At 45.0% G+C, this 137,423-nt stretch overlaps 6 protein-coding genes across 13 annotated transcripts; 3 read left to right on the top strand and 3 right to left on the bottom strand.

The window, feature by feature from the left end:
* The first annotated feature begins 15,843 nt into the window (after nt 1-15,843).
* Nucleotides 15,844-35,351, top strand: DHX57 (DExH-box helicase 57). The gene is made up of 23 exons (XM_009946419.2): nt 15,844-16,091; nt 16,761-16,913; nt 17,196-17,363; nt 18,089-18,900; nt 20,378-20,574; nt 20,715-20,836; nt 21,104-21,299; nt 22,045-22,169; nt 23,342-23,475; nt 24,948-25,002; nt 25,759-25,961; nt 27,001-27,117; nt 27,470-27,566; nt 28,775-28,948; nt 29,218-29,418; nt 30,223-30,499; nt 31,643-31,738; nt 31,838-31,921; nt 32,053-32,190; nt 33,009-33,083; nt 33,490-33,624; nt 34,621-34,821; nt 34,938-35,351. The coding sequence occupies exons 1-23, from the start codon at nt 15,898-15,900 to the stop codon at nt 35,079-35,081; spliced, it is 4,098 nt and encodes a 1,365-aa protein (XP_009944721.2). The 5' UTR covers nt 15,844-15,897; the 3' UTR covers nt 35,082-35,351.
* Nucleotides 35,352-38,580: 3,229 nt separating this feature from the next.
* LOC104342730 (serine/arginine-rich splicing factor 7-like) lies at nt 38,581-46,048 on the bottom strand. Of its 2 annotated transcripts, XM_086482318.1 has the most exons (9): nt 45,953-46,048; nt 45,344-45,524; nt 45,021-45,197; nt 43,981-44,055; nt 43,747-43,848; nt 43,218-43,271; nt 40,897-40,941; nt 40,210-40,245; nt 38,581-39,380 (listed from the first exon to the last, which is right to left on the bottom strand). In XM_086482318.1, the coding sequence occupies exons 1-9, from the start codon at nt 45,972-45,974 to the stop codon at nt 39,356-39,358; spliced, it is 717 nt and encodes a 238-aa protein (XP_086338444.1). In that variant the 5' UTR covers nt 45,975-46,048; the 3' UTR covers nt 38,581-39,355. The 2 variants fall into 2 exon arrangements, with proteins under 2 accessions (XP_086338444.1, XP_086338445.1); XM_086482319.1 differs by lacking the exon at nt 40,897-40,941.
* A 751-nt stretch (nt 46,049-46,799) lies between these two features.
* GEMIN6 (gem nuclear organelle associated protein 6) lies at nt 46,800-49,605 on the bottom strand. Its single transcript, XM_009953386.2, has 2 exons — nt 49,465-49,605; nt 46,800-47,816 (listed from the first exon to the last, which is right to left on the bottom strand). The coding sequence occupies exons 1-2, from the start codon at nt 49,590-49,592 to the stop codon at nt 47,441-47,443; spliced, it is 504 nt and encodes a 167-aa protein (XP_009951688.1). The 5' UTR covers nt 49,593-49,605; the 3' UTR covers nt 46,800-47,440.
* Nucleotides 49,606-51,381: 1,776 nt separating this feature from the next.
* On the top strand, nt 51,382-58,122 carry LOC104345575 (serine/arginine-rich splicing factor 7). Of its 6 annotated transcripts, none has more exons than XM_086482313.1 (9): nt 51,382-51,430; nt 51,786-51,966; nt 52,103-52,279; nt 53,166-53,240; nt 53,330-53,431; nt 53,807-53,854; nt 56,053-56,097; nt 56,692-56,727; nt 57,810-58,122. In XM_086482313.1, exons 1-9 carry the CDS (start codon nt 51,403-51,405, stop codon nt 57,862-57,864), a joined length of 747 nt encoding a protein of 248 aa, XP_086338439.1. In that variant the 5' UTR covers nt 51,382-51,402; the 3' UTR covers nt 57,865-58,122. The 6 variants fall into 6 exon arrangements, with proteins under 6 accessions (XP_086338439.1, XP_086338438.1, XP_086338440.1 ...); XM_086482312.1 differs by having other exon boundaries at nt 53,801-53,854; XM_086482314.1 differs by lacking the exon at nt 56,053-56,097 and having other exon boundaries at nt 53,801-53,854.
* Nucleotides 58,123-61,308: 3,186 nt separating this feature from the next.
* On the bottom strand, nt 61,309-71,357 carry GALM (galactose mutarotase). The gene is made up of 7 exons (XM_009950071.2): nt 71,124-71,357; nt 70,501-70,655; nt 67,414-67,620; nt 65,739-65,820; nt 62,187-62,328; nt 61,918-62,092; nt 61,309-61,409 (listed from the first exon to the last, which is right to left on the bottom strand). The coding sequence occupies exons 1-7, from the start codon at nt 71,317-71,319 to the stop codon at nt 61,332-61,334; spliced, it is 1,035 nt and encodes a 344-aa protein (XP_009948373.1). The 5' UTR covers nt 71,320-71,357; the 3' UTR covers nt 61,309-61,331.
* An 18,841-nt stretch (nt 71,358-90,198) lies between these two features.
* Nucleotides 90,199-116,908, top strand: HNRNPLL (heterogeneous nuclear ribonucleoprotein L like). Of its 2 annotated transcripts, none has more exons than XM_086460913.1 (13): nt 90,199-90,396; nt 98,679-98,797; nt 100,075-100,312; nt 104,733-104,818; nt 107,072-107,168; nt 107,257-107,329; nt 111,323-111,394; nt 112,790-113,007; nt 113,167-113,288; nt 113,707-113,908; nt 114,810-114,867; nt 114,985-115,083; nt 116,770-116,908. In XM_086460913.1, exons 1-13 carry the CDS (start codon nt 90,199-90,201, stop codon nt 116,823-116,825), a joined length of 1,638 nt encoding a protein of 545 aa, XP_086317039.1. In that variant the 3' UTR covers nt 116,826-116,908. The 2 variants fall into 2 exon arrangements, with proteins under 2 accessions (XP_086317039.1, XP_086317038.1); XM_086460912.1 differs by having other exon boundaries at nt 90,199-90,408.
* The last annotated feature ends 20,515 nt before the right edge of the window (nt 116,909-137,423 follow it).

Genomic DNA, 137,423 nt, shown 5'->3' with positions numbered 1-137,423 from the left:
TGGAGGCATTAGTACCACCATACCTGCTTTCTCTGTCAGCCGTCTCCCTGACTTTTGGAGGCACAGGAATGCTGCAAGGCACCTCAATCTGTAGAGCTGCAGCCTTTCTGGAAACCAGGGTCAACAGAGCATGATGCCATGCTCAAGTCACTCCCTTGGTGTAAAGCATCTCATCAGTCCGGTAATGGGGTTAGGACCTTGGGAACAGCCTTAAGATAATGCCTGATTAATGACGCATGCAGAGCCCCAGAAAAATGGGTTGCACCAGCTCACACTTCTCTTATCAGCATGGGCACTGCCCCACATCCGCACACACCCTCTCCCCAGGGTTTAATTCAAGTCTGCTTTTGTCAAGCCTTGCTAGTAAACTAGATGTGATTTAGGAGTCTAGAATAACCTCCCACCTCCATTCCTGTTTACACAGATATGCCCAAGACTGATGTGAGTTATTGTTAGCTTTGCTAGTGAGACTGGAAGGGCTAGTGTAATTACGGCACAGCGCTCTGCCAGCACAGCTCTGCCAGAAGGGCTTTGGTGGTTTGGAGAAGACTGGGGTGATGTTTTCAGGGAAGCAAGCACAGAGAAAGGAACATAGCATTAAATAGATGGGAGAGATGCAAAAGGTGCAAGAGACCTGAGTGGCTTTTGGAAACTGCTGCAGAAATAGTTGCTTCTGGTGCAGTCAGCAGCGTAGCTTGGGGCCTACACAGTTTCAACCTGACAACTTTCCAGTTTGGAACTCCCAAGTGAGGAGGGTGGTGGCACCATCAGGTTCCCTGAGATGGTGATGCTGAGCATCTGTGAGCTGTGGCGAGGGATGCCTCTTGTGGTCAGGCTGGGAGTGGCACAGCCATCAGCATACCCAGGCAGCCTCTTGCTGCGGATATGATGTTGACTGAAAGGCTTCCAGCACAGTGCTGGAGGGACTTGGGGTTTAGCATCTGCTCGAGATTGAGGATAGAGTCCAGCTGGAGGCCTGTGACTAGCATTGTTCCCCAGGGGTCAGTACTGGGTCCTGTCCTGTTCAACATATTCCTCAATGACCCGGATGAAGGTGCACCCTCAGCAAGTTTGCTGATGACAGAAAACTGGGAGGAGTGGCTGACATGCTAGAGGGCTGTGCTGCCATTCAGCGAGACCTGGACAGGCTGGAGAGCGGGTGGAGAGGAACCTAATGAGGTTCAATAAGGACGAGTGCAGGGTCCTGCACCTGGGGAGGAATAACCCCACGCACCAGTACAGGCTCAGGGTCGACCTGCTGGAGAGCAGCTCTGTGGAGAAGCATCCGGGAGTTGTGGTAGACAACAAGTTAGCCATGAGCCAGCCATGTGCCATTGTGGTCAAGAAGGCCAGTGGTATCCTGGGGTCCATGGAGAAGAGTGTGGCCAGCAGGTCGAGGGAGGGTCTTCTCTACTCTGCCCTAGTGAGGCCACATCTGGAGTACTGTGTCCAGTCCTGGGCCCCCGGTTCAAGAGGGACAGGGAGAGAGTCCAGCGGAGGGCTACGAAGATGATGAGGGGACTGGAGCATCTCTCCTACGAGGAAAGGCTGAGAGACCTGGGGCTCTTTAGCCTGTAGAAGAGAAGGCTGAGAGGGGACCTTATCAACACTTATGAATACCTAAAGGGTGGGTGTCAAGAGGATGGGGCCATGCTATTTTCAGTGGTGCCCAGTGACGGGACAAGAAGCAACGGGCACAAACTGGAGCACAGGAAATTCTGCCCCAACAGAAGGAAAAACTTCTTTCCTTTGAGGGTGCCAGAGCACTGGCACAGGCTGCCCAGGGAGGTTGTGGAGTCTCCTTTCCTGGAGATACTCAAAACCTGCCTGGATGCAGTCCTGTGCAACCTGCTCTAGCAGTTGGACTAGATGATCTCCAGAGGTCTCTTCCAACCCCTGCCGTTCTGTGATTCCAGGATTCTGTGATTAATGGAAGGATAAACTTCTTATTTTTAAGAGAGCTACTTATGAGTTCTCCTCCTAAGAAGATCCGCTATCTTCTCAGGACAGGATCCTTTGGTGACACATGTAGAAAACTTGAGCAAAGGTGGAGGGACTTTGGATGTGGGCTTTGTACAAATGGGATAGGAAAGCTTGTAGATGTATGCCTAGTTACAGTAAGATTAATGTAATTTAATAAGCTATTAAATCTTTTTTCTATTAGCTGATAGTGTAAAAGTTTGGGGGTTTTTGTTCTGAAGACTCTCAGGCTCATGGCAGGGTTTAGATGGGCAGAGACCTCTGGAATTATCTGACTCAAAGCAGGGCTAACCCCAAAGCTAGATTGGATTGCTCAGGGATACATCTAGTCAAGGTCTGAGTATCATCCAGGGCTAGAGACTTCTCACCTTTCTGAGCCTGTCCCAGGGCTACAGTGCTCCCATGGGTAAGAATTTTTTCCTTATGGCCAGTCAAGGTTTCCCTTGTTGCAGCTTGTGCCCACAGCAATTTATCCTTCCATTATGTCTGTGAGAAGAGCCTGATTGTCTGGTCTATAACCCCTGTTAGGTAGTTGCAGATGGCTGTAGGACCCCCTCCAAGCCTTCCCTTCCCCAAGCTGAACAAACTAAACTCCCTCAGCCTCTCCTCCTATGCCGTGTTCTCCAGCCCTCTTTAGCACAAAAAAGAATTCTAATAGGTATTCCAAAGAATAGCAAGAATATTATTTGCTTCTGAAACACATAAATACGCAGTTCTTTTTAAAGTAGCTAAGCCTCCCGTCTAGTAGTTTCAGGGAGAAGGTACTTAAGTTTGGATCTCTGACTTTTAACTTCAACTTCAGTACCAGCTTGTTTAGTAGCAAAGTTGTTAAACTTTGCTCCCAGTTTAGTCAATGCCATAGCAAATTCCTGAGGCTTTTGTTTTTGGGCTGTCGAACTGGGATCAGCTTGTTTAACACTGAGAACTGTTTTCAAAATTGAGAGTTGTTTTTGCAGTGTTGGGGGAAAAGGAACAAATAGGAAAAGCAAAACCTCCTCTGTGAAAAACATTTTCACTGAAGACAATGAAAAGAGTTTTTTAAATAAAAACATTTACATATTTTTACCTGTTCTGCTCTTATATTATTAATGTTTTACCATGCCAGTTATAGCAATATAACAGTACATAATTGTTACCTATTAATAATTAACAACATTCAGTTAGGATGGAATTAGATATAGTAATATACCATTAAAGATAGTAACTGTATAGCCTGTCTTAAAGATTTTATAATTTTACTATCCACTTGCTGAATTATTCCAGGGATCCCTAAATCTCCAGCGACAATGTGACATTCATACCTCTGGCCTTCACAAGTCAGGGCAAACATACCCTGCTGGTACCAAGAACATTTACTGTGGGAGCACGCAAAAATGAGAATCTCTAACCCATACTTCTGCACAGCTTTAAATGGGGGGGGGGGTGTCAGGGGACTGTAATGCATGAGGAAACAACGTATAAACAGGTTGCAATGGCAGGCATCCAAAGTGAGGAAAAGCCAAAATTAAAGCATAATTCAGTTCCACCAAGTGCTTTCTACTTCCATTCTTAGACCAGCTCCTCCCAGGCATCTGAAACCGCAAAATGCTTGTGTCTCTGTCTAGGTCCCACTTTGACAGGTCCCCTTGCCCAGCACATCACTGGGGCTGTGCTATCAGTCTTACAGACGGTGATTCGGAGTGAAGGATGCAACATGAAGAGCAGCTGTGGCTCCCCGCCGCTATCACAGGGAAACCTGAAGTTGTCATGAGGTGCAATGCACCTAAGAGGAGAAGCTCACAGGAGGGCATTCTCTCCTCTGTTGTGCTGCGGGTGATGACATGAAACATCTTGGGTCCAGCAAAGAAAGAGGCTTGTCTGATATGGAGAAAAAAATAACCTACACAAGGTTTTAATGAGAGAGAAGTAATACTTGTAGAAGAAGGGCTCTCATGAGGATATGTCATTGCCCCGTTATTTATCTTCTGTTCTCACATGCGTTCAACTCAGGGCCACATAGGGCTGGAAGGTAGCCCTTTGGTGTTGGATCTTGTCTCTTGGGTCGTAAAAACTCTGTGGGTTCCTGGTATCAGAAGTAATTTTTCCTTATAGAGGGAACTCAAAACAATGCCTGTACGGCACGGAGATTTAACTGACGAGCTTCCACATCACATTCATGCAGACAAGGACAATGTTTGAGCACAGTCTCTGTCCTCTGCAGAAGTCAGGAGTGAGGCTTTGAAACTGGGACATCGGGGATGCCGCCATCCCCTCCTGTTCCAGGCAGTACCAAGAGCTCTGCTACATGACCGCACTGCAAAGTAGGTTGACCTTGGGTAAGTGGGTCTGGCAAATCCTGCCTGTTTTACCAGAGTAACTGTCTTTTGTTGTGTCCTCTAGCTGCAGCCTGCCATTTCCTGAGTCATCCCTCAGTTTTTTGTTACATTAAATAATTGCATTGCATTGGCTACTTTCCAGCATTTAGGGCTCACTGCGGGGCTCCATGAATATATACCATTGCCTGCCTGTCCCTGGTTCTTCTGAATTTACAGAGTAAAACTAGTCAGTCCTCTCTCATCACTAAAACAAATAAAACATGTACCTTACCATGTCTTGGAGCAAATGTTTGTCCCCTGTTCCCCCACCAGCTGGGTGGAGAAGCTATTAACACTACCCTCACCAGGGACAAGGGTTTCAGTCAGCCTGAGTTGGCTGAATAGTGTCTGGCTTGTTCCTGAAGGGTGCAAAAAAGGGTGGGAAAACAGGACTGACATTTGGCCCTAAGACCCTGGATGTGGGCTGCTTGGTCAAATCCCGCCTCTGCTGGCAGCGAACAAGTCAGAAGCTCACAGCAGAGTCTAGGTGAGTAGGAACACTTGTATGTCTCTAGTCCAACCTCCTGCTCAAAGCAAGTCTAACTCCAAAATAGATCAGGTTCCTCAGGGCTGTGTTCAGCTCAGGTCTGGCTGTTTCCCACACTGGAGTCTTCACAGCCTCCCTGGGCCCTCCAGTACCCTGGGGAAGAATATTTTTCCTTAGGTCCAGTTGGGGTTTCCCCTTGCTGCAGCACATTGCCTTTCACTGTGCACCTCTGTGAAGAATCTGGACTCCCTCTGCTTTATAGCCCCCTTGAGACAGTTAAAAGTTGCAAGAGAATCCCCTCTTCACCTTATTTTCTCAGCACTGAACAAGCCCCACACCCTTAACCCCTTCCCATATGCACATACATGAATGCATGTGCACATTAGCAGCAAGAGCAAGCCCTCCATGAGCCTGCTTTCCTAAACCAGAGTCAGGTCTCCACCCACAGCAAATTTAAGGTTTGCCTGACACGCCAGCCCACCACAGGGTAGTTTCTTCATCAACGAGGAGATGTTACTGTTCCTTTGCAACCTACCCACTGGACAGGCTCAACAGCCAGTCACATGAAGCCATTAGCAGACTGTCTTGGCCTGCAACCCAAGCCCATGGCCCCCCTGCTTTAGGGACAAGAAATGGTAAAGATATGCTTGTTTCTTCAGAGCTGAGCATTAAAACTCATTTACCCTCCAGCAGCTCTCACCAAGCCAAAATGACATCTCCAGAGCAAAGCCCAGAGAATAGTTTCAGGGTGTTAAAGCCACCAGATTCCTCCATTGAGGCAAAAGGAAGTATTTTCCCCTTTTGTTTCTACCTTCCTTCCAGCAGCCGAATCTGCAGAGCCCAAAAACCAAAGCTGAGTGCCACCTCTGCCATTAGTGGTCGCCATTTATTCTGGAGACTGGTGCCCAGCAAAGAATACTGCCCTGGTGCCTTGCACGAGCAGCTGGTGCTGCAGCACCCCCAGAGCAGAGCGGGCAGTGTGTAGGAGTTAACAGAGCCTGAGCTGGCACCTGCTTCCCATGAGATCCCCAAGGGAGAAGGTGTGGATGGATGGGGAGGTCCCAGTGTGTTGCCTTCTTTAGCTATGCCCCAGGCACAGGGTCAAAGACTGGAGCGAGGTGTCACTGAGGCAGCACAAGGGCAGGATTCCTGCACAAATCTGTGCATGTGGGAAGGAGGGGAGGTAGGTCCTGCAGCCTGCACTGCAGTGCTCCACCAACATGGAATGGCATAATCGGGAGAAACAATCAACTGTGCAGAGGACCATTTGTTAAAAAGACTGACCGAATACTCCAAGCATCAGCACGCAAACAGGCAGAGTTCAGTAAAGCATTTACAGCCTAGCCTTCATGGACAACAGTTACTATTTGTTGGGCTTTCTGTCCCATTCTGCTTCTGAAATCATGACATGGATAACAGTGCAGGGGAATCCATATGCACTTTTGCTGCTTCAGTTGTAAACATCCACAATTTTCCTAAATAAATGCTTGGGATTTTCCTGGTGACTCTCTCAAACCTGCTGGCTGATTGCTGACTGTTTTAAATATCCCACTTGGAGAACAACCCCCAGTCCTCTAAAGAGAGCAAAAAAATCAATTATTTACTCTCATCATTCTTGCTTTTTGTCTCCAGCTAACTAATGCAGTTGTCATTCAAATTCAGCATGATACCTCAATTTAGCTCTTAAATGGTAAGAGTGAAAAAGGTCTTTTTAACCTGGTATTTTAGAGACCTTCCTATAAATGCAGCCACACAAGATTCTCCAGCACACTAAGAAGCTACATCTCCACACACAGTCTTAGAAGAAATCAGCTGGAAATAACTGTGGGTACTGAAGACGCAAAATATTTTAAATACCATTTTATGTGCTGCACATGAAACATTAAATCGCTACAGCTCTAGCTTTTTCCAGTAATATGAAAAATGGTATTATTAATCCCACTCTTCATGCCATGCCGAGTACATTTTAAACTTACCCCAGGCTAGTTGAAGATCCTTCAGCACTGCTGGTTGCTAGAGTTGGGAATTAGCACTGTGCAAGAAAGCAGAGAGGAGAGCAATGGTGGCTTGACATTTCCCAGGATGGGACTGTCACATGCTAATCACTGATTTGAAACGCAAGCATAACAAATGCCTTCTTAATTATGTAATCTTCGGGTCAGATCCTTGCATCCCCATGCAAAAATCAGGACTGTGCACTTGGAGGAAGACAATACCGACTTTTTTCCTTTTTAATTAGAATTGCACACTGCTGCAAAGGGAGGGCGAGAAGCCTTGTGAAGTGATGGGCAGAGGGGGGCCATGTGGTGAGAGCTGGGTGCTGATGTGGTCTTTGCTACTTCGCCAAGCTCAGAGGCTCTTAAGTACCTCCTGCGGCACCTGAAGTGAGGCAGCCTGTAGCTGGGGTCAGGGAGATAGTACCAGCTCCTCCTGCTTTCTCTGACACCCTCGGTCTCCTACCATGCCTGGCCTCACTAGGGATGCAAGGGTCAAGAGGGCTCCCCTTCTTTCATTCAGGGGCCGACAGCAAGGTTGCCAAAGTAGCCATGGCAGGGGAACAGCATCCACCAGCACTTGTGTATTTTCTATTGCTTGTGAGATCACAAAAAATTTTTTGAGTGAAAACAAACAGAGGTAGTTGGGAGAGCAAGAGGCAGCAGCCCTCCACATCTGCTCCATTTCTTCACTAAGGTCCTGCAGGGCTTTTTAGTCCAAACGGCATTGAGGAAGCATGGGGAGAATGCAAGTAACCCAAGGCCAGGGGTGTCAGGAAAATGTCTGAGCCCGTCCAGTGAGTTACTCAGAAGCGTAAGAGCAGGGGGACATAAAGGAGGAGGAACAGTAACAAAAGGCAGACTAATTTCTCCCTGAAAGACAAAGATCTGCTTTAAAGACACCCTTCAGGCAGAAAACCTGAAATGTAAAACTGCACAGCCTAAACCAGTATAATTGCTGTGCAGCGCAGATAAATTTGGTGGAGTCCTACCAAAGGAGCTGAAAGGACAGGCTCATAGATTAACAGCAGCTCTGTGGAAGATGCTGCTACCTCTGAAGCCCAAGACTAGGGTCCAAGGACACTGTATTTCTTTTTTGGAGCTGGCTATTTCAGAAACAAAACACAAGAAAAACTGAATAAAATGAAATTATGATTCTGAACGAGTGCTTTTTTGGTGGGTCAAAGATACCTGCAAGTTCAACAAACAGCTCAAGCTAGGAAAGATTATTTTTTTTTTTAATAAATAAAAACATTTAGCTTCATGAATCCATGAACAAAACATTTCAAATACATATTTTATTCCAGGCAGCTTTAAGAAGAAGGGCCGAAACGCGTCATATTGCCAAATGATCCATGAGCTGCTTTGTTTCATATGGCCCAGCATGTTTCAGTCTGCTGATAATGTGCTGTTTGTTCATTTTGCTAATAAACCACAGGGCCCAAGATTTTTCTGAATCCTAGCGAAATGAGCTGAATATTCGAAGGCACATCTGAAGGAACAGCATTTGCATATTGTGTCTGCAAATGGAGGCAAGGACAAGTATTTACTAAAACTCCATTAAATATGTGGCAAGCAAAGACTTGACACACATTTTTTCCTGACAGCACTGGTATGTTGTGTTGGGTTTTTTTTTAAAAAAAAACTAGAAAGCAGGTTTTCTACTTTGTAAAGCAAAGTATTTAAATTCATAGTGCCAAGACCTTTGATGACCAAACACAAACAAAAGTAGAAATAGATTTTTCATTGCATTAGACTTCCTGATGAGACAGTGGCAGCAATCAGTCTCCCCTGTGCACTCTCTCCTCTACATCCCCTCCCAGAGAAAAGCAGCTTTGGTGTATGGCAGAGGTCTGTCCTTGAGCAGTCTGGTACCGGAGCCTGGGGTTTCTGGGCTTGAGCATAAGCAGTATCTGCTACATTACAGCTGCACCTGCTTTCTGTCCTAATCCCACTATGCAACACCCAGCTTAGGGTAAATACGATCATACCAGCACTGCATTTGCAAAAGCTTCTGTGGGTGGTGAGGTTTGTTTTCTGGGGAAAGTTACAAAAGTTGGGCATAAATTAGGCTTCATTTGTTGACGACAGGTTTTTTTGAAACTCAGGGAGAAAAAGACATTCCTAGGCCAAGTTAAAATAAATTTAAAAAGATAATTCGAGCCATCAGCTGCTCCACTTACAAATTCACTGGATCCAGCTTGATTTCTTTAAGGTTTTCACTTACGAGACTTCAGCTGATCAGACCAAAAAGAAGAAGAACTTCATTTTTTTTACTATTGACATGCATCCTCAGGGGTTATTTCTATTAAATACATGAAGCAATCAATGCTTGTTGAAAACTGGTCACAGTTGTTGAGGCCAGAATGCAATCTGAGAGCTGACTTTAACTCATGCTACTGCCCGTGCCAAATAGCTACATTTTCAACTTCCGCACTTCTGCTTCAGTCCCTCTGCTGCCGAGCCATGAAATGTGCCACTGCACTCTTATTTTCATCTATAATGTCTCCTTCACCTTCCATCCTGTAATGACATAAATCCAGCCTGTTGGGAATGCAATCAGTTTGTGACAGCACGGTGATGTATGCACTACTCCGATAAGCAAATTGCCAGGAATCAGAACCTTCCCAGTGGTGTAAGTACCTGCCTTACATTTCTCCCACATTGTAGCCTGTAAAAGTTTTGACCTACAAAGTACACAGGTTAGACAGCCAAGGAACATATTCCTTTCTCTGCAAAACTGTATTTATACTAACATCCTCCCACATGTAGCCTCTACAGGAAAAAATTCTTAGTCCCAGTCATGATTTGAGTCATTGAATTAAGTCCTAGAAGTTTATCCTGACTTTCATCAGGGGCGTCTTAAAGATGTGTAAGTGCATGCAGCCAGTTACTGTGTGATCTTCCTGTAAAAATCCATCCTCTCTTACCGTTTCCCCATCCTGCTATGTGCTGTTGTGACAAAGTGCAAGGATTTACAGCCTCCTGCGGGGAAAAAAAAAAGTACAACTGCTGTGTGTCTTCAGTCCTCATAAACCACGTATTTCTACTGATCTTTGAAAGCTGTGATCAAGCTTATCATTATACCTGAAAACTGCTATAAAGAATAAATGTCTGCATCAGCATCCCTTGCAAATAAAGGGAAAATAACTTTTAAAATCTGTTACTGGAAATTTGTTTCCCTTAAAAAATGAAGCCACCGAGCAGTCACAGCAAGTTGCTATGGTGCTGCCTATTTGTGTTCTTTCATGAAAGCCTCAGTGATCTGGTGAACTGACACCTACCTCATGTAAGTAGGTGGAAACCAGCAATCCTGAAACTTGGCAAAATAGCCTGCATTGGGCTATCAGGGAGTGGCACATATTAATATTCACAAACCAGTGTCAAAAACGAGGTCTTAACTCCCTAGTGAAAACGGCGGTGGCTGGCAAAGGTTGGATCTCTGCTACCAAGGGTGTATCTACATCAGCATTTCAGTTAGTTGAAGTCACAAGGTCAAGTCATAACCAGCTGGTTTTCTCTACAGATCAGCTATAGTGATGAGCACTGTGCTGGGCCCTTTGCGACGGGCTGTGTTTTCAAAGGAGAGTAGAGGCATCACCTTAAGATTTTTGAGAGGAAAGGCCTATAAAGCTACATACGTGATCTACGGCTGAATGCCCTCACTGAAGTGATGAGAACTCAAAGGTTTAGACTTCATGCAAAATTCACATCTATCATTTAATACGGCAGCAAAAGACAGAAGCTCTGTCGCAGATTTTAACATGCCACTGTAACAGAGGCATAACTTAACTCAATGTGTCCCACAGCCTTGAAATAAACATCTTTAATTTTTCCCCAGACATTTGAGTTTGTCATACAGGTTACCATTTTGTATCCAGGTACATTCTGTAACATGTATTTCACTTGGTGTCTGATCATTTAAAAATAGAATTGGTCATCATTCTAGCACTGTTGTGGCTGTTGGTCAGCAGGGCAAGACAGAGATTTTTTTCTGATGAAAGACCAGATATGAACAAACATACATTTTTTTCGATTTATTTCAGGTACTGGTCTGGGGAGGTACTTAAAGAAAAATTAAACCTAAATCGAACCCAGCAAATTTGACAGAGAAGTCATTTAAGGAGAATAAGCATGAATGTTATCGTGTCATTTTTTGTGGTTAATTTTCTCATTAAATCTGCTTTGTGCATTATGAAGTGGGTATCAACTTTGCGTTTTAGGGGAAGATGGTATCTTAGCAATTCAAAACACACACCCTTATTCAAAAGAAATGAACTCAACTTATATGTTTATATGAGTGGCACTAAAATATTTTATTTCAAGTGATGAAAATAAACCTCCACATTTTCCCATCTCCCTGAAATTTGCACTTTATTTCAAAAAATAAGTAAACACAAATTTTGCAAAATATCGGTGCTGTATTTCTGCATGCATATGTAGGCACTCAGCTTGAAATAACAGCTCTGAAAGGGGTCTGAACTGTTCTATTTCTCTGAACTCTGCCTGAGCCCAGAGACCTGGTAACAAAAAGTGGGTGTGTGGAATAATCATCTTGAAAACTTCTGACTGAGTGAATCACAGAGTTTTGACTGATCTCATGAAAAGTATACATCTGGGATCAGCAATCTCAGGTACCCAGTGCAAGTTTCACTGGTAGCAAAAGAAACCTACTCCCATGCTGGGTGAATTTTATTTGGACTTTACAGCTCATGAAATCAAAACTAATAGAAAAGACTACACAAGTCTTCCACTCCAAACATACTTGTTTTCATTGAACGGTCCGATGTACTTTGCTCCATTTGGAAATGTGTAGGTTCCAGCCCCATGTAACATGGTTTTGAATTCGCCTGCATAAACTCTCCCAGAAGGATGTTCTAGCCTTCCAGTACAGTTCATCAGCATTTAATGAGAGGCGAAGGATAAAGAAAATGCTTAATGTTTATGCTTATTTCCTTTCATTACAATATCCTTTCAGATCACTGCTGTTGAGTCTGCTATCATATTCAGCTACAGTACTGGAGAGGAAAGTGACTGTTCTTTCAGATCTAGACTGGTTCCTGCCTCTACAAGGATTTCAGGTAACAGCTTAGAAGTTTTTGGCCAGCCACAGTGCTCAATAAACGCCTCTTCTGCTGGTAGTCTCACAGGATCTTAACAATCTATGCAGCATGGAACCGCTGTGCCCAGCCCTGCAAGTAACTCATCTACCCTGAGGGGTTAATTACATTTTCAGGAATTTCTTTCTGTGGATCAAGGCAGAGTCTTTAATTTGTTCAGCCTAGGCCACTAAGCCATGCCTGGGGATTTAATTCTGTGCTGTAAAGCACTTCTGTGCTATAATCTTAATTCCTATCATTGCACCAATGTTTTTGTAAGAGACTGAAAAGAAAGTCCAGACTAGATCTAACAAAGTCATAAGATGCTGTTTCCTAATTGCAGACCCTTATTTGTCTTGTTTCAAAGACTATCTTCTCTCCAGCATCAACAAAAGACACAATTTTCCTATGCTTACTAATTCATTCCTGAGAAACTCAGTAACCAAGGGCAGCCAAGCAACAGCGTGTCTGTCGATGACCAGAGCTCCCCTGCTTCACTGTGGGATATGTGTGTGGCGTATGTACACGTGCAGAAGGGCCATGCCTAGCCCGCTATCTGTGCACAGCCCATTCATGCAAAGCTTTCATGATGGCTGTGCCGCGCTGGGCACCACCAGCACCACACTGCCCAGGTGTTCCACCAGGGCCTGCCTGCCAGCAGTGACTGGTGTGATTCGGACTTTCCTTTCTGTGTCTTTTTAAAGGTGGATATAGTGGATATAGTGAGACATGCTCCATTCCAAACCCAGAGAAAGCTTAAAACGAAGGAATACTTAAAGTTACCTTGTCATTTTTCCAGCTGCTGACGTATGTAGTTCTGTTGGGACTGGTGCAGATTCCATGACCATTCCTCTCGAGCACACAGTCAGGCATCCTTTTGCAGTCCCCCTGTAAGCTAAAAGAGTGGAATAGATAACGAGAATAGAGTAAGACCTCGAAGGAATCCTGAGAATTGCACAAACACAGCTGGAGGATAGCACTGGTGTGAGGCAAAGGAAGCTGGAAGACAGGGAAGTAATAAATGTGCCAAATAAGACCTTGTCCTTGGAGATAAACAGAGCAGGACCAGAACAAACTGCAAGCCAGCTGGAAGACCCCTGTGAGCATGCGCAAGTACTGAGGTCAACCAGCGGGCGCGGTGAGGAAGACTATCAATGACCACCAGAGGACCCCTTGAGACCACCATTCAACATAAATGTGCATGCGGGAAGGACATGTAAATCTATTCATGAGTTCCAGGAAAAACAATGTATATGTTAATCACTTCTCGGGAAAATAATGAGTATGTACCATTTCACTGTATATAGAATACCACTCCCTACCTTGGGGCACGCTCACCTTTGCAAAGCGATGTGATAGGTAGAGACACGGACAATTTAAAGTGTCAAAATCCAATGCAAATTTTATTATATTAGCAAGCGAACAAGAGCAAAGGCAGCGCTGGGTGGCCGGGGAGTCTGCGCTCCGCCAACGGCTCGCAACTTCCCGCCTCGTGTAAGCACAGATTCGTATGTGCGCCCAGCGCTGCAATAAAAGAATGCCTTGCTTTCTAATACCTACAAATTTGTCTTAGAGTTATTGACCCAGTATTTCGGTAATATCCCTCTAAAAAATGAGTGGTGGAAGATGGGCACTTTCACTTCAAGACAGAGAGCATCTGAGAGGTGCAGACCTTTGAGATGGCACGATGCATTTCTACTGTTGCAGAGCCATTTCTTCCAGGGCTGACTCCCCATCTGTGGACAGACGGCACTCAGAGATGGGACCTTGGAGCACACAAGCCCTGCTAGAGCAGCTATCTTTGGGTGCCATGCACAGAGTGCGAGCCAGCAACAGTCCCGCTACCCGTTCTTCTACTGCTGCTGAGCCCCGCTGTGGGGGGTGGTGGGTAGCTGGCACGGGGCAGAGCAGACCCCAATGGACCACCAGGGCAGTGGCTGTGGCTGTCTGCAGGAGGACCCTGAGGAAACACCCCCACGGCAGCTTCTGTGTGTCCGGGGCGGTGGGGGTTCTTACAGCCAAAGCGGTGTGTTACTTGGGTAACAGTCCGTTTTTATAAAATTTTTTGCTTTAAACTCCAACCTGGCACAGGTTGCCCAGAGGGGTTGTGGAGCCTCTGTCCATTGAGATCACAGAGTATTAGATATTCAAGATATTCAAGACTCACACAGATACTCAAGACCCGATGGGATGCAGCCCAGGGCAGCCATCGTGGATGACCCTGCAGGAGCAGGGGACCCCGGGGATCTCCCGACGGGCCTCCCCGCCTCAGCTGCACAGCTTCCCCGTCAGTCGTCACTTCTGTAACCCTCACCCTGAAACTGGTAGACATTTCCTCCATTTTAACCCCACACACTCCGTTCGGCAAAAGGAATCAGCACCTACCAAGATTTTCATACCGCAATTGTCTTTATTCGGGGATACGAAATGCTCTTTAAAAACCGAGAGGGAGAGGAAGAAACAACCAGTGTCGCTGTCGCAACCGTTGGCTGAAGTTCAAACACACGCACACATATTCGGACACACGGCGGCTTGGAACCGCACACAACCTTGCGCGCGCGTTTCTCCGTGGGGGTTCGTCTGCCCTGCGCGGGGAGCGGGGCGGCCGCAGTTGCCAGGCGGAAGTGCCCGTGGTCGCTAGGGAGGCAGAGCGACCCGGAAGCGGAAGGCAGTCGCTTCCGGGCCGGGGGACGCTGCGCCCAGCCGGACCGGAGCGGAGAGGTTGGAGCGGGGAGGGGAGGCGGTGGAGGTGGAGTCCTGCAGGAGGGTGTAATGGCGCCGTGGGGAGAGGAAGGGGGTGCGCGGGGGTTCGGGGCGGTGGTGGAGGTGGGTGAGCAGGGGATGGGGTCCCGGTAACAAGGGCGGGAGGAGGGGACGGGGAGCCTGCCGTGAGGGAGGGACAGGGCCAGGAGAGGAGGTTTGGGGGTCCCCGGGTGGTGAGCGAGGCAGGGGGTTCACCCTCTTCGCCTCCCTCACTTATGCCAGGCAGCTCGGAGTGGGGTCAGCTTGTCTGTTAAATCCTGTCCAGTCCCGGTGGAGCTCCGGTCGGGAGAACTGCCACAAAAAGGGAAGTTTGCTTTTGGCCGAGCCCCAGACTGTTGCCGCTCTCCAAGCTCTCGTTTGGGGTGTTATGCATGGCCACATGGGTTCTCGTCCTGGCTCTGGAGGTGCCAGTGCAAAGATCCAAGTAATAAGCTCCTGCCAGACTGTCCAGGGCCTCTCAGCTGTTCCTGCAATAGCTTTCCAAATTTCCGTTTCTATGCAGGAGCATGATGCTGGGGCATGCGTTAGTGTCAGGCCGTTCTGTCACTGACAACAACTGCTTAATTAATGGGCTCGTGTCAGAGCTGGTGAAGATCCTGCTGTGAGAAGGAGAGAAGGGCTTCTGTTTTCCAAGAAAGGTCCCTAATCGCTCGCCTGCCCAGGCTCCCCAGAGCACTCAGCCATCTGGGCAGCTCCTTGCAGGAGGGGGTGGGTCAGGAGCAGGTTAGTGTGGAAACAAACTTTATCTTTGGCTTTAGCTCCCTTTCAAGCTTTTACTCTCAGCCCTGCAAACTCCTGAGTTGAAAAGTGACAGGGCACAGGCTGCTTTCAGCTGTGAAAGTTCCGCTGAAGGTTTGTCCTTTGGTCTCCCATGTTCAAGAATATTCCATCAGAGTGGCAGAACTGGAGCTCCCAGGCTAAGCAGCACTGCTGGTAGGCTCATCCTTTTACCAGAAATCCTGCAGGTTTTGACTGAACAGCTGTGAGGAGTATTTTATTTTCTGAAACCACAGAATCCGTTTAACAGTATTCTAAAAGAATGTACTTTGCTTCAGGTGTGTACAAAGACACCAACATATGGATAATTAGCTGCAGTTTTGGAGGGTACCTTCTCTTGTCACGTGGAAAAACAAATAATGTAGTGTGTGCCCACATTTGCAATGTGCTAAACCATCTTCATAACTAAGAGCTATTTTTTTCCCCTTCGTCAGCCACAGAACATGAGTTCAGCAGGGAGGAAAAGAGGAAAGCCCAACAGAGGAGGAGGAAGAGGGAGAGGAGGCAGCGGAAGAGGAGGAAGTGGCAGAGGCCATTCAAACAAGTCTCAACTTGGTGGAAATAGGAAATGTTCAGCCAAAATTTGGGATGATGGAGATGATTTTTGTGTTTTCGAGGAACCAAGACTGGAATCCAGGTCTTTCTGTTAATTTGGGTGGTTAGCATACAGATGTTTGGGATACTTTGGGGCTGGTTTTTGGACATCTTTGAATATACAGAAGGGTGAAGGGCTGATGAAGCTGTTTCAGTATGAAGCAGTTTTTACATGTCTTTTTAGGTAATCATTTTTAACATTTTACAGCTAGGAAAGCTTTTTTTTTAAAAAAAAAAAAAAAAAGACTAGAACTCTTATTTTCTTCTTTGGTCGTAAAGTAATTTCAGAACATCTTTGTTCAGAAGACACTAATAAACACAGGATTTTCGGTTTTGTGTATTACAAAGCAGAAGCTGAGCCTTGGTAAATAAGCAATTTAGAATCGATTCAGTATTCTGAATGTATTCTGACCAATCTAGCTTAGAAATATGTGGTTGTACTGTAGTCTAAGAACAGCTTTACTTAGCAAAGTGTTTATTAAATCACTTTGGATTTGACATAGCGTAAAATACATATATGTGTGCGTGTGTGTGCTCAGACACACACATCCTGGTCGTGTAAGGATGAACCCAACTTAGTAATCCTTAGGTGATGGCCTTGTCTTATTTTGGTTTTCCTGTTTTGAAATGCACGGTTGGGTCCTAACACATCTCAATTCAGTCAAGACCATTTGAGCCACGCAAATAAGTTGTGTTCTATTTTAATTTTTAGATCAAATGCGCCTGCCAGAAGAGAAGGGCAAATGAAACAGAGACCTGAAGCTAGAATGCCTCTGCAGACCATACACATGACATCGGAGAATCAGAGAAGAGTGAAAGAACTTCTTCAAGAGCTTCAAGGACAGGAGCTGGCTCCCGAATCAGAGTTAGTTTAAACAGAGGCACTACTTCTAGCTCTTCTAGATGAGCATGCTTTAACAGTCACACTGGTAGAAATGAAAACCGTATTCTTTTTTCCCTTAACTTTTAATTTGATCTCAAATCCTGTGGTTTTGAGTCTGCTTTGTTCTTCTACAATATTAACTCTAGGGAAGAGGTAGCAGAATCCTCCATTTAAATGGAGGATTTGAAACTGCAGAGGCAGAGTTTTGTGTCTACTCAACAGTGTATTTTTTTATAATTTTAATTTGATAACTCTTTTTGTCAGATTAGCTGGTTGTGGTGAAGATGATGAACCTGATTGCCTTGATGATGAACAGTGCTGGTCAACAGATCAGGAAGTTTCTGACATAATACCAAGGTCATCTGCTGAGGCAGATGAGCACAGAATTGTGGAAAGTGAAGTGTCTTCGTTTGCTGTGCACAAACTCTCCAGGTAAGTAATTTGTATCCTGAAGGGGTAAATCATCAGTCTGGATACTGTGAGCTCTTAGCGCTTGGACAACTTCTTAACTCCAGGGAAGTTCTATGTGCAGAACTGATGAGTTTGTATCTCCTACAAATGTAATCCTCAACTAGGTGACTTTAAAATAATGGTTTTATGAAAATAAATCTCTCCAGCCTTTTTTTCAGTGAAGTTTTCAGTTTCTCCAAGACAGTGAAAGAGGTATTGGGAAAGCTCAGGGGGCACTGGTGTTATATGTATGTTTCTTCCAGGTAGGTAATGTTTCAAAACCCTGTAAGTGTTCTTCATCCATTTTGCTCAGATATGAGCATTTATTAAATATTTTTGCTTTCTTCAAGAGTGTTTCATATCGAGAGGACTCTGAAGAGTTTAATTTATATAGTTCAACTGGGAAATTAAAATCTTGTCACTATTATGTGCTGCATTCTGAGGTGTGAGATAGTTGCTACATAAACTAATTTGTCACCTTATAAACAACAGACTGGCATTCACAGACAGCACATTGCTGCCTGCCACTCTCATTTGAAGTGGCATAAATATTTTGGTGTGGGTTTTTTTCCCCCAGTAGTAGTGATAGTATCTCATGCCGTGCATGCTTCCTTATTGTAAGCCTGATCAAGCAGATCTGTGGTTATTTTGCTTCATGCAAGTCTCTATCACTCACCTATTGCCATGTTGTCTCTGTTTTGTTGCAGGTACGGTTTTGACATTGAGCATTGTAGGACAGTGCTGAGATCCTGCAATGGTAATATTGGGGCATCCTTGGAGTATTTGCTGTGGCAGTGCTTTACTGAAAGATACGGAGAGAAGATGCAAGTTTCTTCAGCAGCTGCTGAAGCCAGTCAAGAAGAATGTTTAGAACAGAGACAAGAAGAGGCTTTTGCCCTCCGGTCAATCTATGGAGAAAAATTTGTAGAAAGAATTCAAAACCGTGTTTGGACTTTTAGTTTGGAATTGGGCTACCTAGCAAACAGGCTCAGCAAATCTAAACAAAAGGATGGTTGTAGTAGGGACACAGCAAAGCAGACTTCAAAGGAAATATGTAAATTTTATCTCCAAGGAGGCTGCAGGTTTGGTTCAAAATGCAGATTTGGACATGAATTCCCTCCAAAACACCCACTAAAACCAGCCAGGAACTCTGTAGATGATTCTCATCTCAGACCTAATGGTGATGGTCCCATATATGAACTTGAAGTAAGATTTCCTGAAGAAAACAAATATCCACTTCAGGCACCTCTTGTGGCATTTTATTCCACCGATGAGAATCTACCTCGTGCTTGTCGTCTGCACGTTGCTGAGTTCCTCTTTGGAAAGGCCTTGATAGCTGCAGAGGCTAATGAACCAGTGGTGTACACCTTAGTGACTTGCTTGGAAGATGAATTTGAAATAAGCGAGTTACTTAAAAATACTCACCACAAGTATAGTGTTCCTCCTGTGTCCCTGCTGGCAACGCCTTCGGTAAAGCTACAGACAGAGAGTACATCTGGTTCAAATCGAATGTGCGAAGGTACACCAGATTTCCCTCTATGGTTTCTGGGCTAAGAACAGTCAAAAAGATTTAAAAAAAAAATAAAAAATGAGAGGGAGAAGGCAGAGAGCCCAATTCAGGCATCTGTTCCAAATCTGTTTTTGGAGATTAAGATTATGTGTTGAGCCAGATCCATAATCTGCCTATGCCTCAGGAAATCCCTTCCATAATAAAGCTGCAGCAGAGAGGTTTTTCTGCTGGCAAGAAGTGAGTTAAAGGAGCACAGAGCTAATGAGTTTGGCCTGGCACAGTGAATGATGCTTATTGCCAAGCAATCAATGAAAACCCATTGAGAGATGTGGTATGAGCTCACCAAAGTTGACCAGAGAAGTGTGCTTGGAAGGGAACAAGGAAGATTGTTTGCAAGCTTCGGTGCATCTGCTGCTCATCAATTCTTTTGAATTGATCTTTTTTACAAAAAGAAATACTTAAAATTACCAACCCCTCCTCAAAATTAATTTTGTAAAGGTGGATATAAAGCTAAGTAAATGCTGCAAGTGGTACTGGAATGTTGTTCAAGGTATCCCTCTTTTTGCATGCAAGTGCAACTAGGTTGATTTCACAGAGGGAGGGTAGAGGCTGTCCCACTTACAGCAGGGTGACAGCAATTCCCTGGCATTGATGACCTTCGAGCTCTCAATTCCAAAACTGTTTTATCTCAGGCAAACGTTCTTCAAGAGAGTTTCAAGAACAACTGTATCACATTTTAGAGCACCTTTTAGAGTGATAGCCTATTTTTTTGTTACAGTAAAACAAATTATTCCCTTTTTTTAACAGCTACACAGAAGGACGGCTTTGTTCCAGAAGTTCAAATCAGAGATTCCAAATAATCTTCCTTATGTTCTACAATCTTCCTTATGTTATAGAAAAACTTGTTTAGATAAATGTAGCATTAAAACTTTAGAGAGCTGGCTTTCACTGTCTGAGCAAATCCCAATTCAGTTGATAGGCAGTAGGCACGAAAGTACCTGATCCAGTCTCAGCCTTGGTTTAAAAGTACTTGGCAATGGCTTAACACTTGATGTTACAGTGTAGTTTTAATTCATTTAAGCTGGTGCTACCATCACAGTCTTGTGCTCCGTAGAAGTGGTTGTGTGGTGAGTTGGAGAGGGGAGCTGAGACACATGAAAAGTGTACAGGAAGGCAAACCGGTTACCAATTGGGTTCACCGTGTTGGTGCCCAGACCATGGTGTGGCAGAGCATATGGCTGGTGCAGGGGTAATGACATGCGGGTTGGAGCTAAAGAAGTTATGGTTTGTTTGATGGGTGAGGGAAGGTTTGCTGGTAGTGTTGGAACTAAATGGATGTCAAAAAGAGTCCTGCAGACCCTCGGCTCCAGTGTGACAAGGTTCTTTGTTGAGAAAGCTCCTGGAATATGTGTCTCCCTTCTGCAGTGCTGATGAGGTCCTGTTCCTTAGTAACAAGAATATCTAACTGAACATTCTCTGCCTCAAGCCTCAACAGTGTCAGAGCCTCAGGAAGAAGAGGAAGTGACAGAAGACGAGGAGGAGGAAGATGAGCCTGAACAAGTTGTTGTGGAGAATGAGAGTTACGTGAACCTCAGGAAAAAGCTTTCCAAAAAGTATGATGTGCAGGCAAAGTCCTTGTATAACGAAAATGTTAAAATCTGCACACAATTTCGGCTGAAAAAGGTATAATGTACAGAGCAGAGTATCTGTTTTCATGCTTACTTTAGAGAAATAAATATCTAAGCCACAGGCTGCTGTTTCAAATAGCTCTGTCGCACTCCCATGGTGTTCTTACTGCCATGCCGTCCATTTTTGTGCATCAGTCTTCTAGGCACTTCCAGTCCCTGTTGTATGAAAGACAGAAGCTCCCTGCATGGCAAGAGAGAGAAACGATTCTTGATTTGCTGAAGAGCCACCAAGTTCTTGTTGTGAGCGGCATGACAGGGTAAGAGTGTGATTGCACATACAGCTTTCGTGTATCAAAGTGTACACAGAAGAATGTGAAATATGTATCCATATGCTGAAAAGGTTAGGGTCGTGGACCATCTGTGATCAGTGACAGCAGTCCTAGGTGAACTTTGTGTGAAGGATGACACGAATGAAACCAAGCAAATTTCAAGTGGAATGCAGTCCTCTTAATTTACATGGATGGAAGGTGTTGGGTTTGTATGGGCTTTTTTTTTTTTAATTAATTCCTGATTTTATTGTGCAGGTGTGGGAAAACCACTCAGATTCCTCAGTTTATTTTGGATGCTTCATTGCAAGAATCTCCAAGCAGAGTTGCAAATATTATCTGCACTCAGCCTCGCAGGATCTCTGCCATTTCTGTGGCTGAACGTGTAGCCAAAGAAAGAACAGAGAGGATTGGACTCACTGTTGGATATCAGATCCGTCTGGAAAGTGTAAAGGTATATATGCTTTGCTCGTTGGTTTTCATTTAGTTCTATTAAAATATGCTTAGTACTTCTCTAGCATACAGAATCTCTGCCCTGTATCTGCCATACAGTGAGATAGGCAAGTCTGTATCACCTATATTTTATATTATGAAATGTGTTGTGTAATTCCTGTTGAGTTGCACAGTCCACTTTACAGAATGAGAGTGCAATACTATGTCTTGTATGGTTGTTTTGCTTTCTGTTGAAACAGACGAAAGGGTCTGAGAGTATGAGCAATAGTTCTGTCCTCTGGAAGGCTACTGACTTCATTTCCACTTGTCTCCCAAGTGGAGATTGAAGGGTACAGCTTCACTCAGCTGGGGGCGGGGTTGAATTCAAACTGCTGTCTTGGAAGCAAAATTTTGTCTAGTTTCAGCTGATTGCTTTTTCCAAGAACTATGTTAAAAAAGAGATTCACTAAATCTTTCTAGGGCTCGAGATCCGAGCTCTTTATCAGAAAGCCACTTCCACAGGAAAAACAGTTCAGATTTTTTGTTTACCCCTTATAGATATCAGTGACCCTTAGTCAGAAGCAGATGTTCTCAAGTTTTAATTGCAAAAGAAAAGTCGTTCAGCCCATTTCCAGCAGGGATTGCTCGTTCCCTTTCTGTCAAACCTGGCATTTGGCTGAAACTGAATGCTTTACAGCAACACATGCTCTCTTTGCACCGTGTTAAGTTGCACAAAGTCAACTGAATGCTTTGTCTTACCGTTCAAGTCCTCAGCTACCAGACTTTTGTACTGCACTACTGGTGTGCTGTTGAGAAGGCTGGAAGGAGATCTGACTTTGCAGGGAATCACACATGTTATTGTTGATGAAGTTCACGAAAGAACTGAAGAAAGGTAAATAAGCTCTTATCCCATAAACAAATGAAGAAACATAATCAAAGGTGACTAAGGTGCAAGTAACTGAAGTCGGACTTGTTGATCCTGTGGTAGTAACGTGGGATGGCAGAAGGAGGCTGGGTTTAGGTTCTTGTCTTTGAGTGGTAGGAGGTTGTGTTGAAGCAGCTTGCAAAGAAAGCATGTCTGTCTTGAATTTCTATGCCTCCAATCTGCCGTCACATTGCAGTGGTGTTGAGAAGAGGTTTCGGGTGGGGCTGGAGGGTTAAGTAACTTTTTAACCACAGTTGTCTAGTTCTTATTCTTCCCTTGTTTCAGCTTTTACCAAATATCCTAATTCTTCACATGACCTTTTGGGAACTATTTCTCCTGATGCAGGCTTCAGCAGAGCACCTGCAAAGGACAAGTGCTCATGTTTTTTTCCAGTTTGTAGATTTTCCTGGTTCTAGACAGTCTCATCCTATCCTGCTCCAGCCTCCTGCACTTTTGCTGCAATTACCTGCTCATGCAAGGCAAAAGATAATGCCTGTCAGTATTTCTGTAAACTAAGTGGCAAGGATCCTTTTCTTTGATGTTTTCATTGTGAAATACTACAACACAGTGGGTTTCCAGGAGGCTTTGATTGTGACCCATTATTCTACAGCTCAGATTATGTTTTAGCCTCATAAAAGGGCTTGTGTCTCTCAAAGATTCTTCTTCCTTCTCACCTAAAATCACTTCAAATCAATCTTCTAGGCATGCCACAGAAGCTATAAATACGTAGGGAAGAATACAGTGAGCAGAGAAGCATGAGTAAGTTTGAATAACTCTTCCAGTAAGGAAGAGAAGCAGAAAGGACTCATCTGTTACTTGGAGTGAATTTGTTATCTGATATTCTTGTGTTGTCATTAATATCATTAATTTATAAAGTAGCTAGAGCTTTTTGTTGCTTAAATGAATTTGCCAAGTAATCCAGACACTCTAGTAAGGGACAACCAAAAAGTAAGCAGATTGCCTTCCATTAATTTACTGCTTTATTAGCCTCCAGCCGTTCTGAGAAACTCATGGGTTTGTGATGGTATCACTGTGCTATTGAAAACACCAGGAAGGTGGACAGAATGGGGGGAAAAAAAAAGAGACTCTGAAAGTTAACACTGAAGAAATTCAAATGTCTTTTTGCTTGTTTTCTTCAGTGACTTCTTGCTACTGGTTTTGAAGGATATAATGGTTCAGAGGCCAGACCTGCGCATTATACTAATGAGTGCCACCTTGAATGCAGAGCTGTTTTCTCAATATTTTCACTCCTGTCCAATTATTAACATACCAGGTGAAAATTATTTATTTTTATTATCTTGTACATTCAATGGTTTAGGTGTTTCTTTTCAGTATTTCTGCTTGTGCAATGTTTCTCAATTCAATGCAAAGGGCTAATTTGTGAAGTGTTAAGATGAGGATTTATACGAGGGCTGTGATTCCAAGGGCTTAGAAGAAAAGAGCAATGAGATTTAGGAGAGAGAAGTCTTGGATATGGAGCCTTTTTTGTGCTGTCTCTAAACCAGCAGAATTTTCTTTCCCAAAAGAGAAGAATGACATGGCATGCATGACATGGTTCCCTGAGCTACTTTCACTGCAGCTGAAGACTCTTCTCTATCCTTGTGAAAAGAAGCAGTGAGAGGATACAGCTGGATGTGTACACATTTAGCCACATGTGTCTTAAATTGCTGAGTTATTACATAGAGTGTGACAGAAACATGTAGCCTCATGGATATGTTCTGTAAGTGTATCATTAGACCTTCTCTGACTCTGTAAGTGCATGTTACCAGACCATGCCTGGAAAACATCCACTGTTTGTCCTGGACGGAAATTGTGTTGAAGAGTGCAGTGTAGATGAGAGCTGTGAAGCCAGTTGTTGAGAATTGAGGCTGGGCCAGCCACTAATGAGTGGCAGATGCTGTCTATTAAACCCTCTCCTCTCCCAGAAGGGGAAAGGGGAGAGAAAGAGTTACCTGAACAAGGAAGAGAGACTTACGGTTTGGAAAAGAAAACTAAAAGAGCTTTAATGAAACCATAACAATAAAAGAAAAGGTAATAATAGAATAAGGAAATATATACAAAACCAATACTGAACCCAACCCACCTGATGACAGTATGTCACCACTGGTGCTGCAGGGCTGGCACTGGGAAGTCCCAGGCTGGACTCAGCAGCAGACGGGATGCAGTTGCTGGGTTCAGGGATGCACGGATCGGGATTGCAGACAGAAGAATAGACGCAGTCCTCCTCAGATGTTGGCCATCAAAGAAGAGAGCTTGACCCTCATGATCTCTCAGCTTTCTACTGGATATGATGTGTATGGGATTGAATTCTTGGTTGATCAGGTTTGGGTCACCTGTCCGGTTCGCTCCTCCCTGCAAGTGCAACCTTTTACATGCTTGTGACCCTTTTCACTTACGATGTCCCAACACAGAGTACAAGATTTAGCAGTGACCTCTGTCGCTATAGAAGCAAGAGCTTTCCTGCATACTGTTCTTCCTTGTCATTAACTATAAACATCAAGTGTTATCACTGCTAGAAGCAGACACTGTCTGGAAAAACATGCTGTTGATTTCAGAAAGTGCAGTTACTTAGAAGAGACTTAACTGAAAAGTAAAATCACTGAACAGAATTAGTTCTGTTTTAGCTCAACCCAGGATGCCAGTGTATGACGTGATAACCTGTGTGAAATGATAACCATCTTCTGTCTTTTTCATCTTTTCTGCATGTTGTGTGGCACATGGATTTATTCTCATGTTTCCCTTTAGGTCGAACATTTCCTGTGGATCAGTTTTTTCTGGAAGATGTGATTGCAATGACAAGGTATGAAATTGCCAAACTTTCTCATATGTATTTGGCCTTTGAGGTTGCACTATTGACCTTGAGACTGCAGTAGTTTTGTGCATAGATTTAAAAATGAAATCCTCTCAAATCTCCCCCATCACTGCAGTCTTGGGTGTTACACTAAAGCACTGACTTTAAACCATACTTGTTATACTGCAGTGGGGTCTAGGATCTCATGCCAAAACAAGCCTTTCTGCGTTAGATAGCACATAAATACTCAAGAAGGTGAGCTTTGCCATGAAGAGTTTGTCTGTCAGTGCTTGTGCTTTGCTTGTGTCAGTGGTGGTTAGACGTTGTCAAGCCAAAGAAATTTGAAGGCCGATTTCAGCACTGAAGGTGAAAAATGCAGGATACTTTTTTGTAAGCCCTACCTTGCAGCTCCGGCACCAGATTCCTCTTACCATTTGTGGTCTGGAGGGTCACAGCAGCTCAGATATTCCAGGTAGTAAATTGATCAGCTATTACAAATTTCTTGCGGATCGTTGCTCTGAGCTGCCCACTTAGCTGTCAAGATCAAGTTTGCTGTCCTAGCCTTTCACATCACAGCTTTTAAAAGACTAACATCCCAGTATTGAAGGACACCTGACCTTGATACTGTCTGTGGTTTTACAACCCACTTATACAAAGCTCCTCTCAGATTTACATATACTTTTGATAGCCTATCTCTGTAGCTAATCACTAGGATGAGACTGTTTGGCTTCTTTCCACGCCACTAAATGTTCTTCTGCTGTTCAGGTATGTTTTAGAGGACAGTAGTCCCTACAGGCGCAAGACAAAGCAAGAAAATAAACAAAATGGAAGACACAAAAGAACTGCATTTGAAGAAGTAGAGGAGGACCTGAGGCGTGCTGGCATTCTGGAAGGCAGTGACACAGTTGTCAGAGATTCAGACCCAGACCAAAAATTAACTCTGAAGCAGCTTCTTGCACGATATAAAGGTGAGCTGCTGCTTAAATCTGATAAATTGCCGTATAACGTTTGCCAGCCAACATGGTATGTTAGCATATAATATTGTAGGTTGGATGCATCTGTATAATTCAGAGTTTCGTACTTGTGAAGTTAAGCAGGTCACTGCTCTACAGGCGATCAGAAACCTCCTGCCAGCTTGAAAAAAACAACCAACCAACCAACCCCCCCCCCCCCCCGCCAAAAAATAAAAGAGCGCCCATTGTTCTCTTAAACTAGAACAAACATCTTGGCTGAAAACAGTTCTTAGCATCTGAAAATGGACAGTTTTCAGCTCCTGTCTGTTTCCATGCCTTTTCAGATACACTTTCTTCCCTGTATCTGTTATTGCTGGAGCAGCTTTACTTAAAGCACAGCATGTATCTGCCCGCTTCAAGGAGGTCACATCAGCGTGACAGGCCTTCCTTGAGAAATTCAGTCACTCTGTGACTTTTCCGTGAACTTCCCACTCTGTCATTGTCAAAATCCTTGTCCTTAGTCCTAAAGGGTTCCTCCCTGCACACCCTTAGGGTGAGCTCCACAGTGGTGTGAGTGAGAGTCATTGCTTACAAGCTTCAGATTCCTGCTAGACAGTTAGTTATGATGTCAGAGAGCAAGGGAATCTAGGTGTCTTTTTGAGTTGGTGTAAGAAACATTGGAAGGGAGAAGAGAGAGCTTGGGAAGGTACGCCTGGAGGTAGGTGGCCATACAAAGGCTTTTGGCTCCTCTTGCCACTGGTATGTGCACATGTCGTTCTGCTAGTCGATGGATCCTGGTCTAGGCTGTGCACAGGGCAGGCATGAGCCCCAGTAAGGCATGAGAAAGGAAGGGAAGAGCTGAAACAGAGGAAATCATGGAAGGGGGAATGTGACGCATTGAGTCACTTACAGAGCTACCTCTGTCTGGTCTAAGCCAGATGCTGTTTAAACCAAGGTGTGGTCGGTTGTGCAGCCACACTGATTCAACGCACCTGAAAGATGTTTTTTACAAGAGTTGGACATACTCTGTGTGTGTTACATCTTTTTTCCCCAGGGGTTAACAAGACAGTGTTGAAAACAATGTTTGTCATGGACTTGGACAAAGTTAACCTTGAATTAATTGAAGCCTTGCTGGAGTGGATAGTTGCTGGCAGACATTCATACCCCCCAGGTAATTTCATTGTCCTTGAGAGTTAAACAAAAGTAGATTTGTGGAGGCTGTGTGCTTATAGACAGCCTGAAGTGGCTAATGTTTTGCATGCAGAGTTTCTGTAGTTTTTGAAAAATATGAAGTTCTACCTGAGCCCCTGATATATGTGGGATGGGGAAGGTGATAGAATTGTCTACTTTGGAAAGTCTTTGGTGAGGGACTGTTGCAGCATGTGTAGTTTTTTGCACGATAATTGCAAAACAGAGCTGGAGTTTTGACTTGGGTCTTCTGCAGGTTGATAAAAACATCAAGCTGTCCTTTCTGTTGAGTGATTTTTATGTTTGATTTTTTTTTTTTAAATCTATGTATGTAGGTGCTGTGTTGATATTTTTGCCTGGTCTAGCAGAAATCAAGATGCTTTATGAGCAGCTCCAGTGTAATGCTCTTTTTAATAACAGGCACAGCAAGAGGTAAGGCAGAAAAGTTCCGAAACTATTGGTCTTTACTCATGAATAAAGAGTAGCTTCCTGCACAGCACCTGCCTTTATCCAGGGATAAATGAAAGTTATTAAATGTGTGAGACCACTTGTGATAAGAAAGCCTCAAATCCAGTCAGGATAATTCCTTTTCTACTGTCTTATTGGCTTGCTCTTTCTGGTTTTTTTTCTCCTGAACTCAGGAATGGTAGTTGTTGAAGTTCTCAGAGACCCTAGTGATAAGTGTTCTGCATTTTGTGCTCTGCATAATCCAGTGGACTGTTGAAAACTTCACCTCAGCCCTTCCTCTGTTTGAGAATGTTTGCTGAGACACATTCAGTTGTGGCTGCATTTGGCCTTAGATTGTTACATGGAGATGTAATTAGATCTCCTTACTAAACAGTTTTTACACAGATGTCCATGGCAAGGTTAGCTGGAGTGATTTCTTCCAGTCTGGTGTTATAAATGGTAGATTCTAGACTCTTCAAAAGAGGCAGAATTTCTGCTCAACTGTGTATTGAGACTTCTCCCTTCTGTAAACTTCTCTACCTTTCCATAAAACACGTATCAGAAATAGTGCGGCCAGCAGAACTAGGGAAATGATTGTGCCCCTATACTCGGCACTGGTGAGGCCGCACCTTGAATGCTATGTGCAGTTTCGGGTCCCTCGCTACCAGAAAGACATTGAGGTGCTGGAGCGTGTCCAGAGAAGGGCAACAAAGCTGGTGAAGAGTCTGGAGAAAAATAACTACCTGAAAGGAGGTTGTAGGGAGGTGGGGGTCGGTCTCTTTTCTCGACTAACAAGTGATAGGACAAGAGGAAATGGCCTCAAGTTGTGCCAATTTCTTCACCAAAAGGGTTATCAAGACTGGAACAGGCTGCCCAGGGAAGTGGTTGAGTTGCCATCCCTGGAGGTACTTAAAACGTAGACGTGGTGCTTAGTGACTTGGTTTAGTGGTGGATTTGGCAGTGCTGGGTTAACGGTTGGACTTGACTATCTGAAAGGTCTTTTCCAACGTAAATGATACTATGATTCTGTGTCTTAAAGGTGATATGGCAGAGAGGTTTGCTGGTTTTATATCGCTCTGAATGGCTGTGGGCAGTATCTAGTACTAGCGAGGCAAAAGTGTGTGCAGGCGGTTTGTTCCCAAGAGAGAAAAGGCTGGAGATGCACTGAGCATGCTGTCATATTGTCCTTCCAGGTGTGTTGTTTATCCGCTTCATTCTTCACTGTCTAGTGAAGAACAGCAGTCTGTGTTCCTCAGGCCTCCTGCAGGAGTTATCAAAATCATCATCTCTACAAACATTGCGGAAACATCTGTCACCATTGATGATGTGGTCTATGTGATTGATTCTGGAAAAATGAAAGAGAAAAGGTACTGAGATTCATTCCTCAGAGCTTTGTGATCTGGGAAACTGCTCTGTTGCTATGAGCTGCCTACTTCAGCTTTCCAAAGAGCTGGGGAAAGCTTGAAGGAACTTGTTCTGCAGAAAGTTGCCACAAGGTGGAGGAGGCCAGTCTAGACTCAGATCCAACTGCAGGGGTGGGAATTGTGTCCGTACAGAAGTTGGTAGCGTCTGCCTGCTTGACAAGCCTATTCACTCTGCACTCGTGAATACAAGCCTGTTGCTTGTTCTCCTGTAGGTACGACCCAAGCAAAGGAATGGAAAGTCTAGAAGACACATTTGTGTCCAAGGCCAGCGCTCTGCAAAGGAAAGGCCGAGCAGGCCGTGTAGCCTCCGGTGTCTGCTTTCATCTTTTCAGTAGCCATCACTATAACCATCAGCTTATAAAACAGCAGTTACCAGAAATACAAAGAGTGCCCTTGGAGCAGCTTTGTCTAAGGTGAGCTGCTGTTGATGTATTGCCTGAAAAAGCCAGTGTGCAGAATGTCCTTCCTCCACTGCACAGAGCACCTAGAATGCCGTAGTTTCCTCAGTGTTTTGACACATTGTGAAACCAAGAAACTTGTTCTGAAGATCTAAGGCTCTGTTGACGGGTTGCTTTCATTTTACTATCACATTGCCTCTCCATCCAGAGCCCCCCGCAATGGCAACCTCCACCAATTCTCTCTGTCCTTCTTCACATTCCTTAGCTCTCTTCTGATCCTAGGAAAAAAGATACATCTCTCCGATCTGTCATCATTGGAGAAGACAGTTGCATTCCTGTACTCCAGACCCATGGTAGATATTTGTCCCTCTACACTGTAAACTTTCCTGTGGTGTTTCTGTGCAGCATAGTGCAGTGAAGCCACAACCTGGATCAAGCACAATACTGAATGAAGAGGCCCTTCTGTCCCTGCCACACACTGTGCATCCTTTTGTACAAAAAGGAAAACAAAACAACACAATTTTTTTTTTTTTAATGGTAAAAACTTTATTTTAAACCCTAGTGTGCTAAAGAGGAGTCTGTTCTAATGGACTCCGTGAGGTTGGATGAGGTACACTGCCCCCCAGCTATTATTTCACATTGCTTCCTGACTTGAAATGCACGTTACAGGCCCAATTCTAGGGAGCGTGGTCTTAGAAGCTTATTTTCTGTTGGGTTGGTTTTGTTTTTTCTAAAAGCTTGCTTTTTTGTCCTGTGTTTGGAACTAAGCTACTTTTTCTTTCTTTCTTTTTTCCTTTTTATTTTTTTCCCCTCCTTAAGAATTAAGATTCTGGAGATGTTTTCTGCACAGAGCCTTCACTCTGTCTTATCACGACTAATTGAGCCCCCTAGAACTGAGTCTTTGCGAGCATCAAAACTACGACTACAAGACTTGGGAGCATTAACTCCAGACGAAAAGCTCACCCCTCTGGGATATCACTTGGCTTCTCTGCCTGTTGATGTCAGGATTGGCAAGTTAATGCTGTTTGGCGCCATCTTCCGCTGCCTGGATCCTGCCCTGACTATTGCAGCCAGTCTGGCCTTTAAGTCACCTTTTGTAAGTTTTCTTCACTGCGCATCCCACTTTGGAAGCGGTGTGTTTTCATGCAGCAGCAAAATGCTGTGGTAATGTGCAGCGTACTACATTTGAGTATTTTAATTCTCCTTTTTAGCTTACAGCGTTTATATGTCAATGCAGTGCTTGTTACAAGAAGTCCAGTTATAAGCAGAAGACCAAAACCATGCAGCAGCAACAGGGATGTTATTTATGAGTGAACAGTTAGAAACAGAATGAGTATTAGTTTTAATTTGAACTGAGACGTACAGCCAGTCCATTTTGTCCAAATTTGGTGTAAAAATTGAAAATCAATGGTAATATAAGAAGCAGTTGGATATAATTATGAAACAGTGAAAATTATGACATTGACATGTCTGAGCTGTGAATGCAGAGTTCAGTTTGGATCTCCGTTTGTGTGTTCACTTTCGCTTATGTTTTTTGAATCAGCTGCTGTACTTACCAGTGCTCTTATTGTTGTTAATCTTCTACTGCAATGTACAAACTAGCATGAAAAGTCAAGACTTTCTTGAAGTTTTGCTTGCTATCGTTAGTTGTGCAAATAGTTTCTATTGAGGATAGCTGTGAAAGAACTGGAAACAGATTGTTCTAGTTATTTAAGTGCATATTGTTTTCCATATGCTTATTGGGCATTTCCTACAGCATTTTGACTTGGGGTGCTGTAAGCTTCTATGTGGAGTTCTAGAATAATTTAAATTCAGCTTTTTGAATGTCCTAAGTTACTATCACATTCTCTCTCTTTCTGAGACCCAAGTGGATTTTAGGCTTGCTGTGCTTTTCTCTATTATAGGCATTCCCATTGGAGCTTCAGCTCCATTAACTTGCATTAATTTGTCAGGTGGTGTTTTTCATGGATCTTGGCATTCTGCAGCTGCAGAAGTGTCTGCCCAAAATGAAATCTTTTCTGTGAGCTGCTCAGTCACAAATTTACCTTTGGACCTCTTGTGGTTAGATAGGCCAGTGGGCTTAGGTGCTCTGCTGTTGTCTAGGCATTTTTGAATGCCTTGTATTTTCTGTCATCCATGGAGAAAATATGCGAGCTGCTGCATGTGCCATGCAGCTCTCGCAATGGCTTGTCTGAGTTATGAGGGGAAGAACATGCTTAATCTGTTACTGCCTGTCCAGGTGTCACCATGGGATAAAAGGGAAGAAGCAAACAAAAAGAAGCTGGAGTTTGCAGTGGGAAACAGCGACTACCTGGCTCTTCTCCAGGCCTACAAGGTGAGCTAAAATTCAGTAGCCTCTCTCAGAGGTTTGTGATGTGCTTCAAATTCAAGCTGAAATATTTTATTAAAGGTTTCCTCTCATCCTTTCAAACAGGGATGGAGTTTAAGTATCAAAGAGGGCTCTCAAGCAAGCTACAACTACTGCAGGGAGAACTTTTTGTCAGGAAGAGTTCTTCAGGTAAGTCAGTTTTTTGATCTTGCACAGGGACTGGTTGAGACACTGACAGAGCCCCAGTGACAAAAATAAGCAACGGGTGAAGACTTTTCTCGCTCAGTGTGGCACCATTACAGTCCTTTGTCTGTTTGTAGGAAATCGCCAGTCTGAAACGGCAGTTCACAGAACTGCTTTCTGACATTGGGTTTGTGAAGGAGGGGTTAAGAGCCAGGGACATCGAGAAGAAGTGGTCCCAAGGAGGCGATGGCGTGCTGGATGCCACAGGAGAAGAGGTAATTCACAGTGTTTCGGTGCTCCAAAACAATGCTGTGGTTTTTCATTTGACCTGAGTGCCAGGCGGGCTCTATACTGGTGGGCTGCTTGCCACAGCCTGGCTTTGTAATTTCACACTGGCAACAGTCACCTCCTACCCGCTCTGTTTTTCCTCCCTGTACATCGTACGTGCTGGTATGAGCCTCAGTTGCAGGAGTCCTTGTGTGCCCAGAAAGAACAAGCCCAGCTGTAGAAGTGAGCTGAAACCTGCTCCTTTGAGACAGTGAAACACTGCTGCCTTGACATGTTAGATGTCAGCGAGAGGCAGAAAAGGCACTGATCTGACTCATGACCTGGGCTGAATGCTGAGATTAGCGCCGACCTTATTTTGGGAACAGAACTAATTACGTTATGGAGCAGGCAGTGATCTGTTTCATTGTGGATGATCTCCAGAAAGCAGTACCTCCAGAGCCAGAGATGTCCTAGGGCTACATGATGAGGTGGTAAGGGTTTGGTCATCACAGAGTTGTGCTTTGGGACAACTTGGGCTTGCTTTCTCTCCAGGGCAAGACACTCTGTAGCCAGACGGTAGGGAACAATTAGGTTTGGCACAAACTTCATCAAGGTAGTTTGTGGCCAACTTGCTCTATTGACAGTGGGGGGACCACAGCCCAGATCTAGCCTGAGACCTTAGGAACAGTAACTGCTCCTCCCTGATAAAGCACAGCAGTGCAGCTATAAAAGTAAACTAGTTTCAGGAATTCAGTTGTTCCAGAAGCAGGGCTTTACCTTTATGGACTTACCAGTAGAACACCTAATGTGTGCATTGATTTCACAGGCAAATTCGAACGCAGAGAACATCAAGCTGATCTCAGCTATGTTGTGTGCTGCACTGTATCCCAATGTTGTCCAGGTAAAAGAATGCTTTTTCATTTTCCCTTATGCTCTCTAGCACATCCACACAGCCTGCTTCCAGTCTGGGCTGACTGTGGCAGCCTTGAGCCTGGCTTAGGTTGCCAAAGGTTGCCACGTAAAGTGTTTAGTGCTGGGCAGCTGAGCTCCCAGTTTGTATTGAGACCACTGCTGTTCCTACAGGCTGATTTTAGTGTAACAGATGTTCTTAAGAAGCTACTTTAAATTGCAGCTTCTTAGAAGGCTGAGGTTCCAAACGAGCAGTCAGGGTAAGACAGCACCTGATGTGTAATAGCTGTCTTGTGACACATTACTACTTGAGAATTTGGTTTTGCTAAAATCAAAACATAAGTTAAAAAGGTTTTCTGGTACAGCAGATTTTTGTAACTTTTTATCTTACCATACAGGTGAAAAAGCCAGAGGGCAAATACCAGAAGACCAGTACAGGAGCGGTCAAGATGCAACCAAAAGCAGAAGAGCTGAAGTTCATTACCAAAAATGATGGTTATGTTTACATTCACCCTTCCTCTGTGAATTATCAGGTCAGCATTCCTTTTTTTTTCTGGAGAGCATGCTCTTTTCATAAAAGAAATCCCTTTGCTTGAGCAGTTGAGATTACAGTGAGCGTCCCTATTGACATTAAAAAAAAAAAATCTTCATGATTGAACAGTCCCCATTAGAATTGTAAATAACCATGTGTTCCTGCATTAAGAGTGTCCTCTTGGGCACGCAGGTGAACTCCAGCCTCTGAAGTGGAATTAGCAGATGCAGTAACCCCCCAGTTCATGTTTTCTTAAGCCGGGTCTGGGAGGCTGCATGCAAAAATGTTGCAGTTGCAGTGCTCCCCTGGCTTCTCCTCCGTATTGACTGAGACTGTATGCACCTTCACAAGTGCAGATGACTTCTCCCCACTGCCCCTACCCAGACTTTGTTTCTTCAGCCAAAATATTATTTATTGGTAAATAATTCAGGGACACACTCTGGTTTGTTTCTTTGTGGGTCCTCAATCTCTGAAGTTAATTTCCATTCCAGCTAATGCTTAGATAAGAACTCCTCTCTCTCTGCTGTGATATATGGTAATATTTGTCTCGTGAAATCTGTCTTCATATTTGATGATTCATTGTTTTTCCAGGATATAAACTAGTTGCTTTAAAAAAGTGGGGTTTTAATCATTAACCACATAATTTAGATTCTAAAGGCTTTGAACTGTTCATCACTCTTGCTTTGAAGGAGTGGGCACATGAAAATGTCCTTAGCATTGAATGGAGAACATCGGGCCTTGAGGTAACATCAACAAACTAGCCGATTTCTCACATGCTCACCGCAAAGCGGGAAGGAGCAAGGGGTAACTGGCAGCTCTTAGGGGTCGGAGAGCCTGTTAGTCATGCAGGTGCATTTTAGGTATATGTGCTGTTCTTTGTAGCCGTAGAAGAGGCAGGGGAGCCCTGTGAGGAAGAGGCAGGCAGGCCCACGTTCGCCTGAGCAGGTAGGAAGAGATATGGCACTTCCTTAACAAGAATGTTGTGTACGTGTCCCAGACTAGGCACTTTGAGAGCCCTTACCTGGTGTATCACGAGAAAATCAAGACCAGCCGCGTGTTCATTCGAGACTGCAGCATGGTGTCAGTGTACCCGCTGGTCCTGCTTGGAGGTGGACAGGTTCACATGCAGCTGCAGAAGGGCGAGTTTGTAATTTCTCTTGATGATGGATGGATACGGTTCGTGGCTGCCTCTCACCAGGTAAGGGAAAGGCAGGATAGTCCTGGGAGTGCTGCAGAGCTGTGCTTGTGTTTCAGATGCAGGAGATGCAATTCATGAGCTTTTTGCTCGCCTCTGTGTTTTACCGTGTGTATTAGGTGGCCGAGCTGGTGAAAGAGCTGCGCTGCGAACTAGACCAGCTGCTGCAGGATAAAATCAAGAATCCTACCATGGATTTATGCATGTGCCCCCGCAGATCTCAGATCATCGGTATGATTGTGAAGCTTGTGACCACACAGTAAAGTGAGAACAGCTTTCTGCAAAGACCCACTGCTGCTGCCTGAGAACAGACCATGTAACATCAGTGTCGTGATGTATTTGTTGTCCTAAAACATGGCACTGCTCTCTGGAAGATGAAGTTCACAGCTGTGCTATTGACAGGTTTTGGGATTGTTTGAGTTTGGTTTTTTTTTTAATTCGTTTGCAGAGAGCTTGCTTGTTGAAAGTAAGATGGCTTACTCTTACACTCTGGAAAATGCCAAATCTTTCGGGAGGAACAGAAACTTCCAACTAAGAAAGTAAAATGATTTTTTTTTTATTTTTTTTTTTATTTTTTTTTTTTCCCCTCATGACATTACACACTGGCAATAGTGTTTTCTGGTCACAAAAATACCTGCTACCTGGCTGCTGCTTGTAATAGTCATGTCTGGAGGCAGCATGTGACATCATAAGCTGCTCCCAAATTGGTTTAAACTCTGCTACGTTTTCGCCAAGACTTCACTGAGTCTTGGCTGACCAGGGACCGATTTGTTTATGGTTCAACCCAAAGCCCTTAAAAAGGTGAGGACATTGATTCATGTTAAGAGGTTCTGAAATAACTTTAGAGAGCGTGTTGGATCAGCACAGGCTGTTCTGGTTACAGTGTGAAACCGCAGGAGAGTGTGGACGTTTCCCTTAAAACCTGCCCCCACCCCACACTGTGACAGAGTAAAAGCGCTGAGATGGACTGTCATAGAACATTAAAAAATGAATCCTTGGGTGGCTGGTACTGCTCGCTGCTAACCTTCTTGGGTAGGCAGCAGGCCCCCTGCCACCCTCCACAGCTGGAAGAAAGTCCCACTTTTGAAAACTTTTAGCCAAACTCCTGCTCTGGGGAATGGGCTGCTACAGGCGAGTGAGGTGAAACGCTGCAGGAAGAACAAACTATTACTTCGATACTGCTTAATTGCTACAGCCGAGCTGCTTGATTTGGTAGCAGTTGCAAACAGCAAGTGCCTTTAAGTGAAGTAATTTTGCTGTCATCTGTAACAGTAAAACCAGAGTAAACATTGTCCATACCAGTAGCCCTGCCTAGAACTAGCCTTCAGGCTGAGGAGCTCATCCTTCAGGTACGAGTTTGATTTTTCCAAAACCACAGTTGAATGTTTGTGGAAGCCATTTCACAGCAACACACCCTTGCACGAGGATGAAGCTGGGAATACCAGCCAACATACCAGTGCAGCAGAATGGGCTCTGCAGGGCTGTTGAATGGCAGAAGGCTGAACTTGTTCCCATAGCTGAATGTTGGTCACCAGTAGCACCATACTCCTGTACCTGCACTCTTGGATGCTTGGGGTTTTTTTTCCTGAGGTTTAGAGAAGGCCTAGGAATCCTGGAGCAGGATATTACAGTACTGCAGAGGCAAATAGGGGGTGGTGTCAGCTCTGTATGAAGCAGGACTGTTAAGATCTGGTGTTGCTTCTGTGTGTGCATGCCAGCCAGGGCAAGCAAATACTGTTCCTGTTTGGCCTGGCTGTGGAGTGAAATGGGAACAGATGCCATTTTTCACCTGAGGCTTCCATTCGGCTTTCCAAATGGTATCCTCAGGAATAAATGATTTCTCAACCATCAGGGAGTGCAGTGTTTTAGATGCAAGCTAGGGCTCAAGCAGGGTCTGTACGACTCTTCCCCACGCACATGTTAACTCCACCTGAGCTATCCTGAAGCGAAGGTGAGGGCAAGGACAGCCACTGCTGTAGCAGCTGGTAATTAGCAGCAGCCACCCTGCTAGAGGGAGAACTTTTGAAACATCCTCATACCTTCCCTTGGTAGCAGACTGGGCAAGTCTGGGAAGGGAGCAAAGCACAACTCAATGCCAGGGGATACTGAACTATGAGCATACCCCCTCCTGCCTCATCCCCTGGGCTGCAGTGCCAGCACAGGGGTTTTACTACTTGCTTCCTTCAGCAACTACGTTCAGCCCCTGAAAGTGGTGCAAGCCTCTACAACAGCTCCATCTCCCCTTAAGAGTAAAGGCATAAAATACTAAATGATTGAGCTAGTATGAGCCAGTCCAAGCCCCCAGGTGAAGAGCAGAGCTGTTGCTCCCCAGTTGCACACTGCAAGCTCCCGACAGTCCAGCTGGAACTGCCTTTGAGACAGCAGTCTCTACCACAAGGATGAGACCCACATTAAATGCAGGTGACAAGCACCAAACACAGTAGCAGTGCTGCTGTTAATGACCCCAGACCTCTGCATGAGGTATGGCAAGAGCCACCCCCAGCAGCAGCTGAAGAGCAGTTCCTTGTCCAACCTCCTCCCTACTGCTGCCCAAAGCTTGGCCCTAGTAGCCCTCTGCCTCTACCCCCAAGTCCCAGCCCACCCCCCTTTCCTCTTAATACTCTGATGGAGTGGAAAGACTGAAAAAGAAAGGTAGCACTACAAGAGTTTTAGTCCAGGGGTTTATTGTGGAGTCCACTCGCTTCAGCACTGCAGAGGGGAAAAAAGGAAAAAGCTCCTTGTCTTTGACAGCACTGTGGAGTGGGGCAATTTTACCACTGATGCTGTAAAGGGCAATGGGGAAGGGAACCAAATCACTACTCCCACCCCACAGTGTTTAGCAATGCCTCCTGGGTCACTCTAGTTTAACAGTCACTTCCAGCTCCCCCTTCTGTAGCTTATAAGGGACTATTGTTATGACGATGTATTAATTGCGGCACCATCAGCAAGGAAAGTCACTTACCCAACCCACTAAAATGCACAAACATGGGGAAGAGAGAAGAGGGACAAGGCAAACACACGCTCTCATACAGAGGAAGAGGCTTTGTTAAGTCACACACAGGGGCTCATTACCATTCTTTCACTACCTGGACATCTCGTAAAGCAACAATGACCACAGTGGTCCCTCTGAAAGCCTGGGGCTGGATGCCCATGCACAGCTGCAGTGCTGCAGTCTAGAGGTGGAGTTATCAACCCCTGCTGACAAATTAATGCCCCAAGAGAACTATTGTTCCTTGCTGGCCTTTGAGACACAGCAGCGTAGGCCAGAACATGCCATAAGGAAAACTTTTAAGGCAAAAATCACCTGGCACTCCGATTTCCTTGCTAATCTGATAATAGCCGTTGTCAGCTGCAAAAGACGAGCCAAACTGGCAAACACCTTGCCCTAGTTTATCACACTTACATCCTTCAGTAACTTGTCCACGGTGAGATGGGGACACCTGTACACAGGCAGCTACAGCCCAGCTTCCCAAAGCAACAGCTGGTCAGGACAACAGTAAGGCCCTTGGTCACACTTTACTGCCAAAGGAGAAGGTGTGACCAAGCAGACCAGGTCAGATAGGTGTAACAAGAGCTCCTGCTTTCCCGAACGTACTGCTACTTAAACGTGACCTGCAGGTTCTGCTTGTGACCATCAAGCTGTACAGAAAACCTGAATTTCCTAAAAGGAGTACCTAAATGTATTATCTTCTGCCCCAGAACTGCCAATTTATAAGTAATATCACAAAGAAGTAGTACTATTTGGACAACCAGGACATAAAGGAAGATTTCTAAAAATATTTACTTCAGTAGTTTACATTCCAGAAGTATTCTTAATACCCTCAGGTGAGAAGTTTACCGGTCCTTTAATGAAGCGGACACAGACCAGCCTTCACACATTCCTTGTTTTTCCCATCTGTTACTGCCCTTTGTAGACATTTTTGCAAGTCAAATCATCATGTGTACAAGCACCTCCAGACAGGTTTGCAGCTTCACTGAGCTCCAAGGAGGTGCAAATAAAAACACAAGGTACAGAACACCGTAACATTCAAGACCAAACAGTAAGAGTGAGGGCTGGTACTGGTGCCCCTTCAGTCTAAACGGTGCCCTGTAGTGACAAACAGGCACACCCCTGCAGGACAGCCGACTGCTGCACTACACTTGTCTCATCAGTGCCTGTCACAGCCTCTCTTCCTGCTTTTCACCGTACCAGCCTATGACCTGCTTCAGCTACCCAAGTATTAACAGAAACAGCAGGGTTATCATAAAATATTTCTTACGTTAGAAATGCACAGTTTATTTCAATGCACCAATAAAAAAAGCCCAACATCTCCAAATCACAGAACGTTAACACAACAAAAGTCTTGCATTAGTCTACTCTTAAGACTTTTAAGAGATCCAGATTCATGCCAATTGTTAGTCAAGAGAAACATCCTTCTAGGACTAAGCCCTTACATTTATAAAGACACCACAAAATCCCTTATAATAATGTAAACAAAATAAATTTTCTTCTTAAACTTTTTAAATTCGAATCCATTCTTTCTGGACTTGTACTCCTTCAAGGGCTTCCTGATGGTGAGTGACTGAAAAGGAAATAAAAAGATTAAAAGCAACTGCTACAGCAAGACCAACAGAAGCTGCACGCTACCCCAGGCTTCCTCTGCTCAGGAGCCCCCCTCCCCCCTGCCTCATAGCACCCCTCCCCACACTTGTTTTCCCTTGCAGTTCATGAATAAGGAGAGAAGTGTTTTATTTTACACCTTTTTAATTAACAACTTCTTCAAGCTCGAAAAGGGCAGGCAAAATGAGAGACATCAGCTGCAACAGCTAGATGAGACCTCAAGCCCACTCAGGAAGCACCCTGGAGCCTGCATGCCTGCTGGGCAGAGAAATTCTCACTGCCATAAGCGGTGCAGCTCCAGCTTGGGGCTGGCCACGGGGCACCATCTCAGACCACACGCTTCTCTGGTTACATGGGAAAACTTGCTGCTTACTTCACACTGCAGAGCAAAGCTTGGCAGCTGTACAACCGGGAGCCTGCTGTGAGGAGCCACCAGCAGGGATTTAACCCTACCATGTAGTCACAGTTTACTTCATGCCTTACATTACCCGCTTCTTCCCCCGATCCTAACTTCCTCAGGAACTTTGGGATAGTTGATTCTCATTTGCCCGCATTTTCTGTTGCTCTTTAAAATCTCACTGAAGTAGGTCACCTCAGAGTTACTATGGTGAAGTCCTGACTACCAGCAGTAGGATAGTGCCCATAATTCATCTTTTCACAGTTCACAAATTAAGACAGGCAAAAAACTTTTTAAGCTTTTATCCTTGCACAAGTAAACTTCTACAGCAATCACTCAGGACACTAGTTCTATGTAACTGTATGGAATGCTCCAGTTTTTAAGATATTCCTACCTTCTCTTTGGAGATGGTGATCTGGACTTCGAGCGACTGTTTAAAAACAAACAAAAAACCACAACACCACAATCAATGTGGTAAACTTGTATACATTCAGTAACCACTTTTAACCATTTACAAACAGTGAGAACAAGCTGATGTTGTTAAATATACGCTAAAAGACACCACCCTTAATGCTGCTGATAGCAAGAATACCAAACTACTTTAAGCAAGAAGCTGCAGTTGAGAAGGCAAACCGCTGAAAGCTGGAGCCCTTGGGAAAAGAGTAACACACAGCTTCAAAGCAGCTCTGAAGTGATGACAATAATCCTGCAAAGCAGGAGCAGGGAATCAAGTAGAGGAGAATCGGAAGACTGAGAACTACAGGCAGTTGAGAACAAAGTTAGGGAAAAGATATGCCCCAAATCCTGTCAAAAATACTTTTTGTCACAATCAGGTCAAACAAAACACCCGTATCCACAATCCTTCTAGAACTGCCTGCTGTCCCACGAAAAACAGCTATAATAAAAAAGTATATAAAATATTTTAAATTCAGCTACTAAAAACCCAACCAAACAACAAAAAACTAAAACTCTCTTCCACATGCAATTGAAACATTGGCCCAAGCAGAGATTTTGAATCATGGGAAAAAAAACCCAACCCACCCAAAAACCTACACAGTGCTACTTGTATTTATATGCTCACCTTTTAGCAGGTAAGCCAGATTTAGATCTACCATGGGACCCAGACCTACAAGAGGAGAAAAGTAAAGCTCAGCAAAGCAGCCAGTGGCATGCACGTACAAAGAAAATCTGCTAAACCAGCAACAGCAAATTCATACGACACAGCACCACAAACCAGAGAAGGCGGCTCTGGTGCTGCAGGCTTTTCTTGTGACATCTCAGGAGAATCCTGCAGCTCTTATTGCAGAGACCCCACTTCTCAGAAGGTAAAGAGTAGAAGCACAAGAAGCTCCCCAGCAAAGCTTCAGCTACCGCTTTCACAAATCAGAAGGCCCTGTAGCAGGCTCCCAGACTTTGTCCCCACCTGCAAGTATCCCCTCCATAAAGGGAAGAATAGTTTCACATGTCATCTTAGAAAAATCTTTTAACAGCACATCAAGAGTCTGGAATCAGCCACAAGGAAGCATGTGTGCTGAAGTTCCCAGTGCCACTTTTATTCAAGTGTAATACAGCTTTTTTCATCACTTATCCCCATTGAAAACATTTCAGTTCTCTCTGATATCTGGCTACTAACGTGTAAACTATTCCCAGTTCATTTTAAGGATTAAAATCTACAGTGAGATTTTTCCTCCCACATTTATCATCCTACTTCACCAACTCAAGCATTTGCTGTCACTTAGAAAACATTTGTCAGAATTCAGGCATGCGGTGTTACTGAACATCAGAAAGCCCAGTGTTCAAGGTAGTCAGTTGTCTAATAGACTTGGCCAAAAAAGTAAGAAACTTTTATTCTCTTACTGCTCAGAACTGTGTTGAAGCATAACCAAGATTCACCTTTACCCGGCCTATTAATGTACAGAAATACTATGTGGACAAGGCTGGCAGAAGTTAACATGCCGCTACTTTGAAACCTTCCTGGCCACTATGCTGAGCCATCGTCCCTCCCAGCTCCCAGCACTATAACCAGTAATTTGGTACTGCACCACAGTACACAGGACAGAGTCGCTCTACCCAAAACTACCCAGAACTTGTACTTTGTGGCATAACCATGACTTCCTTTTGGAAGAAATACAGCAAGGCAGCACACAAGAACTGCCAGCAAACTCTCCTTCTGAGAGGCACAGCAGCAAAGCAGGACTGCAGATCAGAAGCTCTAGAAGCAGCATCGGTTACGTCCTAGTGTTTTGCTGTAGTAGCAGAGGACCAGCACTGGCTGGAGTTTTCATAATGCTTCCATAACTCCAGTCCTGAACTACCACTTCTCACCACCGCAACTGCAAACTTCTGCACAATTCAGCATTCCTCAGAAATTTCAGTATGAGTGTAAAGTCTTTCATGCAGGAGCATTGCTGTCCTAGAACCAGAAGTCACCAAGAACATCAGCCGTATCCAGACTTTTTTTCCACAACAGCAGCATGCGATCTGAGCCTGGCTAGTCATCTCTTGCATTACAGGCCTCTGTAAGTCAAGTCAGGACGGCTCTAGCAACAATCATCATCCTGTTAAAGGCTCAGTATGCAAATGCTGCAGGCAGACCCCTAAAAACCAGTTGTCTTCCCCTGTTCTAATGCAAAATGAAACACAACTTCTTCCAACTTATCAGCTCTTGAGTCCATCACATTCTTATCCTACCCTTTCACCCTTCTTCCAACTAAGGCTTATCACAAAGGGCAGAGGAAAACAATACAGAAACATTCAACTCTACACCCATTTTCCTCAATTTCCCTATCAGCCTGGAAAATACAGAGATCCAGAAAACCAGGCCTACATGTCAGAGAAGTCCTTCAAAACACTACCTGTGGCATTAGGACTTGCAGCCCTGTTCACATTCAGCCCTCTGAAGTGTCCTACTCCATGTAACGTAGGTCTTAGCACTACAGCAGTTTAATTTGATCTAACTCTCCAAACTGGAACTGACAAAGCTGTAAGCAAGAGTTCAGTCAATAGCAGCAACCTTCTCATCGCTTCCCCCCCATCCCCAGAAAAACCTCTGCAGCATTTCCTGCAGGACACAAGGTCAGATATTCTCTACATGCATAGGCATTAACTAGTTCTCAGAACTTCTCTCCACAAACCTGAAGTCATACACATGCTTTGTTTACGGCTACACATACTGTATGCAATAGCCACAGGCGAAAGCAAACTCACAAGAAATCAACCACTGCTTTAGTTTGAAAAAACGCATACATTATTAACCTTAAGTGCAAATACCGCTATACTGCACAACCTTCTAATCCCTTCCAGCCCAACTCCCCTGGGGAAGGTAGAGGGGAAAAAAAAAAGGCCAACCCACAAAACCAAACCCCAAACTATTATCAGTTTGAACTAAAACAAGTATCTTACCTGCTTCGAGGCCATACAACAGACCGGGACCTTGAGCGTGATCTGGACCTAGATCTAAAAGAGAAGCAGTGAAAGCTCAACTACTACTGTATGATCTGTACAGCTCAGGTAGTATTCTTCGATATTTATGGTACTGACCCCAGAGAATTTTGTTGGAACTACTCATTTTGCAGAAGTAACTTTTACTATTAGAAAACTGTAGTACATCTGGCAGCACTACCATCCACACAAAAAATCACGCTGCCCTAAACCACTAAGCATAATTACTCCCTGTATCCTTGAAGCTGAAGTAGGAAACCTTAACCATAGATCAAGACCACATTGATATGGTACAAAAAAAGCCCATAAAAAGCTGTTCCAAAGTTATATGCCTAAATTTTCAACTTCAAAGAAGGCATTCAGATTAGCTCTCAGGGATGCAACACCAGGAAGGTTCCTGCAAACACATGGACTGCAAAATAAAAACTTAGTTGAGTCCAACAGTTATGTTCCCTTCAACAATGTTCTGGACTCAACAGAAAACACATACCTTGATCTCCTTAAAGAACCAGACCGAGACCTGCGGGGTGAAAACGATCTATACCTTCGAGGAGAGACTGACCTGGACCTGCGGTAGGAAGCTGACCTAGACCTACAAAACAAAGGGAGGAAAAACAAACAAACAACAAGATTACTGCAAGGTACTGTTCACAATGACAACAGAGAGCGCAGATGCAGAGGCAGGAGTAAGAAAAAGAATGAAACACAACAGCCAGAAGCTTACCTCCTACCACGACTCCGACTGCGTGACCGAGAATACCTCCTTCCTCGGGACCTCGAACGGGATCTAGACCGGGACCTGGTTTTAGGTTAGAGAAAACAGGTATCAGGAAACAGCTGATGCAGCGATCAATGCACGTGAGGCCCTGCTGAAGTCAAAACTGATTTCAGACAACTAAAAAGAAGGGGGGGGGGGGGGGGGGGAGGGGGGACACCAAACAAACAAATGAAAACAACAAACCAAACCAACAAAAACACACCACTAGCATCTGTCAGTTGGAAAAATCTCTGGGCCTACTTGTCTTGAGCATTTTACTACCTAGAAAAATGTTAAAAGCTGAATTACATTGCAGAATTACATTAGAATAGAAAACACTGTAATGTGTATTTAAAATAAACCTTGCAAGTTTGCAGGTCGACCCTCTTTGGCCCAAGGTCTAGCAGATCTAGACGATCTAGAAGTATCTATAGCCGATCGCTGCATCTAGGTGTTCTCTTCAATCTAACGACGATCAAACTGACAGCCCAATGAGCCAGGGTGAGGCTTGATTGACGCAAGAAGATTTTTCTAGGTGGGAATGTGGTCAATCTGGTGTTCCTCTTTCTAAACCGGAGGGGGGCCCCAATTGAAAGCCAAATTTACTGTTACGGCGATCACCGTCTCAAATTTTCTGCCCTTAAAGAATAAGGTGAAGCTACGTGTAGATGGCTCGAGGGGATCTGGCCTCTTATGCTGATCACCTCAAGGTCTAGGAGGATCTTAAGTGTCGGATTTGCAAGGCGCCTCAGCATGAAATCTTAAGGCTCGTGACATTCTGAATCAAGGCGACTGACTCAAACGAAGAAACCTGAAAGGTTTTGACCAGGTTGATTATTAAGATATTAACATTTTATATGTATTAGCAAAAAAAAAAAAATCGTGATATACACCTGTTGACTTACAACATTAAGAGTTAAAAGAAAACTGGCGTAACATTCTGTTCTTTGCTAACAAGAGCTATACAGAAGCAAACTGGTGAAGCAACCCAGTGGCCCCACACGTACCTGCTCCTCCTTCGGCGACTATAGCGGTGACAATCATAAGCATAGTGGCCTTTCTCACCACACTCGTAGCATCTGTCATTAGGGTCAAAGGGGCGCCGTGCAGGAGGCCTGTCATAACGGGAGCGACGAGGCATCCCCGTTGACACTTCCACTCTAACCCTCGAGCCACATATTATCCTGCAAGACATGGTATGTATTAATCACAGAAATGCTTTTTTCCCCTGTGCTCATCACACACAGAAGATGTACCGATGATTAGTGCGGGCTGAGGAGATCAGAAACCGCAGGCAGACTAGTAAAGGAGGGTTTAGGCACGCACGTACTTCCCATCAAGGCCAAGCACAGCATCTTCAGCATCCCTTGGGTCTTCGAACTCCACGAAGGCAAACCCCGGCGGGTTCCTCGCGATCCACACGGTTCTCAGCGGCCCGTAGTAGCTGAAGGCTCTCTCCAGCTCGCCCTTGCCCGCGCCCGTGCCCAGGTTCCCCACGTACACCTTGGTCTCTGCCGGGGGGGACGCCATGTCAGGGCTGGCGCCTGGGCTCGCACCGCGCCCGCAGGGCGCAAGCGCGACTCTGGACACGAGGCCGCGCGCACGACGCGACCGCCGTGGCCCCTCCCCCCGCCGTCCGCAGGCGCCACCATCTTTGACGCCGCCATCTTTGACGCCGCCTCCATTTTGGTGCGCTCTCGCCGGTGCCGCGCTTTCCCTCCCTACGCCCTCATCAAGGCCCGCTCTTCGCCGGACCCGCGGCCACGGTCTCACGGCAGCGGCGGCAGCCTGCCCCCAGCGTCTCCCTCCTCAGCCCCATCTTCTCTCACAGCCGGCCGCCCCAAGCAACGGCCACTTCCCACCGCCAGCTCGGCGCGAACGTCGCCGCGGCCGCCCGCTCCCCCAGTGGCGGCCCCCACTCGCCTCCCTTCGCCCCTACCGTAACGCCCGTAGCGCGACATCTTCCCAGCTGCAGGCCGAGCCCCAAGCGCGACCCTTATATAGAGAGAGCCGCCGCTGCGACTGCGCGCCGCGCCCCTACGGCCGCACAGTGGGGCAGGGCTCTGGTCGCTTGGCAACGCGGGGCGGGGCGGCACGACGCAGGTCTCGCGAGAACGGCGGTGGCTCGGGCGCGCCGGCGCATTGTGGCGCGGGGCGGTGCTGACGGGAGGGGCGCGGCCAGGGTGTCCCGTGGGGTCACTCTTTCCCCAGGCGACGTCCCTACGGTGCGACGAGGGACCGGGAGGGTAGCGGGAACCGCTCGTTCGAGTCACCGCCCTCCACGTGAGACCAGTAACTGAGCTCCCGGCCGCGCTGAGGGTGGAAGTGAAGGAGCCGGGCAGGCTCCTCACGCCCTGGCGAGGCGGCAGGAGGCGGTATCGCCCTGACGGCCCGGTGTGCTCAAGCTGCTCGGGGCATCCCGCGGGCAGGGTCTGAGCCGCTGCCAGCTCTCTTGCCGTATACAACCCGACGAGCCTTGGGTGCTCAGGAGTCCAGGCACTGGTCAGCCGCCTCATCGGGACGGGCAGCTGGAGCATCCATGCGTTGGCTTTTACCAGCCTTTTCAGGGAGACGCGCAGAGAAGCCTGAGAAAAATCAGCATGAGCCTGACCGATCCAAAGTAATTTTAAATAAAACACAGCAGGAATTAGGAGGGCCTTTTACTAACAAGGGTTAGGCAGACTTTTTAACTGCATTTGAGCACACTAAGGTGTTTTGGTGCTGTCTCATAACAAGACCAAATCAATACACTACGAAATAAATGAGGGCTCTTAAAGCTCCAGGAATCTCAGGAATAATCACAGTGATTCTTGCACTGTGTGTTGCCATAAGGTAGAAACAAAGCATTAAGAAACACAAACTTACTGAATTGCAAGAAATTCTCTTTACAGGTAATAAAGGTCTTCCAATCACTGCTGAAGTAACAGACACAGCTAGGAAATGTTTTTAAAACGTGCCATTTGCCCGCTAACTTTCCCAAGTTTTACAAACTTGGATGTACATTATAATTCAAGTTCTAAAACAGGAGAACAGTTGTGGGAAGAAAAAAAAAACAAAACAAAAAAGCTTTCTAAACAATTGTTTCCTCTGGTTTGGGAAATCCTAAAATCCAGAGTCCACAATTCTCTTTCTGGAAAAAAAATAAATAAAAAATTGGGTAAGCAGTTCAAACAAATGTGCCTACACCACTAGATTTTAATACATCATCATTATCCAATGACTTGCTTTCAATAAAAAATAGTGCATGGAAAATGCTTCACGCTTTTAGTTTATACTGCTTGCTCTATCCATTTCTTAACACATAAAAACCAGGCAAAAGTACCTAAACCCAGCGTTTTTGCAAACAGCAAATATTGATACCCAGGACCATTCCTACAACAGGGCAGGCAGACCCATTCCTAAAGAGAGCTGCTTTCAACAGTAGACATCACTGTTGTTTTTCAAGATAGCCCTGTATCAAGCCCTGAACCCGAGACAGAATAATCTCATTGGAGCTGCTGCACTCTCCTGGGCCGTACGGTGGGTCAATAGTTAATACCCCTGCCACACACAGTGTTCTTCCCAATTCACCTTGCTCTGTGACGGGGATGTGGTTTGTTTCTAGCCAAGTCTTCAAGTCGTGCTTCCTCTTTTCAAGCTCTTCTGGGCAGTAGGCTTTGCTTTCTTCAGGCACAAATATGCAAGCAAGCTGCTGCTTCATTTCATCATCCCCTTCTTCCAGTATTTCGACTTCCTGGACAGCATGGCCCAAGACAACGGATACAGACACTTTTTCCTTCTCCAGGAATGTTGCAAGGACAATACTGCCAAGGGAAGAAGGAAACATGAGTCACTGTACTCAAGACTGAGACACACAGGCCAAGATTCTTGGAGCTGAGTGCTCATTAGCATCAGCAGAACTCAGGTATTTAGGCAGTATCGAGGACCCAGCTCTCTTCTTGAAAAGCATGCTGCCATACCCTTAAACCACTGAAAACCTGGGGCTTTGTGGGTAACTTCTGGCTTTGAATTTGAAACTCCTCTAGATACTATCAAGCAGAACGTTACTTTAGAAAAAGCGAACTGTACATTAAAATCAGCGCTGGGAATCTAAACACTTCTGTGCAGCACTCCCAATCTTGCTGAAGAGCCTTAAGTCTTGGTTTGAAACCAATGATACCTTGATACATCCAGCGCTTTGAATGCTGAAGGCAACGGTGGCAGCTAACACCACCAGAACCTTTTAATGACAAATTACTAATATTTAATTATTGATTATTACTGAAAGAGTAATTTTTAATTTTTTTTTTAAATGAGTGTTGCTAGTTTCTTAACTGAAAACCATAGCTTGAGTATTACAATGGGAACACACCGCAGCAGGTTCAGGCTGGTGTTGTAGCAGCCTGGTCTTTTCCCAAGGGCATTTACATTCCAGAAGTCCTAAAATACAGGTAGGAAAGCAGCTGGTTATATTTCTAGGATCTCTTCCCCATATATCAACAGAGGATCAGAAACCATTTTCTTCCTCTTGTGGGAAGAAAAAATCCAGAATTTGATGCCAGCACTTTGCTAATCTACTGTTGCCACCATTAGCAGAATCGATGACTTTTGGGGAAATACACAGTGAAATATGCCTTGATTTTAGACGGGGCCATCCCCAGAATCACTCACAGCTGTGCACACCTTTCCAACCAAAATGATAAGCAACTCCAAGAGAAGACTAGAGTATCGGAGCTACTCCAGAGTTGAAGCAACAATCAATTCTTCTGAAACACATCAGAAGGTGGCTATTTTAATGTCTAGCTTCCATCTTGTGCTCATGTGGGACAAGCTCACAATCAAAAAGGTATGAGAAAGCTTGGGCAGGAAGGAGCCAAATTTCTGCCTGTTCCCTGGTGCATTCTGCCTTTCAAACCCTGTTTTCAAGTTACTCACTTGAGACACTAAAGACCTGTGGTACCACTTTCTGCCCCGCGACCGCACTGATTTTCCCTGCTTCGACTCCAAAGCAGCAACTACACCCTCACGGGTGTCCAGCTGGAGGGAAAAGCAGTTCATCAATGTGAGAACGCTGGACAAAGGATAAGGGTTTCAACACCTAAAGCATTAAAAACATTCCTGCACTCCTGCCCTCTTTGTGAAGGAGGGCTTGGTACATTGTTAAAAGCAGTCCTAAACACGTGGATATAATTTGAAGTACTAACCTCAGGTCCACAATAAAGTCAGCGTGAACCCAGATGTTATCCATTCCCCAAATTTATCAGTCCTCTGAATGAGATTAAAGAGGATTTAGGTGAAATGGCCTCAATGAATCTTGCTTTCTCTTAGGCCTTGCCAATTAAAAAAACAGGACGCACAGGCCCAACATGCAGTTTTTGCTCCAAACAAGTCTGCTTCAGTCTTGGGATCTTTTCTCTTCCTGAAAAACTTGTTTTCTCTTAGCTTTACAGAAACAAAAGCTTTGGTACTTACCTGGCAGAAACTGGATCAACTGTTAAGATCCAGCCTTCATACTGATGTTTCTCAGCTGCAGCAACTTTCACCAGTTTGTTCACATATGTTTCCCAGTCTAGAGGGCTCTTCCTTTGCCAGTCATTCATATTTCCTATGTCCAGAACCTAGAAAACAGCCAGAGCAATTAGCAGAAGCAATGAATCATTTTGCTTTCTCCTTCACATCAGAACCAAGTTTGCCTCCAGGTAAAAGATCTTCCCTCCGTCTTAAGCACAATTTGCTTTTTTTAAAAGCAAAATGCGCACAAGTGGTTTACAGATCACTGCCATTCTGTAATTTCCCACCCAGTTCACTTGTCTTTAAAGACACGTGGAAAAGCCTCAAAAATCGCTGTTCTGCTAACTTACCACTTTCCCATCGCATCAAACACTCCATTTATTGCTCTGCCCTCTTACAAAACCTTCGGGATGGATCCCTGTTCTGTAAGGGCTGAAGTTTACCACCTTTGCTCTGGGTGCCAGCACATCCCTGGCGCCCAAGCCCCCCCCTCACTGCCCATGGCTGAGCGCCATCAAGCCGGGGCCTGGCTCCATCCTCATCCCCTGCAGCAGGGCAAGCAGCCACTGCCGCTCTGCTCTTTTCCCCACACCAGTTGCGCCACTGCTGCACCAAAGCCACCCTTTGTCAGTTCGGGGCCACCCTAGTCTTTGTCTTCATCCCAGCATCCCTCCGCAAAAGGGGCTGGAGAGAGACGGGGGCAGAGCAGCGCAGGGAGGACAAAGGCCTGGAAGAAGCCCCTTTTTTGTGAAGTTTCAATTCAATTTCCACAGTGATTTATGAATGGCTTATGCCGCTGTATTCAGCTAGTTTTCTTCCAGTTATAGTTTATTATAAAGCAGGGATTAGCAAATCTAATTGTTTTCACTGTAAGAGCAAGCAATACAATAGGAAAAGCTTAGCTTCTGCTTGAAAGAAAAGTGGTGGAAAGAAGGAAAGTGGTTTGTTTTTATATATGCATAACACATTTTAGTTCTTCAGTCTAAATCGCTTCCTAACTGGTACTCTTCCAGATCACAGACTGGAGGGTGGCTTGCTCAAAGTCCCTTTTGAGCAAAATACTCCAAACACCTTCAGTTTTAATTCTTGCTAGTCTTGGTCCCTACTGATGTTTTTTTCTTCTCCATTGTTGCCAGTGTAGCTATTTAACCGTGCAGCCCTAGTGGTTTTTTTATCCTGACATCAATAAGCCGAATCTTATACGTACAAGCCTCTTTCGTGGTCACTACAGCTCTCCCACCGTACACTCAACCTCACGGTCACAAACAGGTGACCAACTCCAGTAACTGTCCCAGTGGGAGCTCCTGGCGCAGCCCGAGCCGTAAATACGCAATTCGGGAGACAAGGGCCTCTCCTCCGCTGAGAACGGCTCCGCCACTATCGCTGCGCTGCGCTCCCAAGCCTTGCAGCTCCCTTTCGGGAAGATGGGCGCAGGCCCGTCCCCCCAGCACCGGCAGACCCGAGGGAGCGGCACTTCTTAGGCGCTGCTGGCCGCTGCTCCGGCACCACCCTCCCGTCGCCCTCCCCTCCGCCGCTGCCGGAAGCTCCCCGCGGTGGCGCAGCGGTTACCGGGCGGCCTCCCCCCGCCCCGAGGCCGGTGCTTCCCAACTTTTGTCCTTTCAAGAAGAAGCTAAGATTTACCCACGCGTTGATCGCTCTTAAAACGACCTCCGGCGCCGGCCCTGCCGCACCGTCGCCCGCCAGGCGCCACAGGCCGCCCCCGGCCGTCGCCGTGAACCTACGGCACGCTACCCGCCCCAGCCCTCCCGCCCCCCCACCCCGCGCTCGCCACGGCGCCGCACGCATGCGCGTCGCCTGGGGGAGGAGGGCAGGGGCGCACGGGCGCAAGCGCAGGGTGCGGCGCGTGCGCGCGGAGAAGCGGTTGGCGGAGCCGTTAGGATGTCGCGTTACGGCCGCTATGGAGGCGGTAAGTTCCTGCGGCGTCCCCAGAGGCGGGCGGCTGCGCGGAGGGGAGGGTGAGGGAGGTTTGGGGAAGGGGTGATTATCGCGGGGAGCGGCGCGGCCGGTGGTCGGTGGGTGGGTGAGGGGGAAGGCAGGCGAGGCGGCCGTTGCCGTTGCTGCCGTGGTCGCCGCCGCCATTTTGCGTCAGCGGCCGTGGGGGAGGGGGCGCGCCCGCATCTGCCGCTGCTCGTGGTGAAGGCGCGAGCGGGCCGCGCGAAACAAGATGGCGGCGCCCGAAGGGGGTGGGGGCCCCGCTTCCGCGCGCGGCCGGAGCCCACTCTTGCTCCGGCGCTGACACCGGCTTCGCTCCCCCCCGGCAGAGACCAAGGTGTACGTGGGGAACCTGGGCACGGGCGCGGGCAAGGGCGAGCTGGAGAGAGCCTTCAGCTACTACGGGCCGCTGAGAACCGTGTGGATCGCGAGGAACCCGCCGGGGTTTGCCTTCGTGGAGTTCGAAGACCCAAGGGATGCTGAAGATGCTGTCCGTGGACTTGACGGCAAGTACGTGTGCATCTCGGATATTTCCGGGAGCGACAGGCGGGTTTAGGAGCAGGGATTCCTCTCTGGTGTTTTTCCTTTTTGTAGTTCTGCCATAAACATTAACGATTAACTTAGAGCTATCATGGACTTGTTGCAGGGTGATATGTGGCTCGAGGGTTAGAGTGGAAGTGTCAACGGGGATGCCTCGTCGCTCCCGTTACGACAGGCCTCCTGCACGGCGCCCCTTTGACCCTAATGATAGATGCTACGAGTGTGGTGAGAAAGGCCACTATGCTTATGATTGTCACCGCTATAGTCGCCGAAGGAGGAGCAGGTACGTGTGGGGCCAGAGTGACTGGGTTGCTTCACCAGTTTGCTTCTGTATAGCTCTTGTTAGCAAAGAACAGAATGTTACGCCAGTTTTCTTTTAATTTTAACGCTAGAATAAATGTATAGGTGTATATTACAATTTGTTGCTATTTCTATAAAATGTTAATATCTTAATAATCAACCTGGTCAAAACCTTTCAGGTTTCTTCGTTTGAGTCAGTCGCCTTGATTCAGAATGTCACGAGCCTTAAGATTTCATGCTGAGGCGCCTTGCAAATCCGACACTTAAGATCCTCCTAGACCTTGAGGTGATCAGCATAAGAGGCCAGATCCCCTCGAGCCATCTACACGTAGCTTCACCTTATTCTTTAAGGGCAGAAAATTTGAGACGGTGATCGCCGTAACAGTAAATTTGGCTTTCAATTGGGGCCCCCCTCCGGTTTAGAAAGAGGAACACCAGATTGACCACATTCCCACCTAGAAAAATCTTCTTGCGTCAATCAAGCCTCACCCTGGCTCATTGGGCTGTCAGTTTGATCGTCGTTAGATTGAAGAGAACACCTAGATGCAGCGATCGGCTATAGATACTTCTAGATCGTCTAGATCTGCTAGACCTTGGGCCAAAGAGGGTCGACCTGCAAACTTGCAAGGTTTATTTTAAATACACATTACAGTGTTTTCTATTCTAATGTAATTCTGCAATGTAATTCAGCTTTTAACATTTTTCTAGGTAGTAAAATGCTCAAGACAAGTAGGCCCAGAGATTTTTCCAACTGACAGATGCTAGTTCTTTAGTTGTCTGAAATCAGTTTTGACTTCAGCAGGGCCTCACGTGCATTGATCGCTGTGTCAGCTGTTTCCTGATACCTGTTTTCTCTAACCTAAAACCAGGTCCCGGTCTAGATCCCGTTCGAGGTCCCGAGGAAGGAGATATTCTCGGTCACGCAGTCGGAGTCGTGGTAGGAGGTAGGCTTCAGTTTTTCTTTTATTCCTGTTTACTGCTTTTGCTCTGAAAATGCTGCACTTGTACAACTCTTTAATTGACTTCTTTGCAGGTCCAGATCAGCTTCGTATCGTAGGTCCCGGTCTATTTCTCCTCGTAGGTCTAGGTCTGTGTCTCCCCGCCGGTCCCGGTCTGGTTCCTTGAAGAGATCAAGGTAATTAGTAGTAATTTTTAAGATGTTGTTTGCTTTGTTTTTTTTTCTGTTTTTTTTGTTTTAGTTAAGTGATTCGAAAAGTTTTTGGACAGCAGAGTTCAAAAGATGTTGATCTCTAGAAATCAGACTTTAGCATGGTTTAAAACGTTTGTGGTGATTGTAGTTGAATTGACAGGCATGGTGTAGTTTTGAGACCTCACATGGCTGTGTATCTGATCATGGATTTTGACGTCTAAAACACCTAATGATTGTGCAGGTTTTAAGTTCAACGTGTATATGTTAATCTGAGCAGTACTGTAATTGTGATCACTTCTAGTTGAGTTGACTTCTTTAATTTTGCTTTAAATTGTCTTAATTTTTTTATTTCAGGTCTAGGTCAAGATCCAGATCTAGATCCAGATCTGTTACATGGCCCCGAAGCAGGTAAGATCTCTTCTGTGACTGCAGATACTTAGTAAAAGTTGCTTAAAAGTCTGTTTAGGCTTTCTAACAGCTGTTAACATTTTCAGAAAAAGCTATGTTTTCTCCCTGCTAACTTAGGCATCTGTAGTTTTAAAAAGCAGTGCAGAAAATGGTTCTTTCTCTTTTTATTGTTTTACGTATCACTGATATCCAGGTCCTAATAGTCATCCTAAGTACTGTTTTGATCAGGTTGCATTAACAGCAAACAAATTTAGAATTGATCTGAGAAGTTGTGGTTTTTTCTTTGTGTAGCACACATGAGATTGCGGATTCTAGCCTTTATTTGTCAGAGAAATCAGGGTGCCCTTCCGGTGGCGTGTTAAAGTGTAAATGCATGTAGCCAGGCGAGCTGTGAAGGGCTTGCTGGTGCTGTGCTTGTTACAGCTGTTTCCAGCTCTGTTGAATAACATGTCAGTCTGCAGGAATGGAATTACACTTGAGATAAACGCCTGTCAGAATTATTTTGCACCGACAAATGTGCCAGAAGAGTGACAATCAAATTTTAAAGGAGCACGGGATGTGATTTGTTCTCTTAAGCTGTAGTTTAATCCTCCCGTAGTAAGTGAATGCAGCTTGTGCTTTGTGCAGCCTCATCCAGGCAGCGTGGCTGATGTAGATTGATGGGATGTCCTTGGTGAGCTGTCACAGGGGAACAAGAGTAAACTGAAGGTCAGCTCTGATGGAGATGGTCCTGCTCTTGCCCAGCCCGTTCCTGGGCCTACTGTTCTGGTAGGCTGCTGGCTGCTCTTTGATGTACTTAACATAATAGTCAACCACAAAGAAATGCAAAAAAATCAAGGGAAGCTTAAGCTGAAGGGAGTAAGTGGAAAAGCCTTCAGCTAAAGGTGGGAGATTCAGTGCTGAAAAGTGGTGGGGTTTTCTGAGCGTGGGACAGTGAGCAGCGACAGGAGTTTTCAGGGAGTGGAGAGATGAAGACTAGAAGATGGCTTAGTGAAGACCAGAAACTCACACGAACAGTCCAGAAGCTAGGAAAAAGAGAAAGGAAATTCCCTGAGGCCATAGAGCAATGCCTTTCACAGATCAGGTACACTGTCTCTACCTGTTGCTAAGATCTGTTAAAGCTTAATACCGGTTGTTCCGATGTGACTTACTCGTGGTTCATCACCGTTCACTGTCAGTGATGTGCAGAAGACAGCTACGGTCAGCAGGCTTTCAAAGAGAAAAACATTTTGATTTTACCACCGTTGTTTTCTTTTTTTTTTTTTTTTTTTTTTTTTTTTTTTAGTACCAGGGTGGGTTTCTGCAGTATGAAGGGTGATTTTAGTGACATTTCTAGACTATTGTGTGACACCTTTTATTTTAAGTAGAGATGAAGAAGCTGAGGAAGAGGAAGTTACAGATGTGCAAGTACAGAGAAGTGGCAAAATATGTGTGCTTAACTCTAGTGAAGTCACTGTTAAACTTCCACGAGGCCATTGAAAGATGGTTTCTTTCCAGAAGGATCAAAGGAATGCGTAGCACCCCGAGACGGGTTCTTGATTCGTAAGGAAGGCAGCCTGAGTAGGTATTACGTGATGTTTTCTGGTGTGACAGCATCAAAGTGTACACCTGGAGGTTGTTGTGGAAAGTAGGACGCTTCCTTTGGGAACCTAAAATTTTTGGTTATTTTTTTTTAGGCAGTATTACTGTTCTTACGTTGCAGCAGTCTTATCTCAAAGACTGACATTTTTAACAGTCTTTTCACAAGGATTAAGTTCAGGTGTTTGAAAAAATACTGTGAGCAAGTGCATACATAAGATGAAGTGCACTGAGGAGAAGGTATTTGTAGGAGCATGCTGCCTGCAGCCACTTTCAGCTGTGGTAGGTGTCACTCCAGCCTAATAAAACTTGCAAGCTTAGAGCGTGGCTTTTTGTTAGCTTTGCGAAAATACTGGTCAGGATTTGGGTTGTTTGTGGGTGCCTGCCACCTGCACCAGCAAACACCAGTCATCAGCCAGGGACCAAAGTACAGAGCAACACAAGCAGCATCCATTTGAAAAGCTTTCTTCTGAAACTTAGCAGGAGAAGCCCTGGAAACATGCAGGACTCTGTTTAAGAGGACATTTCTTACACACTTAGCCTGAGTCTTGCTGGCTCAAATGTGGGAGCATGCGTGCCACCGGCTTCCCTGCTGAGCCGTGGTTTTTTTCTTCTTGTAGGTCTAGGTCTCATGGCAGATCAAAATCTGGCTCACCAGCTAAGAGGTAAGCATACAGAGATTACGCCTGCAGTAGTGTCTAGAGTTTAAGCATTAGGTTCGCATGATTAACAGAGCCTGGTCCTTTAGAAAAAAATCCCCCGAAACCGGGTGCCCAGCTAATCTGTTTGTGATATGACTGAGATGATAACATTTCCCCTGCAGCTATTTGGAATACGTTCCTTTACCCATCCTGCTGTTTTCATGAACTCTTTGTCGTTTCCAACATAGGACTGATTTTTTTGTGTCTGTGCTCAGTTCTGTTCGTTTTTTCTATCTGTCAGATAAAGGGCTTCAGGTTGATTAACACTTGATAAAACAGCAGGAGTCTTTGGTGATGTTTTTTCTCAAAGCCTCACCTCAGGCTAACCAGCCCATGTTTTCCCCTTTTGTCTGCTGAAGGCAGTCGCTTAAAATTAATCTCCACACTAAATGAATTGCGAATCACTGTTGGCAAACGTTGATTTGAAAACTGTTGTTCTAAAGAGCTTCTGGCTAGTATTTCCTGAATAATTCCATTGCTGTCTAAGATGCTTATTTTTTTGAATATGAAAGTTCCATTTGACCTTGAAGCTGCATTGATGATACTCTGTTTTGACAGTCGGTCAAAGTCCCGATCGCCGTCTCCAAAGAGAAGGTATGTTGGTCTCCCTACTAATAGCATAGACCCCGTAGAGCTGGCATTTTAGTATCTGCAGTGATCTCTGCTGAGGAGTTTGGCTGCTGCTTGTAGGAAAATAGTGGAAAGGTATTTTGCCGAGATCTCTGTGGCAGAAATAATGTTGTGATTGTGGTTTTGCAGACATACATCCATGTAGTAATTCCTCGGAGTACTAGTTACGTAGCAGCGTTATGTCTTGCCTTTGTCTGCTCCTGTGTTCCTTTCAGTTTGCCAATAGTTTTGTTGCACAGAGACTTTCTGCTGGTGAGCTTAAAGCATGTCATAAACGTGAGAATCGTCTTTGAGTCTCGTTAAAAGCTGCAGCGAGATTGGGGAAGATAGAGTGGAGTAACCTGGCATAGCAGTCAGGAATAGGAGGTTTTCTCTGCTGTCTTCACTGCTGTTACTCACGTTATTATTTTCCCTGATAAGTTGGAGAATGTTTTATCTCTGTGCGTGTGTGTGTGTGCGCATATATGTGTAGTGACAGAATCAGCAGCATCTTTTGCCCTAGTTTGAACTCTTTAGTAGTTCATTTCTACAACTTCAGTATTTGCGGGGAGGGGATGTATCCTAGTAAGACTAGCTGTAGGCCTGCCACGGTGTGTCCCTCGCCTTGGTGATCCTTCTGCCCTGCAAACTAAACAGGACTTCTGCACTTGGGTTTGCTTCCCATAGAAACACGGCTGTGTGCAGTGTGACGTCACCACCGCAAGGGACTTGAATAAATGCCTGTAAATGTGGAGTGATCACGTAATAGGTTTTGATACGCTGCAGTGTCAGAACAGTGAAGAAGTATCCCGCGTCCGCGGAGGTCACTACTAGTAGTACCCTTTAGGTGACTTTGCAACGATCACATAAAGTATTGTCATTATTATATATGTAATATTAACATTAACTCATTGACCCATTAACTTTGTCAATAGTGATCAGTTATTTTATTAAAAACAAAGGCTTAAATGGCACCGGAGTAGTCTTGGTACCTCCTGTTGCTTTTTCCTGTGTTTGTGAGTCCCAAATGACTCTGAGATGTTAACTGTGGATTCTTTTCCTTTCAGTCATTCACCATCAGGAAGCCCTCAAAGAAGTGCAAGTCCTGAAAGAATGGATTAAAGTTATGAAGTTAATCTTTTAGGAAGAAAGTTATTTTGCTTACATTATTATAAGGGATTTTGTGGTGTCTTTGTAAATGTAAGAATGTAGATAGAACAGTATATCAACTGAAATTTGGCATGGTCTGGGTCTCCTGAGTTACCACACCAATAGACTAGCACAGGTCTCTTTTTACTGTATGAATTAACTTCCTGTGATACGGAAATGTGGGACTTTTTTATTGGCACATTGAAATAAAATGTGTATTTTTAACTAAAACTCCTTTGTAGTAACCCTGCTGCTTCTGTTAACGTTTGGGTAATGTTAGCTGCGTGCGATGTGATGTGGATGAAAAATGCCTAAAACGGGAACAACTAACATCGGTGTCTTCTCTAACTAGTCACTTCTCACATGTACTGCTGAGTGGTCTTCGGCGAAAGGATCGGTTTCTGCTCGCTTTGAAATGGAATTTAAAATCCATCTGCTTGGAGATGGCTAGAAATTGGCATATGCCCCTTTTATTCCTTTATGGTCTTTAGTGGGCATTCACTTTTCTCCCTCCTCTAGTTACTCTGCAAAATTTTCGCTCTGATGTTTGACTCATCGAGATACCAGATGCCTAGAAATTTAAGGATGAGCTTCTATTTGAAACGCTGATGTCTTTTAAATGAATAACATCTGCGGAGGCTTCTAAACGTAATAGAAATTGGTAATAACTTGACAATCGCTACTTGTGCTTGTTGCATTTTTTTTTAGTTCCTTAGGCTGTTAATACAAAGGAAACCTCTTAAAGTGTCTGGGTGCGTGTGTTCCTTTTTTGAGGGAAGATGTAAGGTCTCCTGACCGACTTCCTGAAGGACCTTAGGAAAATGTGTTTAAGAGGCAGAAGAAAGCTGTTACTAGTCTTTCTGCAGCTCACTCAAACATTCCCCCTTGAAGGGAAGGCTCCTTGCAGCTGACCTCAGGAATTCTAACCTGCTTCACGGAAATTGGTATGGTCTTTAAGCAGCCCGGATCCTGGAAACAATTTTGTGAAGTGAAGCTAATTTCTTCCAGCAAATGCACACCTGCAGGATGAGTGATTTGTGTATAGGTGTGGAAAAGTCTCTGTCCTCATTCTGTAGTCAAGTGTTGCATAATAAGGTACTTTGTTGACACAGATCACAGTGAAAGACTGGAAACAATGTTAGACTGAACGAACAAACTGGTAGGCGGAGAGGGAAAAAGCAACATTTTTATTTTTTTTTTAACTGCAGTGGGATATAAGCAGAAATAAACGCGGTTGTGGCAGTAAACAAGCACCGAAATGGAAAGTGGGCTTCTGATGAAATCTGTCATGGCAGTTTGCTTCCAGTGTGTTCACCACAGGAGAGCATCTTAAAAAAAAAAAATGACAAGATTTAACTTTGATCCCGCCCTGGGTAACCCATGATTTTCAAAAACCAGGTTTCCTGTGAACTTTATGGAGCTTTTTCAGTGTATGAATAAACAGTCCAGCATCTGAACGTACTGTCATGCTGCAGCATTGTCTGGCCTTTATGCCTAGTCCTGGCTGTTGTGCTTGGTGGCTGCCTGGGCACTCTTGGCTGCTTAGCAATGGGGATTAATGTTTCATCAACCAGGTGCAACGATCAATTTTCTGACAATATCCGTTAAATTCCACTGCTGCTGCAGTGGGAGAGCGGGGATGGGGGTGACAAATGTTGCCCTGCAGCAATTCAGCAGAAATGTCCAAAGCCTGTGACTTCTGTTTGGAATACGTGTTGGTCACGCATTGCCTGCCCGGTGTATAGCATACCTGGTGAGAGGTACGCGTATGCTGCTGCTCTGGCATTTGATCAGCTTTTTTTTCTCTTCTGTACTCTTAAGGCAAGCCTACTCCACAATAAACCCACAGACTAACATGATGGCTGTACCTGTTTTTCAGTACCCAGAGCCGCTGGAAGACAGGGCAGAGGAGCCTGGGGTTTCTGTAGGGGACTGGGATTCCTCTAAACCCAGGCTGAGCGGTGAGAACCTGAGCAAGGAGGCAGGGTTGTACCGGCAGGGATGGCCTTGCCTGCGGCTGTGGCCACTACAAAGGGCACCCTGAGGTGCAGAAAGGAGGCAGTGGCAAACTCGTTGTCCATGATTCTGCGGTGACCAAAACAGGGTGGTTCTGCTGCCTCCCTCTGCTCCAGTCGTCATCCTTGGAGCAGGATGCACAGCTCCAGCTCTCACCTGAGTTTGGTAGGATTTCACCCAAAATTCCATATGGTGTTTGTGAGCGCTTGCTCACGTCCATGTGCTTGGGGCGTTGCAGAAAGGTAGCGGGGTGCTTGTTTTAGGGGTGGTCAAGGTGGTGGAACTGACTGTGACAGGTCTGTCGTGTTGGTGAGCCCACTGGCCAGGCGCTTCCACTGGGGTCAAGGTCATCCCTGCAGCCGAGGAAGCATGCTGGATGGCTGTGGGCCCTGGCCACCATCTGCCAGTGGGAGCTAGGGTTTGGGCAGCCCCTTTGTCAGCATCATGGCAGGAGAAGGTGGGAATCAGGCTGTGGTGCCTCGCATGAGGTGCCTGGCCCAAGGGCTGGCCATCCCTGTGCCTCTGGGGAGGGGGGTGCTAGTTCCCTAATATGGTGGCACTGCCGCCTCCCTGGCTTGTGCCAATCTTTTATGAAACCTCGGGAACTGGAGGTTTTTGTCAGACAGGCCCCTGTTACAGGGTTTTGAGGATGATATTTCACATAGAAACACAACATTAAGATGATAATTTTCCTCCTGCAGTGATACACCCACTTCATCAGCCAAGGCATAGCGTGGGAAATACTCTTGGGGAGCTATCGAGATAGAAGTTAAGCCAGAGGAGTGAGGGTGGCCAGCTGGGATAATCCCAGCCCATCGACCTCTGCAAAGCTACTCTGCGTGACCGCTGAGTACCCATGCCATCACAACGCTGCTGTCAGACCTGGTGGCTCCGGCCTTGAGGGCTGCCCTGTTGCCTGGCATGGGAAGGGCAGGGCAGGGCACACTTTGACGAGCTGACGCTGAGCTGTAGGTCAGTGGCGGGGAGAGAGCAGCAGCCAGTGCTTTGCTGGGAATAGCTGATGTTGTAACGAACAACAACAACAAATTTATCAGCCTTCCCACATGCCCTACGTGTGTATTACCAGATATTCCCCTGCTGTAGTTTCAGCCGTGGCATGCCATGTCCCCAAACAAGGTGTTTTCAGTGCATTTTTACTGCGAAGCAAAACCTAATGCCCAGGCTGAGGCTGGACAGAGCATGAGAGTTCTGCACAGACCAGACAGCAGCAGAGGTGGTGGCAGGAGTTAAAGCCAGCAAAAACCACAGAAAAAAAAAAAAAACACAGAGAAGGAAAAAAGTTCCCAAATAGGATACATCACCCAGGGTAGTTTGAAAGCGCCATTTGGCACCTGGGGGGATTTCTGGCTAATCTGCTGGAGGCACTTACCCCTCTTGGTGGTAGGAGTCAGCATCCTCTTTCCTTAGGCAGTGTTGAACATGAGCCATGTGGTGTGGTTGTATTCCTGGCCTGGCCGGAGTAGGGTGTCGGGGAAGTGGGGCTGGGGAGAGAGAGCAGCATGTCAGTGATTGTGAGTGCACACCGTGGCACCGGAAAGGGTCACGAGGGCATGGCCACATCCCCTCAGCCTCCCTGGGGCTGCATCCCTTGGCTCCCCCTCATCCCACGGCTCCCCCCCTCCCCGGGCATTTCCAGTGGCAGTGTTTAACCTACTGTTACCTGCCTTCTGGCTGAGTGGGCAAGCCCTCCCCCTGATTCAATTCAGACCCCGTGGAGAGGATGTGGCAAGGCCCCAGTGGGGTCTTCTGCTCTATACCCTGGTGCCCCTGGGGAGCTGGGCTGTGTGGGACTCATCCCTGCTGAGCTGGCTGACCCCTGCATCATGCCACGGGATGCTGTGACTTGTGCCTGCCTTGGTTCTGGTGTCTGCAAAGTGTCCCCTCACCAAACAGGCTGCATTCATATATTTAACACCCCAGAAACACGGGTGGTTGTATGGTCCCCTGCTGCAGGACCCGAGCAGCTCCTGGGTGTGGGGGACAGTTCACCTTGTTGATGGCATCGGGCCAGTTCTGGGTTTCCAGGCAGAAAGCCGAGTGCTTGGAATATGCGATGGCACCTTTGCCCTTCAGGGAGCCATCCAGATTGTTTGCGGTGTAAAACTGGATGCCAGGCTGGGTGGTGTGAACCTCCATGGTCCTGCCAGTGGGCGGGTGGTGAGCCCTGGGGAGATGCCAGTGGAGGATGCCAAGGGGCTTGCTGAATGGGCACCCCATGGCTCCAGGGGTGGGGGACCCCTGCCGGGGTCCCAGCCTACCTGGCTGCAAGGCATCGAGCCTGTGCCTGCTGCAGACAGAAGTTGTGGTCAAAACCATCCAGGCAAAACTTCTCCAAGTGCTTCCCGAGCTCCACGGGCTGCCGGAGATCAAAGCTGGTGCCCTGCACGACAGCCACCTCCCCTGGGCAAGAACATCAGTGTCAGCCACCCACCCACCCACCAGCAAACACCCACGGCACTGGCCCCTGCGCAGGGTTGAGATCCCTCTCTTTGGTGAGCTGAGGATTTTAAGCCGTTCATGTGATCCTTGTCACATTGCGGTGCCCAGCTTCGAGCAAGCTTGCCTTGTGGCCGCTGTGACTCGGGCTAGGACATCACTGCTTTGTCCCCCAACATAGCTGGGAGCCCCCGGGGACACTGCTGTGCTTAGCTGGGACAAAGCAAAGCCGAGGAGCCAGAAAACAAGAGGGGGGGCTTGTATCTGTAACTATACAAGCCAATTAATACAAACCCGCAACTTATTAGCTATTAATATTATATACGCATAGGATTTTTACATATATACTATCTGTGTCTCTCTCTCTAAATAATTAAATTAATCCTCCCAAATCTCAGAGCAAACATCTATGAGATGGCTGTGAACGTGGCCCACCCACCTGGATGGTGAATATGGGCTGTGTGCTGGGACCAGTCTCCTAATGCCTCAGGGCATTGTTTCAGCAAAAGCAGGTTTAAGACCATAAACCCAGCATTTTCTCTCAATTCTTTTTTTAAGGCCTGATGTGGTGACCCAGCATCACACTGTGATAAAGCTCTTGCAGCGAGAACAACGCTAAGACATACTAACTACAGTGCAAAGCAGCCATTCTGACCCAAAGGGAAGAGGTTTTGCATGGGGGAGGCGAGCGAGGAAGGGCAGGGGAGGGGATTTTTCCCTAAAATCGCATTTTTCTACCCTCTTCTAAAGGGAGAGGTTTCCAAGGGTCAGCAGGCAGCTGCCACTGCTGGGGATGGCGGCATGCGGGCACCCTGGCCCTTCTGCCAGCCCCGGGTGCTGTGCTCTGCTTGCTGCAGTCACATGCCTAGCTCAGCTGTGTCTCTGCACCAGTTCTGCTCTGCAAAGCTTGAGAAACATCAGTCTCCACCTGACAAACAGCACATTTCTGTGGCTTCTGATACTATCTAAAAGGAACGCATTTACTGAATTCAGCTGCAGGGTGGAAAAACACCCTGAAAAAAAAAAAAAAAAATTTGATTTAGGCACTCATGTAAAATACAGCAGCCATTGCACGCGAGGGCTCTGGCTCTAATAGTTGCACAAATCTGATCTTCACCCCATGGCTAAGACTATGCACAGTTTTATCAGCTTCAAGACTACATTTACCCAAAACACCAAGAGGGAACTGCAAAAAGCAGGGGCAGCAGCCGGCTGCAATCAAGATGTGAAACAGCTCCATGGTGAAAGCAGTGGGTAGAAGCAGGGCAGCACGTTTGTTAGGGCCTTAAACTTTCCTGGCTGGAGCCCAGGCGAGACACAGCAAGCTGAGCAAAATCACCTGGGCTAGGAGACCCACTCCTCCAAGCGCGTGCACGCACAATGGTTTTGGTTCATGAACACTGCCGTAACTCTGGTTTTAGCAGACACTTGAGTTAAAAGCTTTCTTGCTTGCTTGTTTGGGTGGTTTTTTTTTTTTTGCTTTTTAAAGCCTCTCTCCCTCCTGAAGTCAGAAGATGCACTCAGCAAAGCAGCCCTGCAAGCGTGTCAGGGAAACAAGCCCTGCCATTTCCAGCAGAGCCCATGCTTACCAGAAACCACACTGCGGGCTCATGCAGCCCTCAGGCACACCTCCCACTCCACACCCAGTTTCTCTTCCATCAAGAGCCTTCCCATCACTTTTATGCCCCAGACTGGCTGCTGGGTGCTCCTGTCACTGCTCTGTCCTTCAGAGAACTCTGGCATGGCACGGCACCATCACCTGCTCAGCATCTGCGCTCTGATGGCCTCCGTTCCTCTAAGTCAGTTGGGCTAGATGAAAAGCCATCATTCAGGAGCAAATCTAGATGTCCCTTTTTTTGATTATTTCATTCTGTTTTACATTTTTCAAAAATTAAGCCAAATGCAGGTGTTTTTTTTTTTTTTAAGTAACGCTTTTCATTCTAAAAAAAAAAAACAAAACCAAAAACCAAAACCCAGCAAACTTGGCATCAGATTCATTTTGCAATTAGATCAACTCTTACTGCAGCTCAGTGCAGTCACACTAAATGAGAAGTGGGTGTTGGAGCGGTGGGAGAGTTGGAGTCAAGCCACCCAAAGCAAGGTCCACCCTTGTTAGCAGTGGGACCATCGTGGAGCGCATGTGTTTGGTGCTGACTCTCCTGTGGGTGGGTACAGGGAACGTGTTGCCTGCCCCAGCTTGTTCACATTATTTAACTTAGCACCTTGGTTGTTTATGGGGAGGAACAGAGTGGAAGTGGTGGTGGTGGGGTAAAAAAAAGAAAACTAGAAAGCCCTGTTTTCTCCTTTTTACCCACTGAATCAAGACTGGGTGCAAGAGGCTGCCAGCTCACTTCTCCACACTGCAGCAATATCACCTTTGTTTAATTAACCTGCTTAGCATGCGAAACACACTGTTTTCCTTAACTGGCTTTCCTCTTTTAGCCATGCAGGACATTAAAGACAGGAAAGAAGAGTGTCGGTCTTGTGTCTTCAGCCTCCCAGCCAGTAGCACGAGCTCTCCCATCCCCATGAGGGGACTGATGGCTCAGCTTTTGCAGGGAAAGACGATGCTGGGCTCCCAGGCACCAGAGATCCCAGCAGCTCTAGAGCTCAGCTCTGGGCCTGGGAGCTGCCCTCCAGATCAGGGAGTCTGACTATGTCCTGGTGTGCCATCACATTTATCAATAGCAGCCCTGTGCCTGGTGCATGCTGCTTGCACCTCTCACATTTTACTGAGGCTTAGAAAATGAATTCTCCTGCTTTCTGTGGACTTTGAGCATGGGCTGATCTTATGGAAACAAGATCTGCAGAAATAAGACCTTGACATCACATGGAAGATCCCAGTAGAGAAGTACGATAAAGCCAAATGTTGCTGGAGAAGCAAAGCAGGCAAACCCCAGGCCAACCTCAGCTCTCAAACTACTGAGTGACCCCCTCTGGTGGCCCCACTGGCCCTGGGAACAATGGATTGACCTGCAGAGAAATGCTGGCCAAACAGGTCTGGAGGGACATGCTTTGGTCCTGTGTCATAGGTTGCTTGTCTCCTGGATGGCCCCTTGGACCCATGTTGCAGCCTTGCAGCGCACTTGCCTCTGGCCCCTTTTCCTACTGCTTCTTGCCTACACCCTCTGGATGGACGCTGGTCCGCCCCCTCTCCAGATCTGGGGCTGGTGATGGCCCCTGTTATACCTGGCTCTGCCCACTCTGCTCAGACATTGTGGGGCTGTGCCCATGGGTGATGGCTCTGCTGTGCCTGGGGTCCTCTGGGTCCTGGTGTGTCCCCCTCCTTGCCAGGCAGTGCTGTTCCCCGATACCCACAAATACTCATCTGTAAAACCATCCCCACCGTGTGCCGCAGGTGTCACACCACCCACCGGTAGGGATCTTCGTGTCGTCCACAGGCAGGTAGGAATCTGCTTCAATAGCAAACTCGTGGTCGTAGATATCCTGTGCGCCCTGCCGGAGGATGGGAAACACTGGGATTCTTGCTGCAGCCCTTCCACTGTTCGAGCAGCCCTAAGAACACCCGGGAAGCGACTGCCCGTGGTGGTGCTACGGCTGATCTGGTACTGCTTAGGGGACCTCCTGGCTCTCATCCCACCTCAACCCTGGGCACAGGAGGAAGATACCAGCACAGGCAAAAACCTGCATGCAACCCAGGAGCTGTAAATCCTGGACCTAGGACCGAGACTATTGGTCTGAACTTGTACCTCACCAAGCACTACCGCCCTTCAGATGAACTAGCCAAAACATGCTGGTTGCTGAGCACGCAGTGGTGGGCAAAAGGGGAAGGAAGAAAACATGGGGAAGCGCAATCCGTCCTCCTGGCTCATCTCCTGCAGCGCAGGGGGTTGCACTCCTCTTCCTCTGCCGCAGCCTCAGGGATGCTGGCAGGGAACCTACTGTGCTGGAAGGAGAGCAGGATCAAAGCTGAGCCTGCACGTAACTGTCTCATCTGAGCAGTAATTTCTTGCCCGAAGGTCTCCTGTTCCTCTGGAAACACACCTGGGTTGCATGCTGTAGGTGTTGATGTTACTGTACTGCTGGAAGGACAAATGGAGGGTAAACTAACAGCCATTATTAGGGCAGTAGCCTGAGCAGACCTCCTACACCGAGGGGCTGGGATGTCTCTCACTAACATTTTTACGGGTCTCTGTCTCACGTCCAAGTGCAACTGCACTGTCCCATCCTATTGCTCTGCCCAGCAACATTTTACCTCCCAGATCCTTTTTCTCCAAGACCAGTTATAAACAGGGTGAGACTAAAACACAGCTGTGATACAGTGCCTGTCTGGTTGGCAGGATCCTGGGCTGGTGTGTGAGAGCCATCTGCACCCTGCTACTGCTCCGCTCTGCAACCTTGGCTGCCTCACAGAATCACAGAATGTTATGGGTTGGAAGGGACCTCGAAAGATCATCTAGTCCAATCCCCCTGCCAGAGTAGGACCACCTAGAATAGATCACACAGGAACACGTCCAGGCAGGTTTTGAATGTCTCCAGAGAAGGAGACTCCACAACCTTTCTGGGCAGCCTGTTCCATGTTTCTCCTCCTCATTTTAACCTGGATATTTCGGTGCTGCGCTGACTCTGGCTGGCCCTACAGGCCCTGATCTCAGCTGCACCATCCACATTCTGCACATTGTCTCAGAAGCACCAACAGAAGACAGCTCAGAAATGCCAGGCCACCACTAGGGCATGCCAGCTCTGCACTCCCTCTGTAGTCTTCCCAAGGGACCAGAAGAGACTGAAACTCCCCAGCTACACACAAAAGGAGAGTTAATATTCATCATGGGATGTCTCTGTTTACAACGCACTGGGATAACGCATCCCCAGCTGAGGTCTACCTGATTCAGTCCTGTCCCAGGCTCATAGGCTGAACACAGCCCATGCAGAGAGACAATCCCCACCGCTATGTTCCCAGAAGTATGCTGTGTGCCCAGACCAGCATGTCAGTCCCAATGATCCCATGGGAAGCCAATGGATCATCCCACAGGTCCCTAGGCTTTCTCCCTCTGCATGGCGTCCCTCCGTGGGGTCCATTTCCCTTACCTGCCCTGCAAGGTTGAAGTATGCATGGTTTGTCAGGTTGACGGGTGTCGTCTTGTTGGTCTGGGCTCGATAGTTGATGGCCAGCTCCCCGCCACTGAGTGTGTAGGTCACCCAGACTTTCAGGTCACCGGGGTAGCCTTCCTCACCATCAGGGCTGAGCCGGAAGAAGCAGACACCATTCGGGAGGACCTGGGGGCTCCAGAGAACCTGCAAGGATCGTGCCACTGGTGGGACAATTGAAGGAAACATGATGCCCTTCTCTCCTGCCCCAGGTGGGGCTGAACCCAGGGACAAAAGCTACTCAAGGAATGATGGACTGAAACAAAGGTTGTTTCCATCATCTTTCCTGCTCTTACTCCTAGAAGAAAAAAAAAAAAGCCCAAACAATCTTTTTCTTCCTATGAAGGACTAAACCCCAATATCTCCTTGCTGAAAAGAGGAAGTGAAAGAAAACACAAACACCAGCCTGCTCTTGATCAGCCAGGGCCAGCATCAGGGAACGAGTTTTCCAACGAGCAGCCAAACAAATAAGGCAGTTTGCACTGATGGGCATCTGTCCCAGCCTGTGTTACTCCATGCCTAAGAGGGTTCATGCATTTGATTTTTGCCCTGCAGCTGGACTTATTCCCCCTCCTGTGGACCTCTTGGTGTGCAACATTGCCTCACCAAGCCACTGCCCTTCCCTCAGCTAACTCGGGGCTGGCTTCTAGGATGACATAAATACACACTGAGAGCTCCTGCTGAGGAGCTGGGGTTGGGTTAAATACTACCACGCGTATTGCCTGGTGCGTCCACATGTCACTGTTGATCCAGAGAAGTGGGACCTCTCTGTTTCTTGCCCCTGCCAGAGACCAGGGCTCTGCTTGGAGCCAAACATGCTGGTGAGCAAAGCAAGCCAGCACACTGTAAATTTAGCTGCCCAGACAGCCTGTTTGATGCTGGCTGTGGATCTGATGCTAAGCAGATGTCTCAGCCCCTTGCAGGACGGATGTGCAACAAGAAGCGAGGTGTCCAGTCTCTGGAGCTTTGCGTCTACCTAAGGAATAGTTACTGTCTAATCAAAGAGGACAGATCTAGGGGCAGGGGCCAGATGACACTTTTGAGATGACCCCTTTCATGTCCAATGAAGAGATTTCAAACTTGGGGCACTTGTGAAAAGCCAACATTTTTCACCAAACATGGGAACTGAGGGTGACAAATGTGATAATCAGGCTGCAGAGCAGGTCCTCCTGCACTGAGTGCAATTTGACTACAGCTCCCACTGCTGTGGAACACTGTGGGTTTATGTATGAGTTTCTATTTAAGTTCTTCAAAGAAAAAGCTATTAAAGGCCAGTAAGCGTACAGATATCACCGTTTTTTAAAGCTAAGAGGGTTATTTTCTGAAAGTCCCCCAGTCCCCCAGCAGCTTGGTCAGATCGCCACCACATAAACGTGGCTGCAAGACTCCTTGTCATCAGACCACACGCTGACCACATAACCGAGATCTGCAAGATTAGGAAAAACTGACAAGATGGCCAAGACAGTCACAGCCAAGAGCCAGCACGTCTTGTTTTTGTTAGGGCTGACCACAAGTCTCTGCACAGTGACAGTTACCTGGCTGGAGGAGGTCTTGGGCAGGTGCCTCAAGAGGACAAAAAGCCCTAGCTGAGAGGTGTCGCTGCCTTAACCCCACCAAGTTGGTGTGCCTTCAGCAAGCAAGGGGAAGAGGCAGAAGAGACCATGTCACCCTGTCTGCAGAAGACAGCCTGGAAGCCCCGAGTGCAAAGGAGTGCATGTTTTCAGCTCCATCTCCCAGCGAGTCAGGGTATATGAAGAAATTTTAAACCAAATTATCCTCTTGGGGGGTACAACAGGCAAGTCACCCCAGCACTCCCTTTTTTCTGCAGCTGTTGAGGAGCTGATCCTGATCTGATGCCAGTTCACAGTGTGCTGCCCAGAAGTGAGCTTTTTTTCCAGGCACTCTGACTTTTGCCCCTGTGGCCTAGATGCCCTTTTATGAAACAAAACATTAACCTAGGAAAGCAGCCGCACCAGCATATTCACCTGCATTCCTCTGGGGAAATGGTGGATCAGCTATTTGCTGGTTACAAATATGTTTGATCTGACAAAGCCCAAGGCTTCAGGAAGGCAAAGACTTCTGAGCTTTCTAAGCTATCAGCAGAGTTATCAGCAAGGGTTTCAAGAGAGGAGGTGCTCTGCTGATCTTACTTCTTATAGCACACAGGTGTATCTGGACTTCAGCAGCATCTCTTGGGAGAAGATACAAAGGGCTGAGTGCCCTGGGGCCAGGGGAAGGTTATTTTATCTTGGGAGGTCACAGGGAAGAGGACACAGTGATGCTGGAGCATTTTGCAGGCCTGATCTAGTCACACACTGCTGTGAGTCAGAGCAAGAGCCATGGGTATGCTGTCACCAGGATGAAAGCAGCACCAAGGCGGGGAATGCAATAACCGCACTAAACCTGTAGCAGCACCCTTCTCTCCCCTTACTTGGGAGTGCTGTCAAAAAGCAAACGGGAATGACATTTAGTTTCTGCAAACCCGAGACCTTCTGACTCTGGGAGGAGCTATGGGCGAGTAACAGCCTTGAAGCTGCAGGTGCAGTTCTGCGTGGATCACTCTCCCCCAGGAAACCTTTTCTGGGCACTGGCACAACTACAGCACCCCCTCCAAGGCGGTGCGGCCTTGGGACCACCATCGTGCATGAGGCTGGGGCCTCATTGCCATGTCCCAACCCAGGCTCTGCGGGAGCAGCACTTCACCATGGAACAAACCTGTCAGAACTGGGCTCATGAGGCCCCAGGGCTGCAGTAACACAGAGGAAGCACAGCAACCCTCTGCACGACATCCAAGGATGACATAAGGGAGGCCTGTTAAGCCACCTGGGCAAAGACGAGCCGACCTAGCAGCTCACAGGGTCTCACTTTCCCCCTGTTGCTGCACCCACAGCGCTTTCTGGAAGTTGATTCAACTCAATAACTACCAGAAAACCCCACAGGGTCAGGAGTGAAGACATCGTATCCTCTTGCCACAAGCTCATGGGCTGTGTGCTGGAGGACACCAGGACCCGCCAGCCTAACTTTCACCTTGTCAAATCCCCTGGCTCCTCCGTGCAGGCTGTTGGGCCCATTGTTGAGGAACAGCTGATACTCCTTCCCTTCCACGGTGAACCTCCCCTTTGCAATCCTGTTGGCAACACGCCCCACAACAGCACCGAAGAAGGGATGCTTCCTTGTGTAACCTGGCCGGAAAAACAGCGCACAGTGAAACAGAAGGATGGGGATGGGACAGGCAGGTGCTTATGGACTCAGAGGTGTCTCTGCTTCTCCCCACTCCTAAATAGGTCACTTCAGTCCTGGTGTTTCACGGGACATACAGCTCACTAGTTATGCACATCTTTGATTAAAACAGCCTGACGGGATCTTGTATTCTTTGCAGATTTGCAGAAAAGGCCTCTGTCACTTCTGGTCAAAGGGTGACATGGAGCCACGCTGTTAGAGGGGCAGATTGCAACCTGGAGCCACCAGTGTCCCTGTTCCCCATCTACCACCGAGCCCAGGACAGGCAGCAGGAGTTGTATTTATTCAGCCCACAATTTGTAGAGGACCCTTAGAAGCAGATCATACAATGTGGCAATAAACCAGACAATGCTAGTTAAATTGCCTGATTTTTTTTTTTTTTTTAAAAAAAGAAACAGATTTAGACCCACCTTCCAAAGTGTCAAAGCCTAGGACAACGTCTGAAAACTCCCCATCCCTGCCTTTTGTCTCCAGAGCGGCGATTATGCACCCTAAGGACAGGATCTCCGCTTTCACGCTGTCTGACTTTAAGATGAACTTTTCCACCACTCCTCCTCCTTCCTCCTGGGGCATCTGTCCAAACACCTCTCTCTTCACTTCTGTCATTTTTCCCCAAAACCTGGCCCCTGGCACTGCTGGCAGGAGCTGCAGCCTTGCTGGGGAAGAACGCTCAGGAGGAAGTAATGGTGGCCGGGAGCAGAGCAAACAGTCATAAAAATCACATGATTGCTTTCCAGCGCTGGGAGGAGTTATGCAGCACCTTGGCTGCTCCCTACCACCCCGGCTCGGCTCGGCGGGCGGCATGCTGGCAAGCAGCAGCGCGGCTGCAGAGGCGTGCGATGGAGAGGGGAGAGGTGCCGAGGGCTTTCACCCACGAGCAGTGGCCATCTGGGTCTAGTTGGGTGGACGAGAGAGGAAAGGATGACAAAAAGAGGGAGCAAGGCTGCGTGTGCTCGGGCTTGTGCTGCCTGCATGTTCAGGCTTTTGGAGCACAGAGCATCACCGCCACCAGCTCTACTCCCCCACTTCCCTTATGCTGCCGCAGCTTTCAGGGCCCTTGCAAAGTATGATGTGACAAAATGCTGTTTTCTCCCTTAGTGCCCTGCCCTTAGCCCCTCCACAAGAGGCACAAGGCAGGTCTAGCACCTGCTGACAGAGGTGTAAATCAGGCTCAGGTCATTTGCTAGCCAGGTGTTATTCTGCAAGTCACGTTCACATGACCCTGATCCGGACTCCATTGAAAATCATCATCTTTTGAAATACCAAGTTCTCCTGTCTGTCAGGTCTTTGTGGGAAATTTCAGTCTGCAGGGAAACCCTAGCAACGTTTAAGTAATGTGCGTGTACATTTTTGGTATCTCTTGGCAAGGCTCAAGTGCAATGTGAAAGATCTTCACTACAATTTGATATTGTCATATTTTTATGAGGGGCCGTTTTCAGAACTTGTTCAAAGAACCAATAATTCCAAGAACTGCCACCAAAAAACCCCAATCGATCAAACAGTGGTTGCTAAATATTCATTTCAGACACAGCAATCATCTTCAGACAAGACAAACTGTGGATTCCAAGCTGACACAGAAACAAAACGTCCCACCCAGAGCTCAGCAGCAGTGGTTTTGAAACCTGCACTTCTTTGTTAGCAACGGCCTTGTGTTTGCAGAGTGACATGTACGGATGTTCCTGTGTTTCCTTCTGCACCTTCACAATTGGCGATCACTACCTGAAAACAACATTGCAAGTAAACATGCTTTTTACTGCTCATCAATACCACCGTTTGAAACGGGCCGGGGCACAGCACACACCTTGTTTGGAGTGAGGAAAGCTCCTGGCAGGTGGAAGAGAGGACAGCCACATTTCTAACTGATTCATTAAGTGTTTTCACGTGCAAAGCACTCCCAGAAGCTCACTCCTCAGTGCTTTGGCTCCCTCAACACCTGTCTCTTAACATGCTTCTCCAGACATAGGAAGAATTTCTGCTTTGCAAAGACAAGCTTTCATTACGGTGTGGTTTTTAAGCGTGACAGGAACTGCCATTTTGATTTACTTCTCTGATTCACACTGGAGAAGGTGCAGATCTAACTCTTTGTCTGATATAATATCATGGACTCTTTCATCTTCTCACACACCTTCACAGGTGCGTGATCATTCAAGCCCCAGTGACATCTAAAACCGTGCAGGCGCAAAAGCAATACCACAGACAAATCTGTTCATTTTCATCTGTTCAATTTTCAGGCTGACAGATAAACCAGAAAAGAAACCAGCTTGCACAAGACTGAATCTTGCACAAAACAATAAGGGCAGTGGAGCAAGGTCAGCTTCAGGATTTGAGCAAGGTATTTCAAAAGTCCTGCTTCATTACCCAGAGGATTTCTCCTAGTTTGCCTTTGTGTGCACCCGACCTGTCTAACTCTGGCAAATGGGGGAGGCAGGCGAGAGGGGGAGGCAGGACACAAGTGAGCTGTGTTCAGTATCTCGCTACACTGGATTTTCGTTTTGGTCATTCCTATTTTTGAGAGAGATTTTTTTTCAGACCTTCTTCACTGTGGCACTGAGTTTTGCATACAGTGAGAGTCAAACGCAAGATGCTTGCATTTTTCTCTTCTTTCTTCCCAGAAGAAAACAACAGTACCAGGCCTGAATATGCCTGACATTGGCAGCAAGGCATTTCCACAGCTGGTGAGCATTCAGAAAATCTTGCTGCACATCTCCAAGACTTCAGTTTCACTTCTCTGCCTTGTGACTCTGCACAAGCAGCTGCACAGTACACTAGCTCTCTGTATCTCTCTGTATCTCCCCTTTCACCAAAAAGTTACTGCAGCAGCTTTTTGCAGCCCAAGATGTTTGTGAGGAAAAAGGGTTCATCTGCTCTATCACAGTCAGTGATCCTGCAGGTATAGCAGAGGCATGGCATGAAGGCAGGTTACATGCTGTCCAGAAGCCTGGCCCCAGCTCCTCTAAACAAGGAGAGACATCTCTGTCTAGTAGCAAAGACAAGCTGGGAAGCCAGCCTCTGAGTGTATGGTCCTTTCTTTCCACCAAAAAGAACAATTTAGGTTGCTGGTGGTGGTTTGTTTTTTGGTGGGGTTTTTTGGTGGGGTTTTTTTTGGTTTTTTTTTTTGTTTTTTTGAAGGAGCTGTTTGATGCACTGTCAACTACTGTCAGAAATAAACTTGATACGAGAAAAATTACAGAGGAGAATTTATTTCCTTGGGATCAGTAGCTTGGAAACTCCAGGTGCCTGCGGGGCAGCTACTATTTTGCAAGGCAGAAGCAAGACATTGGATTTTACACATGCTTGTCTTATTTTCTTTTGGGTGCTTTATTTTTGTGTCTTTTTTTTATATGTTTTTCTTTAATCCAAAATAAAGTGACTTTGCTTAAAAGGCTACAGTCAGCCAAGACTCTCTATTATACAATACCTGCTATCACAAGATCCTTTTTTCGGTTGATCCTGAGGCACTTCTGTAATAAATTACATCACTACACTTCCTTCCTTAATTTTGTCTTTATTTTAAACCCAGCTGTGATTTTCAGTTTATTCTGGACCCAGAGCAAGACTTTAGGACTCAGCTGGTGAAAGAAATCTTAAAAGACAATTCAGGCTTGTGAAGGGACATGTGCTCACTTACAGGATCCAACTCTGTTCTGAGTTACCCAGATCCATAACTCCCATTTTCAGCAGAGCTGCCTTATGTAGTGGAGCAGGAGCGTGATGCAAATGCCACTTACCATCCTTGAGATAGGTGACATATCTGTACCTGCCCTGTGGGGAGTCTTTGGATAGTACTGCTGGGCCAGGCTGCTTGGGCCAGACCTCTTGTTTTTGGGAACTTAGCTGTTTGCCTCAGCACCATGAAGTGGTGCAGCTTTGCCCACAGAGCCCAGAAACAGTTAAGCTGTTATTATAGATGTTATTACCAGTGGCATTTGATTTGAAGGCTATAGAGCCACTCCAAATGCTGTAATACTTAAGCAACGGCCAATGATTACAGTTTGCTGTTGCCCAAGAAGCTTCCTTATTCACTGACAGCATCAGTGATGTACCCAGGACTGCAGCTGGAGACAGGGTCTGCTGGGGCTGGCTGCTGCACAGACACAGAAAAGAACGCAGACATCACTCGTAACACCCTCCAGCATTATGAGGCTGTAATTAAATCCTCTTTTTCCAATAAACTTTGTGTAAGCCCAAGGGGATGAGCTGGCACTAAAGCCCACAAGAAGATTGTACCAGTACACAGAACAAAAGGGGAGACATTCCCCTCACCATTTTATTGTCTGTTTATTGAATGTATCTTCAGCTCTGCTGGGTACTTCCCAGCACACAGGCTTAAAATGGAGCCTGTACTTTTTTGCTTTGTCTCTTCAGGGACGAGTATACTGAGCCATTGATTAGATTATTTTAGGATCATGGCACGGTACAGTTGCTTGCTGTTATCCCGGCAGTCATCTACCAGGAGCCAGTTATGCACATTTTATAAATCTCTTCAAAAAACACAGCTACCTGATAAAACTTTACACAGCACGTTTCAGATGTGCCTTTGTGCACAAGTTGTTTGTGTCTCAGTAGCAGCCAAAGAGCCATTTGGATGTGTTGGTTGCTATAGTAATTACTTTCCTTGGGAGCTAAAATAACAGCTTACAGCTCCTGCAGCTCGCTATTGTGTAGGCTGCCTTGAACGAGAGACATTTCCATTTTGTTTTGGAGGGGGCTGGGGACAACACTTTCATGTATGCTGATAGACAGACTTCCCTTTCTATGCTTATGCAGCTGATTTTGAATTTAATCTTTGCAGAGGATGTGTCACAGGTCTAAAGGTTCAAAAACAAAAGCAGCGTATGAAATGGTAGGACAGCCTTGTGGTTGATGTTTCTGATAGGGGTGAAGATCTGGATTTGGTTTCCATTTCTATTACTGGAAACTGGTAGGAAAGGGACTGAGGGTCATGCCAAGACTGATTTTTAGTGCTGAGAGCCCTACAAAGCAATGGGTGGGGGGCTCACAAGAGTTTCAAAAGCACCTGAGCAAGTCAAGCAGGAACGTGACAAGGAGGACAGCTAGGCATTACTCAACATTTTTTTCACTGGTGACAGCAATGGTGAACTGTTGTATGGACCTGCAGCTCTGGAGAGGGTAAGGGGTCTCACTGCAGAAAAAACAGCCTTTCAGAGCAACCTCATATCCGGCAGACACCAGCTGCCCCCTCCATCTGCAGGCACAGAACATTTCTGAGTGACATTTAAAATTGCAGTCCTGTGAGCTGTGGGACTTCTGCTTGAAAGGGCACTGTGCAGAGACATTTCCCAGCAGTAGGACAAGCCCCATGCTTGTGGCTTTGCATGGCCATGAAGGAAGCACCAAATGGGAAGGTCGGTAAGTCGTTTGGGCTTCTGGCCTGACAAGTCAGGGATTTTTGTGAAGCTTGCAGCCAGGTGAGCTGACCCAGCACAGTACTTCTGGTATCTGTCAAGGAAGCAGAAGAGAGGTGAGGGCGAGTGGCACAAGAAATGATCAGACCGATTACCCTCCCGCATCAAGAAGCAGCTGCAGGGCCACTGCAGCTCGGATTCGTGACTCACAGGAGTTGACCTACATACAGCACCAGCAACAAGTACCGGTTTGCAGACAGAGAGCAGTCAAAGGGGAGTAGGATATAAAAAAGGGCTCAGAGAAGGGGGCAGGAGGAGCTAGGATGAAAGGAGAGAAAACAGATAGGGAAGCTGTTTCGCCTCACAGTGCTGTCGCCGAAAATTCACTCTGAGATGGGTACGTGGCTGCTGGCAGGGAGATGCCAAAGGGACATAAAAGAGCTGCATCATCTGCTAAAGGCTGTGAACACCAGCAGTTCCTGTTTGAGTAGCAGTGACACACAGAGGTGCAGGGAGGTAGGGTGTTTGGGGAATCTGCAGGACAAAACAAGGCCTTTGGATGTGAGAGGGGTGTGCTTGGCTCACGGGGAGCAGGTGGCAAGAACTTGCTTCACACATGTAGATGTCCAGATCCGCCCGCTGGCCACCTTCCAAATTTAGGTAGAGCATACACACAGGTTTTGTGCCTACACAGCTTTGCTGCTGAAGTGTAATGCTTTACCAACAGAGTTGAAGCAGCCTAGCAGGGAGGCATGCGAGCATCCTCCTCCTCCCCAGGCAATGCTGGGTGAAGCGCCCTTTGGCACGCCTACATGTTTCTGTATCAGGCTTGTCTCTAATGACCCTGATACAACTAAAGCCAGCTGACTTTTTTATGGAGGGATAGCCCTGGAAAGCAAAGGGAGATGCTGACCTTGCAGTGAACAGCAGTCCAGGACTGCTCTGATGCCCAAGCCACAGCCCCTGTGCTTGCACATATGCCCCGGAGAGCCTGTGGGCACTGGGCACGGGAGGGGCTCAGCCTCCCGTCTGTCCTTTCAGACCCAGGCAGACACCTTGTGCCCAGCACGCAGCTGACACCGGGCTGGCTGGAAGTCAAAAGGATGTGGTTTTGGAGTTCCCAGGCCCTCTTCCCTTCACAGAGTGGGTGTAGACAAGATTGCCTGTCTAGTGCTTCTAAGGATAATGCCTAAAGGTCACGGAAATCCCAGGGAAAGATAGATTTCATCAAGGAAACCCCTGAAAAAAATTATACTGGAAATCTGGAAATGCTTCATTGCAAGGACTCATGGCTCTTTATTTAGTTATTTTTTTAAGATTAGAGCACCAAACTTTTAATTCACAACAGTCTGATCATGCAGGCTTCAGCTATGAGAACATTTAAAGTCCCTGTTCTGTATTAAACTTGTTGTGATGTTTCTTTTTTTTTCTATCTGAGAATTTCCTGTGGCCTTTTTATAAAGTTCTTGGGCTAAGTTTCTGCTATTGCATCAGAAAGTTTGGCTGCATTTTTTTAGCCCTGGTGGATTGTGGTGTACCAAAATCTTAAAATGATCACTGAAGCACTCTGGTAGAAACAACATTTAAGATGCAAAATCCTAAATGCAAGGGGAAAAAAAACCATTTATCTGGCAAGATTCTTTAAGAAATGAAAAAGTAAATTGAAAGGCATACTAAGAAAACGTCGCAATCAATCCAAAGTATTACCTGATTCTATAGATTATTGACTGTCTTTGAAACGCCTGTAGTCACCATGGCCAACACCTGCAGTTTTAGCAGAGTAACAAATTAGGGGGTTTTCCTCAAAATAGAGTCAGGTGCGAGAGAATCTTGTCTTTCCTTAAACAGGAAATCTGCAGCCTGCATGCATGGGGACTTAAAAATCATAATTAAAAACACGATCCAAGTATGAGATACAGTCTCAAGTTTGGTGAACAAAGTAATTCAGACTGTTTTAACCATACAAAGAAAAACTACTTCTGATTTTTAAGCCATGGTTTAGAGGGAGCAGGACAGGGCTAATTCATGGCTTTTGATTTTTACAATGGGCAGTACTGGTTTAAAGAAAGATGAATAAGAGTATTTCTGGACCACTACATTTTTCTTTAGGAGTAAATTTTGTCATTAATTATTTGATATTTGACATTTGTAATGAGCTGCTAATGACTCAGAACACGCACTTTAAGAAGTTTTGTTATATTAAAAGCAAAAGCTGCAGCTACGTTATGAACTCGTGGGAGGCTGCAAAAAACTTCCTCTCCTGGAGGACTAGTTTGTGCTAGATAAGTATTCTTGCTGGCATAATTACGATTTCTTCTCAGCAGCTACTCTTCTTCAGCACAGACACCATAAGATGAAAAAAAAGTCTTGAAAGTTTGCATGATGGCATATGTTACGTCAGTGTATGGTAGGGAGCCTGTCTAAATGTGTGGCTCAGCTCGACAACGCATGGATGCTCCTGTGAAGTGTGGTGATGAAGTGTGTCACCCAAGAAAGTGTATTAAGGACACCCTAAGGACATGCTTCATCAGGCGCAACTTCCTAGCCAAGTCACTGGAGCTCTTACAGAGTCAGTGACGACGCTCCACAGACCTTATTTGTATAAACAACATTTCCTCAGGCAGGGAGAGCGTGCCAGCCGAAGGAGTAATTGCGGAGTAGCTCAGATGGTGAATTGTATTGCAACTGTGGAGGATAAAGCTGACTGCGCATAGACACCTACCATGCATTCACTGAGCCCGATTCCTCCACCCCCACCACAGTGTTGTTACCTTTGGTCGGCGGCAGCAGCCATCTAATTGACATGAGTTTAGACGCTGTCAGTTAGGGCAAAGTGAAAGTGGGATTTATCATTTATTTTATTTTCCTGCTTGTGAAAGCAACTGAAGCAATACTTGAGGACTCACCCTCTTTGTTGCAGTCAAAATCCTTGTGCTAGTGCCCTGCTTGGGGAGGCCGGGAAGGTGGCAAAAGTTATGCTATAGGGGAATCACAAAGCATTTACGTCAAGACTAACTAGGTAAAACGGTACAAAATGTTTTATTTGGCTTCAGCCATCAGAACATTCTTTGTAATGGGCAAAAATTAGTGGAGACAACATTTTAATGATAATCAATAAAACTAATCCTCATGTACCACATACAGCACAAGGACATTAGTAAGCAGAACTGCTTCGAGCTTACAAAGTGTTTGTGCTGTTAATGTGCATTAAACCATTCTGGGAGCCTGAGCAAAGGTATCTACAAGACCTGGTTTGTGCTCTGGGAAGGTAGCATATCCAGCCAGCATGAGGTTGTGGAAACCACTGCACCCAGTCTCACCTGCAGACATTCTTGGTTTTAGTTCAAAACCCATCACCAATTTGCATTCCTGCCACAGCAAGCAAAGCAGTCCAGTGGCGCTGCTCCATCCTGGATGGAAAGAGACAAAGGAGATCAAGATTAGAAATAAAATACAATAACTTGTAGAAAGCACCTGGCTCTCAGATATTCTCTCACTTACACACTAAGCCTTATGCTCCAGTTAAGTTTTCACCATCAAAGAGCAAGATGCAAACCACAGAACATCAATTACTTTTCTATTTTAGAAATGTATATCCTTTCTGGTTGCTCTTCTTCACAGGTGCTTACCAAATGGTGATTCTGGGAAACAACCTCTGCTTCACAGTTGATCACTGCTCATTTTCAGGAACAGTTGCCTAATACAAATCCCAAATTGTGACCCATTCCTCCTTGGGGGATGCAATGCTCAGGAACAAAAAATGGTTCCAAAATCTCTGTCTTTAAAATGGAGCACATGTTTTCAGAGAGGAGGGACAGTCCTGGTGTCTGGATTACTATGCCCACAGACGGCAGTTCAGGTTGTAAGCAAGAGTCAGAGCTGGCTAAGGCCACGATTTGTGTCCACGGGTTAGGAAAGCTGTCTGTCTCCTCAGCAGGGGAAGCTGCCCCAGGACTGGTTTGTGTGAGCAGCCCTTAGAGCGTTACGTTCTCAGGTAGCCAGCACCTCTTACCCTAGCAGGCCACATTGGTTGGCCCTCTTTCCTCTCCACACACTAGGACACCCTAGTGTCCTGCTCACCCCTCACGAATCTGTGTTCACTTTTCCTGAGCCAGGCAGAGACAAGAAAGCTCCCAGGGTTTCTTTCAGAGCACTTCACTATGCACAGGGCACAGCCAACATACACACAAATGAACTGCAGGAACACGGTTAAGTCCGTGACTTAACAGGACCAGGGATGAGCATAGCAGCTGCAGAACTGACTTCATGGATGGGCAAAGGTAGTTTTCTAGGACAGCAAGGCAGCCATGGCTCTGCTGCTTGTTTCACCTACACCAGAGTCCTGGAGAGATAAGCTAGCCCTGCTCCCAAGAAGGGATGTGGAGTAGCTGCTCTGAGATGCAAACAAAGCACCTCTGCGTCGCGCATCTATATGGCACTGGAGTCATTCACCTCTTCCGGACTTGCTGGATCAGCAACCCGCCAGCAAAAGGAAGAAATTTCAGAACTGCAGTTATTTTATGCTACAGCCCAGAAGAAGCAAAACCAGCCCTGGATGGGGTGCCATTACAGTGTCTTGAAGAACAAATGGTGCCTAGTATTCATGCAGAGAAAGGTGATCTGTACCAGAGAGAGGAAGTACTGACTAGACAGATATGCTACGCTTCCCATCCAAGAAAGAATGGTGTTAACCAAACAAATGATATAGGTAAAAAACCAAACACCAACACCACCCACCCCACCATGGGCCCCATACCTGGGCAAGAGCTGTAGCATGGGGACTTTCATCTCTGCTGTGGCTACGCTAGTGCAAACAAGCGTAGTGGCTCTAGTCTACTGGTGTGCCTCTGCTGTACTCGGGTCTGAAAAATATCACAAGATGACCTGTCAGGTTACCTTTTTATCCTTTCAACAGAAGGAAAACACACATGCTGTAGATTACAATGAAAAAGAATTAAGCATGCAAAGTCAAAAATGTACATAATGGAAAATGCCAAGATGAAATTTGCCAACGCAGGCTGATTTTGTCCCCTCATGCCTAACTTGTTGTGATAAGCACTTTTATTTCACAGCCATTGATTCATTTGTTCACGGGGCCTCAGCCTCACTTGGTGCACTAGACAGGCTATGCCCAGGTAGTAAAGTAAGTACTCAGTCTTTGCTTTCCTCCCACTCGCACAGGGACCCCAGGCCGTGCCCAGAGCACCCTTTTCAGCTCTTCCACTGGTAAAAGAATGACTTGTTTTCTTCTGAGTATTTTTCACTAATGTAGGGAAGTGCATCACTGCCATGTGAAGTGAGCTGGTGCTGTAGTCTGCTGCAGAGGTAGAGGACTGATATGTAAATAGCTTTTGGCCAGATGTATTCTTAATACTTTTCAAGGGACCATTTGAAATGCTTAGGGCCTGATTTCACAGATAATGCAATTTTATTTTGCACCTAGTCCTGAAAATTAATTCTGAGGTTGTCAGCTCAGGTGTAAGAAAATCAGGGAAAAAATAGTGAGTGATTGTAAGCAACTGGTTTAAGTGACTTGCCTAGTATTACATCGGTCTGAGGAGAAAGAAAGCAGCAGCCTTGCTTTTAAACTCTGTGTGTGTGCACGCGTGTGTGTGCATTGACCCTGTATATACAGAAAAGCAAACTTTTGTATAAAAAGTGTATGTCTATAGACGAAGTATATGTATATACTGTCTCTGTACATACAGAAGAGCAAACTAGTTCTTGTTTCAAGAGAAAACACTTAAAAACTTCGTGTCAGGACATCCAAAAGAAAACCTGCGATTTGCCTGTGAGATATTATGAATCATGTACTTAAACTGACTACAGGTGGGTTGTCCCTGGCATGGGAGCATTTAAGAGGTATGTTTGTCAGTTGCAATCAAATGAATTAAAATATTTTTTTCAGAAGTACTGACTAGACAGAGGAAAACTCTAAGTTTACTTAGAGAATTAAACTTGGAGTTACTTGGAGTCTGATGCTTTAAAAAATAATATATATCACAATATATGTGATCCTTTTGAAAGTGCTGGTGATAGCGCTAGGCTTGGCAATTCTGCTATGTAAGGCAATGATTTTAAGTCCTTACTGGTCAGTGGACCTGACATCTACCAGAGCTGTTTATTGACCCAAGTGCACACCAATTTAGGTATTCAAGGCAGTGTCAAACATACTGAGTTGTCATAGTTTCTCCTGACAATAACTAGTGTATTGCATGCTTAGTAGTTCTGTTTTTTGGCTTCAGAAGCCTTGTAATGAGTCCTCAAATGTAGGGGTCTATAAACTGCTGGTGGATTGAAAAGAGTAGCAAGTCACAAGGAGCTGTAAGTGCTGTCCAGCCTAGAGGACAGCACGGATAAATCCGCATCAAAATAATAAAAAATAAGAACTGAGAAAAATTTTCCAGTTCAGTTTGTCCAGGTACATTGGTGTTTTCACTATGCCTCTGCAGCTGAGGTAGTGGTAACTTCCAGCAGGAGGGTGGTCAGAGCACTAGTTTCTTAAGCTGTTGAGACTAAATTCAAAAAAAGAACAAAACCTCTGCACATTCATGCCTCAGCTGTAGATAACAAACACCAATATAACCTTCTTTCACATTGCTACATGCCAGACTTCACATTCAACCTGCATCCTACGTCCTACATGTAACTTTGTGATTCCACCAACTGTCAGTGGGCTTCTGAGTTTTTGGTAAAAGGGGATGAATCAAAATGATTGTGTGAAAGCCACACCAACCACTGCTGTTGGAAGGGAGGTTTTAAGCCTTGAACATGCAAATTCCAACCACAAAACTTCCCAAGAGCTGTCACCCTCCCCTGCAAGTCAAGACCCCATCCTTGGTCAGAACAACAGAATTTTGTCTGAGCAAGAACTGCGGAATGAAACACTGCAGCAGCAGAGCCTCCCTTGCCACCAATGGATGCTTACAGGAGCCACTGAGGCACCTTTCCTGGTAGGGCTTAGGAGGTCACACTCCTCCCATCCTATCCCGCTGGCATCCTGCTGTGGCATGCCTTCTGCATCATAGTGTGGCAGAGATGCTGTACAGAGCTCTCAGTTTATACTGAACTAGCCCTGTGATGGACTTACTTTTCCTTCAACATGGCATTTTCTTGGTTTCAGTCCTTGACTGAGGCTTCTGCAGTTGTGTGCCCTCAGCTGCAACAGCTTGTGTCAGCAGCAGACCCAACATGCCAGAGGGGGAGAATCACGGCTAACAGCCTCATGTTGATGTGTTGAGAAATGTGCTGACATTTTCCCCACAAGCTGCATGTCTACTTACGATTCTCCACAAGCTCCAGGAAGGTCCCTGGCATTGGTTTCCATCAAACATGCATGTGAAAACATGCAACCTGGGAGTAAGACACAATGACATCAGAGAACTGATCACTACAGGAGAACCTTTATGGAAGCAAAAAGTATAAATGGGAAAATAAAAAAAGACAAGGCAAGAGCCAGCTTAAGGCTATTAAACAGAAAGGTATGGAAGCAGCTTCTGAGTCAGAAGATGTTTAAACAGCTGACAGCAGAAAACTGGAAAGAATACCTGCTGTTAAAGAAACACAGTCCGGTCCAGGCATCCCATGCTAGTTGCTCCACAGTCCAAACCCTAGGTTTCCTGAAGCAGGGTCTCGGGCGTAGAATTTTGTAAAAATAAATAATTTTATAGAATGGTACAGCAGCAGGGTCAGCTTGAGCTGGGTGCATTTGGAGAGGGACCCTGAACAAAGAAATCCCTGGGTATTTATACCCTTACAGACTATGCATCCACACTTCATGTGATCTTCATGTGCCTTTCATGCATCCTTTGATCCAATGGTGATTCTAGCCTGAAATCCTCCGACACCTTCTGACTCATTCACAGAATCACAGACTAGCAAGGGTTGGAAAGCACCTCTGGAGATCATCTAGTCGAACCCCCCCTGCTAGAGCACGTTCACCCAGAGCAGGTTGCAGAGGACTGCATCCAGGTGGGGTTTGAATATCTCCAGGAAAGGAGACTCCACAACCTCTCTGAGCAGCTGTTCCAGTGCTCTGTCACGCTCAGACTAAAGTAGTTTTTCCTCATGTCCAGGTGGAACTTCCTATGCTCCAGTTTGTGCCTGTTGCCCCTTGTCCCATCACTGGGCACCACTGAAAAGAGCCTGGCCCCATCCTCTTGACACCCACCCCTTAGGTATTTGTAAGTGTTGATAAGGTCACCTCTCAGCCTTCTCTTCTACAGGCTAAAGAGCCCCAGGTCTCTCAGCCTTTCCTCGTAGGAGAGATGCTCCAGTCCCCTCATCATCTTCGTGGCCCTCCATTGGACTCTCTCCAGCAGTTTTCTGTCCCTCGTGAACCTGAGGGCCCAGGACTGGACACAGTACTCCAGATGTGGCCTCACCATGGCCAAGTAGAGGAGGAAGAGAACCTCCCTCAACCTGCCGGCCACACTCTTCTTCATCCACCCCAGGAGACCATTGGCCTTCTTGGCCACAAAGGCACATGGCTGGCTCATGGCTAACTTGTCTACCACAACTCCCAGGTCCTTCTCCGCAGAGCTGCTCTCCAGCAGGTCGACCCTGAGCCTGTACTGGTGCCTGGGGTTATTCCTCCCCAGGTGCAGGACCCTACACTTCCCCTTGTTGAACTTCATTGGGTTCCTCTCCGCCTGCTCTCCAGCCTGTCCAGGTCTCGCTGAATGGCAGCACAGCCCTCTGGCGTGTCAGCCACTCCTCCCAGTTTTGTGTCATCAGCAAACTTGCTGAGGCGGCACTCTGTCCCTTCATCCAGGTCATTGAGGAATATGTTGAACAAGACCAGACCCAGCACTGACCCCTGGGGAACAATGCTAGTCACAGGCCTCCAGCTGGACTCAGCACTGCTGATCACAACCCTTTGAGCTCTGTCCTTCAGCCAGTTCTCAACCCACCTCACTGTCCACTCGTCTATCCCACACTTCCTAAGCTTACCCATGAGGATGTGATGGGAAACAGTGTCAAAAGCCTTGCAGAAGTCGAGGCAGACAACATCCACTGCTTTCCCTTTGTCCACCCAGCCAGTCATGCCATCCTAGAAGGCTATCAGGTTGGTCAGGCATGATTTCCCCTTGGTGAATCCTTGACTGCTCCTGATAACCTTATTTTCCTCCACATGCTTAGAGGTAACAGCCAGAATGAGCTGTTCCATCACCTTTCAGGGATGGAGGTGAGGCTGACTGGTCTGTAGTTTCCTGGGCCCTCCTTCTTGCCCTTTTTGAAGACTGGAGTGTCTTTGGCTTTCCTCCAGTCCTCAGGCACCTCTCCTGTTTGCCATGACCTTTCAAAGGTGATGGAGAGTGGCCTAGCAACAGCACCTGCCAGCTCCCTCAGCACTCATCCCATTGGGGCCCACAGACTTGTGGGTGTCCAGTTTGCCTAAAAGATCCCTCACCCAATCCTCCTTGACCAAGGGGCAGTCTTCCTTCCTCCATACTTTCTCTCTTACCTCCAGGGTATGCGATTCCTGAGGACCAGCCTTAGCAGCAAAGACTAAGGCGAAGAAGACAGTCAAACTCTGCCTTCTCGGTATTGGATTCCTTCTCCTTCTTGGATTCCTTCTCCTTCTTCTCCTTGGATTTCTTCACTGTCTCCAGACAGGCCATTATCTTGACTAGTTGCAGCTGCCATTGATACTTGTACCCTCCTTATCTTCAGGTTTGTGCTGGCTCTGGAAGCCTCGTCTTGCTTGGATAGATGCAAGTCCTGTATGAGTTCAGTAAATCTAGGTGAAAGTTTACAGCTTGCAGCCTAAGCCTTCAGCAAATCTAGCTACTCCTACTGTCAGTAAAACTAAGCAAACAGCATACTAAATCACACTACACTGTAACTCGAGTAAGTGATTAATCCTATTTATAACTTACTTATTTAAGCTAAACAACTAATATCTCTTAACACCTGGGAACTCTCAATGCACAGATTCCATTTTTTAAGTGTTGTCACCTGTACCCACTGTGGGCAGCTCTTCAGTATAGGATGCTTTGGTACCCTCGGTCTGACTCATTTTTATGTCACTTCTTGTTGACTCAACCGAAAAGGGTTGATCAGGTCTTAGTATAATATCACCCCTAACACACTCGGCACAGTAATGCATGAAGGTTAAAGGACTAGTTTCATCTCACATTTGAAAGTCATATCCAGGCCATTTTTAGGTGTCACCTTCTTGTTAACATCACACTCTGAATACCATTACTGGATCAACTCATGTTAATTATTTTTCCCTTATAACCAAGTGAAGTAAAACCTGTTCCCTTTTTTATTCTAGCTGTTACTTGCATTCCCATGGTATCTGAACACACTGATCTTAGCACTGGAAGTGTAATGTGTTAGCACAGTAAGAAACAGTCCTTGCTACAAAGAGCTAATAGCTTACTGTAATATAAAATACAGTAAAGGACGCAAGAAACACAAGGCAGGGAAGGAAGAGGAGAGAAAATTGTACTGGTAACAACATGTACTTCCAAACTATGTGTATAATTAGGTGGTTTAAATTTCTATCATCAGGTTTGGGGATTTTTCTTCATGCCATTGTTCTGCTCTTTATATAATTATGTGGTTGAACTTGACTGCATGGTGGTAAGCAAATAACACTAATTGCTTGACTGAAACCCTGACTTCTGTTTATCAGCTCCAGGTAATAAAAATTGTATGAAAAGACCTATTTCAGGCAGTATTTGCACCTTTCATCTCTGTCTCTCTCTCTTTTATACAAAAGAAGCAGGTCTGACAAGCAACGTAACAGCAAAATCCTTCTGCTGAGTCAGATGCTCAGTTTCAAACTTACATAACTGGGATGTATTTCCATATTCCCTCCCTCCTTTCATATGCACAAAGCACAGACAGAAAGAACGACTACTCCAAGGCTGTTCACAGTATGGCTTAATGCGGAAGTCTCAATTTCGCAACTTACATATGAAAAATATCTTGACACGTCCACTGTGGAGTAATTAATACTGCATGAAGTCAGCAAAGCAGGGTCTGCTACCAAGTAATATTAAAGTCCATATGCTGCACAGAAGCATGCTGAAACTCTTCTGTTTCTTGTAACACTCAGTGAATAAGAATTTGGTCATACAGTAAGTCATTTCCTCATTTTCAGAAAAGTAATTTTAAATACATGGGGGGAAAGAAAATTTAATTATTACAGAAAACCTGATTATTGCAGCATTCCAATGCCATTATCTGATTATAACTCCTGTACGTTCTGTGATTTCTCAGGCTGTTATTTTTTGCAATGGTATGTTTTAAGTGTCTGCTAAAATCCCAGAACTCTAGCACATAAAAATAATTTTCTAGAAACTTCATCTGGCAAGTAAGCATTTATGTCCATAGTAGAAATATCAGTAGTGTATTTAGAAATAAGTCAAGTGCCAAGAAAAGTAAGTTTAATGTTAACAGATAGCACATTCCTCATTGGCTATTTGAACCTACAACAGATGTATGTACAGACAGCTCCAGCCCTGTGGACTGTATGCTCTCAAAGCTGCAATGAATTTTTGTTAAAAATGAAAAATATGTACGAGAAATATTGAAAGAAAAAACGTAAATTAAGACACAAAGACCAAAGAGAAAACAAGAAAGCGAGAAACACAGCAAGTTAAGTTAAATCAAACGTACATGTTTGTAGATAATATGATTAGCTGAGTACCTGAGAGATGCAGATTCAAATCACGTCAGGCAGAATGGGAAACTGAACCTCCTCCCACTTCTTGGAGGAGTGCCTTTACCACTGGGTTTCAGGATAACAGTGAACAATTTGCTATCTTTTCTAGCTTACAAGTACTATTTCAGGTTGAACAATATGTTTTGTTTGATACAAGTATGGGGTTTCGGATTTTTTTTTCCCTCTCACCAAAACAAGAAGAAAATAATAACATTTATTTTGACTGTCTTCTGAATTACTTCCCTCCCTCTTATTTGGCTGCTCAATTGAAAAAGCAATTACTCACACAATCCTATACCCATTCTGCATTGACCTACTTTCAGCAGGGTTCCATTCCACATCCACCTGGGTTTGGCAGCCACAGCAGCAGAAACTAATTCTGCTAGAAAGTCCTGTAAGCCACTTATAACACTGAAAGTCTACTTTCTGTGCCTCCACTGATGACGAAGCTTTCTCCTGGACAAACTAGCAAGAATCAGATTGGATGGGTGGTCTGCAAGGTGGGTAGAAAATTGGCTAACAGGCTGCACTCAGGGGGCGGTGATCAATGCTTTCCCTCAGGCTGGCAGGCTGTCACAGATAGGGTCCCCCAGGGTTTGACACCGGGGCCCCACGCTGTTCATCTTCACAAGTGATGGGATTGAAAGCACCTTCACCAAGTTTGCTGATGACACTAAACTGGCTAGTGAGAGACCTGGACAGGCCAGAAGAGTGGGCTAGGAAGAACAGTATAACATTTAACAAAGACAAGTGCAAAGTCCTGCACATGGAAAACATAAACAAAGAGCTCAGTACAGGCTGGGACCTGTGTGGCTGGGCTGCAGCCTCGCTGAAAGGGCCCTGGGGGTACTGGTGGACAACAAGGTGAGCATGAATCAGCAGCACACTGCGGCAGCAATGAAGGCAAATCAGATCCTAGGCTGCATCTACAGAGGTATTAGTATCAGGGGTAGAGACATGACCATCCCACTCTATTCAGCACTTGTTGGATGGCACCTGGAGTACTGTGTCCACTTCTGGTCCCCACATGTCAAGAAAAACATGGACAGGCTGGAGAGGGTATGAAGGAGGGCCATGAAGATGATCAAAGGGCACGGCAACCTGCCCTATGAGGAAAGACTGAAGGAGTTAGGTCATCTCCTGGTAGGAGAGAAGATTGGCGGGGGGACTCATCACAGTATTCCAGTACTTAAAGGGTGGCTACAAACAAGATGGAGGCTCTGTCTTCACAAAGAGCCACACAAGAAGTTGAGGGGGAACGCTATTTAACAGTGAGAACAACCAACCACTGGAACCCAGGGATGTGGTAGAGTTCTCACCGCAGGAGGTTTTCAAGAACCTGCGACCAGACAGGGTGCCAGATAATCTCCCTCCCACAAAAGGTTGGACCAGATGATCTTTCCAGCCCCCTTCCAGCCTGGGCTGTTCGATGGTTCTATGATTCTATGCAGACAGGCATGAGCTCCAACAGCCACCTTGAGCAAGAAGGAACCCTGAGCAGACCTACCTAGTGTTTGTGTCAAGCAAATAGACCTTTACACAACGCAGCGCAATCCCATGAGCACACATTGCCGCTGTTAGAAATGGTAGTGCACGTTAACAGAGCCCTGGGGGTACAGACAATTGTTCAGGCAGCTCTGACGCTCATCGAGCTTGGAGGGAGCATATTTAGCGCCCTGTTGTTTCTTAGCCGACGAACAGTGGACCCAGTCAGCCCAGGGAAACAAGCACACGAGCTCCCTCTCCGTGGGCCAGGGCCTAAGCTCTAGGTGCAGAACTAACGACTGTGCGTGAGGAGGTGCCTCAGGAGGTGCCTCGGGAGCGGCCTCATGGCTCCCTGAGGGCTCCGTGACCTTGGCAACTCATGGCTGCGGCGGGACACTCACAGCTCCCCGCGGCCCGCAGAGCCGGCGCCCCCGCCGCCTTTATCAGCCGGCGTCGCCTGGAAGGAGACAAAGGCGGCGGAGGCTGCGGGGGAAGGCGGTCGGCGACGAACAGCTCCGGGGCCGGGGGCACTGAGCCGGGCCCTCAGCAGCCCTCGGCGCGGCCTCCCGCCGGCCGTTGCGCCATCCGACCGCTGCCTCCCCCGCCCTGACCCCTCAGACACCAAAGAACGAGGGAGGTGGGGGTGCCGAGGCAGCCTCACGGCGCGGTGACGGACGCACTCGCCGGCCAGTCGCTGCGCCGGTGACACCTGATGGGCATGCGTGCTGGCCCATCGCCTCGGCGTCTTCGTCCCCTCCCCGATTCAGAGCCAATCGTGGCGTCGGTGGCCGGCGGGGAGGCGTGACCCGCTCCGGGGGCGGGGAGGAGTGTGTGCAGGGGCACGGAGCGCAGAGCATCTTTTGGGTTGATCGCCGCTGACAGGCTCAGTTCGCGCTCCCTCGTCGCCTCCCCCCTTCGTTAGCCGGGCCGTTCCTTTCCTTCCCTCTCGCGGCCATGTCGTCGCCGTCATCTGGAGAGCGGTACGAGGAGGAGGAGGAGGAGGAGGAGGACGGTGCCTACGAGAGTCAGGCCAAGCGGCTGAAGCCGAGCGCCGCTGCCGAGGAAGGCGAGATCGAGTACAGCGGCGCGGAGGAGAGCGAGAGCCGGCGGGACAATCCCCCGCCACCGCGCGGAGGGGGCTTCTCGGGCGGGGTGAGGGACGCCGTGGCCGCCGGGGTGGGGGCGCGCCTTCCGTCAGAAAGCCGGCGTCGGGGTGAGGGGGCCGGCGACCCGCCCGCCCCGCCGGGTACGGAGATGGGCGGGGGGGGGGGCGTGGCGGGCAGCCCAGGCCACGCGTCCTTCCCGAGGCCGGAGCCCGCCGGCCCTCTCCTCCGGGCATGGAGGCGCTTCCGGTGGGGGTGCGCTTCTCCGCCCCGCCCTGGGGTCGGGGAGTGGGAAAGACGGGAGGGGAACCGGGCTGGGTCTTGTCCGTCTCTCCCTTCTGCCCGCGGTAGGCGTGCTCGGCTAATGGTTTCTCCCCGTAGTTGCCTGGGGAAAGGGAGAGAGAGCGTGCAGCCTGCTAGATGTACGTGATTTGGGTTGTATAGTTCTGAGATTGTCTCCGTTCCGTGGGCGGCTTGTTGCCTTTTGGGATATTGCCGTTGCAAGTTTTGTGCTTATCCTGTTGCAGAGTGTAACTATAGAAACGTAGAGCAGGGGAAGGAAGCGAGGCAGAGGGCTTCTTTCATCCTTCTGTTCTACCTTTGTGGCTGGCAGCATATGGCGATGAGGCGGATCATACATGACTGCCTCCTTTTTGAATTCATTTGTATTTTGACTTTCTCCCTCCCCCACGGACAATGTTAATAAGCACGCTGGCTAACTAAATTTTTTGCTACGTGCCTTTTTTGTCGTCATTAATTTCTATCTAAAGATCACGGCAGTCCTTGACCCATAAATTTGGGCTAACAGTACTTTTTGTCTACTGTTTGATTTCTTAGCTAACTAATTTTCTGGCTGATTGTAATAATTTTTCTTCTTGATGGCTCTGTTTCTCACTTGACAAAGCAAGATCAAGAAAATACTGATTTAGTGGCAGACCTTGAAATTTAGAATACCTCTGTTGTTCAAATGAACTTGCTTAGCACTGGGATGAGTTAATGAGAGATCATTTGCTGTTGCCATCTCTCCTGTCAGTTAAACCTCTGGATGGAGAGGGTACCTGCTAAATTAGTACAAAAGTTCCCCGATAAACTGTGACAAAGATACATCACTGGAGAGAACTATTTTAATGTTGTAGTTTCTTGTGACAGAGCATTGTCTCTGTCACAGTCATGTATTCTGTCTTAAAGGCCAATTCTGAGTGAAACCCTTATGCTTGCGTAAGCTTGAAATTTTGTCGTGTAGGAGAGTTGGACATCATGCGGTGTTTCAAGTAGGAACAAGGTACTGCTCTTGCCTTTCCTCTTTTCTGCAGTGTTTTATGAAATTAGCTAGTTCTTACTTTTTTCTTTTTTTCCTTCATTTTGAGTTCTGGCTCATGTTGACCTCAGTATCTCAGTTTATCGAAGTTAATGTGCAGGACACACTGCCCTGCCCTTTTAGGTAACGAGAGCACGGAGTATGTCTGTAACTTTACATTTTGGATTTCAAGAACATCATGTCCTGATCCTTGTGGATAAAGAAACAGAAACAACTGTGTAGCAAGTCAAGAATGTGAGGATTTTTAGGCAGCTTGTTGTGTCAGTTGCAGTGTGCCTGAAGGAGGTGCATGGTCACTGACTCTGATGATTTATTGGCAAAGCTGTATTCACGGGTCCACTATTGGAGAGGCAGAAGTTGTCTTCATTATAGAGATCAAACTAGTATCTTAAGACTAAGTGGATATATGAAAAATGAATGCAGTGTAAATTTATGTGGGGTTCTAATAGCAAAATGCCAGCATTTATTCATTAGTGTTAGCTAATGTGGATTTTTTTTCTTTTTTTTCTGTAATAGATTAAAGAAATGTGCAAGAAGCTTACTCTGTGACACATCTTACTTGTTTCTCTCCAGGGAAATGTTCTTAGCTTACTAAAGCTGTATGCGGTTCAGGGCAAAGACATAAAAGGTGAAGGTAGGCTGAGATGAGGGAAGAAGTGTAAGTATCACGGGTTACTCAGAAGAGAGCAGAAAAAGAGAAGTGAAGATAAAGTAGGAGGAACTATAGGTGAATGGAGAATTAGAGGGATAAATGAGAAAATGGATGACTGGGATGAAAAAGAGTGGTAAGGAGTCTGGTAGCCTCACTACCAGTTTTTTTTCCTAACGTGTCCTAGAATATTGGTGAATTGGATTATGCACTGTCTTTGCATAAAAGCTGTTTTGTGGTAGGACCCTGCTAGCAGGTTGGTGGGGCTCCCTGCTGGACTGTATTTATTGTCTCATTTTCCCATTCTTCTGGGGTTGTTTGATTGGGTTGAATAAGCCTGTCATGCCTCTTAAGTTTTGGGTGTTTCTCAGATGAGTCCCTAGAAGTCTCTATGCGAGATCCAGATGGGGAAAACAAAAATATATTTTGCTCTTCTTTTTGCTCCGTTTCCCACTCATGTGGACATTCCTCATAGCCCAGAGGTGTAGAGTCTTCCTCATGGCTCACCTGAAGGCTGAGCAGCATGGAGAGCCAGGAACAGACCAGAATGTTGACCAGGGAAAGAGTAGGAATTGGTCTTGCAGAAATATTCTTGGGGGGGGAGAGTATGATTTGGAAGAATGACTTTTACAGAGGCAGCATTGAGTGGTGGTGAAGCCCTGGCAGAGGAATTGGAATTGCAGTGTAGCAGAGGGTCAGGACACATGGAGAATGTGGGTTAAGAGCTGCATTTGAGAGTGTTTGGGGGGCCTTTCAGCTCCATCCCCTCTTCCTCCCTTAAATTTCTGTTTCATTGATTAGTGTTGTGTTTATACAACATGTATTTTCCGTAGCATCCGCCTGCTTCACTCTCTGACATACCTATTCGTAAACATTTCTGAGAAGGAAGATCTATTATGCCTGTTCTTACAGTTGGGGAAGTGAGATGTGGTGTCTAAATACACAAATATAACAACAGGCTACTGCAAGGTAAGATAGGGATGTGAACTTGCAGCTTCTCAGTTACTCTGCTGTAAAACTTCCTGTGTGCAGTATTCTTACTTTGTGGTAAATTGCAACTCAGTTACTTCATGTCTGTCGTGGGCAGTTGCGGTAACAGTAGCTAGATGGCAGCGAATTCAGATCTTGACCTGTTCTGCGGTGACTTGTTTATAAATCCATTTCCTAAATGAAGTGCATCCTAGAAACCGGTTATGGAGTAAGTGCAGATCATCCTCCTTTGTCATCCATCAAAAAAAGTAACCGTTACCTTCAGGCTAGTTCTACTTATAGCACCTTGGGTTGAATCTCCCTATGATGCCGTGCATTGTGTGGGGTTTTGTTTTGGGGTGTTGTGTGTTTGTTTTAAAGGGATATTCAGATTGTGCAGAGTAGAGAGGAAAACAGAATACAGTATTTCAGTTGGAAAGGAGCTGCAACAATCCTCTATTCCAACTGCCTGATGATTCAGGGCAGATTCAGAACTAGGAGAAGGGACCAGAGTGCAAGTATTCTGTTCTGTAGCAGTTGTAATCATTGAAAGGACACAGTGGTAGAGAACGCTAGGAAGAGGTGTGCATTGAACATGAGAAATGATACCCCAAACTCCACATCCAAAAAAACCTAGATTGCCAGGTAGCCTTCCAGAATATGGGGTGTGATTAACCTTAACCCCCTTTCTCCTGCCTAGCACCTACCTAGCCGCCCAAACCACCACCACCACCAAAAAAATCCAGGATATACAAACCCAGTATATTCTTTTACTGCCACAGAGCCTCGACTTTGTCTTGTTTGCTTGGTTCTTCTGAGACGCTGTCTTACTTCACTGTGTACTGGAAATACCATAGTCACTGCAAAGCTACAGGAACTCGAGAGAGGTGTCTGCTGTACCTCTGTAGGGAAGACACAGAACTGCTCAAGTCAGGCAGGTGTGATCAGAAGGGATGATGTACAACAGGGCAAACAGCTTTAAGTAATGCAGTTGAAGAGTGTGCATGAAAGCCTTTCCTCATCAGACCATCCCCGGTGGGCAGAGCTGAGATTCTTGGGGACTGTGGTGTATACCTTGACATTGCCTTTACAGTGTGATTAATTTTAGCTACCCTCGACATCTTGCAAGGCAGTTGGATGCATATCAGTCCATAGCTAGGCATTAATGAAGTGTTGGGCACTTACATACCTAATAAGCAACCTTTTGGGGCTTCCCCCCTGTTTCTGTCATGTTTATAAAAGCAATTTCAGAGCATTTAAGAGGGGTGCAGTGAGACCGAAAAGTTGAGAGTGAATAAGATAATCTGAATGGGGAGAAATAAAATAGCAGTATATTTAGGAACCTGGAGGTGAGGATATGAAGGAGGAGTTTTCCCAGTAAGGGGAAAGAGAGATGGAGGAGGTAAGCAGAGAAATGATGGGGGAGATGGTCCAAAAAAAAGGTGGTACAAACTAATAGAACTAAGGTGAACATACTGACTGGAGAAAGGATAAAGGATGCATTTATGCAAACAATTGGTGAAAAATTCTCTAATCTGGAATTGGTAGGACAGCCGTCATCCTAGAGCCCGTAATGACTATCTTCCTTTTTGACATGGCAAATCATAACTTGTTAGCAAAAAAACAGTGATATAGTTAAAATGTTGTCTAGAACTATGTAGGTCAACAAAGAATGGATGTTAAAATGCTACAGCTATTCTTTGAAGCTGCTTCTGTTGCAGTCTTATGTATGTGTAGTAACTTGTTTGTCCTTCATCTACTTGATTATGTCAGCACTTCCCTTCATGCCTCAGCTCTCTACAGAAGCTCCGTTTCAATGTGAAGCATTTTTATGTTCCTAGCTTCTTTCTTGAGGGAAACCTTTTCTATCCTTGTTACTGGTCTTGAGCACTTAGAAAGAAAGTGTGTTTCCATTATCTAGTTAATAATTGCTTTTTCTATCTGGCTAATGATTCTTCAAGAAATTGTTATTGAGCTTTCAAAAACTCTTAAGCCATATATATTAATGGTACAGCAGTAACGTTAGCTACTCTGTTCGCCTGGCTTTGCTGGAGTGCAAGTGTTGTTCGTGTTGGAGTTATGCATGGGGCTTTTGTGCCATCGTGGAGTTACTGAAAGACTCCTTTGTAAGCAGAGAAGTACTGGTGGTGGTTAATCTGTATGAGAGCAGATGCTTTGTTGTAACCTTTGACTGTGTGCCAGCTGCAGCACATGTAGTTTTCAGGACACGGTGACCATGAGATCTTGGTCAAAATCCTCTGTTTTTCATCTCTGGGGAGAAATTGTGGCAGCAGTTGAATGAGTTGTATACATTCTGGCCTTAGCTGTGGAGATGCTTTACGCTCACAGACGTGTTCGATTTTTTTTTTTGATGTGGTCTAGTGGTTTTATTTCTCCTTCTTTTAGAGGAAATCAAGAATCATTCTAGATTTGCTTGGTACTGCAGCTTGGTAGCTGCAAAACTTGTTTGGCGATGATATGTATGTCTGCCCTTCATGATTTTGCACTCAAACGTATGCCTGTGGCACATGTTCATATCTTTCACCAATATGCTCTGTGAATGTTAGTTTCTGGCTTCCTGGCTCAGGACTGACTTCTGCTCGGTTCTTGTGCTGCTGTTTACTGCTGCAGGCTAGAAACTATTTTGAGTAAAACAGAGGCCCTCTGATTTGGCCCTTTATAACCTCAGTGATTTTATCTATATAAATGAGTTTCTGAAATGCTATGTAGATAAGTCCTGAATTTCATGGCAAGTGACTGAGATTTCACTTGCTTTGTGTGTGGGGGGTTGTTTGTTTTGTTTTGACCTTATTTTGTTGGGTTTTTTTAATTTATTTAATTCCATATGTCTTCAGCTTCTGTGCAGGTTGCTACAATAGCAGCAGTGTTATGTCTTTTGATTCTTGCTAAATCTTCTACTGTACAACACCCTACTAAAGGATGCTTTCTGTATGGTGTTCCGGGAGAAGGAAATTTGGCTTGGAAAGCCAAGTGTTACTTCAACTACAAATGAAAGCAAGATTTGTATTTGCTGATGGTTCTGAGAATAATTCCAGTTGTAGAAGTGTGGACATCTGTATATGTGTGTATACTCATGTATATGTGCGGACACCTGTCTATGTGTGTATGATGGATTTGAAGATGCAAGTATAAATGTCTAAATTTGTGAAAGAGTTTATACTATTAGAAGGGTTTATATCTTCAATAGGCAAGCTTAAATGGACTGTTAATAAATAAAAATACAAAGGGATATGCATGACAAAGAAATATGAACTGAAACTATAACAGAAGATTGAACGGGGAAGGGGAGAGAGAGAGAAATACCGTTCTGTTATGATCCACTCTGAAAAGCTTGACTTGATGTATGGGGGTGCTAATTAAGTAAGGTAGCTCTTTGTAGTGAGTCTTCACTTCAGTGAGAAAGTTGTTGCTTATATTTGCCATCTGATTGGACAGAAATATTTTTCGGTGAGATTTCTTGAATGCAGTAAAGAAAAGCAAATGCATACCCTTAGCATTAACGGGGATCTTAATATAGTAACAAGTATGCGGGGCAATGAATAATTGATTTAATAACTTCTCATTGTTCTGAAGACTGTAAATAAAGTAAAGATGCCTACTATCTTAAGGTCTTAGAGTAATACACTTTGCAGGAAAAACTAGTAATTATTGTCAGTTTTCTTTTGAAGGTTTCCTTAGGTGCTTCTTTCAGCTTTGAAAAGTGTCTTGATGGGTAAAGACATCTACGCTGAAAATAAAAACCTCTGTGTAGTTCTGTTCCTTCTGCAATTGCCTAAGTATTTGCAGTTCAAATTATTAACCTTTTATAACTACTTTGGTCACTGCTACTGCAGTAGACCTCAGCTGATTAATTCAGGTTATGTGGTATCTTATGCAAATATCACTACTGGTGTTTTCCCACAATTGTCCCAGCTCTTATTCAAAGAAGTGTGTTGCCACTTAAAATCTTTCATGCTGCAAATGAATAAAATATAAGCTAAACTTAAAAAAAATTATACGGCAGAACGTTCTGATGTCTGACGAAGTCTGAAGTGCTGACTTTTGGTTCAAACAGACTGATCAAATCCTCAGTTTAAAGAAAAAAACCCACAGTTGTTTTGGGAGAACTGTGTTGGGAACGCAGAAATTAGACACAGAAGATTCAATTTGTAGTTATCTGGAATGTGTTTTTTCCTTGAATCTGTAGTTCAAACAGCTAGGGAAGAGAGGAATGTCTGTAGCAGGAGCAGCAATCTTTGTGGTTACTTTAATTACTGGAGCTGAATGCTCCTTTGTGCCACAAATGAGAATCTGTCTCCAGTTCCAGAAGGTGCTATACTACTTCGTGCGAGAAAGTGAAAAACAGCAAGACTTGATCTGTTAGATCAAACACATTGATGTAGTTGCTAAATATGAATACATCAACTTTATGCTGCCGTTACACATAGGAAATTTGGGTGCTGGTAATTACAGTATATTTTAGTGTGTCCTTTATTATCTTTAATCTTTCTTTGATAATCTCTCATTATTGGCTTACATAATTTAATTTTCTTTACCTCTGTGTCTTAGAATAGCTAAGGTAAATTTCAGCACTGCTTCAGGCTTCGCATGGAAAGATGAGCTGATTCTAATCTGAATTCTCCAGTCACACAGAACCGAGACTGTTTGAAGTCGTAGCAGTACAGTAGCTCTGAAAAATGTTCGTGGCGGGAGTTCCGTGTGCTAATGTACGACGGCTGAATCTGTTAATGGTAGTCAACCTTGGGATGAAAAGAGAGAGCATGCCCATATGTACAGAAATGGCGAGTTTTTCAAAACATGGAGGAAGAGTGTTCAGAATTAGAAGGGGGGTTGGGTTTATTCCAAGTGTAGTACGGAGCTGCCATTTTCTTGTGTTGTGGGGCACAGCTCTGCGTACATTAGAAAAATAATCAATTTTCTTCTGTTTACTGATGACCCTTGTTCTTCCTTTTTTTGTCCCCCCAGTTTGACTCAGACAAATACTGGCATAACCAAACAGGAAGAGTGTCAGAAATATTTTAGCTATGGTGCATGTCCAAGTATTTTTTTTTTTTTATGCTTTTAACGAGTAGGGTGGAAGACATCCTGCAATTCAACGAAGTGTTAAATAGGCTTTTTTTTTATATTAGAAAAATCTTGCCTGTGCAAACACGTTAATTAAATCTGCAAAGCATTTTGTTTTAAGTAGACTTCAGCAACCGAACTTGGCAATCTGTTTGGAAAGAAAAGCTAAATTATTTAAAATGTGCTTGGACTGTACATTCAGATGGCTGCTTCTGGACCCAGTGTAATGTCTGCTAAATATTTAATTTTAGTTAATGACAGCAGTATTCCTTGTTCTGTGTTGAGTTTTAAAATGTCATTTCATTTCTAGGATGCTGGGGGAAGTCATCACAAAGTCTCTGTTTCTCCAGTCGTCCATGTCCGAGGACTGTGTGAATCGGTTGTGGAAGCAGATCTTGTGGAAGCTCTTGAGAAGTTTGGAACCATATGGTATGTCAAGCAGTATAAAGTCTTGTCTCTGGACAAACTGAGAGCATTACTTAAAAGCCTCTTGGACCTCTTTAAATACATTATGATAGCCATTTGAAATGCAGAACCTGATTAATAGTAAAACATGAAGGTTATCTAGCTGTGTGAAGATTCTGTGTTTCTGTACATGGCAAGTCTGGTCAAGCAGAGTTACCATGCATGCCCTAGTATCTGCTGTCGGACTTCAGTAGCACAGCTGGTCCTGGCCTTAATATGAGCTGTAGCTAAACTAGACTGCAGAACGGCACGAGGGTGCTTGTCTTGATACAAGTGAATATACCAAAAATAAGGATGGGCCACAGAGCAGATGATGCTTTTCCCTATTGCTCTATATGGGAGGAGTGCTTGTGATGCAGTAGAACCTTCAGAATGAGGTGGTTATTCAGAGAAAGCCCCTTCAGAGGTCGTATAGCCTAAACATTCCTCATCTGTAAATAAAATAGTAAAGGTGAATGGGTAGAGCCAGCTTATTCTGAGTTTTGAGCGCTTCTTTTTGGAAATAGGCATTTCTTTTCAAGTAAATGCACGTATTGAAGTCAAATAGCGTTTTGTAAATAGTGCAGTAGTATTTTTCACTGCCTTAATGTTCAAATAATTGAATTATACTTGTACTGGTATCTTAAATAAATAAAATGAAGTAAGCACAAGCTTGTTCAGGAATACAAATAAGTACATTTTAGCCTGGGAGTTTTACTTTTTGAGAACTTAAATCAGCTGACAGAGCTTCTTGGGCTTGCCTGTGTCTGAATTTGGTTAACGAGAATATGTTTATTTCCTCTAAGGTAGTTTTGTGTCAAAAATAGTATTTTAAATTTCATAGCAACAGCAAAGATTTTTAATCTATCGAGTTTGACTTGTTTTATAATTTGCATTTACTTTAACCCTTTACCTCATAAATGGCTTTAGCAAGGTTTGTTGTTTTAATATTAATTGTAGTTCTAGTAAGTTAGTAAATGATTAACTGTTTGTTGTATTGGTTGCATGTTTTTATGCATTAAACTTTTTCAGGAAAACAACTGCTTATTACTTATTTATCTTATAGCTGCATTTCTTTGTTTTGTGCAAATGCTCTAGCAATGTGTTGACCAGGTTTGGTAAGTGCAAGGAGGGAGACCTACCTTTCTTTTACATCCCTGTTAGGAGTTTAGAACAAACATATCATATATGACAGTTACGGGACCTTGGAGTTGTTTTTAGTAAGCCTATAGGAAAACTTACTGTAATGTTTCTCTCACCAGCTATGTCATGATGATGCCATTTAAGCGCCAGGCTCTGGTGGAGTTTGAAAATGTAGAAAGTGCAAAGAAGTGTGTAACATTTGCAGCAGATGAGCCTGTATACATTGCTGGACAGCAAGCCTTTTTCAACTACTCAACAAGTAAGAGGATTACTCGGCCAGGGAACACTGACGACCCATCTGGTGGAAATAAAGTTCTCCTGTTGTCAATTCAGAATCCTCTCTACCCAATTACAGTGGTATGTCTCTTCTTCTTCTTTTTTTTTTTTTTAAAATAAAATAATAAAAGGCAGGGAGCAGCAATGTCTTATAATACATATATATATAAAATAATCATTATTTCCATTGTATACTATTTGTTAAAATTGTACACTGTTAATTTGAGTCAGGAATTAAATTCACCTACCAAAGCTTTACACCATCTTCACATAAATAACATGCATGTTCTGCAAAAAAGGTTTTTTGAGGTGATTCAGTCTTGTTGTACAGATATTTTGCAATATATTCGAAAACTTCAGTGGTCGGGATTTTGAAATGTTTAAGTTGCTACATGCTTGTGAAATATTTCCAAATCTGTTGTCACAACATCAGGAATGTCATTTAGGTTTTAGGCTCTGAGTGGTCTATTTTTAAATAGTATGTAGTTTTTCCAGTAGGAGGGGTTGTTTTATTGCAGTCCTTCATTCTTAAGTATTTCCTTTGCAGAAGGTTGAAACCCAAATAAAAGTGAGGAAGATTCCATAAAAACTCCAGTTTGATGGAATCTTCCTCACTTTTATTTGGGCTGATATATTTTACTCTTCAGTATTTCTAATCATACCATATATACAGTTGCATCCTAATTTATTGCCATCTATTTATGGCACACATGCATGTTTTTTAATGATACAGGTATTTTTTGCAAGTATTTAAGAGTGCATGTTTTCTCGTGCATTGAATGCTTATATTTTTCATAGGGATTTTATAGTGCACATTGGATTGCACAGAAATATTGCAGGAAAAAATTTTAAAAGTCTACTTTAAGCAGACTTGTAATAACTGTGATACAAGGATAAGTTGCTTGTTCTTAGGGAAATATATGGGATAATATGGATCAAAGTGTTTGGATTGTGTGGAACCATATAACTTGATGCAAGTATTAAGTTTTGTTTAATGTACTGTGTATTATGTTAGTAAATTGATTGAAACTTAGTATTCCTGAAATGGCTTCGAGCAGTCAGTTCCGTACGCTTTTTGCTTCACTGCATTGTGAATGTCGATAGGTTTTTGCCTGCTGATTTATTAGTGGATGATGAATTTTCTTTCTCATGTCAGCTTTCTTTATAGAAAAGCATGGCAAGGTATGAGTTGCTTTCTCGTCAGTGTTTAAAAATACACCTGCTTTGAGCTGTGTGAACAAATCCATTGACTAAGTTAAAGTATTCTTTGCATGTTACTAGAATACAAATTTTGGAAGCTACGTTTCATTCATGCATTTTAAATTTGGCTTGCGTAAGCAGCTGAGTTGAATGTAGATGCTTGAGGAAACTGGTAGCAGAAGCATTGCTCTGGGCTAGGAGAGTTTCACAGAAATTCTGAGGATGAAGCCTCTAGTACAGTAGCTCCTTTTTGAAAACAAAAAACCGTGGCATAGTTTTGATTGGCCCCAACTTCTTCCCACTGCCCCCAACTGTTTGCCTAAAGTATATCAACGAGCACTAGAAGCAGACAGATTTCCAAAATTACTTGCGAGCATCAGAGCTCAGTGAAGACAGTGTAGACCAGTAGAGTTATAGCAACTGGGAAGAGCAGTTGTACCCATACAGCTGGGAATGTGATGAGAAAAATAAAAATTTTGCACTTGGCCAATGAGTTAAAGAAACAGTTAACTCAGGCAAAGTGTCGTGCCCCCCCCTCCAACCCCTAAGCCAAAAAACACACACAAAAAAAACCCCAAACCACAAAAACCCAAAAGCCCAACACCACCTCTTTCTCTTCAACACTTTTCTCTCCTTAAATTTGAAATACAGTTAGACAAAATAGATGAAAAATTGCAACCAGTTTTAAGTGGCAAAGTCTGAATAACTGCAATAAACTGTTCCATAGAGCTTTTCTTTCAAAATAAGGTAGAGTTTTTGCAGAGAAACTGGTCTGCTCAAGGGCATCTTGTAGAAGAAGCTAAATGGTTCTAAAATTTTGCTGCAGCTTATTTCCTCCCTTACAACTGTGAACTGCTTCTTTCCTGGCACAATTTTTTTTAGACGGGTGTGGCAGTGAAGGGCAAGAATGGCAAGTTAACTGTATTTAATTCCAAATTGCTTTCCACCCCTTTGTGGGGGAGGGTTGGTGTTTTGAAAAAGTTTTGCCTAAGGTGTCATATATAGGTCTTTGGAGTTCTGTTTCCCAGTTTCCTTATCTGTGGGCAGAACTTTGTCAGGGATTGTAAGAACAAATTTTTCTGTTCCAACAGACCTTCTCAAAGTGACCCCTGCTGCTGCAGTCATTACTGGCTGTTCAGCTCTACCTCTGCTGTTGCCTCTTAGTTCTCACTTGCCTTCTAAACGTTCTCTACCTGCATGAGAAAGGTGTGACATGCCTTGGCAATTGAAGTGTTTTAAACTTAACTATCAACTGCTTCTGAGATTAGGTTGCTGTACCTCCTTTTTTATGATACTGTATTATGTGTATAATGCTAGTGTTTATTTTTTTGTTTATAATATCCCACTTTATCTTATGAATCATTGTATACCACTTTGATTTGGTAATCTAAAGTAGCTGAATTAAAAAAAATGTCAAGCTCTGTGTGTGCCTGCTGGCTAACAACACTGATGGCATTTTGAGTAGAGCTTACATTTTGGAAGACAACTTTGGGTTGTTTTTTTTTAAATTAAGTGGCTATGAAGAAATCTTTTTGAGAGATAAATTGTGAAAGAAAGTCATATGTCTGAAAATTAATATCACCTGGAACTGGAAAGTTTTCAGGACTTTTTTCTCCCAAACAAGAGGAGATGGAGGGCAGCTGTTTGTGCTATTGTGTGTGCATAGAAAATACACCTATAAATGATCTCATAAATTTATTTTTTAGGGGTTCAGGCTGCTTGAATCCTTTCTAAAATTGTCTGTCCATCTTCTGAAAATCTTAAGGTTGACAATCTCCTCTGCTTGCTTCGTTTAGCTGTGCAAACACTTGCTGGAGTGTCTGGAGCGAGGCCTCTGAGCATGGACAATGTTTTGAGTTTGTTGTGGGGTTTTTTAATTTATTTTTTTTTAAGGAGTAATATACCCATATATTAAAGCTTATGATACTTTATGTGAGCCAGGAGTTACATCACCATACCTGTAGCCAGCAATAAGACGTCCTCTTTTTCCAGTTTCTTGTGGGGGGTGGGGTGGTGTATGTGGGGGTATGTTTGTTCTATTTTAAGACATCCGGCATGCCCCCCACCCCTTTGCCTCCCAATTGCTCCACTATTCTGCAGAACATAATAATAAATACTATACTTACTTACTTTCCCCCTTCTCCCTATTGTCCCACAAATAAACCTGAGGATGTATGCTAAGATCTTGGAATGTGCATTTTGGAAGTATTTGGTTTAGATAGGAAGAAGGGAAGGGGAAAATAGATTGTGGTAGAGTGTTTCATGGAGATGTCAGTGCCTTTGCCTGCTAGGTTTGGCTATGAAACTGGCTGTCTAGTAAAGTTTATGTGCTTTCAGCTGTTTGAACATGATGTAACAGGTGAATTGTTTCAAGAAATCACAATTCCTGTTTGTTCAGGTTCTGAAGCCCGAGTCTTTGGAATTCTGAGTATGGGTGTATAATTATTCTAAAATAAACTCATTTTTCTTGGCGAGATTCATGCTGGAGACTAGTTTCTGGTACCATGATGTCTGAATTCTTATGTGTAATCAACTGTTGTTTGAGATACTCCTAGCACCACATCGTAAGTCTGGACTGATGTGCAGTAAGGCAAGCTTTTCTCCTTGCTGTTTGGTTCCCATGCAGCATGGTCTTGAATCTTATTGGTTCCTTGTCATATAGACAAACACTGTTGAAAGCGGAGTGTTAACAATGAGTTTGCATGAATCTAGTATTTCCTGTCAGAAGTTTTCTCTGCCTTAATTGGAGAAGCACAGCAACCGCTTGCAGTGCCTTTGATTCAGGTGAATATGGTTGAAATTCTCCTTTTGATAAGCTACAAAAGCTTTCATTATGGACTATCCCCAGTTAATCTTCTGAAAATGGACATGAACAGTTAAAAAAGCCCCTCAGCTGCTAGAATCTTGTGAAATGAAAGGTGCTATAACTACAGTGTCACTTTGCCTCTCTTTGCTTTAGTGAAACTACTACAGTGTATGCTTAAAAGGGAGTGTGGCTTGAGACACGGATGCCACTACTGGGTTTTAACACAGCTGAAGACGTTCGTTAAACTAACGTTTGCATGAGTACTTCTCACAGAAGTTTTTTCCTGGTTTTCAGATTTGACTGCCTGTACTATATCAATCCATAAAAATGGTAATCATGGATTTATAAATTGTATAGGGAAGATTATAAATGAAACATTAATGAGCCTTTTCGTTGCTCCTTGACCTTCAAATGCCAATGCAAGAAAATGTTCTGTGGGCTTAGTGTTTGAAGTTTCACATCCGACTAAAATACTTTTTTTGTCTTCTTCCTTAGGATGTCTTGTATACTGTGTGCAACCCTGTTGGAAAAGTTCAGCGCATTGTTATATTCAAGAGAAATGGAATACAAGCTATGGTTGAATATCCTTTTTGAGTGTGAATTCACACCACCCCCCACCCCCCCCGGAGGTTCTTGACTGCAGATGGGATTTAACATGAGAATGTCAGAAAAATACTGTGTAATTTTGAGACCAAATTATTTTTTAATTTCTTTCTAAGACATGGTAATTTCTAATGTCTATATGTGTATGAGACAAAATAGCACTTACAGGTTTCATCTTTATAGGAAAATGATGTCAACAATGCTCTTGATAACCATGTTTATAGGTGGCCCTAAGGCTGATAATTGCAGACATATCCTCAATTTGACAACCCATTATACACGAAAGTTGCATGGCTTCTGCCAGTGCTGGTACTCAGGAAACGGGTAAGGGGTTGCAGAGATGCAGTTTGACTTCCTCAGACTTTTCTAAAACAGTTGTAATATATACTGCTTGTCCTACTATTCTGACTTTGTTAAAGCACGAGACCGACTTCGGCCTCCTTGATCTGTTTGTCATGTGTTGAGGAAATTCCTTGCTCCGTTATCCTACTCTTTGCTGTATTTGTAGCAGTAAGTTGTACGTGGCATGAACATTTAGAATTGTTAATGTGTTACTGTGGTTTGCAAAGTCCGAGGTTTGATATGATTACACCTTAGTTTATAAAACTGTGATAGCCCTCTTCCTAGAGACTGGTTATCCTCCATTTCTGAGCTGTTACCTGGACAAAGTTGTACTGCGGTCTGAGAAATTCTTTTGTGATTTCAGATGCTAACGAAATGGCAGGCTTTATTAGTGGGTCACTTCTGTAACATATGACTTAACCAGTAGCTGCACTGATGCTTTGGCAGGCAAAAAGGACTACTCTAACTTCCATAAAAGCAAACTAATTGCTGTTTATCTATGTAGAAGACTTAAACTGTGTGTCCTAACAGACAGTAGTTTAACATCCTGTGATAGCGTGTCGAGTTTGTGATAAGCAGTGTTGTCTGGATCAGATGAGTTGTACATTTGGGGGTTATTCTGCATCTTGTGGAAGATTAGGGAAGTTGTGGGGAGAATCCTGCACATACTCTGAAACTACCATTCTTCTGTCCTTTGAATTAAATTCTGCAACTTGCCTTTTATTAAAAACAAAAACAACCAACAATTGAAAGAAAACGCACAAATGTGAGCAGAGTAATGGGGGAAGGAGAAAAAAAAAACGAGCTTCAAGACGCAACACAAGTTCAAAAATGTACTCAAATTTCAGTGCTAATTGCAGTACCCATTACTGTTGCAGATGTCCTCACACAGTTCTAGCCAGTGTCAAATGTTTTCTTAGAAGTCTGGGAAGCTTAACTTTTATCACTCTTAAATTCCACAGTTGAACCTACATCACTGAAGAAGGTGCGCTGCAGGAATGTGGTAAAACAAGGGATATGCTATTGATACAGACTACTTCCAAAGTTTCACTGAATTATATAAAAATGTCTGGTCTGCTGCAAGGTTCAGGCTTTCTGACACCGTATGTTATTAACTATGTATGAGATCACAGATTGCCATGTGCAAGGCTCAGGTACACTTTTCTGCTAGTCATAGAACTAATCTTGGAGTATGTAGAGGGCATGAAATAACCTACATGTTGGAGCCTCGTACATGGCTCTGCCTTGAACAGGGGGTTTAACAGTGGATACGTGTTTTATTTTTTGATGCGAGATGATTATTTGTTCAAAGTATCTCTCTTAGTTCTGCGGTTTTATTTGGGTAACAAGGTAAAAAGGGCAAACTCTTTCTTAGTTCTTTGCACTGGAAAGTTCATGATCTACCTACCCGCAAGTATCTAGCTAATGCTAGTTGTGACAAGGGATGCATTTCCTTAAGTTGTGCCTTCTCACCCCCAAGCTCTGATCTCTTCCCAAATGATTCAGCTTGACCTTTCCCTTCAAATATTGACTAGGCTTGCTGGTAACTTTCTGCATCCTCTGATGAAAATTACTAAATCCACCAGAATAACCCCTTCCAAATGGCATAAGCTCAGAGCGTAAGCAAATCTTGCATCTATATAATGCTCACTGAAGAATTTACTAATTTATGAATGATCTCATCGTGTGCTGCTTACATCTCCAAACCAGATGCTTAGCGTAAGTTTAACCCATATAAACTTGTTGGTAATTTTATATTGAAGTCTGTGTAGAGGTCTTGTAAAATATACAGTAGTGAAATATCTGCAGGTTACAAAAATAAAGCCATATCAGAGGAAAGGGACATGAATAAGACACTTAGGGGGAAAAATCCTTAATGTGATGTGTACGTTTGAATCGGTGTTCTGTGCCCAGAAGGCGAAGGCTGCACTCAATGGAGCAGATATCTATGCAGGATGCTGCACGCTAAAAATTGAATACGCAAGGGTAATGCTTGGACCTTCTCTTTTAATTTTATTGGAAAAATACGTATAATCAAGACTTAACCTTTCTCGCTTTTACTTTATTTGAACAGCCAACTCGACTTAATGTCATTAGAAACGACAACGATAGTTGGGACTACACTAAACCATATCTGGGCCGACGAGGTAGGTTTGCATACGTTATCGCTGTAGATGTTTGACTGTACTAATGACAATCCTTTATACGTGGTCAGGCTGTATCGCAATAGTAATTTCAAAGCAGGCCAGTGCTGCTGAAGGCTGTGTTCACAAGCCAGGAAATTAACCCTGAGCCCTAGTGCCCCATACTGCTGTGTGCTTGAGCCACTTAGTTCAACAAGGAGCCCACACCTGCAAGCACCTTCGCAGTTCTCAAGGACTTGCATTTCTCCAAGCAGCTCTCTCTCTTTGGAGGAGAGGAAACCTGGCACAGACTATTCCTTACAAACTACAAACTTGCACACTGCTTCTCCTTCGAAAGGACTCTTTTTCCCCTATGTTGGACAAGGCATTAAGAAGGATAGAGGACTTCAGCAGGCTGACTCTACACTTCATCATGCACCACATCGGCATCAGCAAAAAAACCCAAACAAACAAACAAACAAACAAAAAAAACCCTCTGAAAAAACTCAGACTTGCAATTCACCTTGTCTGCATACTGCATGCACCACCACCACAAGTTTTTAAAGGAGGACACTTTCAGTACTTCAGATTTGTATGGGATGAATAATATGATAGACTGTACCCATTCTGTTCCAAGTCTGTATGTATGATGGTCTTTTTTCCCTTAAAATTACAACTGAAAAATTGAGAACCTCCAAAATTAAGAACCTCTCTTGTTGGTATCATTGACATTGTAATCTTTTTATTATTTGCTGTATGTGAGAGTTGCATTTAGTCTTAACAGTGTAACTATTGTCTAGTAGTAGGGAAATTTATTCCTTATCTGTAGATAGCTGGAACTGAGCAGTGCAATAGCAGATAGTTCCCCTCAGTTATATTTAAGTATTGAAACAGGGAAATTCATAATTGGTACAGGCATACTGTCTCTTAAGTACTCAGCTGTAAAAATTACTAGAGCTTAACTCATGTCAGTGGAAACTATGACTATATATGTAAAAACAAACTGCTGTGTAGCCTAACTCCTGTAAAGTGTTTATTTTTTTTTTAAAAAAAAAAACAAACCAACAAACTGTAACTATTAAGTGCAGTGTTCAGTACCTTATGTACAACAATGTGTGCAATGTAAAGTTAGAAAAGTGAAGACAATGTGTCCAAGGTAGGGTATCTTACTTATCAAAGGCTATATGAGAACCAGGGCTTTGGCTGTCTCAAGTGATATGCACTTTCAGAGTAATTCTGCAGAGACGCTGGGCTTGTAAAACTGTTGTACAACTAAAAACTTAGGGCTTGAATTTTCAAAATGAAGTTCTTGTAAAAAGTTAACAAGGGAGCTACAGTATTGGTTTCAGCTTGTAGATTACAACTATTTGTATCGGGATTCAAATTTTTTTTCTCAAATTGCTGAGTTAAAAAAGGATTTTGAAGAAACTCAAGGGCAAGAGAAAGATCTGAAGGTTTGAATTCAAAGAATCTGAAGGATTAATTTAACCTTCCTATCTTTTGATCTTTACAGTGTTTGGAGGCTGACTTGTAATATTGTGCATCTAATGACATTGTGTAATTGGTCTGCAGATAGAAATGGCTGTATGAACTAAATGTTCCCCAAGCTGGAGAAAACAGTGGAAAATGAAAAACTTAGAATAGCTTGCTTTTTCTCAAGAAGTCTACTTTTTTGTTTTCCTTTTGTTACTTTGACATCCTGTCTCTGTTTTCTGTACATCCCTCTACTACACATAAGAGGAAAAGAATTAGACTTGTATTTTTTATATGTATATCTATCTCATGCTATATTGTGTATAGCATGGTTTGTCATTTACTGTAGCCTACATCCATTTATCTGGAAAATGGGAATATAAATTACTGAATGAACACTGAAACATACTTGAGAAAGCAGACATCTAGAGCAATTTTGCTCATAAAGTAATCCAAGCCTTTTTTTTTTTTGAGAGAGAGAGAGTGTTTTTGTGTTTGTGCTTCAGCTTACTCTTGCAGCAGTGTTGTTTGGCTTTTGAACTTAGTGTGACCTGAACTGTAAGGATATGACTTCAGCAGACAAGATCCTAGCCCAAAGGAATTTCATTCTGAGGACAGGCATGCTAATACAGCCTTTCAGAACTTCACACCCTGCCCACCCCCAAATCTTAGGAAGGAGATGCATTTTGCTATTTTTTTTTTTTTTTTAAAAGAACTGGTTTTACTTCTTTATGGTAACAAATTACAGACTTCCCTATAGTATTTCTGCGCTTAAGTAAACTTCCTAACAAGCGCCTGCTGCTGTGAACTCATACTGCATTAGATTGAACCAGAAAAACTACCTGACACTTAGTATTCTACTTGCTTTTAGCCAGAAAGTTCAAACTGTAGTGTGGAGCATTTCTTTTGGTGGTAATACTAGCACACGCAGTGACTGAAGGACTTGATTTAAAAAGAAAACCAAAAACCCCCCACCAAACCCCAGACTTAAACTAGATTACAAAGAATATTTCCTTTCAGAATTATTTTTAACACAGATCAGTTCTGATGTTTCAATGCCTCTTTGCATAAGTATTTGTACTGGCACAATTGAGGGGCTTTGTTCAAGGAAGGAACAGGTATGGGGCAAGGAGGGAGTGGTGGACTACACTGTTAAGAGGAGAAAATATTTGTCAAACTGTTCTCCCAGAATTCTTCATTCGAAGAATATGGTCCTTTACTACATTACTGTGTGCAATTTCAAAGGATTTAGCTCCACAGGCTGGAATTATAAACTTGATTTTTCTGAAAGATGATTACTGCATACAGTTTGAATGCTCAAGATACTTGATATGACTGCCCATTTGCTTTCTAGAGCCAAGGACCAGAGCTGTTACCCTGAAAGGGGGATGGAAAAAACAAGACTTGACGAAGTTAATCTTTCTTCTGTGTGTTTGAAGGCATTCGAGCACTGTTCTCTCTTCAGGCTTTATTGCCAAAGTAAATAGCTGACTTGGAGCCTGTCCTCAAAATCCTGAGCAGAAAGGGCGCGTGCTTTTTCATCTCCCACTGTTGTGTTGTCTAATGCAAATAGTTCCTATTTTTCAGGGGAAATGCCTCCCGCTGCATTGGGCTGGAGTTGCCATTTTCAGCAGTCATGCTTAAATTTCCTGAGATCTGTTGTAAACTGATACATGTCTTGCCCCATGTTTTCAACATGGCTTTTTTAATTATGAGAAATCAATTGTCACTTACCACAAGGAAATCTGGAAGTTTAGAATTTCTTTGTCATGCAGCATAGGTCTGATTAGAAAATACAACTTTGGCTGTGATGCACTGCTTTCCTCCAGTAATGTAGACCCCTTGCTTAACTTTATATCCTAGAGAACTGGGTTTTCTTAAAGGATTGACGGTTGTTAGGTGCATTATTCAGTGATGGTTTTTCTTCAGTTGAACTGTTCTGTGCTGCTGATAATGCCATAATGTACAATCCTTTCAGCACACCCATAAATCAGTAGGTGTTCTGTAAATATATATGTACCCATATGTAATGCTCTCTGTTTACTGATTATGAAACCATGTAATACAGGTTGTTGTTGGCTTATGCTGAAACTTCTTGAAAGAAGCCCACTTTGAAAATGTGTTGCTGTTGAAGCTAATATTATGATTCAGGTACTGTCTTTCAAAAGTACTGCATTTCAAATTTGTTTTAAGAGACACATAGGTAAATCCTGCTGTATGGTGTTATCTATGCTTATGTGTGGTGTCTGTTTAGGAAAAATACTGGGTATTTCCGTAAACTTTAAATGTCTGCATCTCCTCATTGGCCACTGCCCCAAATCAGCTTAAGTGCAATTTGTTATACAGATGGCAGTCTTTTAATTTTGGTGTCCCAGGGCTACAGCTTGTGGTTTTACACATATAATGAATGAGAAATTGTTTATAAAATTAAGAAGGACTCAAATTACATTTTGCCTCATAACTAGAAGCTTTGTGTCTTAACTGGAGAAATCAAGTGCATAGTTGTGCATACTAAACTGTTTTCTTTCCCTTCCCACATGTTAGACAGAGGGAAGGGCCGCCAGAGGCAAGCTATTTTGGGAGAACATCCATCATCGTTTAGACATGATGGTTATGGTAAGTAACATAGGGTGACAGGTGGTTATGATTTCTTTACATGATATGTGGAATGCTAAATACTCAGTTGGTGCTTAACTGCGGACCCCTACAGCACAAGTAGTTTGCTGTTGTGCTGTACGTGCGGTGCTGTCAGTCCACATTCTGAAAATGCTAGTGATTCACCGAAATCTCTGTGAATTTATTGCCGTACCTCTTCCTTTCACAGAGGGCATCTGGCTCTACAAATTTATTCCTTGGAAGAGTGTTTCTAGTTGCCATCACCCTGGCAATGGATAGAAAATGGTATCTGTACTGGGAAAGCAGTTTTCTAGAAAATGGCAGCTTGATCAATGGTTTGATGCAACACAGAGCTCTTTGATATTTTTGCATGTAAAGCTGTGGATTGTGGGCTTTACATTTCTTCTAATTTAGCTAGTTCTGAAAAGATACAGCTATGTGACTGTATAAGAATGATGTTTTGGAATTAGTGCTATGAAGTGCTGCAGTTGTTACTAGTGCTACTTATAAATGAAGATCTGGTGTAACTTTCATGTGTTGGACCAAGACGTCAGGGTTGACAAACTGATGTGCCCAGTTAGATGTGGCTTTTCTAGTTATTTACTCTCCTAACTGTCAGATGCAGTGTATTTTCTTTGCCAAATGTATTTCTATTTTATGATGTAGGTTGACCTTCTACCTACTCTTTTTCCGAAGGTTCTTCAAATCTCCAGAGTTTTCCAAGTTCCACCTTGTATTCACTGATGTTCTTTTTTTGTTTATTCAAAAAAAAATTGTTTATTTAAGTGAAACTTGTCACTTCACCTGTACTGGAAAATGGGACAGCTTGATTTTGCTTTAATGTAGGGGTTTAAGTATTCCTGTTTGTTCTAGATGAGCTGTTTGTAGAAAGGCATTTTTCTGACTTGTCTCTAGAAGAGAGCTGTGTCATCTCCTCTCCTGACCTCTGGCTAAAAGTTCACTCCTTTTGGTTTGTTTTCCCTGCTTTGTAATATTCTTTCTTGGTGTCATGTAGCTCTATAAGTAGATGTGGCAATATTGCTGAAAGTTCATTTTAAATGTTTCTTCTGATAAGTTTAGGTTCACATTTTGTACGGTGCAGGGAAGATTTTTGTAGTTACTGAAATACCTTTCTTCGCTGCTATATAAAAACAATACCATGAAGTAGCTCCTACCTTCTTATAATGTAAGAAGAGACTTGGAACATTAAAGGGAATGAAGATGGGTGTTTTGTTTGGTTCGTTTTTTTTAATTGGAAAAAGAATTAATGGAAACTGCTGTAACGTTGTTCCCCCCCATCCTTTAAATATGCATTACATATGTAGGCTTTAAGGCATGATTAAGTAGTGAAACTTGTTTCAAACAATATGAAAGCATGGTCTTTCATCTCCTTAGGGTCACATGGTCCTTTGTTGCCCTTACCGAGCCGGTACCGAATGGGATCTCGGGACACTCCAGAACTTGTTGCTTATCCGTTGCCCCAGGCATCCTCCTCTTATATGCATGGTGGAAATCCTTCTGGGTCAGTTGTCATGGTTAGTGGGTTGCATCAGCTAAAGATGAACTGTTCAAGGGTCTTCAACCTGTTCTGCTTGTATGGAAACATTGAGAAGGTAAGGCATAATTTATTAGAAACTTGGAAACTACTATGGTTGTTTTGATTGTTTTGGAAAAAGCCTGGCTGAGATGGCCTAAAAATATTTCCTAGTAACTTATAAAACTCTTGGTTGGGCCGTTTGTTGCAATGTCATTTTTTCCCTTACCTGTCTTAGGTGAAATTTATGAAGACTATTCCAGGCACGGCACTGGTTGAAATGGGTGATGAGTATGCTGTGGAAAGAGCTGTCACACATCTCAACAATGTCAAGTTATTTGGAAAGAGACTTAATGTCTGGTAAGTATGTTTTATCAGATTAATAGTCTACCAGTAGGCAGATGGAATGAGGTTGCAAACGGACAATATCCCATTGTTCTGTTGTTGGACTTACGATTTCCAGTTTGCAACTATTTATTTGTTGCTATTTATTATTTTATTTATTATTATTTTATTTATATTAATAAAGCATATGAGCATTACATGGATTGGCTGTTAATAAACTGTACTCCTTAATGTGTCTTATCCATCCTTCCCACGTTTTTTGAAGGAAGATGTCAAATCCAACCCATCTTGTTCTCCTTCTGTTTCAAATTGCTGTAAAGAAATGTCCGCTCTGTTCTGGTTAGATTGATAACTGGTGTGCAAAGCATGCAAGTGTTAATTATTTAAGAAACTTTTAACTGTCTCTTTCGATATATATCTCCTTAAATCCCAGTGTTTCCAAGCAGCATTCAGTAGTTCCAAGCCAGATATTTGAACTAGAGGATGGCACGAGTAGTTACAAGGATTTTGCAATGAGTAAGAATAATCGCTTCACCAGTGCTGGCCAAGCATCTAAGAACATCATCCAACCACCCTCTTGTGTGCTGCATTATTATAATGTTCCCCTGTGTGTAACTGAAGAAACATTCGTAAAGGTAGGCAGTTGAAATGACATATAGTGCTTTGGGGCTATATCATAGCTTTACACTGTGTTACTTTTAAAAAGAAATAACTGGATAGTTACAGCATAGCAACTGGAAGAGGCTGGTTTTTAAAACAGGTTTGTAGCCTCTCTATATAGAAACTGCTATTTTTTTCACAATTCTGGCATTATTCTCTCTCTCTCTTTTTTTTTTAATGTGAGAAACAAGATCTTGGAAATAAAGTTGAGAAGCTTAATGCATTTTTTTTGTGGAGGAGGGGGAAAAGACTCACACAAAGCCAAATACAGGGAAAGTTAGGACTACAATTCACAAAAGATTCACTGACTCCCTGAGGTGGTTACTCTAATGACTGCTAGGATGTTTCAGATTGGAGAGAAGCGCGCACCTGGAACTGTTTGCATAGTTGAGTCCTAAGTGAACTCCGGATGCTTAAAACATGCAATGCTGGGCCTCTCAGGTGGAGGCAATGGTAAAACTGACGACAATTCAGTGAGTTCTTTTTCAGTTCAATAAAAATTGGTGTGCTTGTATGTACAACTTCTGAGCTACTGTATTGAAGTGGGAATGTCAAAAAGAACTTGTTTCTGTTTAAATACGTCGTTTGAGGTGGTAGTGATATCAGTACTTCTAACAATTTTTGTGCCTATAAAATAGTTATCATGGGAGAGCACAGATATAGGAGCCTTGTTTTGCGTACTATAGAATGGTATTTGAAAGAGTTACCAATCTAAACATATTTTTAAAAGAATAATTTGCCGTAAATTCTTGGAAGCTCTCTTAAAGAGTTAGTATTTTCCTTTTTGTGTGTCTCTTCCAGGACCTTGGAAGTTTTGCTACTGTGTTTATGTGCATTTTTACTGGAGTTTTACCTCTTGTTTTATTTTTGTGACAGTTATGTGAGGATCATGAAGTTCTCAGCTTTATTAAATACAAAGTGTTTGATCCAAAACGTAAGTAAACTTTGACCTGTTTGGGGAGTTACTTGAATTCCAGTTTTCATAATAGCATACTCTGTTAAGAGATGTTACTGATCCCCTTCTTCCCTTTTTTATTTCTCACTTTAACAGCTTCTGCCAAAACGCTTTCTGGTCTGTTGGAATGGGAATGTAAGACAGATGCAGTGGAAGCTCTCACTGTACTTAATCACTACCAGATAAGAGTCCCAAGTAAGTAAATTTTACTGATCTTACTGGTATGAATTTTTTTTTCTTGTTTTCTTCATGTCAATACTGTCTTTCTAAAAGGTGAGGCTTCAGCAGTTGAGTCTGCAGCAAAAAAACTGCATCGTTCTTCTTATATATGTATATGCTGTATTTTATATCTATATACACACACGTATACTGTACTATATATATTACAGTATACAAATACTATATATATTACAGTATTTAATCTCTAGCTTCCATTCATTTCTATCTAAATGGTACTCTTTCTTAGTTTTTGAGTCAACCTATAGAACTCAAAATATGCTTCACAGCTTTGAAGTTACAGAAAGATGGAGGAAAACCAAAAATTGGTCAGGGATAAAAAGAAGGCAGGCAGAAAAAGCATTAAAATCCACTGTCATCAAAATCAAACTTAACAGATAATGCCTTACTGAAGCTTTTTATGTGTTTCACAATAAATGCAGAGAAATCTTTGTATCTTTGGGGTTCTTTAAGTTGCACAGCATACTGCTCTGAATTAACTGCTCCTGTAGTGGGTTCTCTTTCGAACAAGAAATTGTGAAGCCAAGCTGAGTTTAGCTCCAAACTAGTAAGAGTAGAGGAGGAGTTTGCCTGCTAAACAAGCACACAATAGGCCAAATCTGAACTGGACAATTAAGATAGTTTACTGGATTAAATGGAATTTTTCCAGGTGTTCACAGACATAATTTTGAATCCAGCACAGTGACTAATACTATTTTAAACTACCTTCTCCAAACTATTAGGAATTTGTCTCCCTGTCAAGTGTTAACAGTTTAAATCTTTCCTTCCTTCCCTCTTTTGTCCCCCTCTTAATAATGGACTCCTTACTTCAGGAGCGGAATATTTTTTAAGATACTGTTGGTAGCGTACTGTTCATGATTTCAGATTTACCGTAGTTTGGAGAGGTGGTAACAGCAGAAGAACTTACTCTTTCAGGATGAAGAAAGCAAACCCTAATGTATAATCAAATATAGCTAACACAGGAAAAGACAGTATTTTAAAACAAGGACTGCTGGTTAAGATTTCATATAATAAGATCATCTGAGGCTGGCTGAACCAGCAGTACATCTCTTCCATACCCGAGACACGAATGTGTGCTGCCTTCCATGGGTCTCGGCAGCCTTTCCAAATAGAGTGGGGTTGTTTAATGCTTTGGTTTTTGGAGAGGCCTGAAGGGTGTGCTGGACATCCTGCTGTTCTCTTCTCAGTCAAACACACATAAATAATGTCCGGTGCCCAGGGCCACTCTGTCTCTGATAGAAATGCCACATTCTAAGTCTTGACTTCCTTAAATGCCTATGCCATTTGTCTTTGAACTCGCCTGTTAAATACTACTTTTATAATTAGTTCCTCTAGGAAGAGGGGCAGTGATAATGGTAAAGTCTTTCTTATGTGTAGTACAACATTTGGAATTCTATCTACCTTCCCTTGCGACCAGATCCATCACTTTGTTTTTATGTCTAAAAAATGCTGATGGGCTATCAGTAATACCTACTTAGAGGTAGTGTGGTGTCTGCAGGCCACTGGTGGGGGTAGGTGGGGAACGTGTGAGCCTTAAATCTACAGAACTGGTAAACTTGTCAGACTATGCAAGGTGGTCTCGATCAGCAGTAGAGCTATGCTCAGTAAAATGCCCTGAGTGTGTTGTATGTTGTCTCCTGACAGATGGCTCCAACCCTTATACCTTGAAGCTTTGCTTCTCGACATCATCCCATTTATAGAGAAGAGGACAGCATGTTAACAGTGACATTCACCTCGATTTGCAAGTTTAAAACTACACTTCGTTCTCAAAGCTCTAAAGTGGTTGTTCTAATGTTGCCTTGTTTCAACTTAATTCTAATATCTTTTATCTTGTTTTATAATAAATGGATGTTCCTTCATAAATACAAACCAGATTTTTTTCCTTTTTGCCTGAGAAGTACATGTTGTAAGCTTACTACAAAGTTTGTATTTTGTTAGTGTAGTATCTTCAAATGTCAAAAGAAGCACCGGTAGTATAAACAAGATGGTTTTCTTCCAAAAATTAAATATATTTGCATTTTTCAATAATGTTAAAGATTAGCAAGTATTTTTCCATTTATAGTCTTAATTGGCAGATAGAACTATTACATCAGAATTTTAAATGTAGAACTTGTTTTTTAATATGTTAAAGTAGTGAAGTATGTTGCAATACTAAAAAGCTTGTATTTATAAAATGCTTTAATCAGGTTAATGTTGCACATACCGAATTTTTAGTAGTATAGACTTGATTTATAGTTCAAACAAAGTTAACATGGAAAATTATTAAGTATGTACACGTGTATGATGTGAATTCATACTTATTTAAAGTGGTTTTGTTTGTTTGTTTTTTTTTTTAAATATTTTCCATTTGCATTAGCATGATGCCATCTATAGCTAGTCCCACCATAGGGGCCTTTTAAAAATTAAAGTTGCAAGCCTGTATCAATGTGTTCATCCTCATTTTCCATAGTCTAAACTTCTATCTTCGGTGTTTAACATATCCTCTTGACTCATTTTTAAATAGCGGTTATGACATATGAAATGGTAAAAGTTGGATCTGTGAGAAGGTTGTTCGCAAGAGAAACCAAGGTGGTAAAAAGGGTTAAAACAAAAAGCAAGTCCCTCCATACTTTCTCATAGCTGGACAGTTAATTCAATGTTTCCTTTTGTCTGATTTATCTTGTACATCTGTTATGACCGTGAAAGCATTCAGAGGGTGAATAGACTTGGCTAGCCTCTCACTTAACCTGAGGTAATCTAGGTGAGATTCAGATAATGTAACTAATTACATGATGAGAAGTCTTTCACTTTGGGGAAGATGATTTGTTTTGTCCCAGTACTTTGAAACCTCTGTTCTCTCTTCTAGAACTGGAGTTACGTCTTACTTGGGCTAAACCCCTGGAACAGGTAATCCAAGCAGGAAGATCTGGGAGGTATTGTCCTAGGCTCTGTGTTTGTTCCCCTTTAATTTGTAGCGATGTGTTTGGGTCTTCTTTTAGTTCTGCTCTTAGTGATCAGAGAGAAGTTATTTTATCAGACATTTTATGTTTTAACGTACAAGTTCTTTGTTCTGTCTTTATGGATTTTATCCAAATCTATCCTTTATGCCAGGTTATTTGTGCAGTGTGCTTGTCCTCGAGCAGTGTTGCAGTGTGTTTACAGACTGTGGACATTGCACATGCCTTTACATGCAGACTGGATTTTCCCTGTTCTTAATTTCAAGGCAAATACACCTTATCATACAAGGGAAAATGTGTTAGCTGTCCTTCAGGTTTTCTCATCAATAACAATTCATTTTTTGCTCTGTCTACCTCCATTTTGTTCATACTTCAGGTAATGAGTATTTCAGGTATTCAGATCAGGCTTCTAGTATGTCTGAACTGGGCACTGAAGGACAGCCGCTCTGTGGCAGCTCTTTCTGCGCAGGGTTTGGAATAATACTAGCCTCCTGTCTGGTGGGTGGCAAACTGACTTGCGTTTTAGGGGCCCTCCTAGTACTCTTTCAGCCTCAGTGCTTTTCCCCCAGAAATTGCTTCCAGAGAGCTCCAGTGTAGAAGGCTATGTGCCATATCTTGCTACTTGCCAGCAGAAATGCTGGGTACTAGTGAAATGTTTTGTGCTGCCTAGCGTTTTAACTGTAAAAGGTCTTTCCCAGTCATTTTATTTCTCTTTCATCAACTTGAATGTTCTGTGGAAACCTGTTTCTTCTGTCATAACTTGTATTACTATTTGTATTAATGTAATTTTAGAAATCAAGTTGTTTGTAGTCGAGCGGTAAAAATAGTATGTTATCTGTTGGTCCAGTTTGGGTTGTAGGATGTGACCCTTAATGCATTCAGGTTTTACTAAAAAAAAAAAACAACCAAAAGCACTTTAATGTTTCAGTGTCCTCAGTGCTCAGTGGATCACAGCGTTCAGTGCCTAAGATGTTCAGGTGAAAGGCATCTTTCCTGTGGCTGCCCAGGTCAAACAGAGGACAGACTAGTTCCAGGTCTGTCTGAGTGGACTTGATACCACCTGCAAGTCCCAAACACAAAATGAGTGCCATGTGGGGAAAAGAGGAGACTGAAAAAATGTTCAAGCTTCTTTCTCCTTAAAATATTCATCTTATTCATGTAAAACTTGAGAACAGGAAATATTCCTTTTTGGTGTTTTGCTATGAAAAGAAAATAATGTCTCCTCTTGGGCCTACAAGGATGGATGCTTGTCCTCAGGGAGGAATGAGGTTGGTCTCCTCCTCCCACAAATGAGGTCCAAGTTCACCTATAATCTTGCTCTTTAGAATAGAGCCAAAACAGTGGAGCAGGTGAAGACTTAGTTGCCTCAAGGCGAGCGAGGTTTGCTATCATTTAGAAGCAGTATTGCTATATGTATTAGATTGAAATGTAACCATTAAGGTCTCTCAATGCCGTTTTTTCTGTCTCCTTTGCATAAGCCATACAAGCAAAACAGTGAACATTGCTATGCACCTTCCCTGCTTGTAAGCAGCTGCCATTCACACTGTAATATCTTCATGTCTGTTCCACTGTTTTGTTTGTTGTGGGGTTGGTTGGTTTGTTTTTTAAACTTCATTATTTCCAATCAATCACCTTTAAGTGGAGGTAAATGATATATTGAAGTAGAGATCTGTTTGTCTTCTCTCATGATACTCTAATCCTTGTTTTTACTTATTTTTCCTTATATGCAAGAAGTGGGAATAGTTGCTTTTTGATTTTCTATACCACCACAGCAAGATAGCTTGTATCGCTAGGGTGATACAAGAAAAGATGTAAAAGAAACAATTTGGGAAATGTTTGGGTGTCCTGCTTTATGAAAGGAATGATACAACTTAATGTGGTGTCACTAAGTCTGTCCTTTAGTAAGGGATAATGTTTGGGGTAAGCTGGCTTGTAACTGGCTCAAACCCTCTTTGTTGTAATTAAATGCAACTTGCTCCTTTTCCTGCTGTGTGTTTTCTTGTGAACAGCACTTGAACTTGTTCGTATATTATGATGGCTTAGCAGGAGACGTCCAGTCTCTTCTGTTAAATAATATGTTGAAGTCTGGCAACATGAACACACTTGCTCAATTTTTTTTTTTTTTTCTTCACTTCTGGGATGTTTTTAAACATCTTTGGGATTTCTTTTGTGTCCTCTTTTGAAAATACCTTGTATTCTCACATCTGTTAGCTACTGGTGGGTTTTTTTAGCCATTCCACGCTTTTGTGTCTATCCAGTCTGTTCCCTTCTGGCAATTACAGCGGTGGTAATAATCTCAAAAATAATCTTGTTTTCATTGGCATGGCTTTGGCCAGAAATAGTGTGCAAGAAGGCATGGGAAAATAAAACACTAGTTACCGGCTCAGCTTCCTGTGAAGAGTTCTTGAAGCACAAAATACCATTGTTCTGATTTGACCTTGAACTAGATGCAGCTGTGCTGTGATTGAGAGCCTCCCACTCTCACATATCTGGTGTAACTTCAGAGTCCTCCTGCAAAACTTGCCTTGCAGTGGTTGCTTGTATCAGTTTGCATGTTTGGTGCTGTGACCAAGCAATGTCATGGAAGAGCTGATAGTGCCCTCTGAATACGTGGCAAAGATGTGCCAGCCTTAAGGAAACAAACTTTGTTGATTTGGGTCCCCTGGTAGCAACAGTCTCAAAGAAAGGGAAAAGTGTAAAGGGAAAAGCAGCCTGGTGCTGCACAGAGTGTTTCCCATGTGTTGGTTAGCTGCTGATGCCATGGTGCTGTCCTGCATCATAGGGTGTATTGCTCTGAGACCAGTGAGAAAGGCCTCACTGAATAACAGCCTGAGAGAAATATGGTGTGTGTGTGAAAGTCAAGAGTGAATGGAGAATCCTATCTAAGGAAGGGACAAGGGGTGCTGCAGACCTCTGGAAGGAAGGCACTGAGGAATGAGGGGTGAGCACAGTTTGGTAGACCTGCATTTCTCTCCTGGACTGTAGGGCTGACAAGGGTGAGAGGTGGGCATTAAACTGCAGCTGGATGAAGTGGTCTGATGCGTGGGATCTTGCCTAAGGCCGTCCTATCTTAAAGTGAGGGGGTTTTCTCTTCCTTCATTTCTTCTAGCTTGTGCTATTTTTGTTCTTAATTGTTAAGACCGCATGTTTTAAATTCATCTAGGCTCTTCCCAGCCTACCTTTGCTTCTGTAAGGAATGGGCCAGGAGTGAATTGGAATGTGAGGGAGTGAATTGGAATGTGAAAAATGTTAATAGTATTCACCAGGAAAGTCTGAGTTGAGAAATGCTTGGTGTCATTCTTCATATGTAAAACAAGGGGGTTCCTTTTTATTCCCCCCCCCCCCCCCCCCACCTGTTAAACCTTCTGCATGCTAAGCGAGTAGTAAGACAGTATTTTCCCAGTTGCACCATTAAAATTGGCACTTGTGGAGAAGGGGGGATCCGATGTGCTCACATAATAATGTGATGTTTCTAGCATGCCATTCAGGTTCCTTGCAAAAGCTGGCGGGGGGGCATAGTCTGAGGTGAAAATAAGCTGCAACAAGTAGTTGTTCAGGGTTTGGGCTGATGAGGCCCCCAAGTTCTACTGCTGAAGCATCTGATTGGAGAGTGGGTGAAGGGCTTCCATTCTAGGCAGTTGTATCACCAAGTTAAAGGACAAAATATTTGTGTTAAGTCTCCTAATGCACGATGCTCTTCCCCTGTTAAAAATAGAAGATTTCTTTCTCCAAGGATTGAAATTCCCACAGGATGTGGAGGAACCTAATGTGGCCAGATGACTTGTACTGTGCTTTGGCCATGTCCCTCTAAAGGAAATAACCTCAGTCCCTTCTCTTGTGTTCAGAAAGCTGTGGTGTCTGTCCTGTGCTAAGCCTTCCTGTTCTGGCCTTTCACAGCCAGCTTCCTGGGCTAGAGCCACACATTAATTCAGACAAGTTCTCTGCTCTTCCTTTTGACTGTTGCAGCTGCTGATGCAAGGTCTTAATTTCTGGTGTGATTTATTTAACTTTTTTCTTCTCTCACGTTCATGGAGTAGCTGCAGACCGAGTGGGTCTTCTCACAAAGGAATGAGTACTCCTGTGGGAATGTGCCAGCAGCTATTAAAAAGGCAAGATAATTAACCCTCTTTTCCAAAGCATCTGGGATCCAGGAATACAAATTAGTCCTGGCAGGGGCAGTATAGCAGTATTCAGGACAAAACACTGAGATGGGCTTGTAGCATGGGGGATGGCTGACGTTGGCAGTCGCTGCAGAATACAGGATGTAGTTGTTCCATTTCATATAAGCCATTACCTGTTTGTATATTTTCCGTTTTCTTCTTTCCATATGTGGTCCTATCCTTCTTCAAGCTAGTAAGATAATTAAATTGCAGATGTTTGTGCTCCACTCAAATGTAAGTGGATAGGAGTCAAACAAGCCCACAGAAGTTATTAGTTATTGTAAGCACTTGCTTACTAAAACCCCTCTCCTGCATTTTCTGTCGCTTAGGCTGTTAATACAGCAGACTTTGGATATTTCATGAAGCGTAATTTGTATTAGTTGATGCTTTCTCTATCATCTAAACTTCTGGCTGCTTTAATGGCATGGATGCCGGGATTTGTATGTATAATAGATTATGCTTCTATTTTCTCTTCTGTTAATGACAGCACTGGAACTGCTAAATCAGATTAAATCTGTGGGCTTTAGATAAGCATCCTGTTGAAAGGCTTCGGAAGACTGTCTAAGAAATAGCCTGGTCAGACAGTGACCTGGGTAACCTTTTTTGAAGTTACTCCATGGATTCTGCCTGAAACATGGTAACTTAAAACTCCACGAGTTTAAAGTGGGAGTCTCACTCACTGAGCTTTTAATTCTCACTTACTTATCTTCTTGGGAGGTGCTTTAAACCCCAAACTCCTGAGTTCTGAGGATAAAGCTCAAACCAGAATATTTTAGTTATACTTGAATACATTCCTCCTGCCCAATAATTCTGTGAAGACTTTTTCATCTTTTTGTTGCAGTATAGACAAAGACTTGTCTGTGCCTTTTTAAGGATCCTTTTTGTGCCTCCAGCTTTCCTTCTTGTGTCCTTTTAACATGAAGCAATGAGAACTAACCCAGGATTTCAGATTAGGACTGTGCTATTGGCTTATTTCAAAGCATTTCAGAGTAACATGCTCTCTAGCCTTGCACTTTTTCAGATATAGCTTTCAGCTAATAATAAAAAACCCATCTTACCCTAATAGTCCAAAGAACAAATTTCTTTCTGTGAAGAGAAATAAAGGGGTAATACTTCCCCATGTCTTTCAGGATACGGACCCCAAGTTTGCAGTGAAGTGTGACCCTGCTCCTCTTGGTTTCTCCAGCATAGGCTATAACCATAACACTATTTATATTTGAGTGTTCCTTCAACCTGCCCCTGTCATTACCTCCAGCAGCTGCACCTTTGATGACCCTACATTGCAAAAAAAAAAAAAAAAAAAAAAAATGGAGCGCTCTTTTTCTTGCAAAGCTTCCAAACAAAGCTTCTTCATATCTGTCTGTTTTCTGCACATTTTGAAACTTCAAGAAATACAGCAGGGCTGCTTTGGGATGCAGGGACAACAGAAGCTTTTGGACTGGCAGGAAGGAATGAGTGGTAGCTCCTGTCATGAGACTGCTGGCACAACCTCTGTTTCTTATTGCTGAAAACAGTCTCAGCTTTTCAGGAACTTTGCTTTGTAGACCTTTCCAGAGAATGCCTGGCTAAGGATAAAACCTGCTTTCATACTGAGGACAGAGCAGTTCAGAAACCCTGATGGCATGAGTTCATCTGTGGTATGTAGGGGGGGTCTGGCTTTATGTTCCAAGGGGACAGTTGCTTCTTTCTTGTAGCCTGCTGCTGTCCCAACAGCCTTGGCAGGAGACCTACCTCCAATAAGCTGCTTATAGCTAACCAATATTTGAGAGGGGCTAGTCTTTAAACTGCTTTAGAAGCGGTCACTTTCCACGTGACGCTGCCCTTAAGCCATTTTGCAGGCACTTATGCTGCTTCTGTCTTGTACTCCTCTCGAGGTGCTGATATTCCCCATTTCCCCGATTGTTGTGAGACTGCCTGTACCCTGTGTTGGCCTGGTTCCTGTTAAAGGCCATGAAGATCAGTGTTGCCAACAGTGTCATCCTCTCCTATGCTTGCTCTGAGTTGTGTATGAGCTTTGAGCTTAAATCTGCCAGCTGGGAGCTTAGCTCCTGAACCAAGGAGGGTGGGAGTCTGCCCTGACACAGCAAAGCCCTAAAACCAAATTGCCCAGAGCTCCTAATTTTGATAGTAGCTCAGAAACTTGTCCATGCTTCTCCTTGCAGCTCAGCAAGGAGTCTGTTTACCTTTTGCAAAACACGCTGCAAATAACCCTGCATCAGCTTTGTAGCTGGGGCTATGCAACACAGGGAACAAGCTGATAACCACTGCATTTTGCTTTGTGTCCTTTCCAAGTACAGACCAAGTTTCACTGCTGAGATCTGAGGAAATGGTCAGGGAAGAGGCTGATGCTGTGTTCACCTGGGAGGTAACTGTTCTTATCTGCTCTGTTAACAGGAAGCTGAGCAAAGGAGCAAGAGAAACATAAGCACACCTTTGGCTTGTGGTTGTGCCAGCAGTACAGAACAGCCGTAGATGGCTGTGCTGCTGGCCTGTAAGGCAGAGAACCTTTCAGAGCAAGGCTGGTTGAGTTTTTAGGCAGGTGGCTGTGACAGAGGGATTGCTGTAAAATAGAATTTTTTCATGCTATTTAGGTAGCTTTCAGCTTGATACAAGGTAGCTCTGTGCGCCTGGCTTGCAACATGACTTCGCTAGTGTTTTCTTGCCAGTTCTTCCTGGTTTACTAAGTGGTGAGATGGAGCAGCTTGCCTCTGCAGCTTGCTTGACCTTGGGGCTTGCATTGGTCCTCATAGGCATGGCCAACGTGCCTGCCCTTGTCCTCACACAAGTCCACACTTCTCAGGGGAACGTGGCTGGACTGGTGGTTGCATTGTGTGGAGCCGAGGCTGCGTGAATAACATGCCCATGCATGGGTTTTGTCTGCTGGGCTGAATGTGGCCAGGAGATACTGGTTTCTGCCAGGAATCTGGTAAGAGTGAGGAGGTGAGGACAGCAAAGGATAGGGCAGCTATTGCCACAGAGGCATTTTTCAGCTACTTCTCTACAGGCCTTTCAGAACAGACTTCTGCCTCTCTTCCCTCTCTTGTCTCCTTTCAGAGCCTGGGGCTCTGCCTGTAAATAAATGATACACCATTTACTAACGAAGATGCAAAAATGGTTTTAGGTGGTGTATAGTCCCACATTCCTTTCATGCCAGGCACAGCCCCACTGATGCAATCCTGGGTTATGCTGTTTACCTGAAATCCAAAAGGCTGCCGTGGAGGAACAGGCAGGGTTTGGAGTGGGTCCTGTTCAGGACCAAGCACCTCCGGCTCTGCTGTGGTTGGGCTTCTGCAGCATTTTAACTGGTTTGCCTCTGTGGACCAGACACCTGGTCATCTGAAATGTCAGATGACTGACATGGTCTTCTTACTGGTGTGCTCATGTGGCACTAAAAGCCAGCTGGAGCAAGCAGAGCATTGCATTCAGAAACGCTTAGCATGGGATTGAGCTCTGGCAATGACCGGTCTAGAGGTGGAACTCACTGAAATTAAGACAATCTGACTTCGAGATTGTCAGGCAAACTGTGGATGATTACTTCAGCCTGCAAGGTGCAGTCCTACCTGGATGCTGTCTCTGAATTACTTCCAATCTCCAACATCCTCTGAGGCCTGGCAAATGAATTGGATGTGTCTGTCTTTCCTGGATGCCTGCAGTGTGATCCTCCACCGCAGTTTACACTAATGTAAAACAGGACCTTTTATGCACAGGGGATAGCATGAGGGTAATTTGAATTACATAAAAGCATTGCTATGAAGTGGATTGGTGAAACTGCATAAAGCCCCTTTACAGGCACAATTTCAGACCAAAGGAAGTGAAGTCAAATACAGGCAACTCAAGCTCTGAAAAGGCAGGTGTGAGTGGGGTGCAATGCCCATTGGCAAATCCCCTTGAAACACCAAATTGAGTTTAACTTTCTGGAGTATCCCTGAATATTGTTGTAACAAGCTAAATTTTCTAGAAAAAGAGGCAGAGCAAATATGAGAAAGTGTCTACGTTTAGCCTGTATCCAGGGCTAAACTAGAACGGTTGCTCTGTCACCCAATGACCCCTCACCAGCCACAAAGGAGAATCGGGAAAAGGAGAAATCTGTGGGTCGAAGTGAAAACACATTTAATGAAACAGCACTAATACCCACAAAGGTATACACAGTTATCCTCAGCCCAATGAATATGCAGCAGTCACAATCGACAGGACAGCAGTCCTCAGGAGCAGGGAGGAGCCAGAGGAGGAGCAGGAGGAACCCCACAGGAACTCCTCTTGCTCCACAAACCTCCTGCCTTTTCAATGGCCATGAAATAATGGCCTGGGCTACCCCTGTATCTAACTGGGGTTAGCTGCCCTGGCTGGCTTGAAACTGCTAATGGCCTGCCTGGCATGGCTGGGCTGTGATTCTGTCACACCCAACCAGGACAGCATTCCATACTGTTTACATCATGCCCCCATCATTAATAATCTTTCCCATACATACATCCATGTAGACAGATACTAGTCCCCTGTTCATGGGTTATTTCTCAAAAAGCTTTGTTAAATTCATTTGGTCCAGAACTGTGGATTCCATCTATCATAGCAGTCTCTCAGGGCAGGACACATGGTATGAACTTTGTCACAGTTTGTGCCCATAGGATGCAAGTCCATTTCAAGGAAGTCGTTGGATGAGGATAGCTCCAGTCGTCACCATTATGTCAGCCTGAAAGACACTCATTGAAAGCTGTTGATGTTACCTAACAATTGACATCAGACAGCTCAGCACCGAGTGTTCTCACCTAGAGTTAAGTTCCCTCGGGGTATGCATTGGATTTCACCAATTCTCATCATTACCTACCAAGTGTAACCAGGTCCTTGAGTGAAAGCAGCCCCACAGCTGGGTTTGCCTTTGCCCGAAGGAGGAAATAACCACACAGTTTTCCCCAGCAAATCCCTTTCACACACCACAGGGACTTTATCCCCTTCTACTGCGTGTAAAAGGTCAGATTGGGCAGAACCAGCTCAACTGATAAACCCTCTGGTGTTAATTAACCAGGTGGCTTGTGCTAAGTGCTTGTCCCAGTCTTTAAAAGTCCCACAACCCATTGCTTTCAGAGTAGCCTTTAGTAGCCCATTGTATCATTCAGTATTTCTGGAGGCCGGTGTGTGACAGGGAGTGTGACATACCCACTTGATACCATGCTCCCTAGCCCAGTGGTCTATGAGACTGTTTTTGACAAGTCCCATTGTCCAACTCAGTTTTTTCCAGAGTTCCATGTCGCCACAAGATGTGTGTTTCGAGGCCCAGGATGGTGCTCCGGGCAGTGGTGTGAGGCACAGAGTATGTTTCCAGCCATCTGGTGGTTGCTTCTACCATGGTGAGCGCACAACGCTGGCTCCGACGGGTTCGAGGGAGTGTGATATAATCAATCTGCCAGGCCTCTCCGTATTTATACTTCGACCACCGTCCTTCATACCACAAAGGTTTCAGCCGCTTAGCTTGCTTGATTGTGGCACGCGTTTCACAGTCGTGGCTAACCCATGCGATAGTGTCCATAGTTAAATCCACCTCTTGGTCACGAGGCCACTTGTATTTTACATCTCCTTCTCGGTGACCTGAGGTGTCAGGGCTCACTGGGCTAGAAACTGTTCGCCCTTGTGTTCCCAGTCTAGGTCTGTTTGGAACACTTCCACAGCCTGATCCAGTCGCTAGTTGTTTCGCTGTTCCTCAGTTGCCCAGCTTTTAGGTACATGAGCGCCTACATGCCATACCTTTACCTTTACAACCAGTTTCTCCAGCTGGGCAGCAATGTCTTGCCACAATGCAGCAGCCCAAATCAGTTTACCTTTGCACTGCCACTTACTCTGCTTCCAGTGTTTACCTCCACAAGGCATTCGCTGCCATCCTGGAGTCAGGATAGAGGTAGAGCACCGGCCACTTTTCCCCTTCAGCAAGGTCCAAGGCCAGCTATATGGCTTTTACCTCGGCAAGCTGACTCGACTTGCCTTCTTCCACAGCTGCTTCTGTGACTCGTCATGTGTGACTCCCCACAGCAGCCTTCCACTTCCGATGATTTCCTACGAGGCGGCAGGATCCATCAGTAAACAGGGTAGGCCGTTTTTCATCTTCTGATAGTTGATTATGTGGTGGGGCTTCAGCAGTGCATGTCACCACCGCTTCTTCTGGTGGCCTTATAAAGTCTTTTCCTTCTGGCCGATCAGTGATCACTTCCCAGGATTCCAGGACAATTGGGATTTCCTATTCAGGCCCACTGTATGATTGAGGTAATCCATTTACTCCACGTAGTGTTGGTGGCATGATGAGTAGATGGAACCTTACCCTTGAACATCCAGCTCTAAGCACCGCTAGTCGTGGCGCCAGGAGGAGCTGTGCTTCAGCCCCAATCACTTTCCGAAGCAGCTCTGACTCCTTCATATGCTGCCAATATTTCTTTTTCAGTGGGAATATAGTTGGCCTCAGAGCCCTTGTATTCTCGCTCCAGAAGCCTGGAGGTCGACCTTGGGTCTCCCCTGGTGCCCTCTGCCACAAGCTCCAGGCAGGGCCATTATCCTCAGCCGCAGTACAGAGTATATTTTTAATGTCCTGTCCTGTTCAGACTGGCCCAAGAGATACTGCATGTACAATCTCACGTTTGATTTGTTCAAAGGGCTGTTGTTCAGGGCCCCTGTCAAATCTGTTTCTCTCCCGAGTCACTTTGTACAGAGGTTTCACAACCTGACTGTACCTGGGAACATGCATTCGCCAGAAACCCACAATGCCCAGGAACACTTGTGTCTCCTCGTTCTTTGGTGGAGACATTATTTGGCTGTTATTCTTTTGATCACATCCATTGGGAACTGGCAATGCCCATCTTGCCATTTGACTCCCAGAAACTGGATCTCTCGTGCAGGCCCCTTGTGCCTCTTTTAATGGCACAACCAGCTTCCAGAAGAGTATGAATTATTTTCTCCCCTTTCTCAAAAACTTCTGCTGTGATCCCCCATACAATGGGGGATGCCATCGATGTATTGCAGATGCTCAGGAGCTCCACGCTTTTCCAGTGCAGACTGTATCAGTGCATGGCAAATTGTGGGACTGTGTTTCCACCCCTGGGGCAATCAATTCCAGGTGTACTGGACACCCCTCCAGGTGAAAGCAAACTGCAGCCTGCACTCCACTGCCACAGGAATAGAGAAAAACACATTTGCAGTGTCAATAGTGGCATACCACTTGGCTGCCTTTGACTCCAGTTCATACTAAAGTTCTAACATGTCCAGCACGGCAGCACTCAGTGGTGGTGTTACTTCCTTCCAGCCATGATAGCCTGCTGTCTGTCTCCACTAGCCATTGGACTTCTGCACTGGCCATATGGGGCTGTTAAATGGCGAGCGTGCCTTGCTGATCACCCCTTGGTTCTCCAGTTGACGGATCAGCTCATGGATGGGGATCAGGGAGTCTCTGTTTGTACGATATCGTAGCCAGCACACTGCTGCATTGGTGATTGGCACCTTTTGTTCCTCGAGCATCAGCAGCCCTGCATCAGAAGGGTCCTCCGATAAACCACGTGAGGTAGACAGTGGTGTAATTTCCTCCGTCTCCACCGCCGCTACCCAAAACGTCCATCAGTACTCTCAGGTCCTTGAAGTACCCTCTTGAGATAGTCTACTCCCAAAATACATGGGGCATCTGAGCTGGTCACAATAGGATGCTTCTTCCACCGGTGTCCAGTCAGACTCATCTCTGCTTCCACTACTGAAAGTTCCTGCAGTCCTCCCATCACTGGAGTCTGTTCATTTGTAATTTGATGGCCTTAAGGTGCATTGTGCACCAGTGTCAACTAAAGCCTTAGATTTATGTGGTTCTAATGTGCCAGGCCATGGAACCCACACAGTCTAATACACACAGTTGTCCCTGTCCCTGCCCCCACCCAGCTGGAGGCAGGGCCCCTCTAATTTTGAGCAGAGTGTCCATCGTCAATATTTGTGTGCAAGCAGCTTGCGTGGACTGCACTCTCATCACCATCACTCACACCTCTTAAATTAGGATCTGAAGCACATCTATGCTGTCTGCAGGGCTGCCCTCTGGAAACTGGAGCAGCACTCCTCTCCTCTTTTTGTGGTCTTTTTACCTTGTAATTCATTGACATATGCCTATAAGACCAAGGCAGGTTTCCCATCCCATTGTCTCATGTCTTCCCCACAGTTCTGCAGGAAGAACCACAGGGTACCTCATGATGTGCCATTTCTCTTGAGCAGGCTTTACAGGAAAACGCTTTCTCCTGATGGCTGAGACACGCATGGGTTCAGATAGGGAGCAGATCCTATCCTTCAACTGGGATAATCTTTCTAACACTTTACTAAGCAATTCTGTGGATTTATCAGTTGTTTGCTCTACAGTAGAGATACTGGCCCATGGGGAGGCAGTGAGATTATCTGCATATTGCCACAGCCAGTCATCCATTTCACTCACTGTTGGTGCTTCATTGTCCTTCCAACTAAATAGTGCCAATGTGTTGGCATAGGTGGGTGGCGTACTCAGTACCCACTTGCACCGCATGGGTCTGATGAGCCTGAGTTCATTTGGGTCTACCGGTGTCTGCAGGTTGTTGAGGTCAGAGAAGATCAGCTCCCACACAGCTATTTCCCTCAGGTAGTTCATACCTCTCTGAATGGTTGTCCACTCGCTTGGGTGTTACACAACATCATCTCTAAAGGGGTACTTGTTCCTTACACTCAACGGGAGTTGCCTCCAGAGAGAGGATGTGCCATTCTTCCAAGATCTCTGTTGATACCCGTTTCTCTTGCCATTGGTCCCAGCTGTTTGGCTTCTCTACCACTTAAGTCCACACCATGGGCTCCATTATCCCAGCATTGGAGCAGCCAGGTAACAAGTGGCTCTCCTTCATGCTGGCCATAATCCTTACAGGTATCTTGGAGTTCACCCAGGGACAGAGATGAAGTTGTCGCTTCTTCTTCCTGTGTTTGAGATGTCCCTGCAGGACCTGCTCTTTTCTTGTATTTTGTATTCTCTACAGGAGCAACTAGCACTGATTCAACCCCCAGGTCAGCTGCATCACCTATCATCAGGTGCTGGTTAGTTGCAACACTGGCTTTTTTCAAGGAGGAAGGCGGCCTGTATCGTAACGATGGGCTCCAGAAGGGTAGTGCTTCCCATAGGGGCTGAGGTAGCTGTGCAGCACCCCCCTCTATCCCAATATTTTCCTGTTAAGTACAACCAAGAGCTGGAAGATATTCAAAAGGACTGATAATGTGAGCATGGTGGTGGAAGCATCCGAAGGGTATTCCCTCTTGGCTTTGCCCATTGCCATTCCACAGAAATTGATGTAACTACAAAGGAATTTATAATACTATAACCAAATACTAAAGTACCCAGCAAAGCAGCACGTCTAGCCTGACGCCCACAAGTGATAAGGTGCAGAAAACCAATAACAAGCAGCAGTAAAGCTGACTACAGCTCCATCAACAACTCTAACATCAGATACTAGAGGATTCTACCCAGTGACCATTCTGCCCACATCACCAACATGATGAATGCTTGTAATGATTCAGTCAAAATTTGTTGAAACTTCAGCCCTTGGAGACTCTTAAAGGTTTACAACTCTCCCAGGTGAGCTATTCCAGTTGGGTCCCAAATAATTATTGGGCACCAAATAGACTGTCTACATTTAGCCTGTATCCATCTATAACAGTTGCTCTGTCACCCAATGACCCCTCACCAGCCAGGAAAGGGAATCAGGAAAAGGAGAAATCCGTGGGTCAAAGTGAAAACACATTTAATGAAATAGCACTAATACCCACAAAGGTATACACAGTTATCCTCAGCCCAATGAATATGCAGCAGTCACAATCGACAGGACAGCAGTCCTCAGGAGCAGGGAGGAGCCAGAGGAGGAGCTGGAGGAACCTCAGGAGGAACCCCACAGGAGCTCCTTCTCCTCAGCAAACCTTCCCCCTTTGCAATGACCATGACATAATGGTCTGGGCTACCCCTGTAGCTAACTCAGGGCAGCTGCCCTGGCTGGCTTGAAACTGCTGATGGCCTGCCTGGCATGGCTGGGCTGTGATTCTGTCCCTGCCAAACCATGACAGCAAGTCCCATCTTAGTGCCCTTGGAAACACGTCAGAAGGACAATTTAGCACAGTAATGAAGTTGTGGTCTGTGTGTTTCTCAAGCTGTTCTTGTAGTGGCCATGTGGATCCTTCTGTGTGACCTCCTCCCCATCTCTTCCCAGCTGTGCACATGCTGCATCTCCTCAGCCTCTGTGGCTCAAGGAATTGCAAATAAAATGCCTCTCTTGGCTCCTGCTGCGTTTGTGCCCATCTCACCTTTGCTGTCACTTGTAGGGCTGTCTTGGTTTGAAAGACAGGTGTCTGCGGAGGAAGGCAGGAGCCTCCCTTGAAATGGAAAATGCAACCCCCTTCCCTCCAAATTATTATAATTTTGAAATTAACGGGCCTTCAGGCAAAGATATGGGGAATAGGAATAACAGTTCTTTACTAATATATATATGTATAACACAAGGCAGGGAAAAAAACCAACCCCCTGGTTTACACTGACAGAGTCAGAAATAAAACCTGCCACCCTTTTAGGGTGGCAGTAGCAGTCCGATAAGATGGTGGCTGCAGTCCTCCTGAAGCGATGGATGTAGTTCTGTTGAAGCAGCGATCTTGTAAAAGGGTCTGGTCTTCCTCCGAAGGTCCAGTGGTAGGTAGGTAGCTCTTGTCCTCTGGAACTCCAGTGGGGGGAAAACTCCTCTGGGAATCCAGTGGGAGAAGGCTGCTAGGGTGTTCGAGATCTCAGTTTTTATTTAGCATGGAATGCTTGGCTCCTTCCCCCCGGGCGGAGCATCTCACAATGGGATGGGGAGTCGTGAGGCAGTTCCTTGATGGGCCATTAACAGGAGATGGTCCAGAGGGGGGAGGAAGGGAGCACCGCCTCACCTGGTCTCAACAGCTCCTGAAGATGGTAATAGAATACGTTTTTTTTCTTTTGGCACATTTTACACTGTAACCTAGGACATAATCCACCCCTTATTCTATTACCATCTACACCGCACCCAACTCAATGCCCCCTTACAGATACATATATACATATATACACAATGAAATCTTACACAGAGTTCTCACTTAAAATTAGGTCTCCTTGTGGTACACAACAGGTTTCCCCATTTTTCTGCATTACCCACCAAGTGTAACCAGGTCCTTGAGAGAAAACAACCCCACAGAGGGGTGTGCCTTTGCCTGATATGGGATTAATCCAAACAGTCTTTCCTAACATACCTCTCGTGTGTACCACAGGGACTTTATCTCCGTCCACTGTGTGCAAGGGTCCAGACTGTGCGGGACCAGCTCGATTGATGGACCCTAGGGTATTGACCATCCAGGTGGCCTTTGCTAAGTTCAGTTCCCAATTTTTGAAAGTCCCCCCTCCAAGTGCTTTTAGGGTAGTCTTAAGTAGTCCGTTGCACTGTTCAACTTTCCCGGCAGCTGGTGCATGATAAGGGACATGATATATCCATTTGATTCCATGTTCTCTGGCCCAAGTGCTTATGAGGCTGTTCTTGAAATGTGTCCCGCTGTCTGACTCGATTCTCTCGGGGGTGTCATGTCTCCAAAGAACTTGCTTTTCCAGGCCCAAGATGGTGTTCCAGGCAGTAGCATGAGGCACAGGGTAGGTCTCCAGCCACTCAGTGGTTACTTCCACCATGGTCAGCACGTAGTGCTTGCCTTGGCGGGTTTGGGGAAGAGTGATGTAGTCAATTTGCCAGGCTTCCCCATACCTGTACTTCGACCATCGTCCACCGTACCACAGAGGCTTCACCCGCTTGGCCTGCTTGATCGCAGCGCAGGTCTCGCAGTCGTGGATAACCTGGGAGATACTGTTCATGGTTAGATCCACCCCTTGGTCCCATGCCCATTTATAAGTGGCCTCTCTGCCTTGATGGCCTGAGGCATCTTGGGCCCATCGAGCTAAGAACAACTCTCCTTTATGTTGCCAATCTAAGTCTATCTGGGACACCTCTGTTTTTGCAGCCTGATCTACCTGTTCATTGTTACGACGTTCTTCATTAGCCCGACTCCTGAGGACATGAGCATCTACATGACGGACCCTCACAGGTAGCTTCTTTACCCGAGTGGCAATATCTTTCCACTCATCAGCAGCCCAGATTGGTTTTCCCCTACGCTGCCAGTTGGCCTTTTTCCACCTTTCTAGCCAGCCCCACAGAGCATTGGCTACCATCCACGAATCAGTATAAAGGTAGAGCTTTGTCCACTTCTCTCTTTCAGCAATGTCCAGGGCCAGTTGAACGGCTTTGAGTTCAGCAAGTTGACTTGATCCACCTTCTCCTTCAGTAGCTTGTGCGACCTGTCGTGTGGGGCTCCATACGGCTGCTTTCCACTTCCGGTTCATCCCTACGATGCGACAGGGACCGAGAGTGAAAAGAGCATATCGTGTTTCCTCTGCTGGTAGTTGGTTGTACGGTGGAGCTTCTTCAGCCCGCGTCACTTGTTCCTGCTCCTCTTCGTCAGTGAGGATAAAGTCTTCACCTTCCGGCCAGTTTGTAATTATCTCCAAAATCCCAGGGCGATTTGGGTTTCCAATACGGGCGCGCTGTGTGATGAGGGCAATCCATTTGCTCCATGTGGCGTCGGTGGCGTGGTGGGTAGAGGGAACCTTTCCTTTAAACATCCACCCCAGCACTGGTAGTCGGGGTGCCAGGAGGAGTTGTGCTTCTGTGCCAGTCACTTCCAAGGTGGCTTGGACTCCTTCATAGGCTGCTAGGATTTCCTTCTCTGTGGGAGTGTAGTTGGCCTCAGACCCTCTATAACTTCGACTCCAGAATCCCAGTGGTTGGCCACGAGTCTCTCCAGGCACCTTCTGCCAAAGGCTCCAGGACAAACCATTGTTCCCAGCTGCAGAGTAGAGCACATTCCTCACCTCTGGTCCCATCCTGACTGGGCCATGGGCTAGCGCATGAGCGATCTCCCGCTTGATTTGGGCAAAAGCTTGTTGCTGTTCAGGGCCCCAGTGGAAATCGTTCTTCTTGTGGGTAACCAGGTACAGAGGGCTCACAATCTGGCTGTACTCAGGAATGTGCATTCTCCAAAAACCTGTGGCGCCTAGGAAAGCCTGTGTTTCCTTCTTGCTGGTTGGTGGAGACATTGCAGTGATCTTATTGATGACCTCGGTGGGGAGCTGACGCTGTGCATCTTGCCACTTTACCCCCAGGAACTGGATCTCTCGGGCAGGTCCCTTGACTTTGCTCTTCTTGATGGCAAAACCAGCTTCCAGGAGAATCTGGATGATCTTCTCTCCTTTCCCAAATACTTCCATTGCCGTGTTCCCTCACACAATGATGTAATCGATGTACTGTAACCTAGGACAAGGGCCTTTCTCACTTGCCCTTGGGGCTTTTCACTGCACCACTTACAGCTTAGATTGTCCCCTTGGGATGTCTCTTGGTTTGTGCTCAAGCCCTTCTTGGGCTGCGGGTGGAAGATGCATAAAACAGCCTGAGGGTTCCCAGTGGGAGCAAACCCCAGGCTTCTTCCTGCCAGGTAGAAAATTAGGGGCAACTCGATCAACTGTACTTTTGGAGCATGTGACCAGGAGAATTGGGACACAGAAGCCACTATTTTCTTTCTCTGGGTGGACAACCCAGGCTTTGGGTCCCTCTAGTGCTGCTTCACAGGGCGCAGGGGCTGGGAGGTGAGCAATGCGTGCTGCTGTTTCCTCACCCAGGTTCGGGCTGGAGGCTGCCTGGGGCAGTGCTGGCAGGGAGAGCTGAGCAGGGCCTGCCTTGCTGGCAGCGGACTGCAGGTGGCAGCAAGAAATTCAGGTCCCTTTGCTCTGAGCTCAGCGCCAGGGACGGGCCATACCTGTCGACTTCTCCCTGGCGCTTCACCTGGGGGCAGGAAGCTGTGGCCCAAAGCTGGCTGCTGAGTTTGGGACAGTGAAATCTTACACAAACTCTGTCTTCAGTAGGTTTTACGCTGCTTTTGTGTTGTGCTATTAAGCTGTTTGAGGTCCTGGGATGCTCTCCTGCAGCATCTGCACTGTGTCACCAGCAGGGATGTACAAAGCCAGACACGCAAAAGCACTCCCTCCCAGGTGCTTGAGTTTGGACTCTTATTCACCAGGATGGCAGCTCCAGCTGGTGCGGGGCAATTTGCCGAGACATCTGTGAATGAGGAAACTGTATAAAGTGTGCCAAAGGCAGCAAGCGCGTGCTGAACACAGCTATGCTTTGGAGAGGGCAGCATGTAAGTTTGTTTCTGCAGAAACCCATCCTTGCCTTGTGAATCCTCTCTGGGTTATGCAGAAACATCCAAGTTGGAAAACTCAATGTCTGAACCTCTCCTGCAGTCTGGGGTGTGAGCTAAGATGTCTCTGCAACCCCCCTCCTAAAAGCAGTGTTGCAAAAGAGCTCCACTGGATAACCCAGAAACCTGGATTTGATTCCACTTGTGTCAGCAATTTCATCTATCGGGCGAGGAAGGATATTTCATCTCTCTTCTTTGAGGGAGCTGATGTGCTTCCAAACATGTGCAAAAGTTTTTGATACTTCAATAATAATGGATAAACGACAGGCTGGCTTAGGAAGAACAGATTTCACAAAACAAATGTCATTGCTTCCACTGGGGACAGAATGGAAAAAGATCCAACAACTAAAGGTGTGAGCAGTGCCTACAATGGCCTGGGACCTCTGACAAGTATTTCTTAAATAAATGCAAAGAGGTGCGGTGAGAGGTGTGAGAAAACTGGCTGTCAGAGTGGCACAAACAGAGCCCAGAAGAAATCAGGGTCCCCCTGTGGGGCAAGACATCACAGAAGGGATGCAGGGAGCCTGCAGGTTTACATGGAGGGGCTGGGACTGGGTCCCATTTCCTTTCCTCCTGGTTTTACTTCCAGGCTTGGCCTGTCCCACTTATCACAGGGGGGGGCACCTGGGAAATAATGGGAGAGGTGGAGTTGTGTCTGCCTCCCTTGCTCCTGCGCTGGCTGTTGGATTGTCCTGCTCCTGAGCCGTGCCCTGTGGGCTCCGTCTGCAGCGCATGACTGCCTGCCTGCCTGATGAGCTTCTGGTGGCTTTTTTCAAGGAGGAAGGCGGCCTGTATCGTAACGATGGGCTCCAGAAGGAAGACGTGGGTGAGGGAGAAGCATTAACATGGCGAAGACTGCCTTGGGCCAGAGCAGGAGCCTGGCAAAGGCTTG

This window comes from Leptosomus discolor, chromosome 2, assembly GCF_034619465.1.
Source record: "Leptosomus discolor isolate bLepDis1 chromosome 2, bLepDis1.hap2, whole genome shotgun sequence".
NCBI lineage: Eukaryota > Metazoa > Chordata > Aves > Leptosomiformes > Leptosomidae > Leptosomus > Leptosomus discolor.
Note: the sequence above shows the minus strand (reverse complement) of the source record. Positions and strands in the feature narration are given on the sequence as shown.

Coding starts and splice junctions, on each gene's coding strand:
- DHX57 (XM_009946419.2), top strand. CDS start 15,898: ATGAGTTCAGCAGGGAGGAAAAGAGGAAAGCCCAACAGAGGAGGAGGA. Junction 29,419..30,222: donor TTGGAGCAGCTTTGTCTAAG/GTGAGCTGCTGT, acceptor CCCCTCCTTAAG/AATTAAGATTCTGGAGATGT. Junction 33,625..34,620: donor CTTCCTCTGTGAATTATCAG/GTCAGCATTCCT, acceptor TACGTGTCCCAG/ACTAGGCACTTTGAGAGCCC.
- LOC104342730 (XM_086482318.1), bottom strand. CDS start 45,974: ATGTCGCGCTACGGGCGTTACG. Junction 40,942..43,217: donor GTTGTATGGCCTCGAAGCAG/GTAAGATACTTG, acceptor CTCCTCTTGTAG/GTCTGGGTCCCATGGTAGAT. Junction 39,381..40,209: donor TCACCATCTCCAAAGAGAAG/GTAGGAATATCT, acceptor TTTCCTTTTCAG/TCACTCACCATCAGGAAGCC.
- GEMIN6 (XM_009953386.2), bottom strand. CDS start 49,592: ATGAATGACTGGCAAAGGAAGAGCCCTCTAGACTGGGAAACATATGTG. Junction 47,817..49,464: donor GTTGATCCAGTTTCTGCCAG/GTAAGTACCAAA, acceptor TTCCCTTGGCAG/TATTGTCCTTGCAACATTCC.
- LOC104345575 (XM_086482312.1), top strand. CDS start 51,403: ATGTCGCGTTACGGCCGCTATGGAGGCG. Junction 53,432..53,800: donor GGTTCCTTGAAGAGATCAAG/GTAATTAGTAGT, acceptor TTTTTATTTCAG/GTCTAGGTCAAGATCCAGAT. Junction 56,098..56,691: donor TCTGGCTCACCAGCTAAGAG/GTAAGCATACAG, acceptor CTGTTTTGACAG/TCGGTCAAAGTCCCGATCGC.
- GALM (XM_009950071.2), bottom strand. CDS start 71,319: ATGACAGAAGTGAAGAGAGAGGTGTTTGGACAGATGCCCCAGGAGGAA. Junction 62,329..65,738: donor CGACACGAAGATCCCTACCG/GTGGGTGGTGTG, acceptor GTTCTTGCCCAG/GGGAGGTGGCTGTCGTGCAG. Junction 61,410..61,917: donor GGCCCGATGCCATCAACAAG/GTGAACTGTCCC, acceptor CTCTCTCCCCAG/CCCCACTTCCCCGACACCCT.
- HNRNPLL (XM_086460912.1), top strand. CDS start 90,199: ATGTCGTCGCCGTCATCTGGAGAGCGGTACGAGGAGGAGGAGGAGGAG. Junction 107,169..107,256: donor TAAAAATTGAATACGCAAGG/GTAATGCTTGGA, acceptor TTATTTGAACAG/CCAACTCGACTTAATGTCAT. Junction 115,084..116,769: donor CTACCAGATAAGAGTCCCAA/GTAAGTAAATTT, acceptor GTCTCCTGACAG/ATGGCTCCAACCCTTATACC.